Source organism: Aulostomus chinensis, chromosome 19, assembly GCF_037954235.1.
Source record: "Aulostomus chinensis isolate RoL2024-O1b breed Wild chromosome 19, RoL_Achi_v1.0, whole genome shotgun sequence".
Classification (NCBI taxonomy): domain Eukaryota; kingdom Metazoa; phylum Chordata; class Actinopteri; order Syngnathiformes; family Aulostomidae; genus Aulostomus; species Aulostomus chinensis.
Window position 1 is genome coordinate 19,997,429 of NC_141338.1, and position 143,703 is coordinate 20,141,131.

Genomic DNA, 143,703 nt, shown 5'->3' on the forward strand with positions numbered 1-143,703 from the left:
CTTTTTGCTATCCTAAAGCCTGAAATGTACCTGAGAGCGTGAAGAGATGAGAAAGCAATGATGTAATGACAGCTCTCAACATTTAAGACAGCAGTCAAGAAACATCGCATTATTTTTTAAAACTCACATGTAAAAAATGTAGGTGTGAGGGAGTTGAGGCTGGGATAACAGGACTTGAAGAGGCGACGGGGCTGAGGGGACAAATGCAGCTTTACATGAATAGTTGCTCTTGTTTCTTCTCAAAGTCACAGGGTAGGACTTTCTGCTAGCATTGCATTTCTTGGTGTTTGTTGAACTGAGTTTTATTGACCAAAAGTAAAAACAACTACAACATAATATCTGTTAAACATTGCAAAGTGAATTGCTCAAATGTAACATAATGTGGTGTGTGTGTGTGTGTGTGTGTGTGTGTGTGTCCAGGCTGAAGAGCCAAGCCTAATTTGGTCAAATACTTTTAGGCCATGTTTAAACAGAGCCCGGTATTTACAAAACGGATGTTTTCCCCCTCCACGTTTTCAAAAATAACATCGTTGACACCAGACCGTTTTCAAAATATCTTCATTTACACGAACCTGCATAAATATGCTGTTAAGAGCTGCTATGAGCATGCCAGACCTATAGGCGGCAGTGTAACGAGAAGCGTAAAGTCACGCTAGCCAATCAGAATCCTAGAAAAAAAAACAACAACGAATGACACGAGTTACTTCCCGTTACCTCCGCGATGCCGCGTGACGTTCTGAGCCCTAAGTGTCCGTTTACATGCGGACGTGAAAATGGAGTTTTTCAAAATCTCCACTTCGGCAGGAGTTTTCAGAAACAATCGTTTTCGGTGACTTGAAGCCTCGTTTTTGTGTAAACGAAAGAACGAAAGGCCAAGACGCATGGAAACATCGCGGTTTTTGCATCGTGTAAACGGGGCCTGAAAGGTCTCCTGAGACATGTCCCAAAAGGCACCTGGTGCCTTAACTTGTAAACTGATGACTTGATATTAATAATGACAATCACCTTGGCAACCTTTTTTGTATTGTTCCTTCTTTTTCTTTCTTTTTCAAGTTTCTCTTGTAGTCCTGCGATTTGCCTCTCCAGTTGATACTTTTCTCTTCTGTCCGAGCTGCCAGACGTTGCCTACAAAACAAATTAAGAAAAGTTGACTTGGGAGTGGAAAGTTCAGCCTTTTTTCCCTCCTCCTTTTACAAAATAATCCTGTGAATCATTTTCATCATAACGCTGGTAACGACCCATTGCACTCCCCTCAAAGGTCGTGGCTGCGGAGGCTTCTCCGGGGGATCTCCCTGATCTGGACTCAGTGGAGGAGGGCTCAAGTCTTGGAGCGCTTCGCTCCTACCCTGCTCCTTTTGTAAGCTGCTCTCCACATTTTTGTTTTCTTTGGCTGTTCACTCAGGTCTTAAAAAAAAGAGTTTGTTTTTCTTGTAACATCCACACATCTACAAATCTGGATTCTCTACTCTGTGAGTGTGGGATAGTTGGATATCTGCTCAGAGGCAGCACCATGCATTTGTGTACATTTTCATTAAATTATTTTTTTTATTGGTCGGCACGGTGGTGCAGTGGTCAGCACTGTCTCCTCACAGCAAGAAGGTTGCAGGTTCCAGTCCTGGCTCCATCACAGGATCTTTCTGTGTGGAGTCTGCATGTTCTCCCTGTTCCTGTGTGGGTTCTCTCTGGTACTCCAGCTTCCTCCACAGTCCAAAGACATCAAGAGGGGACGAGGCTGATTGATACTCTAAATTGACTGTAGGTGTGACTGTGAGTGTGAATGGTTGTCTGTCTCTGTGTGTTGGCCCTGGGATGGACTGGTGACCTGTCCAGGGTGAACCCTGCCTCTCACCTGAAAGCTGCTGGGAGAGGCTCCACCCCCCCACCCCCCCAGGCGACCATTAAGAGGTAGAGAATGGATGGATGGATGGTAAACAAATGCAATCCATATCTTAAGTCTTGAATTTAAAGAGTTAATGGAAGACAATCCATGGAAAAGATGGCACGCAGGGAGCAAGTTGTCTCAAGTATTAACTGCACGTGGCTTATCTGAATATTCCTGGCAATTCAACTGGTAACAGTTTTCTTAGCACCCTCAGCAAATTCTAACGGACACATTGTGCTGCGACTAACGTGTCACGCCACTGTTGTGCCTGATCAAGTTCCAGTGTAGTTTTTCACTCCCAACATTTACCCAAACTTCATCTCTGCTCTGTCAGCAGACAGAGATGGAAGGCAGTCTTTCACCTCTGTGTTCAGAGCGCGTTGTGGTTCGCTGTGTATTCTGTTAGCACCAGAATCCTTAGCTTCAGCTGCTCTGCTCATTCTGCTTCTGTCTACGTTCTTCTGGTGTTTCAACTCCAGCTATTGATGGATTTTGCTCGTGCACAGATGTAAAAAACAAACCAGATGAATCCATATACTGAAGAAGTGGATTACTGCACCAAAAGCGAGATCCGGTCATGGTTGTTTTCTGGTTAAGCATGTTGCTTCATGCTGTTACCGTGATGACTTGAGGATTCCGTTTGCTCCAGAGACCAGATGATGATCGGTTTATTAGCCTGCACTGAGGGGGCTGGCTGATCACGGCCAGGTTATAGAGCTATTCAACACTTTTGTTCATAAAAATACATCACTTGGAGCATCTTCAGCAGCAGCTGCTGTAAGCTGACTGACAGAAACAAACACTGACAGACTGCTTGATGAAAAACATGCTTCCAGGAGTAAAATGATCCACATGAATAAGTTCTTAACAACCGGAACGTTGGCAGCTTTATCTTCTGCACGACTGTCCAATTAATAAAGATTCACACATTTGAGGCTCCAGCTTGTCGACTCTTGATTGACAATCCTTGCTTTATCTCTGGAGTTATGTTAATATTTGCAAAAATGAAAGGCCAGTGGGTAGAAATAACCACATTAAGCAGATACTATGTTCCCGGCTATCTTTTACATTTGGTCTGAAATGATACATGTTATCAAAATTAGAAGAATTTGTAGGTTTTTTTTTTTTTTTAAAGATACATATCAGTAGTTAAAAGGGCCCAAAGTAGGACAACCTGACCTTTGTCCAAATCCCACACACTCAGCTTCTGATGACCTGATGACTCTATTGAAGATAAACAAATATTACACAACCGCTCGCTGTCCAGCTCACTCTGATAACAGCAGCAGACATGATCACCCTCGTCCGGAGTCCTGCGGGACTCGCTCACATCCCAGAAAACAACCATTTATATTTGACTGGATTTGGGAGGTGAGGAAAAGAACAATCTGTCCGAGAATTTTTGACATCGGTATTGACGTCTTTCCCAAGTGGGGAAATTCCTGAACTTGGAGTTTTGTTGAGTCATCCCTCTCCCCTCCTGCCTATTAAATGATTCTGAGGGTTAGAACACAGGAGTGGATGAGAATGCTGAACTCTGAGGAGCAAACCATGAAGGTAAACCCCCGATCAAATTCACTGTTCTAGTAAAGATGGAAGAGAACTGTTCTGATGTTGCCTTTTTTTTTTTTAAAGAATCAGAACTTCCTGTGTCAGTAATTGCTACATGCCAAAATAAAATTCCCTTCAAGTATGTGGTATTTGTGATGCACGGGATTTTATTGACATCCGTGGACTTCTGCTTTTCAAATTAATTCATGAGGTTACAGCATGAATAAACATGAACGGTTGCAATTTTTTTATTCACAGCTTATTTGGAAGGAAGCTCTCTTGTCTTCGGTGTTGTTGCTTGTCTTCCTGTCTCCAGTGTGGTAGGTGGACATACGTAACCTAACCCTAACCCTAATCCTAACCCTAGGATCCCCCATAAAAGATTATAAATGATGTGTATTGGGGGTTGAAAGTACAAATTGAGTGGAATAAATTCGTAGGTACAGTAATTTTACAACATTCATTGGCACATAAAGGGTTAAAAAGATTTGTTTACAGGGAGTACATAAGTGGTTAAAAAGTAAAAATTAAGTAGAATACAGTGATAGTCGCAGTAATTTAAAATATTTAAAAATATTTAAAAGATTTATATTTTATTTATTCATTCATATTTTATTTATAGAATTTTTTATTGGCACATAAGGGGTTTAAAATGATTTGTTTTTAGGGGTACAAAAGGTTTAAAAAAGTTTGTTTATAGGGTTTGATAAGGGATAAATAATAAGAACAAATATAAATACAGAGTTTATATGTTCATTTTATATGGGACCTTGAAGGGTTAAAATATTTGTCATTAAAATATAAATGTCATTTCTGATTAAAAACATTCAAACATTAAAAATATGGAAAAGTACCTTTAAACACTTATTGATCATTAAAACTTGTAAAACATTCACGTATTTCCCATTTCGCTTGGTGTCTTAGGGGTTCATTTATTTTGAACGCTACAAGTGATGATACATTTATATAATTCAGTTTGATTTGGCAGTTCGGGGGTTAACTGAGATAGGGTGGAACTTAAACTCCGTTAATTTGGGAAAAGAAAACAGCTTCAAGTTTCAAAACTGAGTTGGAGTTCAAGCACAGGCCTCGTTTTGCGTTTGGCTCTGGAAGAGACAACACGTGTTTTGCGCGACTCTGCAAGCCTTCATGCTTTGTCGGTGATAAAGATCGTGTTTGATCAAAACGTCGTTTGTTTTATTTTGCACACCCTTCCTTAGTTCTTTAATAACAATAGGAATTGTAAAGGTTTGGGGTTTTTTTTACATTTAAAGGAGCAGTTCGTCTTTTTTTTAGGACTCTTTTTTTTTTTTTTTTTCCTTGTCTTTGTTTGTGGTTTTTTCCTTTCGCCTTTTGGGGAAGTGTTTTTAGTTCGTTGTTTATTTTTTTTTATTTGAACTTTAAAAAAATAGACCAAAAAAAACATAAAAAATAACTAAAATACACACACAAAAAAATCACAAAACCAAAAATTTAAAAAGTATAAAATCTTTATCCTTGATAATGGATGGGTGGTCGGAGGTGCGTCGAGGTAGGCGTCACCGTCATAACCGTCCCAATGAGTGGGACCGGTGGGATGGTCGGTACGGAGGTTGGATGGACAGTGCATCTTTATTCCTGTTTCGGGGAAGGGCTCAGGCCCAGTTTCCTAACCCTAACTGCAGGCTGCCTTCACTCCTCAGCAACTTGGATGACCACGTCTTCTTTATGCTCCAGAAGCAGGGGTTGGGTCATGAAGGGGTCACCAGATGATTTCTGGATAGACTTTTTGAGTAATGATGAGCTGGTGATGATGATGATGATGATGATGATGATGATGATGATGGCAAAGAACTGTGGTTCGCATTCTTGACATGTATTTACTGTAAGCCATTAGAGGGCTGATTAAATATCTAGTTATTAACATACATAGTTTTAATCAGTTCTCTTATCTATTTGTGTCAGTGGTTATCAGCCAGTAAACTGCAGGTGGGGGTCTTATGGAGACTGGTCTGAGTGTGACGGCTGCACCAGGACTAAGGTCAGAGCACACATATTGGCAATAGTAAAATGGAATTATCTTATTGGAGGTGTAGTAAGCAGTTTTTTCAACAATCTCAAAATAAATTCGCAGTGGTTCCTTACTCTGAGTTTACAACACTGTTGCACAAAATGCATGGAATAAATGATTTTCCTGGAGGAAGCTGGTCGTGCCAAAGAGGTCCCGTGAAATTCAACTCGGAGCCCTCACAACGAGGTGGTGGTGTCTTTACGACCCACAGACACAGTCCCCGAAATGCTTCACACTAGCTAGATGCAATTGCTCTCCAAACAAGCTAATGTGAGCTATCTCAAATGCTAACCAGAGAGTTTGCTAAGAGCAGAAAAACTGTATTCCAAGGATCTTGTATCGTCAATGGTATGTTTCTATGGCGTATGAGCAGCACTTTCAGCACAGAAGACACTGTAAACCATGTGTTTGTGGAGCACCTTCAACAGGAGCTGGTTAGCATAGCTAACAGGATAGCCTCCGCTCTTCGGGACTCCAGTAGTTGTTTGCCTCAGAGCTCTGAAGTTGACTAAGGATTAAAATTGCTCACTACTGAAGACTTCGCATTTCTATGAGACAATCTGCCTCCAGCTAGAACAAAATGCAAAATTTCTGAAAGATGAAAAGTCTAAAATGGAGCCCTCAGAGATGTAGAGAGATGCATGTCTACTCATCATTTCATGATTTCAAGTTTTTAATCCATTGTATTGCTTGGTTCTCAGGGGCGAATTCGACATGTGGAGGTTTACGCCCAGTTTGGGGGTGTGCCATGTTCAGGTGAAGCCACACAAATTCAGCCTTGTGTCCCACAGAAAGGATGTCCCCTGGAAGAAGGCTGTGGAGAAAGGTTCCGATGCATGTCTGGTACGTTTTTAAGTGCACAACCACAAAAATGCGGGGGAACTTTTCATAAACCCTGACATACTTTGATCACACACCCAAGCAGACTTAACAAGTGTTGTAAAGTGTTTATGCTCATAGTCAGTGTTTAGAATCTGAATATATTGTTGTAAATGCAAAACCCATGGTCGCAAATTGAACCCTTATCCTGCTGCAAACCCTGGTGCTGGTGAGACCAATACAGAAGCCCAGCATCCCTAAGCTGACCCTCCTGTTGTAGACAGTCATCAAAAACCAAGTGAATTTGGTTTAGAAACTAATGGGTTCGCACTGAAATGAGTTTAAATCCCTCCGTGACTCAGGGAGATACCAGGGTGTCCCTCGTGTGTTGGTGTGACACACTGATATTTAGAAAGCACAACTATATGACCAAGATGTAACCGATCCTCTCTTCCCCCAGTGACCATGTCCAAGTGTTCTTGAGCAAGATACTGAACCCCTAATTGGTCCTGATGGCTTTGTGACGGACCGGTGACCCGTCAAGGGTGAGCCCCGCCTCTCACCCAGTGTCAGCTAGGATAGGCTGAATGGATGGAGGGATGGATGGATGGATGGATCTTTATCAAGAATGGAGATCCCTGGTGTGTGTCTGTTGTAGCTCAAAAGCTAATGGATGATTTGGATGAATTATTTAATGTTAAAGGAACAACTGGTTACATTTTGGAGGTGATCCGGATTATTGCTTTGTGGATCCTTGATCCTGAAGACTGTTCTAGGTCACTGGCAGGATACATCAGTGGTATCCAGAAATCTATCACTGATATCATGCAATGGTCAGTGGCTCTGACAAATTGCTCCTGCGCTCCACTTCTCCGCAGCAGCATAGAGACAGACAACCATTCACACTCAAAGTCACACCTACGGTCAATGTAGAGTATCAATCAGCCTCGTCCCCTCTTGATGTCTTTGGACTGTGGGAGGAAGCTGGAGTACCAGAGAGAACCCACACAGGAACAGGGAGAACATGCAGACTCCACACAGAAAGATCCTGTGATGGAGCCGGGACTGGAACCTGGAACCTTCTTGCTGTGAGGCCACAGTGCTGACCACTGCACCACCGTGCAGCCCTTGATGAATGTACTGAGTGAAAAGTTTTCATTCAAATCCTGACAGGTCAGTGCATCAGCCAGTCTCTGGTATGCAATGGAGATCAGGACTGTGAAGATGGCCTGGATGAGCGAGGCTGTGATGAAGGCAGTAGCCAGTATGTGTGCGACATGGACAAAACACCTCCAAACTCCGACTTCACGGGCAGAGGGTGAGTTGCCCCAGCCTCAACTCCAAGAGGCTGGGTCTATGATGTCACTTTCTTCCTCTGGAACAGAGGTTCCACTTTACCCGGACAGATGATTTTTATTGTAGCAGGACAATGATGACATAAAACCACAACATTAAAAAAGGGGAAGAAGAAGAAATGAAAACACTGGGTTTATTTATTTATTCAACAATGACTCTCTGTCAATAATATATGAGATTTTCAAAATGTAATAATGTGTATTCATCAAATGATGACATTGGTGCACAAATGTATGTGTACACTTGTCTGCAGTCCCATGTCGCCCCACACAAGGGGGTATGAATGTGGCCACACATGGCTCAGACCACCTCTGAGTGTGACGCTGCATGTATTATTATGTTAATTAATCTCTGAGATACGATCAATGTGGCGCTGTTATCTGGTTCCGTCCCACAGTCCTTTAAAGTAGCAGGAATTAAACCCCTCTTCAAAAAAGCAACCCTGGATCCAGAAGTTCTACCAACTACAGACCAACATCAAATCTTCCTTTCCTCTCCATATTTCTGGAGAAAGCAGCTGCTAAACAGCTCTGTGACGTCTCCATAGCAACAGCCTATTAGAGGATTTCCAGTCAGGTTTCAGGTTCATCCTAGCACAGAAACAGGACTAGTCAAAGTTACCAGTGACCTAATAGGGAAACTCTCCATTAATGTTCACTGCTATGCTGACGACACACAGCTGTACTCATCAATGATCCTCATGAAATAAATCAGCTGACTGAACTGGAGGCCTGTCTGAAGGAGATGAAAACATGGAGGACCCACAGATCGAAGCAAAGTAAAATCTGGTCAACTGGACGTAAGTTTATCTTAAGATAAACTTACGTCCAGTTGACCAGATTTTACTTCGCTTCGATCTACGATGACCTGGATGAATGAGAACCTACACAGACATGGAGGACCCACAATTTCCTTTATTAGACTCTGATGAAACTGAAGTTCTTGTGCTGGGCCCAGAACACCTTAGAAACACCCTGTCTAATGAGACAGGAACCCTGGATGACATCACCCTGGTCCCAGCACTACCATGAGGAACCTAGGAGTTCTCTTTGATCAGGATCAGTCCTTTAACTCCCACATGAAACAAATCTCCAGTGCTTCTTTCTTCCATCTACGTAGCATCGCTAAGATCAGACACATCCTGTCTCAAGAAGATCCAGAAAAACTAGTCCCTGCTTTTGTCACTTCCAGGCTGGATTACTGCAACTCCCTCCTACCAGGCTGGACTAATGAGTCCCTAAAGACTCTCCTGCTGGTCCAGAACGCTGCTGCCCGCGTGTTGACTAGAACTGGTAGAAGAGACCAGGTCTCTCCTGGACTGCTTCTCTGCATGGCTCCCTGTCAGATTCAGAATAGAATTAAAAATTCTCCTTCTAACATAGAAAGTCCTCAACAGTCAGGCTCCTTCATACCTGACAGTATCAGCCAGTATTAGTTCTAGTAGTATTCATATTAGTATTCTCAATCCTGCACTAGCATTTACATCAGCTTTGTGTTTGTATTATATTTTTAGACATATTGATTGCTTAAGTAAGTAGATGTTGTTATTTTTGGTAGCTAGTTGTTGTTCCTGTGTGCTGTGTCCTCCGTCCCTCTTTTTTTCTCTTCTCATCTTTCTCCTTCCAGAATCTACATGTCCCCGTCTGTCCTTCGACTGTCTCCTTTCTCTCTCTCTTTATCTCTGGCCCTCTCTTTCCTTCTGAATATCTGTCTTCCTCCATTATCTGTCTTTGTCTCTGTCCTGCTCTCTTTCCCCCCTCAAAGCAGACCTCCGTCCCCACTGATCCTGGATCTGCTCCACGTTCCTGCCTGTTAACAGGAAGGTTTTGGTGGCTGCTGTTGCAGGATGTGCTGCTGATGGAGAATTGTTGGGTGGAGGTTCATTGAAGGAGTGGTGCTGGACCTGCTCTACTAGTCAAGAGTCAAAGAGAGAACTTTGTTGTGATTTGGTGCCTACAAATAAAACTGACTTGACTTGACTTGCATATCCATCAAATTTGCATGTTTTGAGAATTATTATTATCATTTATTCATTGCAGGTATGATGTGTTGACCGGGAAACTGAGAGCAGGTGTGATCAACACTCTGAGCTTTGGAGGTCAGTGCAGGAAAGTGTTCAGCGGTGACCATAAAGTTTACTACAGACTGCCACAGAGCATCCTCAGGTACAACTTTGAGGTGAGTACAACTGGACAGGTACTGTTCTAGCTCTTGTGCATGTAATACTGGAGCAGGTTTAATTCCTAAGTCATGGGGGTGTTTGGGGGACTGGGGCTGGGCTTGTCTGTTGTTTCTGTGCTCACTGCTGTTGCTTGATGGTCACTGAAATAAGGTGAGATGTCACAGTGTTGAAGCAGTTGTAAGAATTTGTGATCCAGGAGAGAACAGGGTTTCCAAAGAGTGGAGGGGTTTATCAAAGGTAGACTTCAGTCCCCAAGTTCGGCGTGGCACACGCTGGTGAAATGACATGTTCATGCCAGGCACCCTCGCCTTTTAACAAGCAAATGAACTCCATCTTTGCCAGCAGGTGCTTGAGTACGTCAAGGAGGTGTGGTCAGGCACAACCATGGCACATTGCTATTGTGGCAGGTTTGCAGCATAGACCAAGAAGAAGATGGTCTTTGGTCAAAGTTGTTCAGTCGCATCCATCGGTTTTATTGATGCCCGAAAACATGGAAACACTGACCGCCACCTCCTCCCACGCCAGCTTCACCTGCGATGGCTTCAGGGGATGCCTGCTGTTCCTTTACATGAACTCATGATGAGCTTGCCCACCTTCACCTGGCACATGAGGAGGCCTGTTTCTTCAGATAAGAAGAAATGAGAAGTCTAAGGCATTTTTTGCCTCTTATTCCAAGATATTTATGTTTTTTCTAAGTTTTGCACTGTTTCTTCAGATAAGAAATGAGAAGTCTAAGGCATTTTTTGCCTCTTGTTCCAAGATATTTATGTTTTTTCTAAGTTTTGCACTGTAGAATGTTGCTTCTTCACCGATGGTGGTTTTAGTCATTTTGCTGTTGTTTATAATGCTTACACTGGGGTTGGCTTGCAGCTATGGGTTTTTTTGTAGCCTTGTGTTTTTTCAGGGTTTAGTTTGATCCCACACAGGCCGCCGCTTTTCCAGGTCCTTTCTTATTGTTTGCTGCCTTTCAGTGTGTTTGCACGGAGGAGGTTGTGGGGGTTCGTCAAACACGGAACTTTGGCTTTGAGGTCGGGTTGGTTGTTGGAACTTGTATGTCAAACCCCCTGAACCACCATTATTGTCTTGAGACAGAGGAAGCAGCTTTGACCTTGATAGCTGAAAGTAGCACGCTGTAAAATCAAACTGACAATCCGCCACCTAAAATGGTGAGAAAACACCTGCCACCGCTTCTGTTATGATACAACCAGGATGCGTGGAACAGGATAAGCAGAAGAAAATGGAAATGAAATGGATGAAAATAAAGACTGAAAAAAAAACCAGTTTGTTTTATTTATTGTAGTTTATTGTTGCTGCTTTGCTTTGTGTTGCAGGTGACAGTCGACAATGAAGAGACGGATGAGTCTTATGACAGCTCTTGGTCCTACATGCAGCACATCACATCCAACGCCTTATTTGGACACGACCGCCGCACGTTCCACAAAGAGCTCACCGAGACAAAGGCAACCATGCATCAGGACGCCTGATCTGCTTCACTATCAAGATTCCTGCCCATCTTTTTTGCAGGTCATAACATTTTTGTTGTCTATCACACAGAACCGCAGACTCATAGTCATGAGGAATAAAGTGGAGCTGGCCCAGTTCCAAAACTCTGCCCCCCAGTTTCTGACCCTGGCTGAAGGTTTCTGGAAGGCTTTGTCCTCGTTGCCATTCACATACGACTACATGGTCTACCGCCAGCTGCTGCAGACATACGGCACACACTACCTCTCCGAGGGCTCGCTCGGAGGCGAATTCCAAGGCTTGTTGCAGTTAGATCGCCAGGCGCTTCAGTCCTCCAGTAAGAGCGTTTGGTGGTTATATAGTCGCTATGAATATGATGCTAAGTATCCAGAAATGAAGGTAAAATTTACTTCATTCATTCGGCTGAACAGTTAATAACACATTTTATTTTTTTTTAACTTTTAGAAGTTGGTGAATCATTCTTAAGTAATTTATTTAACTTGAATCCCAATGGTACTTGCAGATGTTACAGGACTGGTTTATCACATTAGAAAAAAGAATAAATTAATTAATTCATGAATTCATCAAATAATTAGCTTCCTTTCTGAGTAATTTGTGTTCAAGGTTGGAAAACAAAAACTTATTTACACCTCTTTAAATGGAATTTCTATGTGTTAGTAGTTCAACGATTACTTAAAGGTCACCTAGAATGAAAATCATTGTTTTTGTGTTTTTGGTGTTTATTCAACGTCCCCCAGTTGTGGGGAAGACACACGAAGTGTGAGGCAGTGTCAAAACCTCTGTTTGAAGTATCTCCCCTTTTGTGAATCGCCGCGGGAAAATGGACCTATGGGATTTTGGCTGAAGTGTTACGTCACAGTTCAGTCAGTGCCCCCCCCCCCCCCCCCCCCACACACACACACACACACACACACACGCCCCTTTGACATATTTCGGGAGGGGGCGATTATGCGAGCGAGCCAAGTGAGTGCAGCTCTCTCGTGTCGCTCGCTCGCGTGACACAAACTGGAGACAGCAGCAGCAGCACTGACTGAGCAGACTGATTGAATGAATGGCCTCGATAGAATTGAGACCTTTGTTTTATCTGCGCTGTCTGTCGCTAGCTGGCCTGGCCTGGCTTGAGGGGGAAGGAATCCACAGGAAGAATGGAATGTTGTCAATTGACAGTAGCGGTCACACTTAGCACCGGCGACAGTTAGCCGAGAAAGTGGGAGTGCTTTCTTTTCAGTGACAGTGAGGGCGGCCAATCACCAAGTAGTAAGGCAAGGCAAGGCAAGGCAATTTTATTTGTATAGCCCGTTTTCACAAACAGTTTGTCTCAAAGGGCTTCACATGGCATCATAACAACATCCTCTGCCCTTAGACCCTCACATCGACTGAGGAAAAACTCCATAGAAAACCCTTTTAACAGGGAAAAATCTGAGAAACCTCAGGGTGAGCAACAGAGGAGGGATCCCTCACCCAGGACGGACAGACGTGCAGTAGATGTTGTTACAGACAAGAAAACAGTTTACAATGCAGAATGAAGGAAACATGGAAATGTTAATAACAGCTGAAGAAGGAATCTTCTGGTAGGGGAGGCAGGGAGAGCAAGCCAGCTTGATGGGGGACTGGATGGCAGACTTGTTCATGGAAGGGGAGCGCAGGCCGGTGTAACAGTAGGGAATAAGGGGGGGGGGGGGCGATGCAGGCGGCGGTTGGGGCTCTGGTGGATCTGTGGAAACACAGAGAGACTGCGAGACACCAAGGCCAAACTACAAAGTGCAACAAGTAAAAATGTGCAGGGAGGAGAGGAGGAGAGAGGGGGAGAGGAGAGGAGAGGAGGGAAGGGCTCAATGTAACCTGATGTGTCCCCCAGCAGTCTAAGCCTGTAGCAGCATAGCTATCAATGGTTCAGAGCTACCTGAACCAGTCCTAACTGAAGGCTCTGTCATAGAGGAAGGTCTTAAGCCTGGACTTAAACGTAGTTAAAGTGTCTGCCTCTCTGACCCATGGAGAGAGCTGTAGCCAGATAAACAACGGCAACCGATCGCGTCAACTCATGCACTTGCATAAATAATGAGGTTGCCAGATGAGGTCAGAAACGAGGCCAATAGGGACAAACGAGGCATTCTAAACCCAACATGGTAACATTGCCATGTCAGAGAGCCATTAGGAAGCTTCTGAGCCATCACAGACCCAAGCATTTTTTGTGGGGTTACATATCACACCACAGAACAAGAATGAATACCTCGTTCAACCTCTCTATGGCACCTTTAGTCAACATTGTTTTTTGAGGGGCGTTATGAGCGTTAACTGTCTCCAAGTAGACAACACAAGAATGCAGTGTCGTAGCCGGAGATCGTCAACATGTAAGTGGACAAATGGTAACTCTTCTTGTACGGTAACAACAACTGCTGCATGTCCGAGCCACAGGTGCCCACCATTTCTTGTCTTGTTAGCTGATTTATCACCTGCTGGCTACGCAGGCACAGACTGCTCCTTTCAGAAAGAAATGAAATCAGTGAATCTCCAGAAACGTTTCATTATTGTCTAAAAGAGAGCGTTGTGGACGAAATGTGAGTTAACGTAGGAATCAGGGAGCCGTGCCATCTGGGAAGGGGGACAGGAATATGTAAGTTTAAGCTTCGGTGTATGATTCGATGTCTTTCCACGACCAAGCCATGATTAGCCATTCTGAGCCTGTTTAACTCAAATGAGTGGTTCTTTCTTGTCCCTGTGCAAAGGCACAACAGAGATCGAGTACCAGAGGTGTTGGAGAAAAGTTAAACGCCGTTTATTCCGGAAAAAAGTCAAAACCGTCTGTGAAAAACTGACAAAGTCTTTAGCATCAAACCACGGTGAGTGCAGGTTTAATATTTAGTTTTAGCACAAATAAGATTAGCTTTGTCCAATTTCATTTTATCAAGTTGTGACTTTTTATTTGCAGCAAGCGGGGTACACACGATGCCTATTGAAGTCAAGATGTTGGGAGGAGATCCATCCTTCGCTGATGTTCTGAGAAATCTAGATCTGGAAAAGCCAGAAAAAAACGGAGAGGCCTATGACAACTGGGCCTCTTCCGTCAAAGACTTCCCTAACGTCATAGAGCAGAAGGTAGGACGGACAAAGTGTCCCTTGAGTGCTTGCTTCCTCTGACATTTTTCCAGGAATAGAATGCATTTCATTCACAGCTGTTCTGCTAAACAAAAACCAACATTTTGGACAGTCGAAGAAGTCTCACATACTGTAGCATATTAGCATGTCGGGATTTCAGACGTGACAGCGTCTTCTGAGACAGAGAGAGATTTGATTTGATTTCTTAGCATCTTTTATCACAACTAATAACAAGAATACAAGCTATTCAACAAGTCTTTACAAAAGACAAATAATTAAAAGAATGAGAAATTTAAAATGTTTAAAAATGATGAAAGAAAATAAGCACATATCAGAGCTAACAGGCCTCAGGCCGCTCTTCTTCTAACTGGCTGTTGAACTTCTTTCTTCCCTGAGAAAGCATGAAGCTTCCTCATAACGCCATTTGTTCTCAAGGGACCCACGATCCTTCATTTCACTATGAAAACGAAAATCAATTAAAATTCGTGATTTCACTAAAGTCACAAAAAAACACTGAAATGTTGTACCCTGAGTCAAATTCTGCTTTGTTTCTCCTGCTCCCATATGTGGCCATTTTGGTTTGTCCAGGCAAGAAACTCAGGGGTTGACATTTAAACCTGTGTTTCTGGCAACATTTAAAACCAAAAATAAAGGAATCCATCGAAAAGCATTCATTAAAACACCCAAATAAACTTTCCAACAGAGAAAACAGAGGCGTCAGCCTCAAACGTTGCACGAAAGCATGAAAAACGGTTTCTCTCACATTGCAAAAAGGACACTGATGACTCACACCAGGGTTCAAAACTGAAGTAAAAGAATCAACCGCCACTGCCCCATGCAGGATCCTCCACTGCAAATCCCCACATTTCTTAGGTAATGGAGACTTGTGAAAAACTCTCCGTTGTGGTTCGACCTGCTCTGCTATTTGTAAAACTGCACGCCGAGGTGTAGCAACTCTTTTATCAAGCTTGGTTTTTGTTCAGCACCATGGAACACAGTCCGTATGACGCCTTCCCAGAGGCAAGGTTGGGACCAAGAAAAACTACAAGCTCAGACTTAAGTAAAATGCTTGAGGAGTCATCAACATCTGCAGACACAGCAAAATTAGGAACTGGCTCGGAATCATTCGGTACAATCAAACCTGAGGAAACATCCAATAATAACTTCATTGCATCTTCGTTAAACAAACTCTTCCATTTTGCAAGAAGATGCGATACCACCCGGGTTGACCTTACTCCTAAATATTTTGCCACTGGATTAGTATTTTGAAACAAAGGACCCGCTAACTTGAGAAAGTCTTTCAGGGTGAGAACCTCAGCCTTGCAGAGAACTTCTGTGAGAGCAGGAAAAGACTTTACTCGTGTGAGATCCAAGATGGAACCATAGATCAAGGGCTCTTGCAAAAACCCAAAAAGTGATGTAGAATCCAAAGTTCTCCCAATCTGACACAGACACAGAGGGAGAGACAGAGAGAGAGACGGACAGAGAGATAGAGACGGAGAGAGCGACAGACAGACAGAGAGAGAAAGACAGAGACACAGAGAGAGAGACGGACAGAGAGATAGAGATGGAGAGAGAGACAGACAGAGACACAGAGAGAGAGACGGACAGAGAGAGACAGACAGAGACACAGAGAGAGAGACGGACAGAGAGATAGAGACAGAGAGAGAGAGAGAGACACACAGAGAGAGGGAGATTTGAGGACAATTTTTTGGCCAACAAAACCATGTTTGATTTCCCTCATTTCTGGGAAAAGTTGGAAATGTTCAGCATTCACCAGTTTAAAGACAGAATGTCCCCCATCATGTTGCTGTCATTAACAGCTCTCTGTATGTATATACAGCAAATATGTGATATAATATTTATCTAATCATTAAAAACCTCTGTATCTATAAATAACTGCAAACTCGTATCCAAGCTTCGTCCTCTGTTCGAGCTGGTCAAGGAGGTCCAGTGTGCAGGACTGAAAAAGCTCCACCTGAAAAGAGCCAGTGAAGAATACCTGGCCGAGGAGCACCCCTGCCACTGCCGGCCCTGCCACAACAATGGCCAGCCGCTGCTGAGAGGCTCTGAGTGTCAGTGCGTCTGCCGCTTTGGAACCTCAGGGAAAGCCTGTGAGATGGGAGCTGCGATTGGAGAGCAACCAGGTAACCAAAGAAGAACCGGAGGATACTGGGATTTATCCAAGGTTCAGTTAAAAAGTGGCACTCAAAATGTGTCATGTTCTACTGCAACCGTCAGTCTTATTACAAAATATCAACATTTTGTGAATGCTAACGTGTCATCTTCATACGTCCATTAAAACATGCTGTTAATTAGCAACACCAAAGTATTTGAAATGATTAGTTATCAGGAGGACAAAATCAACATGGAAAGGTGATGGAAGTTTGCTCCACAAATACATGCATATTACATGATACACGGTACAGTCCAAAATAACTGAGAGAAATGTCCTTCTTTTCTATTTTGTGATGGTAAACAGTAAATTTAGCTGGACTTGTTGTTGTGTGAGGATGTACGGAGATACAAGTTTTTCCTCAGTGGCATGGAGACCATGAAGAGAAGCTTTTGTTCTTTCCTTTCAGGAGTGATCCATGGCAGCTGGAGCTGCTGGTCCTCCTGGGGATCCTGTGCTGGAGGTCAAAGGTCAAGGTCACGTCACTGCAACAACCCAACCCCCAGCGGAGGTGGTCAGCACTGCCCTGGACTGCAAGTGGAGCAGAAGCCATGCGAGGACTCAGATATGCAGTATTTAATGTAAGGACACACACACACACACACACACACACACACACACACACACACACACACACACTCTCACTCGGATGTGTTTGTGTAGGATGATGGAGCCTCAATGCTTCGGTCTCTCTGTGACGCCACCAAAGACATGCGGGCCGCCTCCAAAGCTCAGAAACGGCTTCATTCTGGTGAGCTTCTTTGACAGAAAAGTGACAGAAAAAGTTACACAATCATAGCAACACGCATGCTTGTTTAACGACCACATTTTCCCTGTGTGTCTGTACAAAAAGCATCCATGGCTGACTCTTTGACTACAGCGGGGGTATTTTTTTGTAATAACTAATGTCTCACCTGCAGTGTTTTCCAGCTATCAGCTATCGATGGTGTGTGTTTTCCAGAATCCCAGGGACTTTTACTTGGTTGGAAACACAGTGGAGTTTTCTTGCATAGCTGGTCATCACCTCAGTGGGAACGCCGTGGCCGAATGCACCGAAAATCAAACGTGGAGGACAGGAGCAATGGTTTGTAAAAGTATGTGCTACTTTCAAGAACCAACAGACTTTGGTCTTGATTTTAGTGTATCAGCAGGACATCTCCCAAAAGTACTGAGGTGAAATTTGTTTTCCCAAATTGAAAGAAAATGTTACTAATGACTTGCAATGTAACATGAATTGTAGAAAAAACCCTAAATGTTCAAAGTTAAATTGAAAATGTTCCTAGTTTAATGCCCCCAACCCCGCGCCAGAATTCATCTCATTTCTACTGTGAGATGTAGCTAAGTAGCTAGCACTGCTACACTCTCCACCCTCGGGCAAACGTTAGCACCTCACGTCCTCTTCACCACCAAAAGCTCGTTTCCTCTCCCCTCAACAACACACTCAGGACACGCTGCTGTCTCATGACATGAAAAATGAAGCCAATAAAAAGAATATACAGTCCACCTCTCTGGAGTCATTATAATCAGGAATTTTTGTCTCATCAACAGCCCGACTTCATGGAGTAAACGTTGTTGCTAAAAGTCAGCCCAAGTTATTTTGTGCCACATTTGAATCAGACCCCATTTGCAGCGCTGCCAGAGTTCCTCTCGCCCTCTACCAGGTTCCACGTGCGAGACCCCGCTGCTCAACCGTGAAGTTGTGACTTCGCCCATAAAAGAGGTGTATCAGATTGGAGACAGAGTGTCCTTGTCGTGTCCTCCGGGGTCAACACTGGACAGTGGCGTGTCGGACATCATTTGCAGTCCAAGTCTGCAGTGGTCTCCTTCTCCTGCGGGTGCCCAATGTAACAAGGGTGGGTATTCTCATGTATAGAGCTCTCCATCTAGACTCACGTGTGCTGTGACTGTAAAATACAAACACTGAGAGTTGATAGCCTACTAAGAGCATGGAGGAGGACTTCCATACATGTAGCTTCTTTAATCATATTTAGGTGTCTTGTAGACGCCGTGTGCCACCAGGCAGCAACAGACAGCAAAGCGAAGCCCTTGTTAGTGAATTTTACCAGGAGTTTGTGGCAAACCTTTGTGTGCAGCTCAAAGCAGCAACTATCCAACTTGAGTTATCCACGTCAGTGACACGTTAACCAGAACGACCACTGTCTTTGTGCGTGGTATTGATGCACCCTGGCTCTGTGTGAATTTTTTCTTTCATGGCAATTCGCCCCCTAGAGGCAGAAGTGACTTACCACAGCTTTCACATGGTGCCTCAACTCAAGGGCATTTTTCAGCTCTCCTAGCTTACATTGCTTCAGTCAAAACATTTATTCCAAACCATGTCATCCTGTGTGTACATTATTTACAATAAAGTCCTTGTTTTCCACTTTAGCCCCTACAGCTCCCTCTCCTTCATCTGGCCTGAAGTGTAAACTGTGGGAAAACATTGGGAAAACCGAGTGTGTGTGCAAAATGCCTTTCCACTGCTCGTAAGTATGATTTTTAAGAATGCTTTCAAACACCTTTCCAGAAGGAAATCTCCACTCAAAGTCGTAAAATTACAAAATCATAAAGATAACGTATTTCCCAAATGTTGTAGAACTTCTCTGGACCTGTGTGCCAAAGTTGGCTCAAGCCCGCCTCGTGTACTTGGAGTTTGTGAGCTAGGAGCACTGCGGTGCTTGGGTCGGAGCTTCTTGTTGGCTAATGACACTGAGTGCAGGTGGCCACAGGAGGCATCCACGTGTGAGGGCTGCAAACCAGGGACCATCTGTCAGGGTGAGTCTGATCCCTTTTCAAGGATGTCTGGTTTGTTACACAGAGAAAGCTGCGCTGGACTAATACGGCTGAGAGTGGCAGGTCAAATCTGAACCAGGAAGAAGTGCAAACTAGTTTTCATTTCCAAAGGTTTAAAAAAGCTGAACTGAAATAAGATCTCAGTCTACTTTAATTGTTTCATAATAAAGTTTAATATGGCACAATCATGTAAGTAATCACTCTTTGTTTCTATTCTGCTACCAGGGGGGGAATGTGTCTGCCAGAACGTGTTAGAATGCCCTCCAGACTCTTCGCCCCTATGTGTCACCGCAGGTATTGGAAGGGTTTCCATGACGATGACTGAATGTCAGGTGGGGGCCAGGCGGTGCGCAGGCGAGCAGATCAGTGTGATCAGCATTGACTCTTGTCCAGAATGAAGATGGTTACTTTGTTTGGAAATGTAAAGTACAAACCTTTTTTTTTTCTGCGATTGTAATGGAAAATTTTAAGGCCGCATTTTGTTTTCTTACGTTTGAACCATGATTGAAATCCGTGTTGCTTTTATGTTTGAACTCTGTGGTCATGTGACCTTTAGTTTGAGGCGGTCGTATGTGTGAAAATGGTCTCGTATCAGACTTCCTGCTTCTGCACTGAGGCGATGAGTTTTCTCTGTTCTTGTTCCTCTGAATTTTCATGTCTTGCAGGTGTGCACGTTGACAAGAGTTCGACGTCTATTTCCTCTTTGCGTATGACAGCAGATTTGATGTTCCTATAACCTTAAAAGGAAGGAAACATTAACGGTCGGCGAATGTTAATCTGCCCGGCAACAAAGACTGTCTAAAAGTTGAAGTGAGTCTGTACTCTGTGATTCTTCGTCAGCACATGCTCGGTGTGTGTTGAACAAATTGCCCTCTTGTGAGATTGAAGACTTGCACTTGAACAGTTTGAGTGTTGCTTCTCATCTCACCAGAGCCTGGAGCCTCTCGGGACAAACAGTGTTTTCAACCTCACTATGACTGAACTGAATTGATGATTGCACCTATTTGTATGTAAACGGTATAAGATTCTGTTCTAAAGGATTTACAAAACCTTGTAAATAAATGCCATCGTTGTTGGCTATTGTGGGGAAATTCACAACACTTTTTGTCTTTGTTTTGTTAAAACATGATATATTTGAAAATAACAATCTCTCACACTGGTTATGTGTAGTCAAAACTTGAAGTAAAGGCAAAACGTAATATTATCATAGATTAATTGTCCACTTAAAGGCATTCAAATTGTTTCCAACAGAACTCAAGGAGTTTCCAAGAAGCGACAGTATCTTGCAAAAAGAAAGTATAAGGGCTACACCTGACCCAGTCTAGTTTACTGCAACAACACTTCAGATAAACTAAGTGTCCACCTTGCCATGAAAAACAATCACCACTTACCTAGCTTGCTAGTAGCAAACTACACCCTGAAAATGGCAGGTTTTGACAAAGGTTTAAATGATGCAGTCGAGGGAATTATGGGGTGTAAATGAACAGTGTACATTCTTAAATGGTGAATGAGAGATAGCGAAAATTTCAGTGTTATAACTGGCAGTATTATGCTTGATATTATACAGTTCACAATCAGATATTGTGTCCCGCAGGGCTCAGTTCTGGGCCCATCTATTATCTCTGTCCACTAAACCTCTCAGCCATGCAGGGTCCTGTGATGGCCTCTATCGCTGCCACGCTGATAACGTTGAGCTCTACCTCTCCTCCCCCTCTCAGACAAAAGACACAACATGTGAATGAATGAAAGCAGTACAATGTTCTGTGTTGCACGCCAACAGTAAAGCATGAGTGGATTTTGTGGACCTTCAGCACAACTCCAGTTGTGGCACAGTCACAAACAGTTTTCAGTGTCATCTTAGCTTAACGCGATGAAAACATTTTTCAGATGCAGGGTGATATTAGGGTCATATTAACATTAGCTCAGTGATATTAGGGTCATATTAACATTAGCTCAGTGATATTAGGGTCATATTAACATTAGCTCAGTGATATTAGGGTCATATTAACATTAGCTCAGTGATATTAGGGTCATATTAACATTAGCTCAGTGATATTAGGGTCATATTAACATTAGCTCAGTGATATTAGGGTCATATTAACATTAGCTCAGTGATATTAGGGTCATATTAACATTAGCTCAGTGATATTAGGGTCATATTAACATTAGCTCAGTGATATTAGGGTCATATTAACATTAGCTCAGTGATATTAGGGTCATATTAACATTAGCTCGGTGATATTAGGGTCATATTAACATTAGCTCAGTGATATTAGGGTCATATTAACATTAGCTCGGTGATATTAGGGTCATATTAACATTAGCTCAGTGATATTAGGGTCATATTAACATTAGCTCAGTGATATTAGGGTCATATTAACATTAGCTCAGTGATATTAGGATCATATTAACATTAGCTCAGTGATATTAGGATCATATTAACATTAGCTCAGTGATATTAGGGTCATATTAACATTAGCTCAGTGATATTAGGGTCATATTAACATTAGCTCAGTGATATTAGGGTCGTATTAACATTAGCTCAGTGATATTAGGGTCGTATTAACATTAGCTCAGTGATATTAGGGTCGTATTAACATTAGCTCAGTGATATTAGGATCATATTAACATTAGCTCAGTGATATTAGGGTCATATTAACATTAGCTCAGTGATATTAGGGTCATATTAACATTAGCTCAGTGATATTAGGATCATATTAACATTAGCTCAGTGATATTAGGGTCATATTAACATTAGCTCAGTGATATTAGGGTCATATTAACATTAGCTCAGTGATATTAGGGTCATATTAACATTAGCTCAGTGATATTAGGGTCATATTAACATTAGCTCAGTGATATTAGGGTCATATTAACATTAGCTCAGTGATATTAGGGTCATATTAACATTAGCTCAGTGATATTAGGGTCATATTAACATTAGCTCAGTGATATTAGGGTCATATTAACATTAGCTCAGTGATATTAGGGTCATATTAACATTAGCTCAGTGATATTAGGGTCATATTAACATTAGCTCAGTGATATTAGGGTCATATTAACATTAGCTCAGTGATATTAGGGTCATATTAACATTAGCTCAGTGATATTAGGGTCATATTAACATTAGCTCAGTGATATTAGGGTCATATTAACATTAGCTCAGTGATATTAGGGTCATATTAACATTAGCTCAGTGATATTAGGGTCATATTAACATTAGCTCAGTGATATTAGGGTCATATTAACATTAGCTCAGTGATATTAGGGTCATATTAACATTAGCTCAGAAATACTTCTTAACGCCAGCGGAGCTTCACTTTTTAAGTACTAAGACACAACGCCTTCTCCGTCTGCGGTCTGCTCTCCCATCATTAGAGTCTAATTGAGGCCGTCTGATCTTAATTAGTTAGAGTTGCACTTGGTTCTAGGACTCAAACGCTTGCCACGTTATTTTCTTTTCAAAATATATTTTAATGCTTACATGGTGTGAGGTGTGCAAATGTACAATACCTTTACGAACTGTGGTACTGTAAGGCAGTGGTACAAGAAATAGATGATTTTTCATTTGTACATCAGATTTTCACAGTTTTTCCAGCACAAGAGAAATTATATTGTTAAATGTTAAATGATATTGTCACTCGGACGTACAGACGCCCTCGCTGACAATCTCAAACTGATAGTTGGCACACCTGAGGGCAGCCAAAGAGCAGAGATCCATGCTGCGAGTCCTCTGGGTCCTGGTCAGTTCTATGCAGAACCTGTGCTCCTCAGATCGCGGGCAGTCCCGAGCAGCTTTGCATTCACACTTCGTCGATGCTGAGGGAAGATTGAGTTCACATTGATTTGAACTCAGCCAGATTTTATTGCGCAATCCAATCTGTACTTTATTTTTTTAAAGCAGAGGTGTACCCATCCTGTAATGATGGCTGTGTAGAGATGGTGATCAGAATTTGAAATGAAAAGGAAGGCCAATAGTCAAGTGTAGCAGCACACTCGCACCAAAATACATCTATCAGCTCAATATTCTTTGAACTTTAAAAAAAAATAATCATGAGGGACACAGAATGGTGCCTTTTGTGTTTGGAGTTCACCTTTTAATATTTATCCTGAGTCCAACATTTCCTGGACAAAACGTATGTGTGACTAGAACTCAATCATACGTGGAGCCCCCATCAGGCCCTTTCGGCTCTTACCGTGAAAACGATGTGAGGTCAGACACTCACCAGAACAGCGCTCCCATTCGTAACACGTGTCGAGCTCACACGGCTCGTGAACCGAGCTCCTAGAGGCCATTTTGGCTCTGAACTTTGCCCACTCCAGGCTGTCTGAATCCACTGCTTCACAGCTTCCTTTGCTGATGAAGAAGAGTGGATCACCATGGCAACGGCCAGCGTGGAAGGAGCAGAGGGACATTGACACGGTGATGTTGATGTCTACATTCAGGATGCAGAGACTTTCTGGGTGTGACCTGTGCACGCGCGCGCACACACACACACACACACACACACAAACACACAACAGAGGTCCTTCAGCTTGAATATTTATATTTTTCATTATGTATTCATCCATTCATCCATCCACTTTTTCTGCTTATCCTGTTAAGCATTGCGGAGGGTGGGTGGAGCCTATCAGCTTTCAGGTTCACCCTGGACAGGTCACCAGTCCATCCCAGGGCCAACACATAGAGACAGACAACCATTCACACTCACAGTCACACCTACAGTCAATTTAGAGTATCAATCAGCCTCGTCCTCTCTTGATGTCTTTGGACTGTGGGAGGAAGCTGGAGTAGTGAGGATCAAACCAGCTACCCTTCAGTTGCTGGACGGCCTCTCTACCTCTGACACCCCCCCCCCCCCAAGGTAAAATTAGATCAAGTAAATTCTTAAAACTTACAGACAACTTTCCCTTTTGATGCAGACACACTGAGAGTCCTGAAGTTTTTCTCCTGGGCCACACTGAGCGTCAGCTTCAAACGGTCCCTCTACAGAAACAGAAACAACAAAAGTCCTCATCGTATTTCTCGAGACATAATCCGGCTGAAGCCAGTTTCTCCAGGATCATATGGTACCGTCTGAGCAGCGTAGGGCAGCAGTGATCGGGGGCTCCCAGGTAAGACTGCTGCCGCACCTGTAGGTGCCTTGGGGTAGCGGCATCAGACCTGCCTCCTCACAGTTCAAACTCACTGAATCCCCGACTCTGTACTCGTCTTTGCTGGGGAACAGTGTCATCCCATCAGGGATTTCAGGAGGAAGGCAGATCCTTCCTAAATGTACGGGAGGACAAATTTAATAATCGAACTTCAGTTTCTGAAAGTAACAGATTCTGCGTTAACAGAGGACACAGACGCAATTATTATTAGGATTTGTTTAAACTCACTGATGCAGCTGCCTTTTGGTTGACTCCACGTCCCATCAGGAAGACAGTCGATGAACTGGAAACCCTCCAAGTCAAACCCAGTGTAGCACTGGAACTCCTCATCCTCACCAAAGTTATAGTACTGTTTTGCTTTCTAGCAACATGTGAGAAAACATATCCACCATTAGCATCTTCAATGTTAGTTGACATTACTCGTGAACTACAGTCCCCTTTTTTCTCCAACTTTATGTTTCACTTTTACTTCCCTCCATTTTTGTACATCCTTTCCTATCAGTGCTGTAGTTTGTCATCATAATGGCTGATATGGACACAACATGATGCTTCATTCTGCTACAGTAAACAAACGCATTCCTGGGATGTAAATTCAAATTAGAGAATCATTCATTATTATGGTATGTAATTTATTTAATGGCACACTTGAGATTCCCTTTGCTCATCACTGTTTTTATCAATTTTATCATTCTTTTTATTGAATCAATATTCATCTTTTCCCTGGAAGTTCCATATTTACTAAGTGTCCCTGTATTTTACGTATTTGACACTTAGTGGACTACAACTTTTACCTCCCTCTCTCTGTAGAGATGTAGCAGTTCCGTGAGTGCCCTCCAACGGGCAGCTAAATGATTCGAGGTTGTGGCTCAGGTTTTTGTTTTGTTTTTTTTTTTTAGGGAAATTATGTCCAAGAAATAAGTATGAATTTAAAAATAAAATGAAAAGCACATTTTCGAATTGAGAAACATTTCTACAAAAAAAAAAATCAAAATAACCATCAGTTCTACAAAACTACATCTTCAAAGATTATCGACAAATGTGGGGTGGTGAACGGCGGTAAATGACTTCAAGCAAACACGTTGCTTTGATTGTAAATAAATCATTTAACTCTAATTTTTTAATTTCCAGTGCTGCTAGAACAGCTAGAGTTGTTATTGGATGTCACGTATGCGTTTCAAATAGATTACTAGATGAGAATAAAATAGTTCTGATTATTTGTAACATCGTTATTTAACCATTATAAGTATGAATCAGCCTTGGAGTAGAAATGCTTGCAAGCCCTTGCTGTAGTCTTTACCCTGAGGAAGCTGTTGGCAGGTGCCTGTGGCCTAAGACAGCCCTCCTGCCCAGGAGGAAGCTCGTCTCTCCAGCCCACAGTGAAATCATCGTCATTGTCGCAGGTATCCTGTCTAGAACCGAGAACACAAGCTAGAACATCCAGGAAAGTAATCCGAGGATGGAATAGAACAAGAAGGACTGTAAAAGTAGTGTCGTTGCAAGACAACAAATGCTAAAAGTTCAACATCATGTAGTACATATTATATTATGTGGTGAAAAAGACAAGCATTGTATAAATTGCTTTTTCCTACAGATATTATGTTGTTACAGTTCAATACATCTGCTGGGAGTAAATTAGATAAATAAATTTACTTGGTTTGGTTTCTATTTCAAGGAAATAAGTTCTCCTACTTTTTGAAGAGAGATATATGGCACTGTTCCTCATCTCTATTAGGACCGCTGCAGGGTTGGCCTCCTCTCAGGGGGGCGGGGTTATCGCATCGTCTTGTCCTGTGTCTCTTCATATTGGCTCCACAGTGACTCCATGGCCCCCAGCAGCTCCAGTAACCATCCACTTGCTCTGTGGAAATCAGACACCAAACCACGTTTTCAAATTATAGTACAGGTAGAGGACAGTTTGTGTCCTACAGTGCTGTTCATTCTACCTTTAGTCAGATCTCTGGTGGTGTACCTCATGGATTAGTCCTTGGGCCTTGATTAAGTTCAATCTATATGATTTCTGTAAGGCGTGTAACATAAATGTCTTTCAGTCCCTTAAAAACCCACAATTAAAGCAATGCACTCAAGCACAGTGTCAAGGTTCTGCCTGGGTATTTTCATACTTCAGGCCACTTTGTGATTTCAATCCACCACATTTATCTGAGCCCATCAGACACTTTGAAAAGAAAGTTTTTGCACTGGAAATGTGGTAAAACATATAATGAAGTATTTAAACCTGCCAGCTTCAAGAGGACACAACCAAAGCAGCACAGCTGGTCCACACGCCACCCTTTTATGACCTTTACAAGTCAGTGGTTCAACTACTGAAGACTTCTGAGCACTGTAATACACACAAATAGAGGATGGGTGGTGCAGTCAGTTTCACTCTATGGTGGAGACAAAGGTCTCTTGATACCATCACGGACATGTGATCGTTTCAAACTTTAGGTATTCTGGGGAAAAAGGTGCGCGGGAACTACAAATACCATCTGCCCTTACATACCCGTCATCCTGTGAGTGACAGAGCAAAGATTTGTATTTCTTTGTTAACACTGCTGTGATTCATGCCTTTCTTCAGAATAGCAACAGTATCTATCGTATGAAACACAATATGGAAAATATCACTGTATGTATCTGATGATCCAGGTGTTTCTATCGGCTCGTGGTTGTTGTCTAACTGACCCTTTTCTCAGCTGTTACACAGTCAAAGTAGCACCACTTGATGAAGTGTCATCCAGCAGTCCTCTGTACCTGAAGTGTAGTCTGGGGCCCGCTTTTCACAGCTGGTGCCAAATGTGCCGGTCTGGCAAACACAGTTACACTCTGTGCCGGAGAGAACGGGCCTGGCATTGTTGGGGCAGGGGGCACACTTGCAGGTATCAAACTCCTCCAGGTACTGCAACAGGGCCTTCCTCAGGTGCCTCCTCTTGGTGACAGCACAGGGGATCCCCCGGACCAAAGGTATGATCGGCAGCAGCTGGGCAAACATCAACAAAAAGTTATCTTCTTTTTCAACCCTTAAGGACAGCATTTCATTGATGATGAAAGATATCACCTTGTAATTGACCACGACAGGGTTATCCAGGACAGACTTGGCCCAGTTCTTGTAGGATGTTCGGTCAGGAGCCGGGCCCCGCCTCTCCCAGGCCAGAGCCGCTGCTTCTCTGGCTCGGCCTCCTTTTACCTCAGAGAAAGACCTCTCTGCTGCCTGAATGTATGAACCTGGGCCCAGGAAATGTGAGATAATATGATGGTAATCAGTTGTTTTTTTTCAGAATCAGGGACAGGAAAGAACTCTTGCGCGTCCTCGCAGAGAGGAGAAAAGCACCTTGATATTTTTGAGTCATGGTGTTGTCAGTGCATCTGCTTGAATATCTCACTTCGGTGTAGAGGATGATGCTCCAGCTGGTCTCTCGGGCCAAACAGCCTTCGATGTGCTCCTGTGTTTCTCCTGTCAGAGACGAACAGAGACCAAGGCGCTTGGTCTTTTACCAACAGTCAAATTCAAATATTACAGGTAAAATAAATTTACAATTATTTCCTTTTAATTATTTCCGAAAATGAAAAAAAAAAAAAAAGATCCCCGGAACATTAGGGGGTAAAAACAAAATTACATTTTTTTGGTTATGGAACCATAGAAGATCTAAGAGTGACTTTACAATTATTCTTAAGTTAACTGAAAATAAATGAACACATTAATTATTATTATTATATTTTTTTCCAATGTATTTATTGAGCTATTTCATATTCATGAAAAATACTGTGGTATCCTGAGAACTCTGGTATTATATAGAGGGAGCCGTAGGCTCCAGGTGGGGGTTACCTGGCAGGAGGTCTATATATAGAAGAACCATGTCATGTGATCTCTCTCTGTGCCTGCTTACCATGTGCCAGTAAAAAGCCAAGCAAGCAATTTTTTTGTGTCCAGGGTCACAATGTTATATTGATGACGAGGATAATCTGGAAGAATGCTGCTCTCTGACCGCTGTGGAGGGATTGATTGCTCGATTGTTCACCTGGAGTCCAATCATCCTGAGGCCTTGGGGGAAGGGGGGAGGACAACATGCAGGGGAGAAGGCAACAGTGGGAGCCCTGCCAACATTTGATTCAAAAGTGCAAGTTTGGGAGGGGGAATGTGAAAGACTGGAGCACATCTTGACTGCAAATGATATCAATGAAGGAGATAAAAAGAAGTCCATATTGCTCAGTATGATGGGAGCGCAAACTTACAGTTTAATGAGAAACCTGGAGAGAAGACTTTAGCACAGTTGGTAACTTTAATAAAGAGCCACTTCAACCCCAAACCAAGTGAAATTGTCCAGAGGTTTAAATTTGATTCAAGTATGAGAGGACCCACTGAATCTGAGTTAAGGAGACTGGCCCAAGGTCGTGATGACGGAGAGACACTTTCACAAATGTTACGGGACAGGCTGGTATGTGGACTGAATGCTCGCATCCACAGAAGATTATTGTCAGAGACCGAACTCACATTTGAAAGTGCTCTGTCTCCGGCCCAAGCAATGGAGTCTGCCAGCGAAAATGTGCAGGATTTGCAGGCAAAAGCGGGAGCCATGTCCTGTTATGCAGTGAGGGTTGGTGGATCAGATGGGGCAGAGGAGAGAGAGCCAGCGGAGAGCAGAAAGGGATAAAGATTGTTGTCGCTGCGAGAGTAAAACATGCACCTGAGGACTCTGGGCTCAAGGAGGAAAGACACGTCACCTGAGCGTATCACATTAAGAAAAAGCCAACTGCTGAAAACAGGACTGACAGAAGACCCAGAGAATGTGGAAGACTCTTCACACAGGAGAGAATTAGCATGATCGTTCTCCCAGAGTGGCGTGATGAGGAGGAACAGGCATTCTCATTATACAGTGTCCTGGGCAAGGATGAAGAGGAGGGGGTGCCACCCTACAAGGTATGCAGGACTCTACATGGAGAACCAGTGACAATTGAAGTGGATACTGGATGTGGACTCACCACACTGAATATGAAAAGATCCAAAGAAAAAGTGAAAAACGCCCTGCAATTGAAGAAAACTTGCCTGAAGTTGGGAACATATACAAAGCAAAAGATAAAAGAGCTGGGGGAACATTTGCGAAAGTGAACAACGAACAGCAAGAAAAGACACTACCCATCACAGCGATTAAAGGCACAGGTCCAAATTAATCGCGAAGATGGTGGCTGAAGCGTGTTAAACTAGACTGGGGTGAAAGAAAGCACCTGGCACACCACCCACAGCCCCTGACCCTGGAGCAAGTGCTACAAAGCCTGAGGGAGAGCTGAGAACTTAAAGGTTTGACAACTACTCTTCATGAATGCTGCTCCTCGCACTCAGAGCTCCAGATCTGTCCCCGATGATACAAAGCCGAAAGCTGATGCTGTGAATGCGCCGCTCCTGCGGTTCATCTGCTGAAGGAAGATGTGGTTTGGAGCCGGGGTGACCGTCAAGCGGAACCCTTCAGGAGATCCAAAGACTTGTTGAAGTCAGCTGATGTCTTGGTTACTCTGGAGAGAGAGCTTTAATATTAGCCTGCGATGCCTCACCATATGGTGTGGGGGCAGCGTTGTCCCACAGAATGGAAGATGGAACACAACTTGGTTTTGGATCTCACACCTTGGCACCAGGGAAGAAGAAATACTCACGGTTGGATAAAGAAGGTTTGGCTGGGATCTTTGGGATTAAAAGATTCCACTAATACCTCTGTGGTGGAACTTAATAATTGTAACTGACCACAAGCCCCTGATCTCCCTGTTCAATGACCCTAAACCTCAGTGGAGCCTGAATTCATGCCTTACTTCACTCAACACGGAGCCTTCAGGCTCCCCGCATCCAAGATTCTGGGTGCTGCTGGAGGAGGCTGCAGACCTGAAGAGGCTCCAGCTGCCACCCGTAGCTCCACCTGTCCATCAGTCTCCTCCTTTCTCTCTCTTTATCTCTGTCCCTCTCTTTTGTTCTGTGTATCTGTCTTCCTCCATTATCTGTCTTTGTCTCTGTCCTGCTCTCCTGCTCTCTTTTCCCCTAACCAGTCAAAGCAGACCTCCGTCCCCACTGATCCTGGATCTGCTCCACGTTCCTTTCTATTAAAGGAAGGTTTTGGTGGCTGCTGTTGCAGGATGTGCTGCTGATGGAGAATTGTTGGGTGGAGGTTCATTGAAGGAGTGGTGCTGGACCTGCTCTACTAGTCAAGAGTCAAGAGAGAACTTTTGTAGTGATTTGGTGCCTACAAATAAAACTGACTTGATTTGACTTAACACTGAGAGCTCAGTGTGGATGTGTGCTGTGGGGAGCTCCAGTCATTTTTCCTCAGGGAGGATGAAAATGTTGTCAAAGTTGCTGCATCGGTCCCACCCAGGGATGTCTAGAATGAAGGGAGTGGCCCTGTCAGATGCCTGGTGGCCTCAGGTGGATCAGGTTGCTGAGAAGGAAGTAAACCAGTGTGATGCCTGTCAACAGAATAGCATGTCTCCCTCTACCTCACCCTTCCATCCACAGGAATGGTCAGAGGAGCCCTGGACTCGACTCCATGTGGATTATGCGGGTCCATTGTTGGGCAAGATGGTTCTGGTGCCGGCTGATACCCATTCTAAATGGATGGATGTATATCCAGTGACTAAAGCAACCTCTCATGGAACCACTGAAAAGCTCAGACAGTTTCGGTGTTCATGGATTGCCACAGATGTTGGTGAGTGATGATGCCACCCGCTTTACAAGAGCTGAGTTTGCTGATTTCATGTCTAAGAAAGGGAAGTAACTTCAATCCTTTTCCATCCTTTGTCCAACGGATTGGCTGAAAGAGCATTTCAGACCTTGGGGGGGTGAAGAGGATGTAAGGAGGAAATGAGAGCAGATTCCTTTTTAGTTACAGAATCAGGCCACACTACCGCAGGCTTGTCCCTGGCTGAAATACTGATGTCACAGAGGCCCAGGTCTGTCTTTGACCTGCTACTCCCAGACTTGAAGTCTAAGATGGAAAAGGAACAGTGGAAACAAAAAGTTAATCATGACATTCGCACCAAGCTCAGATGTTTTCACCTGGGAATCCAGTCTTTTTGGGTTTTTTTTTTTACAAAAAACTAGGGATGTGGTCCCAGATGGATCCCTGGAACAATGGAGAACTGCACAGGCCCCCTGTCATGTACAGGCCTCATGGCAAATGGACAGGTAGTGAGGGGACATGTCGACCAAATCAGGAAGCGAGAGCTAAGTGGGGTTCCTGTCCCTGAGGGAGGGCCTCTGACTCTCCGACCCCTGTGGAAGACTCTGGGAGTGGCCCACCCATGCTTGGGGGTGAGGCCCCACCTGTATTGCAAGAACACTTAACCCCACCCTGAAGGCACTCTATCAGAGAGGCGCCCTCCTGATTATTACAGACCTCAATTCAACAGAAAAAAAACAACGGTTTATCAGCTCTGCAAAAAATACCTCTGTTGAATGAATTAAGTTACAAAAAAATATTCTAAGTAGCAGATAAAGAATGTGTATTACATTGTAAGTTTGTACGTTAAATTTTAAAATAAACCCAAATGTGCGCTACAGCTTAAGAGTTAAACTGAAGTTGATTTCAACTTATAAGTAAAGTCAAATGTATCTTATGTACACGGTTGATTAATTCTTATTTTCTCTAGCAGTGCGGGTTGTCTGCAGACCTAAGAAGTGAGGGACGTGGTATCCTGAGAACTCTGGAGTGAGAGGGAGCTCTCAGCTCCAGGTGGGGGCTCCCTGGCAGGAAGTCTAGATACAGAAGAACCATGTCATGTGATCTCCGTCTGTCTGCCTGCAAACCATGTGCCAGTAAAAAGCCAAACAAGCTATTTGTTGGTGTCCTGCAGTGTTATGAATACATTATAATGAAATTCATTTGGTACAGTTGATCACATTTATACTGTTTAAACTGAACGCTTTCTAAGTCTCGTTTGAATCTCGATTCAAAGTTACTGTTACAAACACAATGTATTGTTCTGAATGATGTCCACTAAGTTGTACCTGAACTGGTGAGCTCCTCTCGACTGTACTGGTACAGCAGGTCATAGTGGCCTCCCAGTGACCCTGAGCTGTAGTAGTGGGTCCCAAAGCGCTGGAAGATGTCCCTGTAGAGGGCGTAGTTGTAATCGAGGGGAAGAGCGTGAAGGAACTGGAGGAAAGGCACTGACAGTACCAGGTCACCTGGGTCCCGCAACTTGAATGTGGACACAGGGAGAACCTGGTGCACCCGGATGAACTTGGAGTCCTGTTGAGGAGAAACTAGGAAATGAAGACACTAAACAGCAACGTAACAAGGCTTGAGCTACAATCTAGAGAGACAGGAATTCTCCTGGTTCTCAATGTCAATAAAGTCATACACGTAATGAAGAAAAAGAGGAAAGAAACGCTGAAAAAGAACTATGGAAAGTGAAAGAAATTCCTTTGCCAGGGTTGAAGGGCAGCTATTTGCAAGGGTTGGAGTGGTTCAAGTCGTTGTCAGGGTCCGAGGTTTGTGAAATGCACGAGGATCATGATGGCCCACGTGAACTTAAATGTTTGTGTGTTGTCTGAGTTGGTTACCATTTTCTTTGACGCTTCAAAAGCCTTCTTATTCGAGGTGATGTGTTGAAATCTGAAGGAGAAAAAGAAGCGTGGCAACCCTTGGTTCTGTTGTGACGCAGACGAAGTGGCTGTCTTCAGATCCATGAGCTGGGTGTGCAGCGGCTGCGGCTCGGTACTGAAGTCCTCCAGCACACCAACCTTTATAAACCACATTTCTGGAATTAAAGGTCTACACCAAAAAGACCACATGACACATGCCAAGCTCGGAAGCAATTATATAGACGACTCCTGCTTTAGATTTAGCTCTGGCATGGTGACTCTTAAAGTCTACTCAGTGCACCTGATTTTTTCTGAGAGCTGTGATCGCTTTTTTCTCCAACCAGGGGAAACACATCAATCAATGCACCAAAACTGAAGTGATTCAGAGGTCTGGAACCAGGCTGGAGAACAATCTATATTACCTTAATGTCAAAGCTGTCAAAGTTGTGGGGGACTCGATGGTAGAGCAGCGTACTCCGAGGCCTCCTGATGACGCAGCTGGCTCCCATAAACATGTGGTCCAGTACGGCTCCTCTTTGCTCCTCTGCTAGAGCGTCAAACCTCCCAACACAAGTCAGAGAAAAGTCAGATCCAGTTGACTATGAAAGAGGATCAACATCAGAAAATAACCCAGAGAAATGAATATAACATTTGAACCTATCTTCAGTAGTTTGAGAGTAGTTTGTTTTTATGTCTAGTTCTTTATTAGTCACATGTAACAGTTCAACTGTTTTCTGTTTGTCATTTCTGTCAGCTTTGCCTCAAAGCTGCTGTGTCTTTGTTGCTCCTCCAGCGTTACGATCGTGGTTCCACAGGTTGAAGTGTGTTAGGATGCAGCAGCAAGCAGAGAGCCATTTTGGGAAAAAACATGATTTAAGGGCTTTCGACAGTTAGGAGTTGAATCTAAAAAAAAACACAGCAGTGGAAGAATGAAGTGCAGCTTAACTCAGCAGTAACCTTTGACCTTTGGCTTACCCGTTTCCCACCAGGTCAGCCCCAGGGGCCACTCTCTTCTCTACTGGACACACAACTGTGAAGTCACTACACTCCCTCTCATCAGAGTTGTCGCCACAGTCATTCTGTCTGTTGCAGGTCAATGTTGAGTTGATGCAGCGCCCTGCAACGCAGAGCAGAGGACTAAACTGCTGAAGCCCCGATTTCATCATTAACATGCGTTTCATGATAAATACCATTGTCACATTTGAAGTTGCCTCCGCAGTCAATCGGTGCTAACTGGCACTCTGTGGATGGGTGACAGGGCCTCTCCTCCGCCAGCTCAGCACTGCAGGCTGAACCACCGAACTGAGACGGCTGCTGGACAGAGCGCGTCCGTAACTGGAGCGTGACAGACAGACAGACAGACAGACAGACAGATACTTTGAGTACATGTCTGTTTTTTTTAAACGTGTGAAAAACAGAAAACATTTTCTGGAGGAGGGAGTACATTTGTCATTGTAATTTGTGTGTTTCTCGCCTGTTTCTTGGCGCAGGGGGAGCAGTCAGACCAGGGCCCAAAGTCTGTCAGCAGGCAGTTGATTGGACAAGCCTGCTGGTTACAGGCCCTCCAGTCAAACCTCTGACACAGCTGATGGCAGCTGCTTTGCCAGTAATAGTCATCATACTTAATGTTCCTGTCCAGAAAGATGGTGAGGTCACATTCACACACAGCAGGGAGGTACAAGTACATGAGAAGTACATTCGGTAATATGGGATTTAGAACACACACACACACGCGCACACACACACACACACACACACACACACACACACACACACACACACACACACACACACACAGTCTTCTCAGTAAATTTCTAAAATTTCTAAAGGTGCTACTGACATGAAATGTTCACCAGATGTTGGTAACCACCCATGCAACCCACGCATGCAAAGACATCAAAGTCTAGAGGTCCACATAAGAGGTTCAGGAAGTCAGAAGCCCCCCTGTAACCAAAGCCATCTGTAGTTCTGTAGTCACAGGAAACACAGCAGAGGGTAAATGGCTTCGTCTCCAAGCTGGAGTTTATACCTGAAGCTGAGATCTGGATGTCAGTGGATGAAACTCTGCTCATTCACTGATGTCCTCGGGGAGCCTCACCTTTCTCTGCGCTGGGTGCCATGGTTGCAAGTGTGGGAGCAGGTGGACCAGGAGCCCCAGGGGTATCGATCACAGAAGCAGGACAGACCAGCTGACACCCAACTCAGGAGCTGAAGCAGCAGGAACAAGCGGCTGGAACCAGCCATCGGGTTTCTCCTACACTCTGAGTAGAGTTAGCCAGCCAGAGTCAGGGACAGCCTTCTTCCGCTCAGTTGCAGTTCGAGCTGGTAGCTGGTTGGGTGGGTAACAGCATCAAGTGAAAGGACAGTGTTTGGTTCAGTGGAAGGGTTCAAATCTGTTCGATCTGAAAGTGGACCTCTACACAGAGGAGCTCCACTCAATGGGACAAATATAAATCTGTCTCAGCAAATTATTGCTTTATACTACACATTATTGAGAGTTTAGGACAAACCTAGAAAAGAATCAGTCCAATGTGGCTTGCATTTTTTTACATTTTTTTTTCTTAGATTTGAATAATATAAACAATAAAATAATGAAATAAAATAGCACATAAGTAAAGGTTGGAATGCGGTTTTCCTGTTTAGCATGAATTATAAGATGCGCAATCCTTTTTTTCAGAGGGTGCCGCTTAACAAAAATGTTTCCACTCACCGCCGGTGCTCACGTCCTCGGCAGCAGGTCGCTCTGTGGCTCCCGCCTTTGACAGCGTGAGGTTCTCTGTGTTTGTGTCTGAGCTGACGGCGGATACCAAACCTGCGTCTGAGATTTCTCAGGGGGACCAGCTTGCTGACATTCCCGGTCTGTATTCAGAAATATCTCAAAATAAGATGATAACAGTGTTATCAGCACATAGTGGGAGACGAGGTTGCGTAACCCTCGCGTCCCTGGTCATTACGGGAAATCGCTGTGGAGTTTTCCTGGCTGCAGCCATGGATGCCAGATGGTTTGTGTTTGAGACATGACAGTTGGAGATACTGAGGGGGAGAGAACATTCCTTCCCACACTTGTTGGGTGTCCGGTTGTGTAATCTGGTGCTAAACACATTGTTTTGGTGCGTGCTGCAGCGAGCACAGGCATTTCACAAGATTTTGAATAAAGGTGACGTTAAACTATTCCTCATTTTGTTGGGGGCAATAAACTTGACATCATTTTGACTCCAGTGGTGTCCGTCTTCTCCCCTTGGAAAATCAAATAATTGTTGAACATACACATTTTTTTGTGAAATATGCTTTCGTCCATTATGTTACTTTTATTTTCAGAGCAAGAAAAGCTGATAGAGAACCTTGTCTCCTCTCTGTCTGCACCAGGGAGCTCCTGGTGCTCCTGCGCACTGAGCAGCTGCGTGCTTGTCAGTTTAGTTGCTGGCAGCAGGACCGTAGAGAGCCATTCAAAGTCATCAAATACACTTTTCTCCAAATTGTTTGACTTTAGTTCATCCAAAAAGTGTTTTTTTTTTGGACACTTTAAAGTGTTCTCAGATATTTGTCTGGCAATCCTATTGACATCTTTTCGTTGCTGCATCATCCATCCATCCATTTTTTCCCGCTTATCCTGTTAAGGGTCATGGGGGGGTGGAGCCTATCTCAGCGGCTTTCAGGTGTAAGGCGGGGTTCACCCTGGACAGGTCGATTGCTGCATCACTTCTTTGAAACTCCAGATTACAGAGATACAGGTGACACATAGTCACCAACAACTAACAACAGCAAAACCATAAAAAAAAACATCTGTTTCCAGACCCCTTGGCAGCACGGTGGTGCAGTGGTCAGCACTGTGGCCTCACATCAATAAGGTTCCAGGTTCAAGCCCAGGATCCATCAGGGGATCTTTCTGTGTGGAGTCTGCATGTTCTCCCTGTTCCTGTGTGGGTTCTCTCTGGTACTCCAGCTTCCTCCACAGTCCAAAGACATCAAGAGGGGACGAGGCTGATTGATACTCTAAATTGACTTTAGGTGTGGCTGTGAGTGTGAATGGTTGTCTGTCTCTATGTGTTGGTCCTGTAATGGACTGGTGACCTGTCCAGGGTGAACCCTGCCTCTCGTCTCAAGGCTGCTGGGATAGGCTCCACCCCCCGCCAGCACCCTTAACAGGATAAGCGGTAGAAAATGGATGGATGTTTCCAAACTCTAAAGCGCATTATCCAGTATAATCCACGTTTTTTTGTCCAGCCATCAATAATCCGCAACGCTTTGACCTGAACTAAAAACAAAACATGGGGGGGTCATATTTTGTTTGTTTGAGCTCAAGTTTGTGCTTCACTTAGCATACGGCTGGACAGACACAGAGTCCTGTGTCACGATGCACTTGCAACATTTACAAACAGATGTTTTAGGACAGTTATGCTAACGTTGTTAGTAGAAGTCGGTGCCTACAGGCTGCCATGAACTAGAAGGTAGGTATACGTCGCTGGCTCTTGCTGCATTCTGGAGTCACAAACGAGTGAGGCAGCAGCGAAAGAAGATCCTAAGGACTTGAAAGGTAAAATAGACTTAGAGCTGCTTTTAACATAAACTATGACAGAACTGTTGAAACTCACAAGATATTATCTACGTCAGGTACATACCTGGGACTACTGTCCTGTCCGGCGCAGTTATGTGACGCCGCACCTCAAAAGCCCTAAGTAAGGTGACGTAACAGTCGAGCGACTACTGTATCAATCATGGCTCTGTCACAGAGGACGAGTTCCGTTTTGAACTGAAGAAAGTCCGTTTTTGAGCCAGTTTGCTGCTGTGTCCTGTCTCCAGCAGCCGTAATGCACAGGGAGAAGAGAGAGGGGTGTCTATCTGCTCGTCTGGCTCTGAAAATGGAGAAGTGTAGTTTACAAAGAGTTAACATGTTCCTTTAACTTCAACTGAATAAAGGATAAAATCAAGCCACATCTTATTTGTATATAAAACTTTATTCACTTTATAAAATGTTCTGAGCTGTACTCATTTGATCTCTACAGTGCAGGACACGCACAAAGTATAGCCGGAGTAATATACATGCCTAAAACGACAACTCGAAGGATCTGGACATCACTATTTCACGTAAAGAGAGGACAGACATGTTAACAAACAGGAGTTTGCAAATGCTCGTGAAGAACTGCCCTTCCACTCTGGGGCTGTGGCTTGGTCGACTGCCCCTGAGGAAGAACCTCACGATTGAAGTGTAAATTCAGTGTTTGGTGCGTTTTCCTCTTCCGTGATAAACTATGAAGAGGAGAACGCACACACACCACCACTTTGCACCCACGAGCTGAAGATGATCGCTGAGGATGTGCTTTTTTTGGGGGGGGGGGGGGGGAGACTGCTAATGACCTGCTGCACCGTAGAAAGCGAGATGCAATGATCGTGACTCCCAACGACGAGAGTGAAATCATTTGCATGGCTGAGTATTTGGACAATATGACCATTGGTGACACTGGGAGAATGAGTTTATTTCATCACCAGACTGACCCCAATCCTCAAACTTGACAACGACACCTGGAGCCACTCAGAGCCAGGCTTCAGGAATCATCCGGGTGCCTGACTGACTGTGGAACGCAACTTCAGCCTGGGTAGTAAAACTGTCACATCACAGAGTAGCAGCACCGGCGCGTCTCTAATTCCATGGCCAATATTACAACAAGCATTGTTCCTAGTTCCTGCCTTGATGGTGTTCATACAGAGGTCACGGAAAAAAAACAAATCCGACTCACCCTTTTTGATATTTCCTGTCTTCCCACAGGTTTGGATACCTTCTACTTACAGATGGAAGATGTTACTTGTGTCAAGGACAAGGGGGTCATTGCAGTTATGACTATACATCCTCTGGGGATCAGGACGACCTACATCACATGTCTTTTTTTATACTGCATGGTCATCAACACTCAAGCTGGTGCTCATTTGGACACTCGGAGCTTTAGCCGCTGCCATAGAGGACAAGTGAGGGGACAGATGTAGTCTTTCTGTGACAAAACGCCGTGTCACCGTCATTTTTTTGGGTTTTTTTTATGTCAGTTGATAGGAAAATACGACACAGGAAAACTGACCAACACTGTCATGCATCACCATGGTGGGGGTGAAAACAGAAAGGCTGACTATCTAACAACGCCTAAAAGGGGAAAAAGCTTGGAGTTATATGGCATAAAGTTGACTTCCACACAAAGACAAATTCGTTTTTTTAGAAAAATGTATTCGTTAGCTATAGGAGCACTGTGGATTAATTGCTTCGTCTACAAGGTGTTACACCTCACACGCCTCTGCCATGATGAGATGAAACACATCTGGAGGGTGACAGGACTAAAACATTGTACATAGTGGCACAAACACATCCAGGCATGAGACACAAGCACAGTGAGACACTAGGAAACTTAAAATGTCTGTGCATAGCCCAAATATGTACATTTATATTCTTTTTTGTGATTTAAGTTAATATACTGTATATATCAGAGAGAGTCTGTGAGTGTGTGAGTGTGTGTGTAGTAGGGGTTACATCATGTGGTCATAGATTCATTAAATGTGGGAACAAATCGTTTACATTTTTTTTTCTCTATGCCAACAAAAAAAAAAACCCTCATAGGAGCACCCCAGGGCTCCATTCAAAGAGCCAGGAAAAAAGGCAGTCTACAACTAAAACGTGTATCTAGAAGGTTCATCCTGGCAGAACCCAATCGCGCCGTTAAATCAGAGAACCAAAGCCGGAGCTCTGCGCTGCATTTGCTCTTCTCCGCTTGTAATTTTGAACCACCATCCAAACCAAAATAAAGATCTCGGAAAATCTGTCGTTACACCTGAATCACACTGCTGCAACCCAAAGTGATCAAGCGGCACAAAACTCTGCATTTACATGACATGGACAATAGTCTGGGTTAATACAGAATGAGAATGAAAAAGAGGAGGAAACGTCCCAAAGTCAAAGCAAGTCAACGTTCAGCGGGATGGGCTGGATCGCTGCAGCCGCTCAGCCAGACACCATGCAGCAGAGGCCTGGGCAGCGTCTCTTCCTGTGGCGGACCAGCGGGTGTGGAGTCAGATTCAGCAGGCTGCTGTCATCTGAAACAGACACACTTAGAGGTGGGCAAGCTGGGCACTGACGTCAAGAAGGCAGAACGAGCCTTCTCCCTGCGGCCGCTGAGGGAGCAGAGCTGTGGGTCACCGCTCTTTTTTGAAACAACTTTTCTGTTGTTTTGCTCAAAAGGGCCAAATGATGCTTTTTGGGGGCCCATTTGCTTTCGTGCGTTGTTCAGATCTTTGGTGCACGTGAACCTCTAATGATGACAGAGGGCTTTCCTGTCACCTGCACACAACACGGCTCCTGGACGGCCTGGAACACCTGGACTCTGTGACTTACTCACGTCACCATAGTTGTGCTTTCATTTATTTGTCAAGCAAATGTGGGACAAATTTCGGAAATGTTGCAAAAGAGGAATTATAAAAATGAATTACGCAACTGCTTCGGAAGCGGGAGCCACGAAAATGCCATCAATATGAGGAGATGAAGGTGTTTTTTTGAAGTATGTGGTTGTTGTTCCCATGTTTGCGGTGCTGATATCCTCCTAATTTTGATCAAATCCCTTCTGCTTTGATTTTGATTTGTTGTTTCTGATGAGGGAACCGGGGGGGGGTCGATAAAAGATTTGCTTTCCATAATGTTTTGGAAATAAAGAAAAAATGTTACATTTTCATATCAAATAAATCAATCAGACTTTGTGCAACGCTTTTCATACAAAGAGTATATAGCGAGTATATAACATATATTCACAATGTTTCCACCGGTTTTATACTGTGTACAAATACGAGCATCATTTAACTCATTTTTAGGGCAATAATATCGACATGGTTCAACAAATCAGCTGTGACACATCGCCATGTCAGCTTTCAGCAAAAAAAAACATTACAAATTAAAATGACAAAGCAGTGATGCAGGAGGGACAAAAGCGTCTTTGTAAGCTCAAGACGCCCATTTGTGAGGAAAGATACGGTTTTTGGGCGACGTGAGGCTTCAAGGCTCAAGATTGCAGATTCGCGTATCGCCATCACCAAACCTTTAAAGTAGTTTGCTTCAAAAATTGGAGCTGTGACTTTAACGCATTAATTAGATTAATTACACCGCAAATTAACGCGTTATTAAAGTTAACGCATGATTAATTCTAGCACACTTGAGTGGCAATTCAATGTGAATCTTACCCAGACACCAGCATTTTAAACTTGGCCCATTGAAGGACCCGTACTTGGCGGTGGCTCGTCACCTCACACGTACGGCGCCGGTCCGAGCGCCTGTTTGAGGCTCCGCCTTAAGACGTCCTGACTGAGGTTTTATTCAATCACCAAAAAAAATATGGATTTCAAATCTTTTCTTCTTAATGTATTCATTTGATGAGTCATGCACTACAATTTTGTAATGCCCTAAAATTCAAATTCTTTATTTGGGGACCTGAAGCAGATATGAGATTAAAATGTGATTAATTAGATTAATTAATTACGAATCCAGAAATTAATTAAATTAATTTTAATAATCGCCTGACAGCACTATCTAAAATGTTTATAAGTTAGAAAGCTCTTATTTTTATTCCCAACTAATCTTGTAAAGCATCTTTTGAATAACAAATAATAAAGAAGTGTTTGGCTCACCAAAGTCACATACCTTGATTTTTCAGCGGCAAAGGCATTGTGTCCCTGAGTTTGCTGAGTAGGTTTCGCATCTCTCGCATGTCTCTAGCAGGACAGAGGAACCCTTAGTTAGCAGGCCGTTCTCTTGCTTTCTAGATGAATTGTGTGCAACCGTGAAGTGAGCAGCTCCAGCGAGAGAGCGTGAGTACCTCTCAATGTTTTCGATGTCAGTTCCCACCAGCCAGGCGTCGTGAGGGAAGTCGATGGGAGAGGAGGATCTGTCTTCCAGGATTGGCACGTCTGAGCTTTCATCCACCCTGAAGTCCATCTTGGGCTCAGATTCCGTTCCTTCAAGTCGGAGCAGTGACAGTGAGGAAAAGTTTACATCACATAGAATTCCAACAGCTCTGGAAAGGAGAGGATGTTTCCTCTCAATAAAAATCAACCTTCTGGTAGACGTGAAGTGGCGCTGCATTGTGAGCGGTTGAGGTTCACGTTCACTTGCTGTGTACCAACAACTTTCGAAGCATCAAATTATGAAAACAAGCTTTGGTTGTATTTGTCTGATTTTAATAAACATGGCAAAAATGGCCTCTTCTCATTCAAGTGTTATTTAACTGCAGTTTTAGATCATTTCTCGCTGTCAAGACCGTGCCGGTGGATCCTGGCCCTCCTCAGGACATGCTGGCCACATTCACAGCTCTCTGCTGCCCTCTGCTGGCTGAGCCTGGACTGAGCTCCGTCCTGAACTACGTCCTGAACTACAACACGTTTTGTGGCCACAGTTTAGTTGCACAGATGTTCAAAATGCTCAAACAAATATTTGAAAGACTATAGTCTTTCACTGGGAGCAATGAATGTAGAATTCTTCAGTTTCCATCAGTCTGACTGTAAAAATGCCATCTCTCTTACTCATGGGGAGAAGTTCTGAGGGAACCTCTCAAGATCTGATGTGCACACATCCTAAGATGGAGGAAAACCAAGGGATCTGACGACATGACATGTCAATGTGTTGGCAACGTATGCCGGCCGCCTTTGGAAGAAGCTGCTAGTTGTGATGACAGTTCTGGAGACAATAATTAATAATCCATCCATCCATTTTCTTCCTCTTATTCCTGTTAAGACCCTGTGGCGGGGAGGGGGGTGGAGCCTATCCAAGCAGCCTTCAGGTGAGAGGCAGGGTTCACCCTGGACAGGTCACCAGTCCATCACAGGACCAACACATAGAGACAGACAACCATTCACACTCACAGTCACACCTACAGTCAATTTAGAGTATCAATCAGCCTCGTCCCCTCTTGATGTCTTTGGACTGTGGAGGAAGCTGGAGTACCAGAGAGAACCCACACAGGAACAGGGAGAACATGGAGACTCCACACAGAAAGATCCTGTGATGGAGCCGGGACTGGAACCTGGAACCTTCTTGCTGTGAGGCAACAGTGCTGACCACTGCACCACCGTGCTGCCCATTACTATTACTCCTACTACTTATAATAATAATAATAATAATAACAATGATGATAATAATAACTTATATTAGCGCCTTTCAAAGTTGCCAAGGCGCTTTACAAAAGCGTGGGAAACAGGAGGGGTGTAGTCACACAGACAAGGGGCAGGCAAAGTGATCATGAAGAAGCAGGAGGTGTGGGACAGGTTTAAGAACATGTGGCAGGGCTGGAGAAGCAGCTGGAAACGAGGGAGACGCAGCAGCGGTACCCTTTGATACAGTACCAACATCTCAAGTACACGGCTGCCATTGTGAGACGTATCTGGACACCGACACTTGTAAATAAAGTGTCACTGAGCTTGTGTGAGAGGCACAGCAAGGTTCTGGTCATCCAAAGCACAGGTGAAAATAACACCAGGGGACCACCTGTTCAGTACCAGGACCGCGGCTATGCTGTAAATACTTACCGCTATGTGGACGTTACAGTTAAAACCACAGGGACTTTCTGTACTGAAGTGTTACCAAGACTTGTCTGAGTAAATCAAACTCTGTTATTGAGTTTCCAGTGTGTTCTATTTTTCTTAGTTACCAGATGAGAAATGGTTTTAGATTAGAGTTTTGTAAAGAAGGGCCGGTACGGTGGTGCACTGTGGCCTCACAGCAAGAAGGTTCCAGGTTCCAGTCCCGGCTCCATCACAGGATCTTTCTGTGTGGAGTCTCCATGTTCTCCCTGTTCCTGTGTGGGTTCTCTCTGGTACTCCAGCTTCCTCCACAGTCCAAAGACATCAAGAGAGGACCAGGTTAATCCAGACTCTAAATTGACTGTAAGTATGACTCTTGTCCGAAAGCTGTTGGGATAGGGTCCACCCCCCGACCCATAACAAGATAACCGGTATAAGATGGATGGATGGATGGATGGTATTTTGTAAAAGTAGCAGGTTCCCCTGTGTCTGTGTCATTTGTGTACTTGTTCTGTGGAGCTGCAGCACCCCCAGCAGGCACATGGACTTCAGCATCTCTGTTATGAACATCTCCAGGCAGCACTGCAGCTGAATGAAGAGGCGACAGATCTCAGGGTGGATCTCTCCGTCCTCCGGGCTGCAGCGAGAGGTGGAAGAGAATGAAAACACATGAAAAAAAAACAACCAAACCACTGAACAATAAATTTCAGACACTCTAAACGTCATCAGATCAGACGACTGCGCCTTACTGGTCAGAGTTACGTCACGGCAACGGGAAACGTTGAAGCCTAACTGATCTGTCCCTGTTGTTTTTAATCTCCTCTGCCGATGTCGTGTTCATCTGTGTTTGCCTGTCACTCCCAAACTGAGACAGTTGGCTCTCAGCTCCAGAGACGTCACCCAGGTGTTTGTTTGTGCTCACACAAAGAACCAACCACGTCTGCACAGCTTGAACCTCATGGAGCCCCGTAGCTTGTTAGCAGTAAAGTGACTCTGATGACGTCCTATACTCGGATGGGTAAGAGGTGAGTGCAGGCGGAGCCTTCACGCACCATCATCGACATCATAAAAAAGCTGAAATGTGAGGACGGCGGTTTTATGACCTCTGACTACTCAACGTGCGGCTGGGTCAGCAGCTTGAGCGAATGCCATCTTGTTTCTGTCAGGCTGAGCGAATAAGAAGAGGAGCAGCTCTGTTTCTGCTGTCACCTCAGCCCTGGTGTGGCGTCACCTGGGCGGAACGCTGGTGCCTTTCCCTTGTTTCCAAACCTGCTAATTGCTGTCTGCTCCCATCCGCAGCGAACATGCAAAACCTCCCACAGTCACCAAACACCAGCAGCAGGAGCGTCCGGGGCTCCGCTCTCAGACTCAGGTGTTTCCCAGCATCCTCCTCTCCTGCTGATGACACCTCCTTGTCAGATCCTGGCAATTTTTTTCCACTGTCTCTGACATTAAGAGAACCATTTGTTTTGCTTTTTACATTTGTTACCTGTGGCCCTCCAGGTAGAAATGTTGTTTGTTGAATAATGTTGTTTTTTGCTTTTTAAATAAAGTTATTTTCTGTCTGGTCCCTGAACTTAGGCAGGGTTCCGTCAAGTCTTCTGAAAGGTTGTGGTGTGTGAGAAATTGTTGCATTGATCAAATGTCAGCTGTGTGAAATTTCGTCAGACCACCGTGTCTTTTTAACATTTCCACGACACTTCTCAGGCCACTCGACAGCGTGTTGCTGAAAAGCCATGAATGTGACGCTCTCTCGACCACTGCAGTGCGAGCTTCTTCCGACAAACATCACGAAAGTTGGGATTCAATCACGTTTTTTGTGTTGTTGTTGACAAACACCGCGAGGAGGAGCTCCTTCGCAAGCCCCTCAATCCTGGGGGGTTTTTCAAGTTCCGACTTATTATCACGTAACCTGACCCTTCTTCTTAGGAACAGTTAATTATGAATTCTTCTCACCCCGAGACGGAGATGACGGCCAGGTCCTGGTGCGCCGCCCGAGCCATTGAGCAGCCTTTGGCCCGCGTGTGGTGCATCAGAGTCCGTAGCGAAGGACAGTCGACCGTGATCTCCCCCACGGATATCACCTGCTCCCGGTACAGAGCCACCAGCGTGTTGAATTCCTGGACAGTCTGGAAACACAACCCCACCGAGGTGGGCGTCCAGACCTGAGACCAGCATCTGCGGGGTTTGGGTCGCCATTGCGCCTCTGTCGCGTCTGCACATCAAACCGGTCCCTTGCTGCAGGGCCCCGGGAAACGGTTCCGTCTACTCACCATCCTGCTGCAGTCCACGGTGCTCTCCCGGCGCTCCAACTCCGTCTGCGCCCCTCTGCTGCTGGGGAAGATGCTCCCTGCGGATCGTGGGCGCTTTTTCCGCCCGTACGGTGCAGAACACATGCACGCACAGACGGACGCTCAGACAGCCCTCTGACGCTCCCCGCGTCCGGTACACGGAGCACAGCGACACCGGCTCACGCGAGACGGGGTCGACGGATCAGCTCAATGGTTAATGCCCCGACGCAGGTGCGGCACTGCTCCCATGTAGCTCGCGGGGACGCGGACGGACCCCCGGCAGCTGCCTCTGCATCCCAGCCGCGAGGAGAATCACCTTCAGCCTCTCCGGAAGGCCGAGGAGGAGGGGAGGAGGGGAGGAGGAGGGGAGGAGGGGAGGGGGTACGTCGTCTTCCGCCGCACGCTCACGTGGAAGGATGCAGAGGACCGATTAACCCTTGAGATGATGAACGGGCCGCCGCATCCATGCTTCACGACTCAGCCAGCACTGGTCGAAGAGACGTTTAGTGACGTCACTGAAGGAATGGACGACATCGAACTGAAAGCTACTAAATGTTGCGTTGTGTTTTTAACCTTCACAAAAGCGTCAGCAACTCTTCGGCTACTGTAGGACAGGGTTTCTCAACGTAGGGTTGGGGGACCCTCAGTGCTCTGAGGTTCTGGGGCCCTTTTGCGACATCAACAATCTCACTTTTGTGAAAGGTCAGGTGACCAGTGAGGCTTTGTAATATTATGTTCTTGTCATTTTTTTAAAAGAAATATTTGACTCACTTCTTTCTTGTGACTTAATTGATTTCTCACTCTTTAAGGTGACCCTGGCTTTTCACCCATAAAGAAAACAAAAACAAATCATGGACATGACCTCCATCTTCACTTTAAAAAGACACAGATGTCCAGAAATAACTTCAAAAATATGGACACGTCACTTCTTCCAGAGGTTTGTGACCCACAGAGATCTGCATCACCCGTTTTTTTTTTGTGATCAAGGACACAGGATGAAAACAGGGGTCAAATCGCATCATGAGTTAGCGTAGCAAGATGAATGGTAGAGGATGGGCTGCGGAGCACGGCTCCAAAAATATTCCTCTGTGTTTTCCGGTTTTCTCATGTTCAGATCTGGTTTTGTCCAGAAGTCGTCCTCTCGTCCTCTCCTCCAGACGCGATCAGCAGCAGCAGTCGCTCTCCGATTCATGAGCAAATGTTGGCCGGAGTTTTGAGGCGCTGAAACTGAGCTTCCTCGTTTGGCAGTACACCAACCAGAATTATGTCCCATTCCAAAATACGTGAGAGAAATCGGTAAAAAAAAAAGAAGTAAAATTTGGTATGGCTTCATTCAAACGTTTAATAAAATGCAACAAAAATATACATCAAAAATATAGCAAAGTTAATTGTGCAAATAAAAAAAAAAAAACTTGTGAGGGGATCAGGTGGGAGGACCTGGTTGATCTTCCATGATGTCACGACCAGGCTTGGCCACAGGACGCCGGCGCAGGGTTCAGGTGTTTCAGTGAAACCTTTATTGAAGGTTTCCAGGCGACTCCGAGTTCAAGGAACAGAAAACAGGAACCCATCTGATAGGATCACCCCTCCTCTGTACGGGAAGAGGCGGGGCTATGAGAAACATCACGAATAAAAATCCCTTCACTAAAAGGAGGAATAAACAATTAAAGGTTAATGGATAAAGGAAAACCACTTCAGCTATGGAGGAAAAAAAGGACTTGAAATAAAAAAAGCATAAACAACAAAAACCCTCCTAAATAACGGGAGGCACTAGGGTAGGGAGAGGGTAAGGAAACAAAAGGTCACTCCTCATGGAGGAAACAAAAGGCTATGAGAACATTAAAGACTCTAAGACGGAAAAACGACAACAACCAATCTCACTTGGAGGAAGGAAACCACAAAACACCGATGAAGGCTGTGGTCAAAGGGCTGGGGTGAACCCAGGTGGGTGAAGCACACCAGACAAAGGAGGCGCAGACCATACATCCACACAAGGTGATGGGGAACGGGTGGAGACATGTAGCAAAGTATCCCAGAACCCAAGAAGACGATGGCTTCAAATCTCATCTTGTTCAGCCACCGTTGCCACATGCAGGACATGCTTCTTCTGTTCCATGTCTCTGCCAGCACAACTTGCACTGAATGGTGTTTATCTCTCCTACTGACATCTTTTTTCCTTCAGGCTTCGCTTTTTGCGATCGTGAACGCGCAATCAAGGAAGTCTGAGCCTCTATCATGTTGGTTCTCCGTCTGAAAAACTCTCATTCCCTCCATATTTGTGAGTTTAGCCTTACAAACAAGTTGTCCCCTCACCTGGGAGGGCACGTCCCGCTCACCAGCTCGTCTACGGAACTGCATGTTGTTGCTGGAGTCCTCAGTTCTCTCAGATATTTTGTCTAGACTTTCGTCTGGGCCCTGATTTCTGGAAAGGAAGCTGAATCTTTCTATTGTCCAATTATTGTTACAAAATGCATCCCACACCACTTCATCTACCAGCAGACTCTCCGTATAACTTCCCGCTCCTAATGTGGGACATCTTACTCTTCCCTTTTTTTCCAGTCAAATAGTAAAGTGGTTTCACTTCATATGCATGATCCTGGTCTGCCACAGTGAGATCCATGTGCAGACAGAATTCCTCCTTCCGTCTTTTACTGTGTGTGATAAATCAGCATCATCAAAGTCAAATTCACCAGGAGACGTGAGTGTGATTGTAGCTACGTAGCCTGGATCATTCTCTCTGCTTCCTTTGACCCTGGTATCATCACTTGCCCCCTGCATCAGTGCCGTTGAAAACAAACTATCGTGCAAACCATTCTAGATATAAGAGACAGCCTGGGAATAGCAGGTGCAGTCAGGGGACCAGGTTCTGGGTCCACACCCTGGGGATCTCTCTGTGGGGAGCTTGCATGCTCGCCCTTGCCTGTGTGCTTTGTCTTCCTCCCCCAAACACAGTAAACATGCAAGCAGGTTAACTGGAGACTCAACATTGGTCAGAGACGTGGACGTGAGTGCGACAGGCTGCCTCTCTATGGTAGCGAACCCTGTGATGGACTGGCAGCCTGTTGTCCAACGACAGCTTCCATCCAATGTCCCATAGCAGGACACAGCGAGAGGACGCGTGGATGCTGGGGGGTGGGGTTACGCATCACAGTCTGTGCCCCACTTTGATCTCAGTCATTCTGTCCTCTGTTCACCAGGCATGCCAACTTACGCAGCATCACCCAGAATCTGGGCTGACATCTCAGACACTTGGATGCCACCCTGAGGGGACAGCAGACCAGAGACGACCGCCTGTCTGTCTCAAAGCTGCTTCACCTCAGATACAGAGATTTCTTGTATTCTTTTATACAAAATAGAATACACAATTCAGTTGCCTCAACAAAACTTTAACAAAACCATAATTCTGGCTCTTAAAAAAATAGCTAAATTGAAAAATGTCCTAAGGTGAGGTTTGGACACGAAGAGCTGCAAACCAAGTAGCAGCATGCCTCACTGCTGGCCAATCACAGGAGGGCATCGCTTTGGTGGAAGGGTTATTGGGATGTTAATAAAACATTTAAATCCAAGTTTGTGGTGCTGTGAACATCCCACTTATATACATACATATATATATATATATATATATGTATATATATATACATTTATATATATATATATATATATATATATATAAATGTATATATACATATTTTAAGATTAGCAGACCTGTCACCATTCATTTTCCATCTGACAGTTTGTTATAATATATTTGGATAAGGACCATCTTTGTCCGGTACCTCTGCAGACCTCCATCCGTCTACGTTTCTTTTGTTTCTGTCGTGAAGGCCGACCGACGCCAGGTGGCGGTCGCACACGATCCCGGCTCAGCTGCTCTGCCCCGGGTTTGGAAAACAGGAGGCGCTGAAATGCAGTAAATGACCTGAGGACACAAATGAGATCCTCCTGTGAAGGTGTTGGAGTAGAGGATCATTCGACGTTCACCACGCTGCTGTTTTTGTTTCTGCGCTTTAATCGATTGCCCGCAAACTTACATCCACCCGTCAGTTCACCTCCACCTGTCGAGTTACGATCCAGTGTGATTAGAAACTATAGATCGGACTGGGAAATAACACATAATAATAATAATAATAATAATAATAATAATAATAATAATAATAATAATAATAATAATAATAATAATAATAATAAACAAAATCAAATTACAACACAAAAATAAAACCATCTAAGTCTAATAATTCTGAGTTATTTGATTTTTATATTTTAAATGTCATTTTTTTTTCCAGCGGTTGATCAACCGACTGATGCGGCGCTAAACGTCAAGCTTCTCTCCATCCTCGCAGGCCGGTGACGCGTTTTTCTTCACTGGTGGTATAAATGCACCGTCCTGCTCCGTCAGTACCACCCACCCTTCCCAAGCTCCTCTGCTGCCCAACACTCCTGTAGTCAAGTATGCGCTGTCTGAGGCGGGACGGCGCCGAGTAGGCTCAGCGACGCGCTCCAGGCAGGACACCGCCAGCGATGGAGGAGGCGAACAGCACCGCAGCCTGGTCCCGGTTGAACAACTCTTCCAACAGAACCTTCACACTTGAGGACGAGGAGGTGAAGCTGAGTTACCAAGTCGTCACATCTTTCCTTCTTGGCGCGCTAATCCTGAGCGCAATATTTGGGAACGCGTGCGTGGTTGCGGCCATCGCCTTGGAGCGATCCCTCCAGAACGTGGCCAACTACCTGATCGGGTCTCTTGCTGTCACCGACCTGATGGTGTCGGTGCTGGTGCTGCCCATGGCGGCACTGTACCAGGTGTTGAACCGCTGGACCCTCGGGCAGGTTCCGTGCGACATCTTCATCTCTCTGGATGTGTTGTGCTGCACCTCGTCCATCCTGCACCTGTGCGCCATCGCTCTGGACAGGTACTGGGCCATAACAGAGCCCATCGACTACATGAAGAAGAGGACGCCGCGGAGAGCCGCCGTCCTCATCGGTGTCACTTGGCTGGTGGGCTTTTCAATCTCAGTGCCCCCCATGCTGATCATACGCTCCCAGCCCAGCAGCATGGCGGAGGACAGAGCCAACCCGAAGCAGTGTAAGATCAGGCAGGACCTCTGGTACACCATATACTCCACGTTCGGGGCCTTCTACATCCCGCTGACGCTGATGCTGGTGTTATACGGGCGGATATTCAAAGCTGCCAGGTTTCGGATCAGGAGGACGGTGCGTAAAACAGAGAAAAAGAAGGTGTCCGACTCGTGCTCGGCGCTATCTCCCGCCCTCTTCCACAAAAAGACCGCCAGGGACGCGCAGAGTAAGAGCTGGAAGAGGAGCGTGGAGCCCCGGCCGTGTCAAAGCGCCAACGGCGCCGTGAAACACGCGGATGACGGCGAGTCTCTGGAGATCATCGAGGTGCACAGCAACTTCAAAAGCAACAACCTGCCGCTGCCCAACACCCCGAGCTCCGTGCCGCTGTTCGAGAGCCGCCACGAGAAGGCGACCGAAGTCAAGAGGAAGATCGCTCTGGCCCGGGAGCGTAAGACGGTGAAGACTCTGGGCATCATCATGGGCACCTTCATCCTGTGCTGGCTGCCTTTCTTCATCGTCGCGCTGGTCATGCCCTTCTGCAAGGAGTCGTGCTACATGCCCTCCTGGCTGGAGAGTGTCATCAGCTGGCTGGGCTACTCCAACTCTCTGCTCAACCCCATCATATACGCCTACTTTAACAAAGACTTCCAGGGTGCTTTCAAGAAAATAATCAAGTGTCATTTCTGCAAGCCGTGACGACCAGAGACGCACCAGCGGCCCAACTAAACAAAACAGACGGGAAAGATGACGCTGAAAGTGAGAGGACTGCTTGTGCTCATCACCGCCATCTTCACCAGTGCCAGCGTACATGCTTAGATCAGGCTGTGATAGTTCACCACTTCACCTCCTCGTGCTGTTCTGTATGTTCAATAAAGGAGACTTTTTAGTAAAGAAGTCATGAATGAGGAGTCTTTGTGCCAGCAGGGAGGCTCTCAAAGACGAGACGACACTGCCTCGGAAACGTATTTTGAAGTTGTTGATCAGTGACAACACAATTTTCATTTTGATTAAGAATTGAAAGAAATGATTTACATTCCAGAGAACAAGCAGGAAGACCGCCTCACACGAGGCTCTGGAGGGGGGGGGGGGGGAGGGGCGGGGGGCGCGCGGGGGTCATTGTGTTTCTTCTTTTTTCCAATAATTTTTTTAGAAGATAATCACAATGATCGTTTATGACCTCATATTTGCACACCATTCACTTTGCATGTGGCAGTTAGATAAACCATGACAGTGAGCAGCTTCTTTCTGTCAGCGTGAGCTTCATCTAAGGAAATTCTTCCATAATTATACACACACACACACACACACACACACACACACACATATATATATATATATATATTTACTCAGATCATTTTGGTAAAATGTTATTGAAAGACATTAGCATTAAATGATATATTTGCCCAGGGTTTTCTCAGCTCAATTGTCCCTCCAAAAGATGAACATTGCCTGTTTAAAATCGAATGTAACCAGCCATGTGTACTCAAATGTCCCTCCTTGCCGTGCAGCCACGGCCTGTAGATGCGCTTCCATCTCGCCTCCGCCGGTGACCACGGCTGCAGAGACCACAAGCGAGCCACGTTTTCAGACACCTGTCCGTGAAAAGTTGTCAGCTGTTACACAACCAGCAGGGGTGCATTGATGGGTCTTTTGGTGAGGAGTCATCACTCAAGGTCGACGCAGGAGACGGGGGTTCATGAATGTATGTGCGGATGTGAAAGTGTCACAGGGGGATTCAGGTTATGTGTTGTGTCTCTGACACAGAGAAGGTGTCACACTCAAAGTCCCAAGACCCCAGACTGTTTTCTCCGAGCCGCGCCTCCCAGCGTCTTCTGTGTCTTGTGGCTGTTGGTGAAACAAAGAGGATCCTCATAACAGTTAAAAAAAGAGAGAGAAAGAAGGTGTTTTATCATTCAGGTGGGAGAGTGACATGGAGAACAATTGGTTGAGGTGGAGGCGGTGAAATGGCAAAAAGTGCACAGAGGCAATGAAAATAGTCCAGACAGACGGACTCACAGACAGAGAGACGCGCACGTCACCTGGGGGGTCATAAAGAGGTTGCTGTGAAAGTGGTCAAGGGAGCTTGTCTCCGCCCCTTCCCTCTGACACTCTCAGTCTCATAAGTCCATCTTAAAAAGGCTGTGAAGGGGCCGCACAGGTGGATGCTAGAGAGGTGGTCACCATAGCGACATATGGGGGATGCAACTCTGGGGGCGAAGGGGCAATTACCTGATCAAAGGCTGGCAGCAACACAGGAATACAGAGGTGTTTATGAGGCGCTCACAGCTGGCAGCCATCACGCAGAATTCACCCGTGTGTCCTTGTTTGGTTTGTTCCTCACAGATTACTGCCGGCACAGCGCAGCAGGGTGGAACCCTAACCCTAGCAGAACAAACTTCTCTGTCACACACTCCAAGGGATCACCTTGGTCCGTTTTCTTAGCTTTGCCGATGAATCATATTAGTATTTATTCATATATGATTTAGTTAAACTAGAAGATCAAAAGCAGAGCATAACAAATTCAAAGCACAGGAGCCTGGAGGCGCCGCCGCGCTGGGCTGCTGAGGTTCTCCAGGGAGAATCAGTCAGGGGCATAGTGTGGAGGGGGTTCTTTATGGTCTACGAAGGGCTGGGACGGTTGACCTTCTCTCCCTTTTGACTTGATGAAACTGGGAGCACAGTTTGTAAAAACCGCTCTGTGATCGGGTGAAGTTTGAAATACGTGGGTGTTTAGCTTGGAGCGCTAATGAAAGGTGCTATTGAGCTGCTGTGAGATCCAAGCCTGCTGTGTTTAGCCGTTTATCTTAATTATACCATAATTATATTTCAGTGCACCTCCAAGTAGAAGAGCAAATCGAAGCATGTTGGGATGGTTGTGAGGAGCAGTTTTTCTGCTCCTCTGGAACAAAAAATTGTCTGTTGCCAGTTCAAATAAAAAATGAATAGATATATCAAAATAAACTGAATCCCCAAGTCCATGTTAATGTATTTCAAAACACGCCGTCTCTTCGATGGACGCATGGGAGCAGATGCACGTGTTGCTGCACACTCAGTCCCGTCGGCCTGTCGGCCTTTTTCAAGGTTTCGCAACTGGGATTGGAAAACACTGTTTTAGCACATCAGCGCCTGTGGGTCGTACCACAGGCGCTAATTAGTGAGGTAGTAGTAATAGTAGTAATACTAGTAATAGTAGTAATGATGCAATCAATACACAGCTTCTTGTATTTCATCACAAAAAAGGGAAAGCTTATTATTCAAAAGACGCAGACTGGCGAGACGCGCAGTTTAGGAAAACGTAGAGAATCACACACCAACACCAATCGTGAGTGTTTTCAAAACACAGCAGTCACAAAGTACACATTACATTTATCATGTCAACTAATACGATTCGATACACTACGACTTGTTAGAATTTCATCATAAAATTCACCCCACGTTTATCTGCCTCTTCAGTGACCAAACTGAACCTTTGAATCCCTCCAAACCAACGGGTCAGTCAGGTTAGTGACTGTCTGTTTGACTCCAAGATGACTTGATGACTACAGACCTGGATGCCCTGAGCCTGGTCAGCCTCCCTGAGGGAACTGGAAGCAGGGCCTGAAAGCTCTGTTCTTTCTTTCTTTCTTTCTTTCTTTCTTTCTTTCTTTCTTTCTTTCTTTCTTTCTTTCTTTCTTTCTTTCTAGATTATTTTCTGTCAGCAAACAATAGCAGCAGAACGCTGCATGATGAACATACTGTATATTCATCTTCATTCATGCACACACGTACAGTATATTATTTTCAAAAGCAAATAAAAAAACAACAACATGAAAAACCTGAGGAGGACGATCCTGAACGCGGACGTAGCCATCAAAGTGTGACTGGACTTGAATTCTTGAGTTTCTCCAGGTTTGCGCCTCCTCTGACTCTGACTGCTCCCTGCATTTTGGAGGAGGTGGAATTTCCTCCGTGTGGTTCTGAGCTGGTCAGTCATGCGTCCCCTGCAGAGGCGCCGCCGGTATTCTGCTGTCACAGGAATTACGTTCTGGGCTTTTGCAGCCTCACAGGACCGGACAGAGAAGGAATGCTTTGGTGTTTCTTCTCGGAAATGTTTTATTGACATGCTCATGGGGAAAGCATCCAAACAGGACCTGAAGAAGGCTGATTCAAAGCAGGAACATCTCGCTCCCAGTGGATGGTAACGGTTCCTGGTCTACCTGGTCTCGTAAGCTCTCCAGAATCAGCGACTGATGAAAGAGCTCATGTACGTTCAATAAGAATATAAACAGAGCACGACTGTGTTCCCTCCCAAATCATGCTGGCAACACGAGGCGGTTTTAGGAACAAAGAGATGATCAAACACTGACACGGACAAGAACCAAATAAATCAGCAAGTGAGCGCAATGGACAAGACGAGTACAGGAAGCCCTCGCATGCAGTTAATGCCACTGAGGAAATGATCTCGATAGACTGACATAAGAGAACCTCACAATCACAAGACAACACAAGATAATTACGAATGATTACGAGTTGTTATCTCATCACCATGAGATGACGAGCTTTGTCATCTTGTGATAATGAGATACCAGCACGTTGGAATAGGATCATTTTATTTGTTCCAAGACTACCAGGAGCATAGCAATGTTCACAATCTCGTGACCACGATTAATCTTTCATTTTTACCAGATAATTGCATCAAAATATCGATTGCACACGGTACTGACCTTCGCCTGAACCTCGACCAGCACTGTCACGATCATGTGATGCAGCATCCCTCGTCACCAGTGTTGAGGCCTCAGTGTACCTGAGCAGCAGGTCTGCACATGGTAGGTAAAGCTCTGGTCAAATATCCCTCGTCTCTGTATTTTAACACTCAAAATGATCCACAATAAAATTACAGGAGACATTGAAGGCAACCTGCTGGGTGAAAGAGCGAACTCATGGCTGCCCTTGCTGGTGACTCCTTGCCCTGTCCCGGAGCCGGGCCCCAAGCAGCGGTTCAATGCGGCCCACTGCAGGACTTGAGCACGGTTTGAAATGACAATAGGCGCTAAAAGCCTGAATCCAGTGCCTGCATGATCTCGGGGTCACCCCAGAGAGGGCTTGTGGCATCATCATGGAGAACACACGCCACTATGATGTCACAAGTAGAGGAGAGCAACACCCTGCCCTACAAATGAATGACCTGGAGGAAGACCGTCTCAACAAGGTTAGACGTGCCGGATGGAGGGACTGTCCAGGAGACACAGTCTGCTACACCCTGTGTGAACCAGTCAAAGAAATCCTTCATATTTCACTCGTTCTTTATTTCCTCCAAATGTAAATTCAACAGTCGGTATTCACAGGCCCATATTATTCCATTAATTCACCTGTGAACATGCACCCACCTGTAATTGATGTTTCAGTACATCTTTTTCCAGATCTGCTGAGTGATGTGTTGCTCCAGGTACGCCGCTTCCAGATCTGTTCATCTCTTTATAAGAGACGTGAGGGTTTGGAATTTTCCTCCTGATTGTATGGTAAATGTTTTGGAGCATTAGACACGAAACAGTGACATCTGGTGGTTAGCAGACATGATGGCGGCTCTTGCCCATTAAACAATCACAGATGTAGCCAAACGCGACCGAATGGTCCGTCCTGACACTTTGGGACAACAGAAAAGGGGGACAAGTGTTCAGTTCCCTTATGAATAAAAACCGTACGTTTTATCCAAACCTTGTTAATCAGTGTTGCAAAACTTTGAATGTAATACATTGAGAGAAAAAGCGATCATTGAATAAATGTATTCGTGTGTATTCCCAATCCTCCAGGTCACCGTGATTCTTACGAATAATCAGTTTGAGCAACTTGACTCACTTCTTGTAAGTCCCTCACATCCTTGAGTACACATTCTATCGTCTGGAATGCCTCAAATAGAGGAACTGATGTGTGTGATTGTATGAATCTAATATAGACTATAGTTTGCAAATAAGTATCAAGGTCTGGGAGAGTGTGATCGCATCAGCTCAGTATGCAGGCAACCGGGGTTATGGATTTGTGCTGGACCCAGTATTTCAGGGGAGGGGGTCCCCGGACCTTGGTATGTGTGCGTCTTTTAAGTACCTATAAACAGAAGGAAAATACAATAATTTCACAACATGTTTTTACAGAAGAGAGATGATGTGGATTATATTTATATTAAGTTAGACAAAGTACCTCTGGACCTCTGTGATTTCATTAAATTGACCGTAGGTGTGACTGAGAGTGTGAATGGTTGTCTGTCTCTATGTGTTGGCCCTGCCATGGACTGGTGACCCATCCAGGGTGAACCCCACCTCTCACCCAAAGGCTGCTGGGATAGGCTCCACCCCCACCCCCGTGACCCCTAAAAGGTAGAAAATGGATGGATGGATGATTCTGAGTGGCCAACTGTTCGCCCAGTGCTTGCTCCTGGTGGGGTGGAAGATGATTGGTATGTAGTATATACATCATACTGAAGAAGCCTACTACCAGATGAAGAACTGGTGCTAGCATGGTCGGGTGGAGCAGTGGATGCAGAAGCAGTGTCATCATGTTCATGTTTTGCCTGGAGATGCTTCAACGTAGAAGTGTTGCTGCTGTAAGGTGTTGTTAGGTGAGATCAAGTCAAACCTCTCCCATGCTCGTGAACATTTCCTGTTATCCATCACGACACGTCAAGGCAACGGGAAAATTTGACTCAAAAAGTGTTCTGAAAGTTTCAACACTTAAGATTTATCGAACCAGTAACGGGTCACGGGATGATACAAGCACCGGTGCCCCTGTGTCACATGTCCCATTTAAACGTTTCAGTGACGTCCGAAGCTTGGGACGTCGTCAGTCACGTGACCTCACAACTTTGATACGCGCTCCGATACATTGTGCAGAAGCAGACCGCTTTGCGGAAGTGATACAGGCTTCGGTGCCTCAGTGCCAGGCTTCTCAACCCTGTCCTCAACCCTCGTGTTGGGTCACAGATGATCTTCTCACCGAGGCTTGTGATGCAGGAGCACGTGCTGGTCGCATGGGGAACTCCCTGTCACATCTCGTGTTGGCCCTCTCAGCTTCAATGTGGACGCTAAGATCATTGCTGATCAAAATTCCAAATCTAGTAAGGATTTGACTTAAAAATGTACACTTTCATTTAAGTTGTCTCAGTCTCCAAAACACACCTGTGAGAAGTAAAAGGAATCCATTCAACAGACATTGGCCTTTTTTTCCAACGCTGTCTCAGTCCAGTGTGAGGACTTCTGCCTCCGATTAATTGAAGACCTCATATATGCAAAGAGCCAGCAAACTGAGCTACCAGTCCCCAGAGAGAACCGAGCCTTGCTGGCTGTCAACAACGACAGGGCAGAATTCTAACGAATTATCAATCACAACACCTACGTCCTTTTCCTCTCCAAGTAAAGCAGGAAAAGGATACAGGTGTCACAGTCGATGGTGCACTTAAATTTCACAGCCAAATTTCTGGAAAAAAAAGCTTAGAAAACAAGTTGTATGTTACTGCAACGGTAAATTGTCTTAAAATACCACTGATTAAAAATGTCTGGATTGTGCCCCTCTGATTAACCCATTTCCTTTGGCGGTGTAAGACTTTCATATTTTTAAATCAGCAAAGAAAGTTTCATGAAACAGGTTATATCTTAAGTTATAAACATATATGAAAAATAATCTATATTTATACAGAGAGATATGCACATATATACTTTATCTCAACATCAAGGCTTGAGTCTTTGAAATTAATACACGACAAATGTTGTTGTTACATTAAGTTGCGCCTTTGGGCAGAAACATCTGTGGAGTGCATCAAACAGGAAGACTACAAACAATGAGACTGTGTGTGTGTTGTTAGCTACACATCAAACAAAGACACCTGCAGATCCACCAGGATCAAGATCAGTGGATCAAGATCAGTGGATCAAGATCAGTCTGATGGCTGGAAGCTTCATGAAAGAGAAGGGAGATGTGAATGGAGAACATGAAGCAGCACTGTGGCAAGACCGCGTTTATATTTCTGACATTTCTGTCTTAATTGATGACATGAAATAATAATGAGTTCTAAAGGTGTCGGCTACAGATGTGTTTTGCATCCACTTGAAAAAATATTTGCTCTTTTTTTTGTGTAAAAGTGGGAAGTGTGCAGCCGACAAAACAAAAAAGAACACGACAAAATACTGGACAAACAAATGTGGACAATCACAGTTATCCTTTTAGTGATTGTGTGGTGATAAAGTGTGATTTTTAACAATGATGTGCTGGCTGGTGTGTGTGTGTGTGTGTGTGTGTGTGTGTGTGTGTGTGTGTGTGTGTGTGTGTGTGTGTGCGTGTCAGTGTGAATTTGGAAATAAGAGTGACTTTCCAATTTATGATACAACATCCAGGTAAGAAAGAGAGAAAAGATAAAACAATAGCAGTGCGAGGTGGGAAGAGGTTGAAGACCGTATCAGGTCACTGGGGAGGCAAGCAAGAGGGCACCCCAGAGACCACCTGGCAACACAGCCGGGGGTTGCAGAAGGAGGAACCAGTTTTTCCTTTGGTCCTTGAGGGGGCATGGGAGTTTGCCCAACCAGCCTACATGGGTTTTATGGACTTGGAGAAGGCATTTAACCGTGTCCCTCAAGGAATCCTGTGGGGGGCGGGGGGGAGTATGGGGTATTGGACAGCCTTATTCAGGCGTTTCCCTCCACGTATGACCGATGCCAGACTAAACACCTCCCTGGGAGTGCACATGAAAACTCGCCAAAGACCCAGGACACATTGGAGAGACTATTGGTGAGTCCCAAGTCCGCATACTTCTATACTTCTATGCTTTCACGGTACTATTAGGACTATGATTAGTTTGGTTTTGGATTCTTCAGTTTCTATTCATTGTTCAGTTTGGTCGTCCACGTGTTTTCACACTTTTCTGTCTTATTTTGTCAGCTCTTCCCTCCTGTGTCTTTGTGTGCTTCTCATTTTCTGCCTTTGTCTGTTTCCATCCTCTTGAGTTCTTCACCTGGGCCTTGTTATGTAATCAGTCCTCCTCTTAGTGTTACTCATCCTATCAGCATCAAGTTGTCCCATTCCTTTGTTCTCTGCATTTGGGTCCTGCCACCACCATCACATTCATTTGTGGGGGACAGATGGTTGTACAATTTAGAGATTATTTTGGGGTGTGCGAGAGAGAAGCACTGCCAAATCTTCACGGTATCACTGGTCCATTCCTTCTGATACCAGTCTGACCATAGTCATTTCCACCATCGTCACCACCAGTGTCGAGACTATGGGGGACCTAACGCATAGCTGCTAAATGTCAAATGTCTCTATCTACAGAACAGGATGGGACTGCCACTCAGTAATTCAAGTGTTCAGTTTCGTAATATGGCACATTGTTATTTTGTGGAAGACAGATACAGCAAATATGGCAATAGCAAAAAATTATGCTTGTCAGTTCCAAATTATGCCAACTGAATTTGCTCCCTGACAAGAAACTCATCTGAATCCTTCTCAGCCAGAACGAACTGATTTGTCAAGGACACTCTGAGGACCGGCCCCAAATGTGACAGGCAAATAAATGGCACAGCTAATATGGCTGCATTCAGGTCTTCATTTGTGAGGCTGTCAGATCTTCAAGAAAGTCCCAAACAGTGGACTTTGCCCTCTGCTCTCTGTTGTTTGCATTCCTTTTCACTCTTCCGGGACTCTCCAACCTCGCCAATGCTTCACTGACCTCATCCCTGAGATGAGACGTTCGCTGATTTAGCTGTCAACATCATGTTGTAACAGCCAAATGCAACCCAAAACACTGTTTTTTTTCTGGGAACTGCTTGAAATGGTCTGCTGATTTGTGCAGCCTCCAGCAGTGTATAATTCAGCCATCCTCACCAACACAATAGTTGATATTGCTATAAGATGATGACAATGCTAACGTAAGAGCCAGCATACCAATGTGCTGTCGATGTATAGAGGTTAATGCTTGGAAGAGCACTGTTTGAGGGTTCTTTGTTTCGGCTGATAAGCGGCAACAAGCAGCAGAAACTACAGACCTTCTTGCCAGTTTGAGCTTGTCGCATGTGTTCTTTAAGTCTGATGATGCAGAGGTTAGCATTGCATGAACACAGGAAGTGTCTAAGATGAACTCCAAGAAATACAAGTTATCACCAGAACGTAATCATCACTTCAACACACCATCAAAATAGTTCATGGAAGGGTGGCAGATTCAGGGATTCAGAAGCAACCACTTTAAGAGAGACTTGACCACAGATTTTCTGAGGTAGAACCCCAATAGAAGATTTGTAGCTGACAAAGATTTGATCAGGAGATTCAGGCAGAGTCCTTCAAACTATACTGCTCTTAGAATAACCAAGGAGTATCCTGGCACATCACCAAGTTGGTCTTGTGCCCAGAGTTGCCATCACAGATGTAAGTATTCAGAGACTGTAAATACAGAAACATCTGGAGGAACAGTCGGGGTACACTGACTTTGTCACAAATGTTCTACATGTAGACTTTGGAGGTTTACTGTGCCAGGTTCAAACTATGTTCATAGAATTTGTAAAAGTGTGAAGTGCAATCTTAAGACTGCAGCAGACCTCCTTCTGCACAGTGCAGAGTAAACTCGATGCACTCTCTCTCTTTGAGCCCACTCTAATAAAAACACTGTCAGTGCTGAATTATTAGAATACAATTTTATCTGGAACCATAAATGCTGTCTCATGACTGCCATCTTGTGTCATTTTCTGGCCAAAATCCAAAGTGTTCCAAAAGAAATTAAATTATTCCCAAATGGGGCTTTTCAGACGGCTTGAGGTGCATATAGCTGGCTATCATTTCCTTTAACTAAAAGTAACTGAATTTGTGGTGCCATAATATCCAACTAATAATGTTTGTTGTTTTATTTTTTAATACCAGCTGCCTCATCTCTCCTCACCAGCAGCAAGTGTTTAAATGATGGTCCAAAGTTTAAGAGCACCAGCATTGTTTTGAAAAGCCACTAGCTTGCTAGGACTTGTACAATTACTTCTTAGTTTGGGATTTTATCATTGAATGGTCCCAAATTATACAATAACACTGTATGTACTGATGTGTTGGCGGGAGAGGGAGAGGGTGAGCAGGCGGTCGGCAGAGTTCTGTACAAGCTGGAGTTTGTGGATTGTTTTGGATGAGGTGCCATAGAGGATGCTGTTGCAATCGTCGAGACGTGATGAAATGAATGCATGAATGAGAGTTTCAGCAGCAGAGAAGGGGAGTGATGGGTGGAGGCGAGCGATGTTCTTGAGGTGAAAGAAGGCAGTCTTAGTGATATTGCTGATGTGTTGTGGGAAGGTAAGGTTACTGTCAAAGATTACTCCAAGGTTGCGGGCTGAGTTGTCGATGGTGAGGCGGAAGCTGTTGGTGGTGGTGCTGAGGGGTTTGGGGCCGATAATGAGCATGTTTGATTTATTGTAATTAAGCTGCAGGAAGTTGGAGTGCATCCAGGATTTGAGGTCAGTGAGGCAGTGGGTGAGGGTGGAGTGGGTAACACTGGTGATGGATTTGGTGGAGATGAAGAACTGGATGTCGTTGGCATAACAATGATAGTGAAGACCATGGCTGCAGATGATATGACCAAGGGGGAGTAGATAGATTATGAAAAGGCGGGGTCCAAGGACTGAGCCCTGGGGGACGCCTTGGAGGAGTGGGACGGTGGAGGAGGTACAGTTGTTAATGCTGACAAACTGTTGTCGGTTGGAGAGGTAGGATGAGAGCCAGGAGAAAGCGGTGCTGGTGATGTTGAGGGAGGTTTCCAAATGGGAGAGGAGGATGCTGTGGTTGATGGTGTCGAAAGCTGCTGTCAAATCGAGGAGGATGAAGATGTTGAGGTTGCTGGCGTCTGCAGAGAGGAGGAGGTCGTTGGTGATTTTCAACAGTGCTGTTTCAGTGCTGTGATGAGGTTGGAAACCTGATTAAAATGGTTCGTAGTGTTTCCATCCTCTTGAGTTGGAGGAGAGGTGGATTTTCAGCTGAGCGGCGACGGCACCTTTGAGGATTTTTGACAGGAAGGGGAGGTTGGAGATGGGTCTGAAGTTGCTCATGGTGTCGGGATTAAGGCCAGGTTTTTTTGAGGATGGGCGTTATGGCGGCCAGCTGGAGCCAGAGCATAGGGAGGAGTTGATGATTGATGTAAGGAGAGGAGAGATCATGGAGAGGGAGTCCTTTACAAAATTGGATGGGATGGGGTCAAGGGCACAGGTGGAGGTATTCATGCCAGCCATGAGCATAGACAAAAGGGCTGGTGACACAGGGGAGAACTGTGATAGTGGCTGGATGGTGGAGGAAGGGGAGGCAAGAGGGTCTGGGCAGAGACTGGGCTGAGTGGGGAGGCAGTTGTGGATCGTTTTGATTTTTTTCCTGAAAGTGAGCGAGGAAGGCGTTGTATTTGCTGGTGGTAAAGGATTCAGAGATATTGTTTTGGGGTTGTAGGAGCTTGTTGATGGTGGAAAAGAGGGTTTTGGGGTTGGAGGAGCTAGAGTGAATGAGGTTAGAGAGGTAGGTGGTCCGGGCTGTGTTGAGGGTGTCTTTGTCGAGGTGGAGGTGGTTAGTGAAGGCTTGAAGGTGGACTGTAAGGCCAGTTCTTCTGTAGAGCCTTTCAAGCTGGCACTTACGAGCTTTTAAGTGGCGGAGATCAGGAGTGAACCAGGGAGCTGAGTGGGTGAAGGAGACGGATTTGGTTTTGATGGGGGCCAACTGGTCGAGACAGGACAGAGAGTGTGGTTGTAGTAGTCGAGGAGGTCAGCGGAGTTGACAGATGGGGGTGAGGGGAGACAGCCATTCGGTTGGCGAGAGCTGTGGAAAAAGCAGAAGGAGTGATGGGTTTGAGATTCGTGAAAATTATTTTGGGTTTGTGTTTGGGGGTGGGGATGGGAATGTTGATGTCCAAGGTTATTGCCAGGGGGTCGGAGATGCTGAGGTCAGAGCTGGAGAGCTGGTTAAAGTTCAGGCCAGTAGAGCAGACAAGATCAAGGATGTGGCCGTGGGTGTGGGTGGCGAAGTTAACGTGTTGGGTGAAGTTGAGACAATGCAAGGGATCCAGAAAGTCGGTGGCAGGTTTGGAGATTGTGTTGTCGATGTGGAGGTTGAAGTCGCCCAGCAGGAGAACAGAAGGGGAGAGAGCACAGAGATGGGTGAGGAGGTCAGAGAGGTCGGACGGATAGGAGGGGTTTGGCTTTGGAGGGCGGTAGATTAATGCAGTGACTAACGGGGTGGGGCCAGACAGTTTAAATGCAATGTGTTCAAAAGAGTGGGCAGAAGGTGTGGATGTGGGGGTGTTTTTTATGTCCTTCCTGTAGAAAACAGAGATGCCTCCTCCTCTCCCCTTGGGGCGGGCTTTTTCAAGGTAGGTGAAGCCAGGGGGTGTGGTCTGCTTGAGGGTGAAGTAGTCCAAAGGTTTATTCCAGGTTTATGCAGAGGAAGTCCAGTTTGTTGTATGTGATGTCTTGCCTTTATCAGCCGGACTACTTTGCAGTGGGACCGCATTGCAGTTGACTCGTTTACGTTTGATGCTGTTGGCTGAAACTGGAGTGTAAGGATGGAGAGCTGGCGAGCAACAGGGACAATTAACAAGAAAGAGAGACAGGACACTGATGGTGAATCGACAGCTGTCGGAGGTGAGCCACGAATATTTTTGAAACTTAAAAGTGGGACCTGAGTTGGAAAATGTTGGGAGCCACTGGGCTTTGTCATTCAGGCCAGATCCCATCCCTGAAATAACTGAACAAAATTCCGTCAAGACCCCAAATGTTTCATCTGATACACAAGTGTTAGCTGCATGGCCCCTCCCCCCAGTCCCGTTCATGAACCCCAAATCCACCACTTCAACCACCACCCGCTCGACTGCAGGTTTACATGGAGCGATGATGTGATGGTTCTCTTAGATAATAAAAATGAGGAGAAAAGCGACCGCACAGCAGTCAGCATTGGAGAGGTGCTGACCCCAGTGAGCATTTACACATCTGCTGTTGTGTTTTCTTTCTCAGCTGAATCTATGTTTGCTCATTGATGAAAGTTTGTGGAAGCGATGTGACTGAAGAGGTCTCCTGCTCTCTCTGCTCACATTCCAGAAATGTATGTGTCTGCAAAGGAGAGGTCTTCATCTCCAAATCAGTACCAATCGTCCCTTTTGACCTGCAGGCTAAACTGTTGGACGCATCGTGAGGCTTTGCCTGAAAGGTTTTGCAGCCTGTTTTGGACAAGTATTTGTGTTTGGAAGCTCAGCTGGAGACGGTGTGTTGCATTACTATCAATTGATAGTTATCAGTAAATTAATATAAATGGAGATATACTGATTGATTTGAGAAAATCATGCTCTTCTCTGTTGACTGGCTCACTCTGGCTGGATGCAAGATTGTCTGAGTGGTGCTGAGTCTCCGAAGAAGTCTCCTACCACCCCCACCCCCCCGCCAATCACATTGGTTAAATGTTAAAAAAAAATTCTTACCAGCACATTTGTTCCAAGCTGCACATTAAAGAGACACATCATCTCTTTTGAAGCTGACTCCCACTTACCTATGCTGGTGTTCATGCTCAGAATCATCCATCTTGAGGAGCAAGTGAATCTGAACTATCCCTTTAAAGGCAGCAGGTCAACAGCAGGGGGGTGTCCCGTAGCTCTTGCTTCACTGACATATAATCTGTGCACATTGCACAGAAACAAATGATCCAGACATTGAAAGCACCAGCTGTATCTTTTTATTGGTGAAAGTGCACGACAAAAGACAGTGTGAAAGCAGAGAGGGCGTAACAGATACACAGATAATGACGTACTGTCGTTGTGTGTTAAAGGCTAACATCAGTATTGCTGCGCGTGAAGAGGTGTGCTTGCTAGTAGCTGTTTCTAGAGGTTTAACAACATAATACTATTGAATGAATTGAATATCAAAGAGCAAGGTTCTGCTTTGGATGACTTTTATGAGTTGAGTGAAACATAAAATCAACACAGAAAATGGATGATGTAGTATGTGTGTGTAAAAGTATATTTTGTCACGGTAGCCACGTCACAATTATTCAACCCCTATATAATATGGTGGTTTTTAAAGCTTTAATGGAGTGAAACATAATTGAGCCTCGTGAACTCTGCAGTAATCTGTCGTGGTCGCCTTGGGACTTGTGTTCTGGCTCTGTTTTACCTTTTGTTAGAGTTTGGCTGAGATGTGGGCGGAGCTGGAGCAGCTACATCTGGTCATCACCCTCCTGCAGTCCACACACCTCCAACCTGTCAGCTCATCTAGCAGTCTCCACTCACCGCCTATTTAACCCTGGTTCAGCTCTCCAGTCTCCACCAGATTGTCTTGTCGTCATCATCAGAAATCTTGTGTTACTTCTTGTTAGAACTCCTGTGTATCGACCACGCAGTATTACTCCGACTTTTGAGAGTAGCCTAGTGTTTTTGTACCTTTGCCCTGTGTGACTGATTCCCTGGTTTTGATGACAGACTTCGTCTAGCAATTTTTTTACGTCTGCCCTATGACTTTGGTTTCCCTTTTTTTTTTAATATTGGACTGTATTAGACCACAATTAACTGCTCATCCCTGTCTCTGCATTGTCTCAATGTCTGCCATTGAGTCCTACAGCTCGGTGCCTCGCCATGACAGAAAAATCTGGCCAACCTACGGACTCAGCAGACACGACTCCAGGACCTGCTCACGTCCATCAGGCTCTATCCCAGCAAGGAGCAATCACAACAGCAAGGCAAGGCAAGGCAAGGCAATTTTATTGGTAGAGCCCGTTTCCACCACCAGTTTGTCTCCAGGCTTCATGGCATCATAACAACATCCTCTGCCCTCAGAGCCTCACATCGACTGAGGAAAAACTCCATTGAAAACCCTTTTAACAGGGAAAAATCTGAGAAACCTCAGGGTGAGCAACAGAGGAGGATCCCTCACCAGGACGGACAGACGTGCAGTAGATGTTGTTACAGACAAGAAAACAGTTTACAATGCAGAATGTGGGAAACATGGAAATGTTAATAACAGTTGAAGAAGGAAGCTTCTGGACGAGGAGGCAGGGAGAGCAAGCCAGCTTGATGGGGGACTGGATGGCAGACTGGTTCATGGAAGGGGAGGCAGGGAGAGCAAGCCAGCTTGATGGGGGACTGGATGGCAGACTGGTTCATGGGAGGGGAGCGCAGGGAGAGCAAGCCAGCTTGATGGGGGACTGGATGGCAGACTGGTTCATGGGAGGGGAGGCAGGGAGAGCAAGCCAGCTTGATGGGGGACTGGATGGTAGACTGGTTCATGGGAGGGGAGGCAGGGAGAGCAAGCCAGCTTGATGGGGGACTGGATGGTAGACTGGTTCATGGGAGGGGAGCGCAGGCCGGTGTAACAGTAGGGAATAAAAGGGGGGGGGGATGCAGGCGGCGGTTGGAGCAGAGAGATGGAGCTCTGGTGGATCTGTGGAAACACAGAGAGACTGAGAGACACCAAGGCCAAACTACAAATTGCAACAAGTAATGGTAGTGACAGTTCCAAAATGTGAGGGGAGGAGAGGAGGAGAGGGGGGGAGAGGAGAGGAGAGGAGAGGAGGGAAGGGCTCCATGTAACCTGATGTGTCCCCCAGCAGTCTAAGCCTGTAGCAGCATAGCTATCAATGGTTCAGAGCTACCTGAACCAGTCCTAACTGAAGGCTCTGTCATAAAGGAAAGTCTTAAGCCTGGACTTAAACGTAGTTAAAGTGTCTGCCTCTCTGACCCATGGAGAGATGCTGGTTCCACAGTAGAGGAGCCCAGTAACTGAAGGCTCTACCTCCCAGTCTGTTTTTAGAGATACTGGGAATCACTAAAAGACCTGCATTCTGGGAGCGGAGTGCTCTGGTGGGACAGTAGGGACTAATGAGTTCTTTCAGAGAGGATGGAGCTTTATCATTGAGAGCCTTATAAGTCAGCAGAAGGACTTTGAAGTCGATTCTAGATCCTACAGGAAGCCAGTGGAGAGAAGCTAAAGTGGAGAGATGTGTTCTCTCTTCTTAACTCCCGTCAAAACCCTCCCTGCAGCGTTCTGGACCAGCTGGAGACTCTTTAGAGAGTATTTAGGACATCCTGACAGGAGAGAGTTGCAGTAGTCCAGCCTAGAAGTGATAAATGCATGCACCAGTTTCTCAGCATCACTCTGGGAGAGGATATTCTAATCTTAGCAATACTGCACAGACGGAAGAAGGCGGTCCTAGTCACATGCTTTATGTGGGAGCTGAAGGAAAGGTCCTGGTCAAAAATGACCCCAAGGTTCCTCGCAGTTGTACTCGGGGTCAACGTGATGCCATCTAGAGTAGAGATCCGATTAGAGAGTGTGTCACTGAGGTGTTTAGGTCCAAACATGATGACCTCAGCAGTGACCAGCCCTCACCCCCCTTGCTAATAAGATTGATAATCTGTTGTGCTCTCGCCGCAGGGAGAAGGTTCCAGAGGCGCCACTTCTGCTGATCCTCAGCGGCGCTCATCCTGATGCCATGACGCCTCCTGAGGAGCCCGTGCAGCTGGGTTGGGCTCAGCTCACTCTGGAGGAGAAGCTGTGGCGCAGGTTGGGGAGTGAGTGCATCCACTGTGACCACAGGGGACATGTTATTACAAACTGCCCCTCTCGGCCAAAAGAGAAGGCTCACCAGTACCTGTGGAAGTCCTGGTGAGCCAAACCACAACCCCACTTCTCTACCTTCTCGGACTTTTGAGATTAGCCTAGTGTTTTTCGTACCTCTGCCCTGTGTACTGGATTTTTTTTTTTTTTAATCTTGGACTGTATTAAACTACTGAGACTACTACTCAAATCTCTGCATTGGCTACCTGTGTGTCTTAGAATAGACTTTAAAATACTGCTTCTAGTTTATAAATCTCTTGATGGATCAGGCCCAAAATACTGAGCTGCTTCCACACTATGAACCCTCTAGACAACTTGGGTCGTCAGGGACTGGTCTGCTAACTGTTGCCAGGATCAAAACAAAGCATGGTGAAGCCGCTTTCTGCTACTATGCCACACAAGCAGGAAGACGCTCCCGGAAGACCTTAAATCTCCCCCAACTCTGCTCATTTTTAAAACCAAGCTAAAGACCTTTATGTTTTCTATTGCCTTTAACTGCTGCTAAAGTACTGCACTTTTATTGACTGGTAGCTTTATTTCCAGTTTTTTTTCCTTATTTTATTTAACTTTACAGGTAAAGGTGTTGTGATTCAAGAAGCCTATGAGAACGCTAGGCCCTGACATGATGACGTCTTCCTGGTATTTCACTTTGCTAAATGCTATGCATTTGCTTTTGCTGCTTGTCTTAAACAGGACCTTTGTAAAGCACTTTGACTTGCCCTCGTGCATTCAATGTGCTCTCTAAATCAATCTGCCTTGATTTGACTAGGAACTGCTCATCCCTGTGTCTGCCATTGGGTCCAACACCATTTGCTTCAGCTATGATGCATAGATAAACCCCACCCATGAAGGTACTCAAGGTGAGTTTAAATCATGGGAAAGACAAAGGAGCTTCCACAAAAAAACAGAGAAAGATTATTTCATCAGTCCTGAAGGGTCTTGGGTATAAGATTTCCAAGAGACGCCACTGAGCATTATTAGAGTTTTAAACTTACACTAACAACGCATTCATGTCTGTTAGCTAATACATTAGCTAGCAGATAAGCATCAAGATATATATTCTGGATTTTAACCTTCCACCCTCTCTCTCTCCTTGTGCTAGCGCCAGTGTAGTGGCACACTTACCATGTTTATGTAGAGAGAAATGTTTTCACAAAGCCCTTCATTAATTTAGACCATGAAAACAAGGTTGATTTTGAAATATGACCTGACCAAAATGTGCAAAATTGATAATACATGTTTTATTCTCATTAATACTTGGTTTATCTCAAGCAAAAACACATTGTTATACTTGTAAATTGTATAATTTTTGAGATTTCTTGAATGAAAAAGTGTAAAAATGTCCAACGCAGACATCTTCCTATGAATGTACAGCATTTATTAAGTGAGATGCTTGAAAGGAAGTCGACGCGTACATGAACTAAGATTCAGATTTTTCTTGTGTTAGTATTTTTGTTTTCCGACTTCAGTATAACCTAGTAAATTTCAACAGCCCCACATACTGTGGCTTATATTTCCACATGAGGATTTTGGGCTGTTGTATTATTCTGCTTCGATAGTTATCAACCAGAAAAATAAGAAATAAATGTAGGAAGCTTAATTTTCATTATGATCTCAGCATTCCAACGAAGAAGGGAACCAGATTTACAAATGCAAAGTTGCAAAATCAATCATGCCCCATGGTGAAGGTCAGAGAGATGAGTGTTCGAAGAGAATGACCCTCGATTGGCTGGACAGGCTGGAGAGCCTGGAGGGCCTGAAAGCGCCGATCCGAGAGTACACATCTGCATCTGAGCAGGCACCCCATGACAGGTGAGGGCTCGGTGGTGTGGTGTGTATCACAGGCAGACAAAGAGGGAGAGCCAGGAAGGGAGGTGTCTGGAGAGGTGGTGGGGAGAGGGCAGGTGGTGGGGGAAGAGGCAATGGGTCAGGAGGAGCAACCGGTGGGGTGATGACATCAGGTGTCAGAGTGGTAGCAGTTTGAATAGGTGGAGGAATTTCAGGCACGGTCCTGTCTTTGGTTGGCAGCTCCTCATAGGATGCAGGGTGCTTGAGAGTGTAGGTGGCAGTGTGGTAGAAGCTGCAGTACTCCAGAGCGTGCCTCGCCCTCGCCAACCTCAGCCTGCACCACACAAAACAACACACATCAGTACTTCCTTTGGTTCCACCACTTAAACCGACCAATAAAAAAAAATGATGAAACAATTGAGTTGTTCCAGACTTCTTGAGGAGCAGAATGTATTTTTATCTTATTCTCTCCACATGTCTGGTAACTTCCCACTGGTCGTGTTGATTAGATGTATGAATGGTTCAGCCAATATGTCACAGTACCTTTTCAAAAAAAGAACTCAGAATAACACCTTCATCATCGGGATGTTTGCGTGCGGGTGGGTGTACATTTTTAATAACCTCAATGATTGAAGACCCCTTATTCTTCTATTATCAGCAGACCAAACAGGTTGTTTCAATATATTGGCAAGTTCAACAAAAGACCCAATAAAATGCTCATGAAATGATCCTATCCTAAATTGATGTGTATTTCTCTTAAAATTGCTTCCTCTGCCTGGGTTGTGGCGAGCGTGTGACCTCACCTCCTGTTTCTGTGGTTGCTGAACGTAGTGCCTTGCTTTGCTGCGCTGGCCAAAGTGTGATCATCCCTGCTACTTCCTTACTTTGTTGACCAATTACCTGCCAAACCATTGTCCATTGTCTTCCGCTTATTCCTACATTAAGGGTCGCGGGGGGTGGAGCCTATCCCAGCGTCAAAGGGCAAGAGGCAGGGTTCACCCTGGACAGGTCACCAGTCCATCACAGGACCAACACATAGAGACAGACAACCATTCACACTCACAGTCACACCTACAGTCAATTTAGAGTATCAATCAGCCTCGTCCCCTCTTGATGTCTTTGGACTGTGGAGGAAGCTGGAGTACCAGAGAGAACCCACACAGGAACAGGGAGAACATGGAGACTCCACACAGAAAGAACCTGGAACCTTCTTGCTGTGAGGAGACAGTGCTGACCGCTGCACCAGCGTGCCGCCCACCTGCCTTACCTAATTGCTTTATTCAGCCAAAGTAGAAAAGACCATCTCTCTGCCTGTCTGAGGGAGATGAAAACTTGGAGGACCCACAATTTCCTTTTATTAAACTCTGATGAAACTGAAGTTCTTGTGCTGGGCCCAGAACACCTTAGAAACACCCTGTCTAATGAGACAGGAACCCTGGATGACATCACCCTGGTCCCAGCACTACCATAAGGAACCTAAGAAAGAAATTCCAAATAATGTGTTGCTTGGAAACTTCCCACCTGAGTGAGGTTAGAAATCCATGTGCCGTCTGTGTGGCTAAGCAGCGGACCTGGCAGGAAGGACCTGTTTCACTGAGGTGATGACACCATCCGTCAACTTGTCAGTCACTAGTTCCTCCTAAACTTTCACCATTACTTGTTTTAAAATCTCTGTGTCCATTCCAGTCTGTTTTTAGGGACAGACTGCTGACTTTCTTATGAGGTCCGATGCCTTGTATTTGGACGTTGCTGCACTGAGCATAACACAGAGGTACCAAAGTAAAAAAATCAAACATTGGCAATGGACTCTGCTGAGAGACAGGCGGTCTGTATTGATGCGATTTCTGTCTTTCTGCTGTTAATTCCTGACTCATAAATACCAGTAAATTATCGCAGGTTGCGTCATTCGCTCTCAGCATTGAACGTCTCTGGCCCATCAGCTGATCTCTCTGGCTTCCTCTCGCTCCCTGATCCAACAAAATAAGACGGTAGTTCATTCAGACCTGGACTACACTTAAATGAATGTGTTTCTAATTGCATATTTCTATCCTTTTAGAAAAAGAAATCCCTGTCCACGCAACAAAAACATCTGTCCACACATGAAGACAAAAACAAACATGATGGCTCCAACACGCATGATGACAGGCCAGTAGGGGGCAGTGAGGGATGTGTCAAATACCACAGAAGAACTCCCTGAACAAGTGCAGTGAGCTGTTAGCGGGCGTGATTAAAAAAAACAAGTGAACAGACAGAAAGGAAAAAGAAGTTCTGTGGAGCGAGAAAGCAAAAAAATGAATCGGCCGCCGACGTGGTGGAGTTTAACATCACATTACAGTCCAAGGCCACTAAAGCCCCAGAAAACTTTGACGTAGTGGCGTGATATGAAGTATGCTGATATCTTGATGGAGTTCAGGAACAGGATCCTGACAAAGAAGAGGTTAATAAAGTTGGGAAACAGTTTCCTTATTCAAAGGACTCTGCGAGAATTGACGGTTGGTCGATATTATTGCGTTGTCCAGACTTTAAACCAACGGACGCCGTGGACTATTAACCCCTTGACGCTGAGTTTTGCTAATTCAGCTTCCCCTCAGACTGCAGCTGAGATCAGGTGTGTGTTCCTCCAGCGCCGGTTTGTGCACGTTCAGTACCTTACTAGGAACCTGTAACGACAATCAATGTTTGACCAGTTTTACCACTCAGGCCTGCTATGCTCATTTGCATCATAACTAAAAGTACATCTATTCTATGTACTATGGACAAATTAACAACCAAGGGTTACGTAATATTGGGCGCCACAATATAACAACTGTCTACTCAAGTTTGGTCCAGGTGGTGTGTTGTTACTCTTAAACTACAGCAAGTGATGATGAATAGACAGACATGGTTTGCTGGGCCCAGTGCTGAATGTGCTGCCCGGTTCACAAGTGTGACTGCGTCTGTGACTGTCACCTCCTGGAGAGAGGTTCTTTATTTCTGGTGGGTTATAAATGTTGAATGAGTCTTGGTGATTTTGTTTTCAACTTTCTTTCCCCACTGAGCCGCAACATCAGCTGGAACTACTTCGTAGAGCAGCAGCAGGATCACAGCTGACGTCACTCACAGGTCCAGTCGTCACCAACAGAAACGAAGCATCGCTACGTGGAGACGGACTCGCTGCTGTGACGTTCGGGCTCCATGAAGATGGTCCTCAACTCACGGACGGTCTCTGACTTTACCGTCACTGCTGCCATGAGGTTTTTTAATTGCATTTTTACAACTATTGGAATGACTAGTATGACATAAAATTTGGTATGAATATTCATGTTAACCTCAATATGAATCACAACAGTCATTTGATGGACACTCTGACGTTATTACAAACCAATGAATGAGCAGATGTGGATTGTTGTGGAGGATGCATTGGAGTTTGTGGACAGACATTTTTGGACAGTTTTGCTGTTATTTGTCACTGATGGCCGGGGTCACCCATCTTCCCCTCTGAGTATTCTGGCATCACAAAGTAGTGACATGTCTTTGTGGCTTATTATGTGTTTCACACATTTGTGAATACTTGGCAAAATACACTTTTTGGGTGACACATTGCTGGTGCAGTGGTCAGCACTGTGGCCTCACAGCAAGAAGGTTCCAGGTTCCAGTCCCGGCTCCATCACAGGATCTTTCTGTGTGGAGTCTCCATGTTCTCCCTGTTCCTGTGTGGGTTCTCTCTGGTACTCCAGCTTCCTCCACAGTCCAAAGACATCAAGAGGGGACGAGGCTGATTGATACTCTAAATTGACCGTAGGTGTGACTGTGAGTGTGAATGGTTGTCTGTCTCTATGTGTTGGTCCTGTGATGGACTGGTGACCTGTCCAGGGTGAACCCCCCCCCCCCTTGCCCGTAGACGCTGGGATAGGCTCCAGCAGCAGTAACACACACCTGTGTCTCAGCAGTAACACACACACACACACACACCTGTGTCTCAGCAGTAACACACACCTGTGTCTCAGCAGTAACACACACCTGTGTCTCAGCAGTAACACACACACCTGTGCCTCAGCAGTAACACACACCTGTGTCTCAGCAGTAACACACACACACCTGTCTCAGCAGTAACACACACACACACACACACACACACACACACCTGTGTCTCAGCAGTAACACACACACACACCTGTGCCTCAGCAGTAACACACACACACACACACACCTGTCTCAGCAGTAACACACACACCTGTGTCTCAGCAGTAACACACACACACACACACACACACACACACACCTGTGTCTCAGCAGTAACACACACACCTTTTTCTCAGCAGTAACACACACACACCTGTGTCTCAGCAGTAACACACACACCTGTGCCTCAGCAGTAACACACACCTGTGTCTCAGCAGTAACACACACACACCTGTCTCAGCAGTAACACACACACACACACACACACACCTGTGTCTCAGCAGTAACACACACTTGTGTCTCAGCAGTAACACACACACACACCTGTGCCTCAGCAGTAACACACACACACACAACACACACACCTGTCTCAGCAGTAACACACACACACCTGTGTCTCAGCAGTAACACACACACACACACACACACACACACCTGTGTCTCAGCAGTAACACACACACCTGTTTCTCAGCAGTAACACACACACACCTGTGTCTCAGCAGTAACACACACCTGTGTCTCAGCAGTAACACACACCTGTGTCTCAGCAGTAACACACACACACCTGTGCCTCAGCAGTAACACACACACACACCTGTGTCTCAGCAGTAACACACACACACACACACCTGTGTCTCAGCAGTAACACACACACACACACACACACCTGTCTCAGCAGTAACACACACACACACACACACACCTGTGTCTCAGCAGTAACACACACACACCTGTGTCTCAGCAGTAACACACACACACCTGTGCCTCAGCAGTAACACACACACACCTGTCTCAGCAGTAACACACACACACCTGTGTCTCAGCAGTAACACACACACACACACCTTTGTCTCAGCAGTAACACACACCTGTGTCTCAGCAGTAACACACTCACACACCTGTGTCTCAGCAGTAACACACACACACCTGTCTCAGCAGTAACACACACCTGTGTCTCAGCAGTAACACACACACCTGTGCCTCAGCAGTAACACACACCTGTGTCTCAGCAGTAACACACACACACCTGTCTCAGCAGTAACACACACACACCTGTGTCTCAGCAGTAACACACACCTGTGCCTCAGCAGTAACACACACCTGTGACTCAGCAGTAACACACACACACCTGTCTCAGCAGTAACACACACACACCTGTGTCTCAGCAGTAACACACACCTGTGTCTCAGCAGTAACACACACACACCTGTGTCTCAGCAGTAACACACACCTGTGTCTCAGCAGTAACACACACCTGTGTCTCAGCAGTAACACACACACACCTGTCTCAGCAGTAACACACACCTGTGTCTCAGCAGTAATACACACCTGTGTCTCAGCAGTAACAGTCTGTACAGCAGCAGCAGGATTACGGCTCCAGCGAAAATCCCCAGAAGCACCACCACCTTGATGTCCAAGCTCCAGCAGGATTTCCCAGTTGGTCCAGCTGAATTGCAGGTCCCGGGGGGCTGTAGTGTCTGGAACTGGTATGGTTCCTCCATGCCTCGTTTGGGATGATAAGGGCAAGGAGTGGCTGGATGGGGGTTAGCAGGGGAACAGCAGAGTCAGACTGGGGAGGGATCTGGAGAGAAGAGCTGCTGGATTCCAACCAGTCTTTGTGCCATGGTTCAATCAAGTGACGACCACCAAAGCGTCACTGAGTGAAAGTGAGCTCCCAGTGTACTCTGGCAAGTGGTTTCATAAGGTGAGAAGTGTGCATACAGGTGACCGCCTCAAAAGGTTCAGTGCTCTGTAACATAAAATGCTCTCAATCACTGCGCTCGAAGTTGGCAGCATAAATGAAACACAAACCCTGTCTGTGGGTCACGTTCTACCAAATATTCCCTGAACCTCATCCACAAATCCAGTCTGTAACACTCATTTAGGATGAAACAGACAGAGCAACAAGAGAAATGGGACAAGAGTGACTTTGTAATGGCTGAAAAGGTTTTTGGTGAATTCAGTAGCAGCGCGGAGTTTTATCTTATATTTCAGTCGAGACAGGGCTCAGTCTGGTAGCCAATGGAGGAGAAGTGGGACTGACCAGAGAACAAAATGATTCTCTGTACCACAAGTCAGCTTTTCTGTATGAAACAGCTAATATCAGAGACTAAGTTGCTCACGTACAAACACATGAAGTACCAGGCCACGAGGTACAAGGGGAGACGTTTATGTGAGGTACTGCAGTTCTTCAACAGGGTGCGGGGACAACTTTGTATTGTCTAAAACTTTACTTTCACTACAGTAAATATCATATCAAATTTGTTCATATTTGTGGTTCTAACATGTAACTACACAAAATGAGAAGATGAATTTAAGGTTCATTTACATACGGCAGGTCAAAACAAAGCAATGCAAGCCCGTATGTTTCTTCCTCCTAAAAATAACCACTAAACAGTAGTACTGTTCCAATCTTACTGATACCCATTCTAGGTGGTAAATATACTTTTATAAAGTCCTACATTTTGAGGATAAATACTGTATATTTCAAAACCTTCATTTCAGAGTTTTCCACATCTTAAATTCTTGAGGGTTTTTTTTTTTTTTTTTAATTCTGTTTGATTCAACTTGAAAAATTTCACTCGGGATTTTCCCACTGAGGAGCAACACGCATCCTTGCTGTCAAGCTGCTGGAGATGCTCGCTGCACTTCCTCTGGAGCTCCGGAGCTATGCACGCATGTTTAGAAAGTGGTCACGCGTGAATATTTCTAATGAGATCTGAAGCAAGAAGATGTCTGAGTCGAAAAAAATCTAGGATAACCAAATTTTACGACTCACTTAAGGCTCAGGTCAAGATTTAAACCAAACAGGATACTTACTTCATTTAAACTTCTGGTGCTGGAGGTAAATTTGTAAGAGAAAAAAGAAAAAAGAAAGAAGAAGCAAACGCGAACACAACGCAGCAGTGGCTGAGAGCTGCGTGGCTTTCCAGGACCGAATGCAGGATAATGAGCTCACACCACTTGAGGACGGAAGCCGGCAAAAATAACAGGAAACAGATCACTTCCTTGACACAGTGCCGAGATGTGATCAGAGCACTTCCTCTTGCCATGGTTACAGGAAGCAGCTCGAGGATGCCTTTTTTTTTTTAAGTGTGGGTCCGAAGAAAATCCTGACTATGAACGTTAATAAACATCATCAGTCTTGGAGGATAAAAGTAGATTAAGACTGTCATGACGTGTCAGGAAGCCACAGCCAAGAGAATCAACAAGTCTTGTAATGAGGAAACAACAACTGGGACTACACCACCTGAACATAAGATTTTTAGCTTTTTTGGAAAAAAAAAAAAGAAGAAGAAATGCTGTTTAAATTTTTATTGTCAGTAACACTGAAGAAGCCTGGATTAGTAATGCCAGCGGAGGTGAACTGATGCGGAGGGACATAGGGGGACGGTTTGATGGGGTCTGTGTTCAGGTGAGAGATAAATGACACAAAGAGACCCGACGCAAGTCCAGCTCTCATTTATCAGCCCAAGCCTACAGAGGCAACGATGGGCTCTGACTCAATACCCCTGCCTGCCTGGCACCCTCACAGTCCTCAGATACTGAGGAAGAGGGTGATATAATATTAAAAGATCTGCTATCAGAGGCACAGCTGTAGTTCAGGGGGGAGGTGATACGCTCAGACAGCCTGGCAGAGAAGCATGCAGGTGTGACGGTACACTCTTAAAACCACAAAGACGATAAAGGACAGGGCTGCCTTTATTCAAGACTCTTCAAATACTCTCATTTTTAATGTTGTTTTTTTTTTTTTTAAATCTTAATTAAAAAGGTCAGAAAGATGAAAATTGAGTTTTAAAATCATATCATTGCAGCTTGGTAGCATCCTAACCAGAGGCCTGAACCACATCGATGCAAAGGAGCAGAGTCTCTAGGGGGGCAGCTGGAGCCTCTTCAGGTCTGCAGCCTCCTCCAGCAGCAGCATCAGTCAGGGATCTGGTAGGTGGGGAAGCACAAAGACTCTGGAGAAGAAGATGAGTTAGTAACACATATGAGTACAGGAGGAGGAGAGAGAAGCCCAGTGCATCATGGGAGATCCCCCAGCAGTCTGAGCCTGTAGCAGCAGATCTAAGGGCCAGCCTAAGCAGTCCTGACTATAAGCCTGATCAACAAGGAAGGTCTTTAGTCTGCTCTTAAACATAGAGAGGGGGTCTGGGTCCTGGACTGAAACTGAGAGATGGTTCCACAGGAGGGGAGCCTGATAGCTGAAGGTTCTGACTCCCATTCTACTGTTAGAACTCTAGGAACCAGCAGGAACCCTGCATCCTGGGAGTGAAGGGTTCTAGCTGGATAATAGGAGACTATGAGCTCTGTCAGGGATGAAGGAGCCTGACTGTTGAGGACTTTGTATGTTAGAAGGATTTCAGTAATTTAACATTCACAGTTAACCTGAAAGTTGAACGTGGTGAAAGCTAAAATGTTGAAGCGTATTGGCAGGTTGGAAGAGATCCACAAATGTATGACTCATGTGTTTAAATAGCAGCAGCAGGAATGACAAGAGCCTCTCCTCAGCGCTCGGTGTGCATTTACATACAAGGCTTCATTGACGAGTTAATCCTCCGACACGCTACAGTGAGGGCGCCATCCTGCGTCACAGCTGATTTATTTACTTTATGTTCGATTGATTGTTTCTGTTGATGACATTAGCAGAGGAACTAAAAACTGTTATGAACCTCTGTTCAACCTTTTGCTTGTGAAATATATATTTTTGGTTTTGGATTCATATCTTTTAAAGAAAACAAACTAAACTATAAATCTTGCAGATTTTCGTTGTCATTTCTTCAAACTAGTTGAACAAAGCTTGAGAGGGCAATACACATACACACACACACACACACACACACACACGTATTACTTAAGAGTCTTGTTGCTCAGATAGGACCCTTCCAAAGCAAAATAGACTATTTGGACACACTGGGTGGTTCATGTCTTCACCCTCTTAAAATAATTGCCTAGTGATGTGTCTTTCCATGTCGAGGCTTCGAAGCGCGTGTCCAGTAATCTAGGATTTTTTTTTTTTTGTGAAGCGCGTACTGAAGCGTGTGTTGATGATGTATGTCATGACATTAGAAGCCTCGCGAGCCTGCTGTTACCATGTGACTGATTCAGGAACTGGTTCACCGGCTCGGCGTGCAATTCGAAATATGAGGAGCAGTGAAACGAAATCGGTTCCCCCCTTCATTTTGCGGACTTGGGACTGTCTTGCGTGATTGTTACCAATCTATTTGAGCTTTGCTTCTTGAGATGGAACCAGCAAGGAAGAGGAGATTTTCCCCCGTCTGGGAACATTGAGTTGCTTTCTCTTAATAATGTATGCACAGTAAAACTAGCGTAACATAAATGTTATAAGGCAACCTTTCCCTTGTTCTAATTTCTCTTTTAATTTCTGGCATTTTAAAAGTGTCTGATGTGCCCAAAGGTACAAATTTGTTGAAATTGCTGCTGCAGTGACACTTTAATCACTTTTTTTTCGGCGAACTTTTAGAAAGGCTGACAGGTGCAGGGACTAATGGGTGCTAAAGCTAATTCAAGAGGTGGATACAGGCGGGAACAGCACGTTCCATCTGCTCCAGCATCTGTATGATCTAAGGGAACCTGTAGGAGCAGCCGGCTACGCACGGACAGAACCCCACCCTCAGAGTAATAACAAGTGTCAAAGGATGTCTGACAGCTCAACCGTGTTATCATGGAATGGGGACAGTACATTCAGAGGAGAAAAGAGCGTCGGGTTCGAAAGTAATTCCCCTCTGTCAATGCTGCACCACTCACTGGAGGAGGAGGAAACGGGAAATTTCAAGACTCCAGAGAGCTCGGCAATCGCTGGGAATCTTGAGGGACAATTAAGGGAGAAGCTGTCCACACTACAGTCCATGAACATCATGTCCCTGGTGACACTGCTACATCCAAGATGTAAAGAGATAGGCTGCTTTAGCCCGAACCAAAAAGCAGAGAAGAGGCTTGGTTCTGAATGTGCTGCTGCGATTCAAAAGAGCTCCTCCTCCTCCTTCATACCGGAAGCTGCTGAGCCTCAGGGTGATGGATACATTCTAATTTGTGTCTTTGTATTGAGTCATTTACAGCCTGTTTGTCTGTCTGAGGTAGCAAACTGCGGCATCATTTGGATGCAAAAGTCCAGCAGGTGAGGACCCAAAATGTCCCTGCAGATGCAACAGTGGAGGTCCAAACCTACCATTGGAACCAAATATTGCAAGACTGGAGGACCCCCTTGACTACTGGGAAAAAAACAATTGTCTATCCAAATTTACACAAGCTGGCTGGAGCGTTTGTGTACCCCTGTGCAGTCCACAGTGTGGAGAGTTTGGGAGACTGGCATGGGCTGAATGAGCAGAGGGACAGGCAGCCTGCCTACCACATCCACCACATACTGCAAGTCTGTCATCAGCCTCACTTAAGAGGCAGACTCAGAGAATTCTACTGGTGCTAACACTCCAAGAACACTTGAACTTGATGAAAAATAGCAGTGATGGTGCAGCGGAGCGAAGATGAACATCAGGATTTACCAGAGAGGATACTGATGATGTCAGCGATGGGTGAAGATAACAAGGATGGAGGATTTTTTTGAGGTGATAATGATAAGAGGGCAGCACGTTGGTGCAGTGGTCAGCACTGTGGCCTCACAGCAAGAAGGTTCCAGGTTCCAGTCCCGGCTCCATCACAGGATCTTTCTGTGTGGAGTCTCCATGTTCTCCCTGTTCCTGTGTGGGTTCTCTCTGGTACTCCAGCTTCCTCCCACAGTCCAAAGACATCAAGAGAGGACGAGGCTGATTGATACTCTAAATTGACTGTAGGTGTGACTGTGAGTGTGAATGTTGTCTGTCTATATGTGTTGGTCCTGTGATGGACTGGTGACCTGTCCAGGGTGAACCCCACCTCTCACCTGAAGGCTGCTGGGATAGGATCCAGCCCCCACAACCCTTAACAGGATAAATGGTAGAAAATGGATGGATGGAGATGGTACGGATGTTTAATAGCATGACAAGATGATGCCAGTGACCATCTAAGAAACTACCATTTATGAGGATGCACCTGGAGGTGATGTGAACGAAGCTGATTGTGACGATGGTGATGACAAAGCCATTAAGTGACAGATGATTGATAGTGGCAACACCTGCAGAGCTGCAGCTGGAGGAAGATGATGTGGCACCAAGAGCAGCAAAGACTCCTCCAGGCAGGTATCCCAGAGATGTAGATCTGTTCATGAGCTCTTCATGTGAGGGCTAATGTGACCATGGAGCTGCCACTGACAGGCTGACGGAGAGTAGATGACTCGAATAGGAGTCCACTGACTATTCTGTGCGTCTGTGTAAAAAGCATCAGGGATATGATTGTGATTAAGTGCTCCTGTTGTCCTCGGGTCAAAATGACCCGCCACTAACCCTAACCACTAACCCTAACCCTAACCCTAACCCTAACCCTAACCACTAACCCTAACCACTAACCCTAACCACTAACCCTAACCCTAACCACTAACCCTAACCACTAATCCTAACCACTAATCCTAACCACTAACCCTAACCACTAACCCTAACCCTAACCACTAACCCTAACCACTAACCCAAGCCCTAGCCCCAACTCCTAACCTTTGACCCTATCTTAAACCTAACTATCCCCAATCCCTTACCCTAACCCTAACCCCTCCCCCCTCATGTGTAACCCTAACCCCTCCCCCCTCATGTGTAACCCTAACCCCTCCCTCCTCATGCCTAACCCTAACCCCTCCCCCCTCATGTGTAACCCTAACCCCTCCCTCCTCATGCCTAACCCTAACCCCTCCCCCCTCATGTGTAACCCTAACCCCTCCCTCCTCATGCCTAACCCTAACCCTTCCCCCCTCATGTGTAACCCTAACCCCTCCCTCCTCATGCCTAACCCTAACACCCCCCCATGCCTAACCTTAATCTATCATGCTACTTGATTTGCTGTGCTTTTATACTTTTGCATGCTCTCCTTAATCTGATTTGAAGCACTTACATTTATCTTACATATTTTCCATGATGTATTTATTTATTTATTTTTATGAAACGGCCACCTCCGCCCAATTTATGTGCACAATTCCACTTACCTCTTTATCCCCTCTCTTCGTCCCACCACCGAGCCGGATCTTCCACCACCTTCCAGCTGTACTCGACGACCTCTCTCCTCCTCTCTCTTCTTTCTAGCGCTTTTCAACCCCCTCCTCCCCCCTCTCCTACCCCCTCTCCTCCTTCTCTCTTCTCATGCAGGCACAGGAACGACCCCCCCTTCATTCTTCTCTTTGTTTTTTTCTAAAAATCAAACTCGAGACACACCTGGTATTCTTGTGTGATCGAGTACTTTAACTTAAACTGGTATCATGATTCATAGATATACACCCTCCTAGCGGACATAAAATAATTAAGTTAATAACCTGTTGCCAGTGCACCCATTGTGTCCCTCTACAGTGACACATCTCTAGTCCCTAACCGAACCCTAATCCTAAACAATATTTTTTCATCTTAAAATTTGGTGAATTTTCCTAGATTGACCCCAACATTAGGAAGAGGGAACTGTTGCCTTCCAGCTGCCCCAGCCGCTGCCCCAGCTGCTGCCCCAGCCGCTGCCCCAGCTGCTGCTGCAGCAAGTAAGAGGAAGAGATGTCAGTTCTGCCTGCCAAAGGAGGACTGTAAAACCCATACTGGGAGCTGCAGGTGTAAGAAATATATCTGTTAAGGCTGTGCACTTGCCTGCTGCCCTTCATGTGCTAATTAGTTGAATGAGTTATGTTGTTTGGTTCACATGTTCACATTTTTGTATGTACATTTTCTTACATCGTTCACTGGCAAAAAAAACCCCCCAAAAAACAGTCAAAAGAAACTGACTCACTGGGATGAATAAAAATGCATTCCAAACTCCTTTTGTACATTTCTATTCTGTCTTAAGCTGTAGAAATACTATGCAGATATTGCTTCAGTGTGACCCACTTCAATTTACACTGAGGTGTTCCCTTTATTTTTGTTTTTAAAAAAGTGGATGGAGAATTGGGGAAGAACAACAAAAAGAGCTCATCTGCCTAAAGAATGCAGTTGTAAAACAGTCCAGTTTGGTTTTTCAGTTTTGGTAAATGTCCACAGACCACTGGAGTCCTCTGTTAATTTAAAAGTAGCAGACACTTTTAGGGGTCCAAGCCTGAAGGGGCTGGGAGCGATGAATGCAAAGCAACATTTTACCCACTGCCAGTGGAGTGGAATCCTTCAGATAGTTTTCTTCCATCAATAAATGCAATACTGCAACCTAAACTGTAAGAGCTAGAGATGGGAAACTTTCAGGGCTGGTTGGGTCGCCTACTCATTGCTGACGCTCACTGTCAGATGGCAAATCTGTAGAATCTGTAGAAATCACGGTAAACGATTGTTCAATAGCAACAGTAAAACACAGTGAAATCCAAAATAGATAATCGTTGTAAATGCAGTGAATTCCTGTAAATCAAGAAATTATACATAATCTTGATTTGTATAGTTATAATATGTAGCAGGCAGCACGGTGGTGCAGTGGTCAGCACTGTGGCCTCACTGCAAGAAGGTTCTGGGTTCAAGTCCCGGCTCCATCACAGGATTTTTCTGTGTGGAGTCTCCATGTTCTCCCTGTTCCTGTGTGGGTTCTCTCTGGTACTCCAGCTTCCTCCCACAGTCCAAAGACATCAAGAGGGGACGAGGCTGATTGATGTACCCTGCCTCTCGCACGTTGACGCTGGGATAGTCTCCAGCCCCCCCGCGACCCTTAACAGGAATAAGCGGAAGACAATGGATGGACAATACGTAGCAAACACATGATTTTACTGTGAAATATTTTTTAAAAAAAGTAAAACGGGTGTGAAAATACTGTAATTTTGCAAATATGCAAATACCCTACAATTAGATGGTATTATGGATATCTAATTAAAGATTTTGCAGAGTGTCCATTTATTTTAACAGTAAAGGACCGTTAACCATACAGCAAAATCATACCTTCATTTCTACTGAGAGATGTTAAGTACATGGTAGCTTTTGCTGCATGTTTCATTGAACTGTCACGGAGCCCCACACCCCTCTGCTCTGCTGACCACTGCCGTACTTGGACATGAAGTCCTATTCTTTAACCCAGGTCTCAACTTTCACAAGGTATTTTGTTTTGTGGTAAAAAAAAATGCCGAGCAGCTTCCCTCCACTCCATTTGTTGGGCTGGAGGCAGATGACATTTTGGAGGCGGTCCAAGTCACCAACCAACCTTTGTGGCCCCACCCTCCCACTGACCTTTGCACAGGTAACTCTCTGATCTTGCGACGTATGAGCGCCATGATGGACGGTGAAAGAACAGCAGACATCAAAGCAGGCGCATTATCGTTCAAAACCTTTAGTAGTTACAGCGGGTCTGTATGTTATGTTTGTGGTGGCAAGATGGTAAATTTTTTATATAAAAATCAGGGAACAGATATGTCAGTCCTCATGGGGGCGTGGCCTGTTTTTGTTCCAAGAGCTCACTGGGGCAGCACTGGCACAGACTTTCCTTACCTGTGTTGTGAAAAAGGGAAAAGTGCTCCTGGACTTGATGAGGACCACACGTGCAGAGAAGAACAAACAACTTCTGCAGGATGTCACAAACCTGACAATTCTCAGAGGGCAGCGAGAGGGCTGCTCCAAAGACGTCATGGCGCTCCTTCTCACCAACTTCAGTAAAAAGGAGGAGAACCTCTCCCACTGTGGAGGAGGACACGTCTATGGGGAGAAGTACAAGTGGAAAGCTTGCCGGTGACACCATGCATCATTGTATGTGTTAACATGAAGCTTTACTGATGGAAACTAAGCAAATCAGGTAATAGTACATCAAATGTCATCATGTTTTCTAACATTTTGGAAAGTAATTGCCGTTTTATTAGTTTGTTCTTGTGACTTCTTTGTAGGAACCTCCTGCTATGCCTCAAGACAGTTCATGCTGAGTGTGTATATAGTGGTTTATTTTAAATTTGTGTGTTCACAAAGGTGTGTCTTCAAAAACCAGCCCAGAGAAAGGCCAAGCTGAAACAAAGGCAAAGAAAAAGCAGCTGCCAGTGAATCCACGAGTCCTCACCCTCATGGCAGATCTCTGATCATGAGCGGAGGGAGAGAGTCTAAAGATGGAATCGTTCAGCTTAACTGTTGCTTACTGCTGAGAAGGAGAGTGTGTCTGTGAGTGTGTATGTCTGCGCGTGTGTGTGTGTTCACTGTGTGTGCACGTGTGTATTCGCTGTGTCCCCGTTCAAATTAACAGTTTCATTTGGGTGATGTGTTTTGATAGGCACTTTTCTGGCACGTTAAATGCATGTCTTGAACTCTATAACACCTCATGAGTGTTACATACGAGTGGAATTTATGTCTGCACTCTTCACCCACTTTGTGTCACAGTCACAACTACGCACCAGAGTAAATGCTCATCCATTTTAATTGTTTGACGTGCAAAATATTGATAACAGCCTAAAAACCTCCTGCTCCAACTGACACTACATCTGTCAGTAAATCTGCCTGCTGTTGACTACAAACGCTCAAACGTGTGTGTGTGTGTGTGTGTGTGTGTGTGTGTGTGTGTGTGTGTGTGTGTGTGTGTGTGTGTGTGTGTGTGTGTGTGTGCGCAGCCTGAGGCTTAACGCTGTCAGATCAGCTTTCCACAGTAGGCAGCACAAGGTCATCTGACGATGACCCCCAGCCTGGGCTGGCCTGCAGTTGTTCAGCTGTCCACATTCATTCATTCTCAGTCAGTCAGCCACTCGGCAGTGGGACCCCCACTTATTTGCTGTCCAGGTGAGGGTTGGTTATCAATAGCAGCTTTACAGTGAACATCCCGCATCGCATCAGGTTGGGGATTTAGGAAGTTCCTGTTTACGTCCTAACCTGAAAGACTTACTCGCCTTCACTTTAACACCTCAAGCCTCTGATAGTCTTTCCTCTGTAACAACATCACTGCACGTCTGTCCCTCCAGGGTGAGGGATCCTTCGCTGCTGCTCACCCTGAGGTTTCTCAGATTTCTCCTTGAAAAAAATGATCCTGCTAATGATATTCATAATTTATATTCTGATTCCTCTGGCAGTTTTAATTCACCATTTTTGGGGTATAGCCCAAAGGTAATCGTGTGGTAGAGGAAAGTAAGTTACTCGTAATAAAATGAGTATTTCTTTGTTGTACTAGATTCACTGTTTTGGTTTGGTCAGACCACATCCAGGATCTTGCTCTCTTCCAAGACTGGGACAGTTCTTGAAAGACAAGGACTGCTCTTTGAGGAATGCGGCTGAGTCAGAGTTGCTCGTAGCCTACACATGGATGAGTCTAAAGTGCTGCGTTTCAAGATGACCTTTACAACAAAATCAAACACGGAAAATCAGCAGGTCAAAGAACCCAGAAATACATCCTCCCACACACCAAAGAGGATTCTGCTGCCCAACCAGGTAGCTTTAAAAAACAACAACAAGAACAGTTCGCCCATTGTGACTCTAATTACAACAGGGTTGTAATTAGGGCCCGACCAATTTAATCGGTCAATTATAGCCCGTTTGAGAACAATCGGTAATCGGCCTAAACCGGCCAATAATCGCCGATTTTTTTTCAGAAATAAAATGCAGGGAGGGCTGCATGGTGGTGCAGCGGTCAGCACTGTCTCCTCACAGCAAGAAGGTTCCAGGTTCCAGTCCCGGCTCCATCACAGGATCTTTCTGTGTGGAGTCTCCATGTTCTCCCTGTTCCTGTGTGGGTTCTCTCTGGTACTCCAGCTTCCTCCACAGTCCAAAGACATCAAGAGGGGACGAGGCTGATTGATACTCTAAATTGACTGTAGGTGTGACTGTGAGTGTGAATGGTTGTCTGTCTCTGTGTGTTGGCCCTGTGATGGACTGGCGACCGGTCCAGGGTGAACCCCGCCTCTCACCTGTAGATGCTGGGATAGGCTCCACCTCCCCGCGACCCTTACTAGTAAGGAATAAGCGGAAAATGACGATGGAAAATGCAGGGAATAAGACATGGTTTCACTTTGGAAGGACAGGGCTTGTGAATATTTTTATTTTGTTCTTAAAATTCTTGCCCCACACAAAATACCTCATTCTTTTTCAGCTGTTTTTTCATTGTTTGTTTTCAAAGATGTGAGATGATGAACAAAACAGTTGGATGCTAGAATCACTGTTTTGCACATTGTCATTGTTATTATTATTATTTTAAAAAGCTTATGGTTCATTGTTGTTGGCCTCATGTCAAGGATGGTCCATGTATTAACATGCTGCCTGCTTCAGCAATAAAAAGGATTTGAAATTAATTTTCTGCCTCTAATTTACATCTTTGTGGAAGTCTGAAAGGCTCAAAAGAATTTTATATATATATATATATATATATATATATATATTTTATATATAAGATTAAATATATATTTATATATATATATAAATATAAAACCTAATCAACACCATTTTAAAATTTAATTTGAAAAAATCGGCCGATTAATCAGTTATCGGAATTTTTTCCTCGAATAATCGGCATCGGCTTCAAAAAATCCATATTGGGCCCCAGTTGTAGTTTCTTCTGTCAGCATGTTTCTCCCTTGATATTTATGGCACTCCACAGCAAAGATATACTGAATTAAATCTAATTGATGACAGATAGACAGACGTCAGTGCTGATCGGGTTACACCTCCGACACCAACAAATGAGAAGTTCTCAAAAGCCGGTTTCAAGGAAACATGGAGTTCAACTCAGAAACTGTATCTTGATTGTGCTCACCACATTCACACTGAAGGGCAGGGCCGCCCAGGCAGAAGCCATCAAAGTGACTGCTTTGGGCCCCCTGGTGGCCAATCAAATGTTTTTGTTGTTGTTTGTTTTTTAAACATATTAAATGTATAATATGCTTATCTTAAAGCAGTGACAACATAATTTAATGAATGAAAAATTCAACACAAGAAAATTCTGATTTCATGATCAATATACCTGCCATCATTTGTATCAGCCAGACACCTCGGCGTGTGCGTAGCAACACACTGCAAGCTCAAGAGATGGTAGTCTAATGTCAAGCACGACACTTAGGAAGTATCCTTCTGGTGCCCAGAAGAAAAAGAAGAAAAGGACAGAGGATGAGAAAAAAAGAACAAGATGGAGGTATGTTTGAATGATTATTTTCAGTAGGTTTTGCAGGATCTCAGAAATATCAAGTGTGGCTTTTAAAAAAATTTTACAGTTGTGCGAATTTGGACGGGCAGAGTGGAGGGACAACACCACCTTGGGAACTGCACCCCAGGAAATACTCGTGGTACATTATGTCACGTAGGTTCAAAACTCACACTGGGAGAGACAGACTTCCAAAGTAAGAATATTGTTTATTACAATAGTTCTGTAAAACACACACACACACACACACACACACACACGCATTTAATTTTAAAACAAGTTCCCACAGCTATAAATAATACTGTACAGTGAGTCAGGGATCCATCCATCCATCCATCCACTGCATGCAAAACAACTAAAGAACTTTAACAGCAAATGTCGTAGAGAGTCGTTGGTGATCTAAAAGGCCAGTACCACATTCCGGATGGTGCTCTTCCTCTGTGTAGGCCGAACAACTGAAGGGTGAACGAGCGAGAGGACAGCAGGGTCCATGATTGACAGAAGTGTGTGGCAGTGGCATGTAAAATCTCAATCTAAAAGTAAGAATAGAAGAGATATGACATGCCAAGACGTTTTCATGAACCCTTGATTAACTGCTGCAATCCTTCAGTTTCCTCTGAAGAGGGAAGTCAGCTGTTTGTTTGCCCATCTGCTGACCCCTGCTGTCCAACAGGTTCTTGATGACAGCATCATCAAGTTTGAGGCAGTGTGTAAGCTCTCCCATCCTGATTTCGGGCTTCCGTCTCTGCAGGGACCATGAACCGGGATGAGGGGGCTAACAGGTGGCCCCACACCTGGGATGCTGTCACCCTGTCAAACCAGACACAACAACCAAACTTTTTTTTAAACAAACATGTGCATGGCATCTTGTTGATCTCACCCAGCCGATAGCACATTCTGAAGCTAAGGGGCACTGTTTTGCATGCGCCCACCGAAGAGGCGGCAATAGCTGCAGATGGCAGGAAGAATGCAGACTGTTATGCGCAATTAGTGAATGCGCTCGATGATAAGAGCCTGTCATTGATGAGGCATGATGCTGCAGAAGATGGGAGGAAAGCTCGAAAAATATTGAGAGAGCATTACTCTGGAAGCCTAGGATTCTAAAGCTGTACACAACGTTGACCACCATACGAATGGAAGAAAATGAAACTGTTACTGACTCCATGATAAGGGCTGAGAATATAATTTCAGCTTTTCGTGATGCAGGAGATAACATGAGTGATGGGCTGCTTGTAGCCACTGTTTTGAATGGACTGCCTGCCTCATTCAGGCCACTGGTTGTCCACGTTACACAGAATGAGGACAACGCACGCTGAGTCCCTATGCAGGAAGAAGAGAAAAGAAGATGGAGCCAGAGAGGGTGCAGAGGACAACACATTCCAGCCCGACACCCATTCAGTCGAGCTGGCGGATGGGACTAAGTGCAGCGGGATGGCGCAACGCAGAGGGACGGCGCTGATCTACCTACTAGACAACGATGGAAGGGAAAGCAGAGCACAGCTACAGGGTGCACTGTATATGCCAACATATCCACACAACATTTTCTCTGTAGCAAGAGCAACCAATGGAGGAGCGACAGTGACTTTCAAAAGGGGGGGGGCAGTCACATGATCACCAAAAGAGGTACCAGGTTTGACTTCCATGAAAGTGGAAATCTATTTTACTTACCGACTGTTGAGAAAAATGGTGATAAATGCAACGTGTCCCACGACATGCAAGCTTGGCATGAAATCTTAGGTCATTGCAATTATGAGGATGTGCAAAAGCTACTGGGTGTGGTAAAAGGGATGGAAATAAGAGGCAGGACAGTCAGGCCAGCAGAGCTGTGTGAAACATGTACAAAAGGAAAATTCACCCAGACAAGGAAGAGGGAGGCAGACAAAAAGGCTACAGAGCCTTTACAGCTGGTCCATACTGATTCAGCTGGTCCCATGAGAACCCCAAGCTTAGAAGGTCACAAATATGCGATGTCTTTTACAGACGACTATTCGGGTGCCATGACAGTGTATTTCCTAAAATCCAAAAGCGATGCAGTACAGGCCACAGAGAGGTTTTTGGCAGACTCTGCACCGTATGGACAAGTGAAATGTATCCGTCCAGACAATGGTACTGAGTATACAAATAAGGAATTCAAAGCACTGCTGAACAAAAATGGTATTAAGCATGAAACATCTGCACCTTGTTCTCCCCACCAGAACGGTACAGCAGAAAGAGGTTGGAGGACCCTCTATGAAATGGAGAAGGTCTATGCTGTTAGACAGTAAGTTGCCAGGCAGGCTGTGGAGTCATGCTGTACAGACAGCAGCCTATGGAAGGAACAGGTGTTACAGCAGGCGCACAAAGAAAACAGCTTATGAGACGCTTACAAGCAAGAAACCAGACATGTTCAAACTTCAGAAATTCAGGTCGGTGTGCTTTGCATGCACACAAGAGAAAGGGAAGTTAGATTCCCGATGTGAACGAGGTCTTTTCGTGGGCTACGACAAGAACAGCCCGGCATATCTCCTGCACTTTCCAGACACAGACAAGGTCCAAAAGTACAGATGGGTGAAATTCACAAACCAGACAGCTAATCAGACCGAAAAAGAAACACAGACGCGTGGTTCATACATTGAAGGTCAGGACAGAGAGGTGTATCCCAGAGTCCATGACAATGGTGAAAATGATGATGACAAGGTGGGAAAGGCATCAGGTCAAAATGCCCAAGGTGATGTTTCTGAGTCTGAGCAATCAAGCACTGAGAAGGTGACCACAAAGAACCCACCTAGAGTGAGGAGAAAGCCAGTACGATTACAAGATCATGACACTGAAGATGCAGCAGACAGACTGGTAACTCGTGCAGACTCTTGTTATAGAGCTGCTTGTGATGTACCACGAACTTACCAGGATGCCATAGGATCACCCAAGTCACGGCAGTGGATAAATGCAATGAATGATGAAATGCAGTCATTAAAAGAGAATGACACCTTCAAAATTACCCAGTTACCACCAGGCAAAAAGGTAGTGGGGGGTAGGCAGGTCTATACCCTCAAGAGTGATGCTGATGGGTCAGATAAGTACAAGGCCAGATTTGTTGCCAAAGGTTACAGCCAAAAACAAAGTATTGATTATGAGGAGACATTTTCACCTTCGGCTGATGTGACAGCAGTCAGAGGTGTCATGCAAAAGGCAGTGCAGGAGGATTTAATTTTAACAACAGATGGAGTCGTAAACTGCATATCTGCACGCACCAATTGATTGTGAGATCCATCTCGAACAACCTGAAGGTTATGAACAAGTTTCAAAGACAGGACGCAAATTACAGAAGGCACTATATGGTCTCAAGCAGTCAGGCAGGAACTGGAATGCAAGATCGTGGGGTCAGGGAGACCCCATGTGAGCCAAAACTTGAATATTCAGAAAACGCTGAAAAAAATGGAAGATCCAGAAATGTACAGAGAAGCAGTGGGAAGTTTGATCTGTTTGGCTACATGTACTAGAGCAGGTTTAGGTTTCGTGGTCAGTAAACTTTCCTAGCATTTTGCTGAACTGACTGAAGAGCATTAGGGCACTGTAAAGCACGTGTTCAGGTGTCTTAAGGGTACAATTGATGGTGGTTTACGTTTCTGAAAGTATGACCGAGGTCTAGGCCTAATAGTTCACAGTGATGCTGACTGGGCATCGGAGGTCACAGGCAGACGTCGTACACCAGGGTACTGTGTCAGCCTGAGTGAGAGAAGCGCTCTCATTTCATGGAAGGGCAGAAGACAGCCAGCAGTTGCACTGTCTACCTGCGAGGCAGAATACATGGCCTTAGCGTCAGCTCTTCAGGAGTGTATGTATTTGCAACAGCGACTCAGAGGTCTCAATACATATCAATATGCACAAACCAAGATTTGTGATGACAATCAGGGAGCCATTGCCTTAGCCAGGAACCCTGTTAACCGCCAAAGGAGTAAACATATTGATATCAAACATCATTTCATTCGAGAAACTGTGAACAGTGGGGAAATCTGCTTGGAGTATTGTCCTACTGACAGCATGACAGCTGACTTGATGACAAAACCAGCCACTAAGCTACAACTTCAAAAGTTTGCTCGGTATTTGTTTGGCACTTCAAGTGCGTTGTATGTGCCAAATATGGTGCTGTATATTTTGTGTTGAAGGCCAATTATTTTGTCATTGTTTTCTACTACTGGATGTTTATGTGAACCACAATAAGCTAAGTTCGATTGGGGGTGTAAAGTGTCGTAATGTGCGTCCTTTACTTCTTGTGACCAGCAGAGGGCAATGTTATCCGTAACGTGTCCAGTGTGTGACCCCACTCACTCCACCTTCACTACCTCTCTACTTCCTGTTCCAAAGAGAACGTTGTTGATTGGCAGAGTGACTGCCGGTCGTATCACCCTCTGTCTCTGCCTGTTAAATAAACATGCCTCAAGACGACTGTAAATATATAAAGTGTCTACTGTGAATCTCCTCCCCTGCGCCACTCCGCTTGACAACTTGAATGTTAAATTAGCAACAACAACGTCCAGTGTGCGAAGAGCTTCTCGAGCGTTGTGCCGTCTTGTCGGGCAACTTGGACAAAGGTTATGGTAAAGCCTCACAATCTAAAATAGAATTTGGCCAATCAAAGATAGTGGAGAGGCTCATGGTAATGCTAGTGCATTGGCAGAAGGCATTGTGGAGGACAAAAAAGAAGGATCCCTCACCGTCAGGACAGCCACCTTCATGGAGCAACCATTTGCACAGCCCGTTAGCCTGCAGCTAGGATTTGATGGAACTTCTGGGCTTTGCTTTTGGCAACCCCATTGCAGAGCTCACACATAAACTGGGGTCTCAAATGGGATGGAAAACTCTGCTACTTGAGTTCTGCAGAACCACCCTGTTGAGATTGTTGTTGACAAAGGGACAACCTCCAGCCCCCATGTGGTCCTAACCACCATGGTGAGGAGGTACGTGAGCCCATGGCAGGACAGCCAGGGTCCCACCAGGTGTACGCTGAGATGGTTGAACCTCCTTTTGAGTACTGTGACCTGCTTCAGGGTGCTTGACATATGGAGGCTCCTGAGAGCGCTGACAGAACAGCTTCCTGCTTGGATCTGGCAGCTTCCTGGATCTCTGGCCTTTCGGTATTTGCTGGATCTTTATTGTTCATGCTCACCATGAAAACACATCTTTCTTGCTTCAGGACACATCTGTGATGAGTCAGACACATCATTACTTCAACTGCGACAAATGCACATGTCTGAATATACAGTAAGATTAATTTGTAACACTGAAAAAGGACAGGATGACAATGACGATGAAAATGGGACGATTGCACGCTATTTAACAGTCATGATCAATATGTGCTCAGACCGCTGAGTGTTTTGCTATGACACCTACAGGGAGACATCACCTCTCCTGGTATAAACCTGGAAAATGGGCTCATTTGAAAGAGAAGAGCCATCAGGCAGCATCTTGCCCACACAGCCAGTGATAGCTGCAATCAGCAGAAGAAGGGAGAAGGGGACTCGAGAGGGCAGCTCGTCAGCTCTGATAAGCCCTTCTGTATCACCCCTGATTGAGTCGCAATACTTACAGGATTCACTGTAATGATAGCCGTCCCAGCGAGAGCCTGTGTTGGGTGTGATGTCAGAGGATCTCTGCAATTCAGTATTCATGCGTTTGTGCGGAAGAACGGGAAAGTCAGGGTGCTGAAGTGTTTGAGTAGGTCAAGAAGTCACACTGGAAAACGTTAACCATCGCCAGCAACTAAAACAATAATGTCATGGCAGATGATGTTTGAGTGCTAATTACCGTCTGGTGGAGATGAGATGATACCACATACTTCTGAAAATTGACATTCCCCTGAGGTTGCTGCTCACAGCTATGCCTTTGTCAATATAGTAAACATTTTTGCTGTGTTCCATAGCGATCGCTTTGAAGAATTTATTCCCCATTTTTGCTAAAAAAAACAAACAAAAAACAAAAAAAAACCCTAATCGGTCAAAACTTCCTCCTCCAGGATCATTTGAGGGATTTAAACATTTCTGTGATTGGGTTCCTCAACCAGAAACCATTTTTTTATTCCGCCTATATTTCTGATTTCATATCCCATGATAAGACTGGGGAAAAAGAACAAAGGCTCACCTCTGGCTCTTAGAATCTTTCGTGAACGCTGTGGTAAAGATCAGCAGTGCTGCAGCCTCGAATGCTGGTTTCTCAGTTTTGTACAATGGTGCGTTTTTTTATGTCCTGATTTAGAAAGCTAATTTGAGGAAAGTTGGCTACCCAAGCAAACTGGAAAAGTGTTTCTTCATGAGTTTCTTTTCTTGCAAGGTGACGTTGTATTCAAACACTGGGGAGAACTCAAATCCTGACGTCATCAGCATGACTTTGAGTCCGTTTTTGTCAGCAATATCAATGAAGCCTAAAACTTTATAAAACCATAAACAATCCCGTGTGAGTCCCCATGACTTGGACAAGTTATGCAGCATCTCCATCTGTGAACACACAAACACGGCTGAGTTTGTTTGGAGTGTAGAGATTCCACAAAAAAGGTCGATCGTTCCGTGTAAATCGAACAAGAACAACACACTTTTGTATCAAGACTTTGGGCGGCACGGTGGTGCAGTGGTCAGCACTGTGGCCTCACAGCAAGAAGGTTCCAGGTTCCAGTCCCGGCTCCATCACAGGATCTTTCTGTGTGAGTCTCCATGTTCTCCCTGTTCCTGCGTGGGTTCTCTCTGGTACTCCAGCTTCCTCCCACAATCCAAAGTCATCAAGAGGGGAGACTCTAAATTGACCGTAGGTGTGACTGTGAGTGTTCCACAGTGAACCCTGCCTGTTGCCCGAAAGCTGCTGGGATAGGCTCCACCCCCCTTAACAGGATATGCAGTAGAAAATGGATGAGATTTCTTATCGCCTTGGCTCATTCCTCCCTTTGGGGTACAAAACATCAGCCTCAGCATACATCATCATGACTTTAATTCCTTTTTCAGTACGAAAGAAAATTATGATGCAAAAAGGATCTCTCCCTCTTATTGCATCCATCTTCTAACTACAATATGACTTTTTGTCACTGTGTATTCTTCCCCTACCACTGGAGGAGCAGAATCGTTGTATTGTTGTCAGTCACCAACTTCAGGTGGGAAGTGTGGGGGTTTTACTTCCCTCTTTGATTCATGTGATTTATCTTTCATTTGATTCATTTGACAACGTTGGTGGGTCAGGAGCCTTCCTGACCCACCAACGTTGTCCCTTGGGGAACAACGTAAATGTTTTGAGGGAAAATATCACCAAATCAGAACATGAAATCAGCCAATCACCTCCTGAAACTGTTCCACCAGGCACTGGAATGAAAACAGGAAAGTAGACGCTACTGCACTTGATTGCAAACGTGACATTCACAGTCACGTTGTCTTCTCCTTTCTGGATTCATGCTCACTCTGATTCCGTCACCCCAACCCTTCACTGGAGTGAGCAAGACTCAATGGAGGCCTTCAATCAGCTTTACGTGTAGACAGCGCCATCTGTTGGAATCAGGTTGAATAGTAGGAGTGACTGACTGTTGATTCTTGGGGAAAATTCATTCAGCTGCATTTTATTGTTTGTTTTTTCATCCTTCAGGAGGTTCTGGGGCAGACTGAGGTGTTTGATGCTCATGTGTGTGCAATCGCCAGGGTCTGGTCAAATGTTTCTCTGGTCCACAACACCAGAAAGCCGCAGGTGTGACTGTGAGTGTGAATGGTTGTCTGTCTCTATGTGTTGGCCCTGTGATGGACTGGTGACCTGTCCAGGGTGAACCCCGCCTTTCGCCTGAAGGCTGCTGGGATAGTCCATCACAGGACCAACATAGAGACAGACAACCATTCACTCTCACAGTCACACCTACGGTCAATTTAGAGTATCAATCAGCCTCGTCCTCTCTTGATGTCTTTGGACTGTGGGAGGAAGCTGGAGTACCAGAGAGAACCCACACAGGAACAGGGAGAACATGCAGATGGGAATGGAACCCAGAACCTTCTTGCTGTGAGGCCACAGTGCTGACCACTGCACCACCGTGCCACCTACATTTTAAATGTATTACATAAATATGATTTTTCACATGAAGGTCGTAGCCTCCTGAGTGTTTGGGGAGTCCCTTTTTTTTATTCATCAAACTGTAATTTTTGCAAATTCCCACAATTTCATCACATAAAACTGCATAAATATCCTGCATGTTCCATCAGGTTTTTAAAAAAAGGATAATCAAGGATTTTTGCCTGCAACAATCACAAAAAAGCCTGCATTTTTCTGGAAGGCCTGAGGAGTGGCGCTGCTGTCTGCTGGACTGGAGGATCCACACTGTCACCTGGAAACGCTCAGGTCAGAGTGCAGCTTAACTTATCAGGCCTCCACGCCAGCGACACTCGTGGTTGGAGGTGTTTGTTCCCAAGGCGTCCTTCCAGCCGTCCGCCTGTCACGTTCTCCTCAACGTCGTATCTCAGGCCCTGTGCACCCCTGGTATTCTGATCCATCCTGATGAGGTCCCAGACCCGGTGTGTTTCTCTGCATGTTCCTAACCAATCAAATTACCCAAGATGATTGTTGCAGCTGGAACAATGATGACCTCTCTCAACGAGCTTCCACACGATAACGTTTTAATAATACGCTGCCGTGATGAAAACCTTCCTTTAACAGGTAGGAAGGTGGAGTGTCAGCTGACGGGGGTTCAGTGAGGCCCAGGACACACTGGTGTTCACACCACTGACAGAATGTGGCCGCATGTGGACGGACCACCTCTGAGTGTGGTCTCAGTGGTCCGATCTCAGGATTCATACAGAGTGAGTCCACCTGGGATGACGGCTGTCACTCAGCACGGATCTTAACAGCAGGCGTGCACAGGGCCTCAGCACCGCTGTGAGGGACTTCCTTCACATGTGCACAAATGTTCATAATGAACGCATCAGACTCTGGAGGTCAAAGGTCACCGTGAGAGCACAGTTTTTGGTATGACTCAGTGATTCACGTTCATGGCAAAAATGCCATCAGTTGTCTAACAGAAATGCTCACATTTTATATCCCAAGGTCAAAGGTCAACTTCAATGTGACATCATTATCCATGAATCAAGGCCATCTCAGAATCGCCTTGAGGGATGAAGGGAGATTTCCATTGTATCAAAAAGACAATTAAAGTGTTGGATCAAAGTCTTTCAATGATCTGCAACATGAAAATGAGGCCTACCTAAAAAATGTCAACACAACTGTTGGCCTTCCGATGACAACACTTTTCATCCCTGATGAGATGGTATTGACCGATGTGTTCTCAAATGTTTCCATTTCTTCTTCAGGCAGGTGAAGTGCAACCTCTCAGAGGGAACTTGTTCAGTTCTGTCTTCAGCTCCCAGCTCTCAGTCCTCCAGTCTGGGAGAACTGGACCTGAGTAACAACCAGCTGCAGGATTCAGGAGGGGAGCTGCTGGACTGGAGGATCCGCGCTGTCACCCTGAAGCGCTCAGGTCAGAACACAGCTCTGACCTGATCAGGCCTCCACGCCACCGACACTCGTGGCGGGAGTTCTTTTCTTTTCAGGCCTTCCCTCCACCCGTCCGTCTGTCCCATTCTCCTCAACATCGTATCTCTGTAAGGCTTTGAGGGATTAATGATGACTTCCCCTTCACCAAAACGACTCTTTACATGTTTTATGAAAGTCCTTCAAAAGGTTCTCCAACATGTTTTAATGGTCAAAGGAGGTAGAATCTAAAAGTTTCCACAGCACAAATAAAAGCAGGTGATTCTAGACAGCGTTCGCTCGGCTTCCTGAGGTGTGATCAACTCAGAATGACTCAGAAACTTGAAGTTAAGAATGTGCACCAGCACTTATCAGAAATGTCCACCAGGAGGCAGCACAGAGCTGTTTGAGCGGCTTTCCCACAACTGAACAATTTCCACTCCTCTGGCAAAGTCTTTTTAACATCAGTGTCTAATAGCATGAAGTGAGAACATTTTGTATCTGACAGGTCAAAGGTCAACTTCAATGACCTGAAGTTATGCTATATCACCTTCCTCCTCTCACGGGGAACTGTGGGGTCTCTTTAAACACAATTAATGGAAGAGAAGTTCCAGACCTGCCACACTTGTAAAGGGTCGTGAGGTCACTGTTGTTGTGATTGTCTGCTTTCTGAGTAAAGTTGACTTGACTGCCAAATCTCCGTCAGTGGTCACCACCGACCAGCGTGAGTTTAACACCAGGAGAGACCGACAACTTTTCCACAAGTGAAGTGAAGCTCTGTAGAAAACAAACACAAAAATAAAAAAATGACTTCAAACTTTTTTTTTTATTAAAAAAACAATTCACACGTAAAATGAAGCAACTTTATTGGTTAAAATGTCTTCATGTGACTGAAGACTGATTCCTCCAGAGCCCAGTGAGTGAGATGGAGAACGAATTCATACCTCGATGATTCACTGATTAACGCTCTCATCTCAATCAATAATTAGTGATCTCTCGACATGAAGTGGGTCTGCTGAGAGCCTCAGGACTCATGAGCGTCCTCATGTTGGCTGGCATCAGCGTCCTGTCCTGCATCCAGATGTCAGGCATCCTCTCTGTGAGTACTGCCTCCTGACCTCTAGACTTCTTTTCCTGCTTCAGGTGAAAGTTGCTGCTGCAGTTTGTGTTGTGCGTTTTCTTCCTCAAGAAACAACTTTGTGGTGCAGTTTATTTTGTAAGATGACGTCTCATCTTCCCCTGTCCTTTACCCCCCAACAGGACACCACCATGATTGAGAGTGTGTTGACCTCTTGAGACTTCTTTGACTGTAGAATTGGTTTAAACAGTTTACAACGACGGGATTCAACTGTGGAACGTTTCTATTTTATCTCTTATTGGGAGGTAAACTGGAGAAATACACCATGAAATCCATTTCAACAATACTGTAGTGCTGCTGGTGCAGTCCTCTTTAATTCTCGCTCAGCTGGTCTGTTGGCTCGTGTTGCCTTGACAAAAACACTTAAGTACAAAACTAATAAGATTGGTGGGTGAACGCTACTGTCGTTGATTACAGAAAAAGTTCCGTTTTGTCTTCGCACATTTACACAGACCAGCTGTAGCTGGTCTAAAAGTCTGCTTTGTCGGCTATAAACGTTATTGAAGTATTGACCAAAGCAATGTCACATTGGCTGGTCTTGTTGTTTGAGAAGCTTGAGCCTGTGTTGTTGGCCAGTCGCTCGGTCAAGTTGGAGATGAAGTACACCTGATGTCAAAACATAACTTCATGTCTTTCGATCCGTCACAAACATTTATCAGGGGTGGCTTTGGGTTTTAGGAAAGGAATGAATCATACATCGCCTCTTAATCTCTCTGGGTCACGTGTGTCACTGTTGCATGAGCCCCAGGCACAACGGGTGACCATATCAGCAGCTTAAAAAAAAGTTTTGATCAAAACAAGCGCCTCCCACCGCTCTTTGCTTGAGTAGCAACAGTGTTCTGTCCGAGTTTAGAACCTCTGACGTTGCAAAAAAAACATCCAAAAGTATGAAACTTTATAATTATTTAAAAACTTGTACTGCTCTTTGTACTTTTGAGGTTTCCTCTCAGCAGATCAGCTGTTGATGCAAGTTTAACAAAATCAAGACATTTTTAACTGTGTTTGTGAGTCCTAACTTCAAAATGTGTATGTAATGTTTACAAACTACTTTGCCATTTCTTAACCATTTCATTGTGTTTCACCAGACTTGTTACCATTGTTACATTGGTGGTAAATGATCACAGTTGTTTGAATTCATGTTATCGAGCGTCTGTGCAGGTGAGGACTGCTCCCTATCCTAACCCTGTTACATCGGGACCACCTTACATAATGAGCTCAGTGTCATGATCAGTCAAATAACCAAACCGAAAGTTATGCGAACATTAATGTGGTCCATACAGGCTTTGGCCTAAAGCCAATTTGTGCGTTAAATGATGTTAAAGGTGACAGGTCGCGTACATACCAGCCAACAAGCAGCAGCAGCTGACATCAACATGGAGGGTGCACATGTGGCCGAAACAGATGTTCATCAGGTCTCTGAAGAAAATGCTGGAATTTGATTTTAAAAAAAGAAGAATTGAGACGAAAAACCCAGAGTTTAACTGTTGTTTATTCATGATTTTTTTTTAACCTGTCCTGTTCAGTAGCTGAGGCAAGCAGCACAGATGTTTCTGGTGCCTTGTTGTACTGAAGCAGTTCTACTCTGAATAGGAGGAATCTGATAAACTCCTCCTACCACCATCTGTGTTTAACTTTATTAGGAATGGTATTGGTTCATTGATCAAGCCTCGACTGAGGCTCAGGAGTGGACAGGAAGAGAGAACAGGGACAGGATAGGGAAGACAGGGGGGGAAAGACACAAAAACAACAACAGCAATAGCAGAAAAAACAAAAACCAACCAACCAAACAAACAAACAAAGAAAAAGTAACAACAACAAGGTAGCATCAGTTTTCTGTGCATTGATTAGCTGCTCTTTATCTACTGACAATGACAGAGTTGGAATTTCAGGCTGGAGCTCCACAACAACATTCTCTTTAACCTCTGAGTGAGAATCAGGGGAGGCAGATGTAGCCATGAAGGAGTCACAAAGGTCTAACAAGTCTCCAAGTTTCCGGGCCTGAGCTCGAGTTACAGGACACACAGGGAACAAAGAGGGCGAGTCAGGTGCAACAGGGACAGGAACACACAAATCTGCAACTGGGTTCTCAACGACCGCTGGAGAGGGGGAAACTTTTCCACCAGCCAAATCATTTCCGAAGATCAGGTCAATGCCAGGTGATCTGAGAGTTTAACTGAACAAAGTGCAATGGGGCACGCACAGGACTTAGCTGAAAACCCCAGGCTATAATGTCAGAACCACAGTAGGACTGAGCGGAAAAAGGGAGAGCACCTTCGCGCATGAGAGACTGTTTAGCCCCTGTAACGCGCAGAATAGTGATCGGGACTGCCCGATCCTCACCACCGAGAGAAACAAATCCTTGGGTAACAAATGGTTTGAAATCCTCATCAATATCATTTTCCACATCTGGAGGATTTGGCTGGGTGTTAATGAAACCAATTGGTGATGATGGTTTGACGTCTTTGGATTGCTCTTTTCTCTTGAGAGTGGGACAGGCAGCAAAGAGATGACCTGACTCATGACAATAGAAACACTCCCGCTTCTCAGTGTTTCCCTTAGCAGCATTATGATTCCGGCGTGAACTTTTAGGGGATCGAGGGCTGTGGCCAATGGGAACAACAATCACGACACACTGAGGGAGAAAAGACACTCTTGCTGGTTAACAAGAACTCACCAGCATGTACAGCAGCATCAGTGAGACATGAAACCTTTTGTTCACTCAGGTAAATGACAAATTTCTCAGGAAGACGGTTTTTGAATTCTTCAAGCAAAATGAGTTCACGCGAATTATCAAAAGAAGTGACCTTACTGGCCTGGCATCATTTATCGAACAGAGCGCTTTTCTCTCTTGCAAACTCAACAAAAGTCTGGTTGGCAGTTTCTCCACAATTTCTGAATTTTTGTCGATATGCTTCTGGCACTAGTTCATAAGCTCGGAGGACAGTGGCTTTAACTTTGTCATAATCAAGGCTGTCTTCAATGGTCAAGGAGTTGCACACTTCCTGTGCTTTCCCAACTAACTTGCACTGCAACAGAAGAAGCCACACATTCTTTGGCCAACGCAGTGTAGCAGCAATGCGCTCAAATGCACTTAAGTATGAATCTACTTCTGATTCCCTGAAAGGAGGAACCAGCAAAATGTACCTGCTCACATCAAAGCTGTCTTGGGGATTAGGCGTGGATGTCTGCATGGTTGGAGAAGGACTGGCAGTTTCATAAGCACCCCCCAACTCCAGAGCCCTTACGTTCAGGTGCACGGTATCTCTCTCCCGCTCCCTCTGTTTCACCTCTGCCTCTTTTATCCGGAGAGTGAGCATCAGCCCCTCTATAGTCATGCCGGTTTGAGGCTGGGAGGCCGGGAGTGGTGGAGTAATACCAGCCAGATCATCCTGCACAACTCCAACTTTTGGAGTTGGCTCACCAATCATTCCCTTTTCCTGCAGCTTTTCCAGGAGGAGATCATGTAACTCCTGTTTCTTGGAATTGGGGGACACAGACAACTCAAACGAATGAGCAATCAAAATCAAATCAGCCTTTTTACACTTACCACTTACCCAATAACTCTGCGGATGGGTTTTCCAAAAACAACATTGTGTACTGCAATGGTACGGGTTATTGATACTGATCGTTTGCTGTTTACTGTAATGGGTGCTGATGATGTTGTCTATTTACTCCGAGATTGTGTACTGTGTTGCCCAAAGAGCGGTAGGAGTGTGGGTGTAATCTGCTGGACCAGCTGAGAGTCCAGGACAAATTTTCCAATGGGGACAATAAAGTACATGACACAAAATGAAAAATTGTATGTCCCTAACGCAAATTTCACAAATATATGCACAGGGTCCGATGAATAAAGATTCAGGAGTTCTTAACAAAATTTTTCAGCTCAACATGAATGCTTCGTGTGATGTTCTCTCTTGGTCTTTGGAGGCCAAAACAAACACCAAGCTAACCTTCACGTATGGGTTCCAAGAAAGAGGAAAGAGGCGTGGAGTGGCGTTTCTTCTTTGTATTTGAAATGATCATACATGAGTATGTGGTAAAAACTGCAACAAAACATACAGACACACAATACTCAATTGCCCAGTCAAATCAATGACTAACGATTAGCTTGTTTTCAACAAACAGCAACTAAATTATAATATCTTCGCCAAAAAAATTAAACAACACACACACAATCCTACACATGAATTGACTCACAGCAGTACTTTTCCACAACCGCGGGTTAACAATGTCCCGAGTTGAGCAAGAAGCAGTTTGTCTGGCAACAGGGTGATCGCGAGCAAACCGGAAGTGACATTGAGAAAGCGGGAAGTGACATCCCCGGAACAAATCCATCACTGAAAACGCTCTTAACAATCACATAAAATGCGATACCGTCTCCCAGTGCACCATTAACGCTATTTTTTCCCCACATAAAACGTACAAAAATTTTTAAACAAATTTCAACTTATTCATTCCCCTTTGCAATACAGCACACTTCGCTTTGTCTATTAATCAATGAATTACATTTCTATGAGGATGTCATGTTTTATTTTTTGATTGAAATCACATTCACAGCTCAACAGAACAAAGTAGCACGTCAAAATTGTTTGGTCCATTTGGATCTTATTGTGCTCTGTTAGCTGCACAGAGATTCCACTGGGTTTTCTCCATCATGTGTTTTGCATTGGTTTCTATTGTCGTCAATGGAAGTGATGGCAGAGACAAGGAGAGCAGGTAGGACTTGATTGAATTAGAGATGTTTAATACCTAAAGAAACACAAAAAAGCTCACGCAGTAATAAAACACAAGAGACTCAAAATACAACTGGGAAAAAACACAACTGGGGAGGTGATGTGACAAGAAACAGGTGGGGAACACAAGGGCAGGGAAGGAGCTGATAGGACCAGAGACTCTGGGAGGACCGTGACTGACCAGGACTGATGTCAAAAAAGACACATCTGTTTCTTTGTCCATTGTAAAAGACTGCAGTGCAAGCAAAAACTGCAATACATTATTGCATGTGCTGCACTTTTATTAAAACAATGTATTTTTATGAGTTAAACAAGCTCATGCATAGGTTTACATACGTATGACCAAGCTTAAGAGCCCCGAAACTACAGCCCAGACAGTCACCTTATGTAGTATAAACTCACATCATACATATTACAAATTGCACAGCTGGGTCTCTTAACATAGAAGGTACAAGCAGCAATGTGGAGCTGGCCGTCCACGTCAAGCAGGAACATCAGTGAGAATGGCGTGTGAGTGAAAGCAGGAACACTGCTGGTAGGGCCGTGGGAGACTGATGGCCATTACCCAGGCTCCCATAGTGAGCCGACCCACAACCTGGGTTAGCGTAGCTGCTCATCCCCCGGTAGCTCCCGAGCAGCCGTGAAAGCAGGCCGGCTGGGTGACTGCATGCATCGCTGGTGTCCTGATGATGTGCAGTGCCACGTTTTAGGGGGTTGGGTCAGAGATGAGAGAGCTTTGAAGATGACAGTCTGGGATAAGAGTACTTTTGAAATGAGAGACTGATGTGATTTAACTGTTATCCTCTATGAAATCCTCAGATCATCACAGATTTTGTCATTAGGGGCTCTGAGACCACAGACACATTGGCTGTGACGTCACAATGACAGAAATGCCCCTGTAGACCAAAGATAGTGATGTAGTTGCGATGTCAGTGATGTCACTGAAATGATCAGTGAAACTACTTCAACACTGAACACCACGCTCACTAATATATGAAAGAAATCATACCAGTTTACAACAGATTTTTTTTTTACTGCAGCTGATAATCAAGCCCTCCAGTTCAGTCCAACAGCCATGAAGAGACGAAGCAATTTAAAGTCAAGTGAGAGAAATACTCAGCCGGTAAATTCAGCTAAGAAACTGAAGAACACCGAGGACTTTGGGGCAACGTCCATCAGTTGCCCGAACTCAAAATACACAGCTGTACTGTTAAAGGGAAAAGTGCAGCTGCGCCAGGAAGAGACAAAGGGGGTGAAGTCGTTTCCAGCTGATAAAAGCCAGGGTCGGATTCTTTGCCATGCCCTCACCACTGACTTCTTCCACTATGGCACTGATTCAGGTCATGTGGTATGCGTTTCGTTGAAGGATGGGAAGACCGTGAGCAGCTTCACCCACACAGTGGGTGTGAGGGAAGTCTTCCCTGCTCAACGTGGGAAACACTTGGTCTTCACTGATGAAAAGAAGAGCGGCTACCTGCTCTCCACCTCAACAGAATCCGACTCCTGCTTAGAGCTTCCTGATTTCTCTCCCACCATCACTGGTGTGCTTTGGGACAGCTGGCACCCTGAAAGAGGAGTGTTTGCAGCATATGACCATGAAAAGGTCTACGTGTACGCTCTGCATAAACTCACTATTTATGGATCGTGGGTGTCCTTGGTGGGGAGTGAGTGCCTCCACCCTTCAAAGAAGCCCATGTCGTTGGAGAATGGCGTCCTGACTTGTCAGCTGGCGAGTGGCCAGACCAGCAAGCTGACTCTCAGCACACACTCCTATCTGAAGCAGGCAGGAAGCTCATCGTCAAAGCTAAGCAAGCAACTCACACGGGCAGTGATGCTCAACAGGCTTGATGAAGGCTTGGATCTGGTCAGGACCCACACCAAGGAAAGACTCCTGAAAAAATTAGGCAAAGCCTGTCTGATCCACATGGAGGTTGAGCTGGCCATTCAGGTTTACCAATTGAGCCAAAATGTCAGCATGGTCAGCTCACTGGAGGCCATCAGGGGTATAAAGGAGACCAAATTACTAGCCGGCCATTTGGCCGTGTTCCTGGGTGAATACAACCTGGCCCAGGACCACTACTTATCCTCCAGCTGTCCACTTGCTGCCCTGGAAATGAGGAGAGACCTGTCACACTGGGAAAAGGCTCTGAAGTTAGCCAAGGACTTAGCAGAAGACCAGATTCCCTACATTTCCAAGGAATATGCTGCTCATTTGGAGCAAACTGGTGACTTTCTGAAGGCTCTGGCTCACTACAAAAATGGTCTGACCCATAATAATCAAGAGCATAATGAGGCCTGCCAAGCCGGAGTAGCCAGGATGTTAATTACGGTGGGTGACATCAGAGGAGGAGTCGCCAAGGCAATTCAACACCCGAGCAGAGTCCTCAAGCAGGAATGTGGAGCTCTTTTAGAGAGCGTGAGACAGTTGTCCCAAGCTGCTCAGCTCTATGAAATGGGCCAGTATTATGATCAGGCTGCATTGGTCTACATGCAATGCAAGGACTGGGCAAAGGTGGGAGAGCTGCTCCCACATGTCTCCTCTCTCAGGACCCACCAGCGATACGCCAAGGCCATGGAAGCCAATGGCAAGTACAAGGTGGCAGCGCAAGCCTACAAACGTGCTGAAGACTGGGATAATTTGACACGTATCCTGCTGGACCACCTGAACAATCCCGAAGCTGCAGTTCACGTTGTCAGACAGACCAAGAGCAAAGAGGGAGCAAAGATGGTTGCCAGAGTTTTTCTCCTGCTGAAGAACTATGATTCAGCAATCCGGATTCTGGTTCTGTGTCAGTGCAATGATGAAGCTTTCAAACTGGCACAGCAGCACAGACAAGTGGAGGTCTTCGCAGAAATCATCGGTGCTGAAGCTACCCAGGACGATTACGGAAATATTGCTCGATACTTTGAGGCCGAGAAGAATCACCTGCAGGCTGGCTACTACTTTCATCTGGGTGAGCAGTACAGAGGAGCCCTGGAGAACCTCCTGATGTGTGACTCTACTGAGGATGGCTTGGCTGTTGACATGGCCATTGAGGTGGTATGTCAGGCTAAGGACATCTGTCTGACCGATCAGCTGATAGACTACCTGACCGGCAAGACTGACAGTAAACCCAAGGATCCTGTCCATCTGTTCCGTCTGTACATGGCACTACAGCGGCACACAGAGGCTGCTCACGTCGCCAACAGCATTGCCAGTGAACAGCTGTGTTCAGGGAACTACCGTGTTTCCCATGATTTGCTGTTCAAAATGTACAGAGAGCTGCTGGACCATAAGACGGACATTTCAACTGAAATGTCAACCAACCTGATGCTGCTGCACTCCTACCTCCTGGCCAAAATCCATGTCAAAAGAGGAGACCACCTTAAAGCAGCACATTTACTCTCTCGCGTTAGCGAAAACATCCGTATGTTTCCTGCTCATGTTGTGCCCATTCTGACATCTGCAGTCATTGAATGTCAGCGAGCTGGGCTGAGGAACTCAGCCTTCAACCACGCTGTCACGCTCATGAGTCCAGAATACCGAAAGCAGATACAGCAAAAATACAAGAGGAAGATTGAGGATATTGTACGACATCCACACAAGTCAGAAGTGGTGGATGACATGACTCCATGTCCTGTCTGTGGCTCCCTGCTCCCACAGAACGAACTCTTGTGCACCTCCTGCAAGAGCAACCTGCCCTACTGCATTGCTACAGGGCAGCATATGCTGAGAGAGGACTGGTCTGTGTGTCCTCATTGTGACTTTCCAGCTCTTCACTCCCAGTTTCTCCTTTTGCTGAAGACGGAGAAAGCATGCCCGATGTGTTGTCAGACTCTTGGTGCAGATGAAGTGAAGAAGATCTCGGACTGCTCCAAGTATCTGGCGACTGTGAACCTGAATCGCAGAACAACGGCGTCCCCCTGAGAATGTAGACTTACCAGCACTTTAGGAGGCACTCCTGTTTAAGACCTTATAAACATGGTCCAGGGGATCTGCTGAAGTTCAAAAGGAGCATCTTAATGGGGTAGAATTGGCTTGGCATGGTTGGTGGTTCCAGATGGTGTGCATGAGTGAGTACACCATCATCTGTATCGGTATGTGTGTCTGTACCACCACCATAATGATCCCAATCTGTACCCGCACTCAGAGGGGGCAGGGTTTAATTGAGAAGTGGGTGTGGGTCAACATGGAGGAGTTTATTTGATGAATTGGACTTCATTCATCTGGGATTGCTGTCAGAAACATTACATTCTGTATCACTCACTGTCCAGAGCATTAAAGTGTTGAAAATTAAATGAAAACAAAATCAACTGAGAGAATGTGTTTGTGCAGGTGCATGCATAGGACAGAAATAAAAACTGGTTTCTGTATTTTTTTATCCAAATCTACTGCCTTATTTCTTTATTCTGTTGTTCCTTCTCATTCACTGGTTTTACAGTGTATATCATTGTTACGTCACATAATTTTGTGCTTTAGTAACAACAAGTTCATGTTAATGCCAACAAAGCCACAGGTACTGAACTGAATGGTCTTAACAAGAGCAAATGTCCAGTGAGCAGCAGTTCTCTTTGCTGATGGTTTCATTATTTCTGGAAGGAAAGCCCTCTCTTTTTGTGCATCAACCTTGGAGGAATTGGGGAAACTTTGGAATTACAAGTTGCATCGACGATCATTTCGTTTGGCTTTGGTGCTTTGAAGGTAAAAGATTGGAAGCCAGTTACTGTTTTTGTAGCAATGTGTATCTTCTTCCTCTACCCAGAAGTCACTAAAGTGTCAGAGAGACGTTGCCAAAGGCCGCCTGCACGTGGCGTCATGAGGAGACTGGAGCACCCTGAGGGCTGCCCAGCAGGGCTCAAAGTCTCATCTCTTGACTGCTGGATAAGCTGTGAATCCAAATACTGGACACTGAAAATAAGAACAGGAATTACTCTCTGTGTCTTTATACTGTGTTGGTATTCTTTTGTTCTTTTTTTTCTTTCTTTTTTGCATTGCATTCCAAAATGTGTCTCCTCTCATTGTTTGGATATTACCCAAGTCTTCATGAAGTTCAAAGAAAACCCTCAACAGTGTAAACAAATGCCCCTCCGATCAATCTTGGTGTCATAATTAACAGCAGTTTGCACATTTGACATCTCAAATTCAATACATAACACAATGTGTTGGTGAGGGGTTCTCAAGACATTGAGGCTGTATCATGGAGTTTTGTGGTTGAATCCACTTGCCACAATCACAACCAATCCCGTTTTTGTTCCTTCAGGTATTGTGAAACCTCACTGGTCGGCGGGTCTCTCCTCAGCACATAAATGCTTGCTGTGACGTCAGCACAGTGCCAGAATGAGTGGATGACTCCCATGGTAGTTTGCACGAAGTCAAAATAACATAATTCAGTGACACGGGTATCATAATGTTGTGTCCCACTCGATGTAACAAAGCGGCGACTCCTTTGCCCTCACTTTAATTTGCCAAGTTGGTTCAATTCTGTCAGTGTTTAGGTTAGCTTCCTTAGCTCCTCGCTAAGCTAACCTTTACTAACTTTTCTGCATTTCTGTGCCTGTGTGACTGACCGGTGCGTTTTCATGCTGAACACAGAGGCAATAAAGTCTGGTCTGAAGCTGAAGAGAGTGTTGGTCCATGATTCACACAACACAATGCACAAGGGGATCCCTGGAAATTTAACAACAGTTACAGAGGCACTATAGGGTTTCCACAAGGCCAAAAAAATCCTATGCCTTCAATAATTATTACTCATACACAAAAAAAAAGTTGTTGCAATAATGAATGAAAAGTAGAACACAATCTGCTGCAAACTGTGCACGGCCTCTGGATGGCCTTGTGCCGTCGCAAAATGAAGAGAATGAAGAGACAGTTACTTATTTCATCTGGAAGAACTACATCCAAATTTACGTACCAGTTTGAATCGAAGTGATGCCTTCAACCACCATGTTACTGATGTCCTCCTGTGGGACAGTCTCAAAGAATGATTTTACACAGCTTTGTTTATGGTACCTTTTTGTTTCAAAAAGATGTCTGACCTGCACTGAAATCACACTCATTGACACCATGGAGCCAAAAATAATGCTGTTACTGTTTCACCTCACAGAATGAAAAGGAGAATGGGCTCCCTTTACTCCTGCTATCAGGCTCTGTCCAACCCAGTCCAGGCCCTGCTTTCAATATCATCAGTCCTCCTGATGAACTGAGAGCCAGGTCAGGCCAAGGATTCACTCATTAAATATTAGGAGTCAGCTCCCCTTGGAGGGACCTGCTTTTTTCAGTAAAGCAAGTTTTGGAAGGCTAGTGAATGGCAGAACTGGTTACTTTTTGATTTGTAAAAATTGTTGTAAATGCTGACTGTCCCTGCCATGCTAATGTTAGCTTGGTGTTGTGCAGGCTACCCACTCACCTTTCATCTGGAGAGCTGCTGCATGCAGCACAGAGCAACGGGGAGGAGCATGTCTGTTTAGCTGCTCTGGTGCTATTTTTCTGTTGTTCAGCAGTTAGGGTGTTAAAATCGATGAAAATGAAATGAAGTGAGCTGTGGTGCAATGTTCTGAACATGTGCATACTGAGTAGATGGTGTTTGAAGTTCTATTTCATTTGGTAATATGCAAATTGAAGGAATTCATTTTAATTTCAACTGTGAGTTAAAAGTAACTTGGAGGTTAATTTTTGGTGCAGTCTCTCTTGCACGAGTAGGCCTACGGTAGTAACAGAGAGGGAGGCCTGTCACTTCTGTTCTTTTATATGCTAAGCTAAGCTACCTAGCTGCTAGCTGCAGATGATACAGATATGAGAGTAGCATGATAACAAAGCATCTAATTGTCTCCAGTTCTCTTGACACACGTTCCTAAGTGAGTATTTGACATGTTTTCCTTCCAGCTCTGTCACGTGGAGGTCCTGGCAGTTCGCTCTCTCAGAGGTGTGTGGAACTCTCTGGAAAGTCCTGTGGCTCGTCCCTCTGAGACGCAGACAGACGCTTCAAGCCAGACGCGACTACTTCACCATCGTATAGGAGTGATTAAAAAAATATGAAAATAAACATTTACCAGGGTTTCATTTCATTATTTTCTTTATGTGAATACGAAATGTCTTCAGGTGCTCTCATTTATTTAGCAGAAAAATATTGTTTACTACCATATAATTTGATGTTGTGGGATTTTCTGTTTTTGTGTTGCCTGATCATCAAAATGTCATCAGTATTTTTATTATTGCTCATCAAGTCATCAACAAGGCCCCAGGACAGGAAGACCAAGAGTCTCCTCTGCTGCTGAGGATGAGTTCACCTGAGTCAGCAGCCTCAGGAATCACAAGCTAACAGCTCCTCAGACCAGAGCCCAGATAAAAGCCTCCCAGAGTTCTAGTAGCAGACACGTCTCCACACCAACCGTTCAGAGGAGACGGCGCCAATCAGACCTTTGTAATCAAACAGCTGCTAAGAAACCACTGCTCAGGCAAAGCAACAGGCAGAGGAGATTTGTGTCCGTGATTCATGACGTGCATTAGTTCTAAGCAGCTAACAGTGCCAAATGATTACGTGATTAATTTGAAAAATGTATTATTTTCAACTAGGATGGACAGCAACCAACTGCCAAGGATAATTTAAAATCTTCACAGAATCCCAATACCTGCAAAAGTTCAGCTGGCATACATTTACAACCTTAGCATATTTGGTGATTGTGTGTATGTGTTTAATGAAGAAAATAATGAATTCAAAACATGGAAGGCAGGATGTTACATTTAGACCTGTTCCTGCAACCTTTCGATATTTTTGACACCTTTTTTCTTGGAATGTCAGGCTGTGTATTCTTTTGTTTGATTGCAAACTCCTTCCAAAAAGCAAAATAAATCGCACACACTGGGCATCTGTAAAACAAAACAAAAATAGTGAACTGTGGATCTTCCAGCTGAATCTATGAACCTTTTCCCTGCAGCAACTCTACAAACTTGTATGCACCTGTAGTTGTTGACAGTGAGTCTGAGACAGATGACCACACAGACTGCCCTGCAGTAGAAAAGTACGATTCATTCCTAGTTATCGCTCAAATTTTGTGCTCCAATATTGGAAATATATATAATTATTGATAATGTATACTGATACTGTCTTACAGTCCACAGGTTTTGAGCTTGAGTGCTGAAGACATTGTGTCAGAATTGGCCTCCAAGATTACAAATACAGCACACAACAGGCTCAACATCAACAGGGCAAATGTATGGGATGGAGCACTCAGAGGCTTCAAGCGACAATCTTACGACCCATCCCATGAAATTGTGGTCAAATTCACTTTTATTGTATTTGAAGTCATCGACGTTCACATTAATTCACACCTTTAGTCATCAACAATGACTATAAATGTTTGTGTTGACAGGATTTTTTGGAGGCGCGCATCAGGATACGGCGTAGGGTCTGAGTAGGGGTCTGCGTCAACGGCGTAGGTACGGCGTTGATGCGACGCAGACGTATAAATCAGGCTTCAGTCAGTCACCCAGTCACTCAATCAATCAGTCACCCAGTCACTCAATCAATCAGTCACCCAGTCACTCAGTAAGTCGCCCCTGACTTCTCTCAAGGCTGCTGCCCAGTTTCTGAGTCAGACAAGTAAAAGTACTCTCAAGGTCCATGGCTAAACAACCAAGGAGGCACACCAGAACAAACAACTGTGTACTTGTACTACATGTGAACCTGTGGAAATTTTACTCACCAAACAAACCAACAAACCCTTTTGGTCCTAGTTTAGAGCCCTGTTTAGGGACCCAGAGTGGCTCGCAGTGCTTTTGATTTACAAAATTAAAACTGAGACCTGATTCACTCCTTGTATGCATTTGGAGTATTAAGTATTCTTTTTTTTTAAACAATACTTCACCGCAAAGCCGATCCATGCTGGTCAAGTACACACAAATACTGTAGGTGTTATGAGGTCATCATAGATGGTTTTCCTCAGCTGCATTTCTACATTGTGGATCCAGAAAGAGCCAGCCATGTACAGTTAGCTTCAAACTGATAGCGGCTGGCTGCCACCAACACCTACAGCAGTAAAACTGTCACTCAACTCATTGTTAGTGGATTACTGAGCAGACGGGTGGATAAAGACGTGGATTCTACTGGACGATGCACTGGAGAGTTTGTAGTCTGATAGTTTCTGGACCGTCTTGCTGCCGTTGGCCTTTAGTCACCATTGGCTTCAATCTAAATGTACATGAAATGCAAAAGACAGATTTTGAGTGAAGTATCACTTTCAAGTGGGACGAGGTCATCCACAAGATGGGTTTAAGTTAGAGGCTCATAAATGAGTGGAAATGAGTGTGCTGTCATCACCAAGTTCACTTGGGAACTCTCCTCAAACTGAACATGAACTGACTTGTTCAAGTCATCTGGAAGTCTTGTTGTTATTTTTTGAGGGTCGACCTGAAGGCCTGTGAATTTGTCCCGGGAGCCGTTGGTGTTCCAGTCTGTGTCCCAGACCCAGAGGGTGGAGACCTGGACTCCCCAGAGCCTCAAGCACAGAAGAGCTACACTTCCTCTATTTATGCAGAGACCCTCCAGTTCCTGCTGCAGAACAACGCCCTGCAGGTAACCAAACCCATGTCAGCTGCTCACCAACCTGCTGGACTCACACTGGTCCCATGTGAAGTGAGCCAGAGGGCAGAAGTCCTCAGTGACTAAGAGTTGCTTCTCCTGAGGAAAACACATCTATTTCAGTCAATGATTCATCATGGAAATGAAAAATCCTATCAATGAGGTCTGGTGTCCAACTGAGCAGACAGGCGATTCTCAGATGCAAGAGCGTTTAAAACACACCAACTTCTTCATTCTTAGATGAATATCTACATGTTCCAACAAAAACAAAACAGTTCCAATGTGTCTTGGTTGGTAGTGAACTTGCTCCATTGTGTTGTCAGATGGTGGAGAAGGCCTTGTCCCATGAGCTGCAGAGTTCAGATGGTGGTCCAAGTGTTTGCTACCTGCTTCATCGGCCCATCTGAAGATGCTGAAAGCTGACTATTGCAGTGCCATTGCCAGCCTCAGAGAAGCGCTGCTTTACAAAGACCAGGAACTCCCAGTGGTGACTGCAAGCTGCAGGATTCCTTGTTCCTGTCTTTCTTTATCATTCCTGCTCATTTACTGTAATTAGATGACGTAATTACCCAACCCTCCAAATAATAAGAAGGTCTTTAGTCCAGGTCCCTGAGTGACAGCAGGAGCGTTTCTATTGATGCTAACTTACTTGTATCTTAGACGTTGTGTCCTATGAAGGCAAACGTTCTCTCCATGAGTCCTGGTGGACATTAATGAATGAGACACAACCCTTTTAGTTTCTTTGGTCCTGGTACTGAGAATGTGAGCAGCCATGCAACCGTATGGTAAACCAGGCTCTACCAAACCTGCTGAAACTCATGTGGTGTGGACCTGTGAGCAGGATGCAGACGTGTGGGCCCTGAACTGCCACTGCCACTACCTGGCCGGGCTGTTCACTGAGGCCAGGGAGAGTTACGAGAGGAGCCTGAGCTTCCAGCAGCAGCCGTCAGACTCTCACCTTGTTCTCCTCCGCCTTGGCTCCATCTTCCTCCAGGAGGGGAAGGTCAGACAGATGTACATAAATATGTGTGTGTGTGTGTGTGTGTGTGTGTGTGTGTGTGTGTGTGTGTGTGTGTGTGTGTGTGTGTGTGTATGAAGCACTTTAACTGTGTGGATAAGTGTGTAACAGCAGGCTTCAAGTGAAACCATGTGATCATTGGGATCTTTCTGTTCTGATAACTTTCAGTCTGATCAAGCCACAGCCACCAACCTGCAGGCTTGTCAACAGTCTCCATCCTGTCTGACCTGGCTGGGCCTGGGCATCACCTGTTACCGGGTAAACACCCCTCCTGCACCATGACGATGTAAATGATTACCATAGTGCCCAGGGAGATGATGTATTTTTGTCAGGAAACGTGTGTGTGTGTGTGTGTGTGTGTGTGTGTGTGTGTGTGTGTGTGTGTGTGTGTGTGTGTGTGTGTGTGTGTAGCTGAGGAAGCTTTGATGGAGGCCAACTGTTTGAACAACCAGAATGCAGAAGTCTGTGCTCACTTGTCTCTCCTCTGCCTCAGGGTGAGTGATGATGAGCTTCCAGACCAATAGAGCAGGTCCTCAACATTCCATTACAAAAAATGAAAAATAGAACAAAATGTTACAAATAAAGTCAGTTGTGTAGCAAATATGGGGACAGAGCTTCAGGCCTTCACTCCTCTGTGGCTGCCCAGAGTCAAACAAACATGGCAGGCACTCACATGTCTGACATCCACTACGTCCTCTCCAGTTCTCAGAATGACCAGCGTTCCTGAACACAAACACAACATCAAACATGTCCACAATTCTGGAAGGACATTGATGTCAAATGATGGACACAGGTGATCCAGAAAATAAGGATTAGTCCTGCAGTCGTCACTCCCACCTGTTTGTTTTGCATGACACAGCTGATATAGCATGAGATATTAAAAATATATAGAATGACTAAAAAAACCAAGCCCACTCGTGCCCCTCGTCACTCAGAGGAACCACACGGGAGCCGTGAGGCTCTGCTCAACACTGCCTGATTTACTTTGGGTCTGGCTGGTCTTGTTGGAGGGACAATCTGTGCTGTCTGGTTGTCTTCTAGTTATTAAATGTAGTTCTCTGGCTCCAGTGGTGGAGGTCAAGCGTGACTAAACGGTGGCAGACTGGGTCCTGCATGGTCAGTGGTCTTCAGTGGACCCTGACCTGAGACAGAATCTGTCCACAGTCACCAGCCGTTTGATTTCAGGGACTTTTGTGTTTTTGGATGAAATCCAGCTTCAGTGGAACTCTCAGATCAGAGGCCAGCAGCAGCGGTCCAGTGTCAGTGGTCCCCGAGCGGAGAGAAGCTCGTGATGACACTGCTTGGTCTTTTATGTTTCAGTCCGACAGACAGGAAGAAGCAGACCTGTTCTTCAAACGCGCCAAAAGGGTGAGTTGGCCTGACGTCATGACTGCATCAGACTCTGCACGCTCAGGGACCATTTTATCCTTCATTGATGATTAGAGTGTGTCTCTGTTCTTGAGGCATCAGATTATTTTGAGAAGCAAGAGGTTTGGTTCAGGAACCACCACATTGGCTCTGCATTCAAGAAATGTTGAAGGTGCAGTCTGACTTGGAGCTGTTCTGATCCAGATTGCTGGCCTTACCTGGCCCTTCATCTCCAACGTCCCCCACCACAAACTTGTCAGCCACACAAACACAACTGACATCTGGACAACATGAGTTCTGATGAGCCCCATTGTTGAGGTGTCATCGTTGTTCATCCGCTCCTGTGTGAAGGGAACATTTGATGTGTTTTCTTGGTTTACAGTTCAACCTGCAGAACAGTTCACTTGTGGAGGAGGTGAGAGAGCTGCAGGATCAGGTCCGCCGCCGTCACCTCAGGGCTCGGCTCAGAACCAGGGCTCAGAACAGCAGGGCCTTGAATCAAAAATAATTGAAAAAGATCAATGGTGTGTTTCCTCTGGGGTCCAAACTAAAACCCTCAATCATGAAGTTCCAACTTTGAGGTGATAAAAGGTCTCTCCAGAATTTGTCACCATCCTCTCCAGAAGGGAGGAGGATTTTACTGTGGATTTGATGGGTCCTTATTTCCTGTGTTCATGTTTGAGTTGATAGGATTTGTAACGTGCTGAGACATGGAAAGTATCTTCTGTCTAACAGTGTTTCTAACATCAAATACATCAATGTATGAATGAATTTGTTGTAATTGATACTTCCCTCTACATCTCCAGTACCATAAAACTAGGATGTACTCATCAAATGTACTTGTTGTGCCTGTGGTACTACACAAACATTGGACTCATGCTTCTGTGTGGTAGTGACATCACTGTGTGCTCTGGGCGAAGATGTCCCGCAACCACAGTGAGTCCTCGCAGAGGCGAGGGTCCCCCAGATACTCCGAGGTCCTCTTGTAGAGGTAGAAGTACAACACAGAAGCTGTCAACAAATATTTCAGGAGGTTTGCAGATTTCAAAAACATCAAAGTGCAAGAAAGTCAGCAATGTGGCTCATTTAAAGCTGCAGGAACGATGTTGATGGTATTGATCGGTGCTGAGCTCTGAGCCTTTGAAAGTATTTTTGGACAGTCGCCATCACGACCTGGACACTAAGTTGATGAGTGTTTTGTTAACCTTTCCACTGAGGTGGAACCATCCTGGGCAGAAGGAGAGGCCAAAACTCCTCCTTCAACGCGGTGTTTGAAACCTGAACCAGGCCTCAGTAAAGTACTGCTCTCTCTCTCTCTCTCTCTCTCTCTCTCTCTCTCTCCCTCTCTCTCTCTCTCTCTCTCTCTCTCCCTCTCTCTGTCTCCCTCTCTCCGTCTCTCTCTCTCTCTCTCTCTCTCTCTCTACCTGGGGACATCTGGTAATTTACAAATTGCTCCTAAAAAGCTGTCAAAACTGCAAATCAAAGTTTCCATCTGGAAAGAGAGAGAGAAGGCGTGCAATTCCAACAACAAACACTGAGATGCAGATCAGCACAGGACGTCTGTGTTTGGCAAAATATGGCAAGAATTTGGAATTTTTACTTCCCAAATTCCAGACACGGCGCATTGGCACCAGATGAAGATCGCAGGCCTCCCCTGCAATGACTACAATCCTAGAGGTCCCAGCTGATAGGAATCCTGTACAAACAGGGTTGAAGTTGGGATTCAGCACTTTTGGTTTGAAAGACTTCTATTTCCCAGGATGCATTGCCAACCAATAGTATCGTCATATTGTTGCTAGGAAACATTCTTTTGAGCGTTTGTCCAAATGGCAAAACCCATCAGCGAATACATTTAATAGGAGTTTTCTTCCACTGAGGCCCAGCAGGGCCAAGAAGCTCAGAAGTGCTCCTGACTGAATGGTCTTCATCAGACTGCAGTGTTCAGGACCGACTGATGCTTTCAGCCACAGCTCAGCTTCCAGTCTTGAACCTGGGTTATTCCTCTGTCACAGCCCCACAGGCTGGCCCGTGCACTCTCGGAGGACAGAAGAATGGAAACTTTACTCTTTTGGGAAAGCAGAAAGTTTGAATTGGAAGAAAGTTGTGAGAATCTGGAACTCCAAATAGTTTCCATGCGAAAGAAGACCCCCCTGTTCAGGCTTTTGTCAATGGGGCTCAGCCTTTTGGTTTGACAGGAACATGCAGGTAGGACATTAAAACCAGCATGAAGGCTCTCACTGAGAACTGTAGGCCTGGTCTGTGTTTGAATAGGTCCGCCTTTGTTGACCCTTGGATCAAGAACACAGTGTCTTGTCATTTGTTGTCATTTGCTCCATAAACTGTTCCTTCAGCTCCTAGGTTTTCTTGGCCCTCTCAGGTTGAAAGGTTGCTGTTCCTTTTCATGTTCAGTTGGCGCACCATCTTTTGTTGACTTGTTGAATCTTGTTCTGATGTTGTTGTCGTTGCACATTCTGATCCTTGCATTTGAAAGAGCCCTTCGTTGTTTGTTGTGTTTGCTTCAAATATTAAAAAAGAAATAAAAAGATCAGAAAATGTGAAGCTTCAGTGGAGAATCATGGTTGGACTGTGGAGCCACAAAGGCGCTGTCACACTCACCAGCCTCTTTGGGACTGGGAGGATTTGGGGCTCCAGGGCTGGAAGGACCATGCAGCCTTTTCTCTCCTGAGAGCAGGGACATCGCTGTGGACACTGGAGGAGATGGCAGGGGTCCCATGTTGTAACCCTGGACTCCTCCCATCCTAACCCTACCCCATGATGACATCTGGACCTCTCAGTGCTGCTGTCCCTATGTGGTCTGCCCCTGGAGGGTCCAGAATCAGAGGTCTATTTTCTGAAGTTCTCCTTTTGTTCCCCATTAGAAAAGAGGAGACAGAATTAAGATGAACTTTATTTCAAAACAAATTGGAAGGGAAAAGTTGACGCACTTTCTTTGGTCGGTTGGTTTTGTTTTATTTAAACTCACTGAGATTTTGTTTTTTTTCCTTTTATCTTTTATTTTGAAAGTTCCTTCAGTTGTTTGTTTGTTTTATGAGATGACTTTTTTATCCTTTCATTCCAAAGTGCTTTTTGTTGTTTGTTTTAAATAATAAAAACATTGTCATTGCTAATTTGTAATAAAAATGTTGAATTAGTAGTGTAACGGTTTAATGTATGTTTTTAATATCAATGTTTTTGATACAAAATGTTTCTTTCAATAAATGTTCTTCATTTAACTCCGTATTCTCCCCTTTTTATCCCTCTTAATTGTTCATTCAGTTTCTCCTACTGTTTATTCCAGTTTTATCTTTCAGTTGTGAACTTCCTCTCTGCTCTTGGTCCAGAGAGAAAGCACCAGAGACTTGTGTTTGCTCCAGGTTCAGATTTAGGAAGGTTTTTGCTGCTTTTTGCTCCCTGAATTCAGCTGAAAGCTGAGGCAACTCTCCCAGGGCTGTTTGGGCCCAGAAAGTCCAACATTACCAAGCTTGGTGTCTCTGGAAAGGTCAGACTTCACCTTTCCATTGAGTCAGAGCTCACTGACATGGGATCGTGCTAGCTTTGAAGATCAAGTCATACATGTGGACGATTCCAGACACAGAGAATGAACTCCAGTAGGCTGATATCTGGAGGCATCACCAACCGTGGTACGTGACACTCAGACTCTCACAATCAGACAGTGAGAGATGGTGGAAGATGTGGTTCAGCTGAGATTATTGACTTCAATTGATGAAAGATTCCCACCCAAGGGTTTTCATTGGTAACAGGGACTTTGTGAGGCCAGATAGAAATTATGATCCTGACTTAAAGGGACTCAGACCTCCAGCACAAGTTCAGTGCAGTGACTCTCTGCACATGGAGCCCAGTAACAGACAGACTAAAGGTCACAAGGTCACTGTAAAATCACAGCTCCTAATATGGAAGATAAAAGCAATTTATTTTGCGTTATCAAGGAGTTTGGGTCTAAAAACAAGTCTGAAAATCTTGTCTTCTTATTTCGATCATCACCCACCAAACAAATAGAGCCTTACAGTGTGACTCCTCCTAACAACTCCCCCTGCACAGCCACTTTGTTTCAGGTGCTGCCACTTGCACCACAAATTCGCAACATCTCATTTTAAAGTGAGCCTTTACGATACGTTCAGTTGTTTGCTTCTTAATTTTAAAAAGTTTCCTACTTTCCATGTGATTCAATAAAATAGCTATTTAAAGCATTTGGTGACTGGAAAAGCGAGTAAATCCTAAAAGTAACACTTGAGGAACGTCAGATGTTCTTCCGTGATTCTCAGGTATTTGTTGAGCTTTATTGGTCTATCAGACGCAGTCAACGCGAGACTACAACTTTTAGATGCGTAGAAGAAGAAGAAGAAGAGGAAGAAGAAGAAGAAGAGAAGGATGACGAACTCTGGTTGCTATGTTCGGTCTCCATGCGCGTCATTCGCGATACGACACGACCGTTAACAAACGTCGTCACGTGACCAAACTCGCAGGTGCGTCAGTTCGCTCTCAGCTGCTGGCAGACATCTTTGACAAACCTCCCTTTTTCAAGTTTATAGAACGACTTTTAGAGGAATTTCGTGGCTTCCAACATGGCGCCGGTGAGCTTGATCATGTTTTGATGAAATTCTGTCTTTTTAATGTTGATTCGTTGCTTCTGTGGTTTGTTTCTCTGTTTCACTGTCGACGCTTCGAAATTGTTCATATTCGCCGATGCGCTTTCCTTGGAATATGAAGGCTTTTTTGTTTGAAACGCAACTTTTCTGATAAAACATGAAATTCTTTCATGTCAAAGTTATTGTCGAAATAAGGAGTTCAGTTTCTGCTGAATGAGTGGAACCTACCGGTGAAGTGCTTCATTCAAGCTAGCAGCTCACTTGTTGGTAGACCAGTCCAAGTGAATCCGCTCAGGCTTGATATTGGTCAGAAAATCAGCTTCAGTTTGAGAAGATTTAGGATTTGTTTGTCTGATAATATTTGATGCTGCATTGAAAACCCTTCCTAATCATTAAAAGGCCTAAATTAAACCAATGAACCTCAGCAGCTGCTACCTACAGGAGCAGAAGCTCTCAGTCTGTTGTCATTTCAACTCCATCTATAAACCAAGCAGACGCAGGACAGAAACAAAACCTGGAATCTTCAAAACCTCCACTTTGAATGCCTCCAATGAAGAAACTCCAGCAACTTAAAACTTGGAAGTTTTTAAAAGTGCTTTTCTCAGCTGAAAATCTCGGCTTCCGGTTGCGTTTGTGTAGCGTTCAAGTGCAGTAAAAAGATGCCTCCATTTTCTATGGCGCTTATCCGTTTCAGGGGGAATAAAAAGATTTCCTGTGTGAATCAATAAAGATGAGATCCATCTTTTCATAATCAGAGGTCCTCCAGGTTGGGTTCTTCATTGATGGCTGCTGATTCGATGTTGCTCCAAGTTTCGGTTGCTGCAGCTCTCTGGTCTGTTTTCTGCTGCATGTTGGATTAAAGAAAAGCTCAGGTTTACTGATTGCATGTTGTCATCAATCAATTTGAAACTCAAAAATGTTGAACAGTTTAGAGAAAAGAGAAAGGAGCAGTGGAAGAAACAATAGATTTCATCTGGTGTTGTGCAGGTAGAAAGGAATCCATTTTCTGAGAGGATTTTTGGTTCTGAACAAAGATGCTCCTCTTGATGTGCTGTGTTTCTGAAGAAGGTTTGATGAGCTGTTGAGCCTGGTTTGTCATGTTTGGATCAAAGTGAGTGGAAAAACTAGGATTGAGTTTGGAAATTCCTACTTGAAGGAAAAGATGGGCTTTGAAGCAGCAAATGAGTTCTTGGTCAGACGTTCTAGGACATGTTGCTGTTAGCAAGTGGAGAAACTGGGGTTTGGTTCCTCTCAGAATCACATGATCAGAACAGGAAGTGGATCAACTTGACTTGGACTCTGGGTCGGTCCACAGGACCAAAGCCGTCTCTGGTTGATGTTGTTCTTTAGATGTGTTGATTCTCTACCAAGTCAATAAAAACAGGATCTCCGTTCTCCACCAATCAAGACTTTTCTTTCTTAGGATTTCCAGTCTTGAACCACTGATCATGACGAACATTGTCTGGTGCAGGCAGGACTGATGTTCCCAGTTGAACTGACCTTTGATCACATTATAATTATTATTGTTAATATTATTGTTGTTGATGTTATTATTATTGATATTGTTGTCGTTGTTATCATTGTTATTATTATTGTTGTTGTTATTATTATTGTTGTTGTTATTATTATTGTTGTTGATGTTATTATTAATGTTGTTGTTGTTATTATTGTTGTTGTTGATGTTATTATTAATGTTGTTGTTGTTATTATTATTGTTATTGTTAATATTATTGTTGATGTTATTATTATTATTAATGTTGTTGTTGATGTTATTATTATTGTTGTTGTTGTTGATGTTATTATTATTGTTGTTGTTGTTATTGATATTGTTGTTATTATTATTGTTGTTATTATTATTATCATCATTGTTGTAATTATTATTATTATTGTTGATGTTATTATTATTAATATTGTTGTTGATGTTATTATTAATGTTGTTGTTGTTATTATTATTGTTATTGTTAATATTATTGTTGATGTTATTATTATTAATGTTGTTGTTGATGTTATTATTATTGTTGTTGTTGTTGATGTTATTATTATTAATGTTGTTGTTGTTGTTATTGATATTGTTGTTATTATTATTGTTGTTATTATTATCATCATTGTTGTAATTATTATTATTGTTGTTGATGTTATTATTATTAATATTGTTGTTGTTGTTATTATCGTTATTATCATTATTATTCATGTCATCCTCAGAATTCCTCTTGTTGCTCGAAATGTCTCCATAGTCTTCATGTGTCCTGGATGTTCAGTTGTAGTCTGATGTTCTCTTTGTTTCCGTCTTCACAGCGTCGGACACTCAGGAGGGCAGCACCTGAAGGATCCCAGGTGAGATCGCCCTCTTCCTGTCCTTCCTTTGACCCTCCAGTCTGCTCCACTCCTCTCGTCCTCTCCCCTCCCTCCTCCCCTCGCCGTTTCTCCCCTCCAGTCTGCTCCACTCCTCTCGTCCTCTCCCCTCCCTCCTCCCCTCGCCGTTTCTCCCCTCAAGTCTGCTCCACTCCTCTCGTCCTCTCCCCTCCCTCCTCCCCTCGCCGTTTCACCCCTCCAGTCTGCTCCACTCCTCTCGTCCTCTCCCCTCCCTCCTCCCCTCGCCGTTTCTCCCCTCCAGTCTGCTCCACTCCTCTCGTCCTCTCCCCTCCCTCCTCCCCTCTCTGTTACTCCCATCACCCCTGCTCCACTCCTCCAGTTAATTCTTATTTCTCTTCCTCCTCTCCCTCCTTCCATTCTTCCACCATTCTTTCCAATTCATCATCCTCTGTCTCCTCCTTCCATTCTTCCTCGTTCTACCCCTCCACCTCCTCTCACTCTTCATCTATTTTCTCCTCCACCCATTCTTCCACGTCCTCCCACTCTTCACCTATTTTGTCCTCCTCCCATTCTTCCTCCTCATCTTCCTCACAACCCTATGATTCTTCCACCTCCTCCAATTCACCATCCTCTTTCTCCACCTCTCATTCTTCCTCCTTCTACCCCTCCTCCTCACACTCTTCATCTATTATCTCCTCCTCCCTTTCTTGTACTGCCTCCTGCTCTTCACTTTTTTTCTCCTCCTGCTTTTCTTCCACTTGCTCTTCCTCACCTCCCTGCCATTCTTCCACCCCCTCATCCCATTCAACATCCTCTTTCTCCTCCACTCATTCTTCCTCCTTCTACCCCTCCACCTCCTCCCACTCTTCATCTTTTTTCTCCTCCTCCCATTCATCATCCTCCTGCTCCTACTTAACTTCCTCCCTCTCCTCCCAATCTTCTTCATCCCATTCCCACTGCTTCCTTTCTTCCTCCTCCTCCTCCGAACTTTCCCTTTCCTGTTTCTGCTGCTCCACTCCTCTCGTCCTCTCCCCTCCCTCCTCCCCTCGCCGTTTCTCCCCTCCAGTCTGCTCCACTCCTCTCGTCCTCTCCCCTCCCTCCTCCCCTCGCCATTTCTCCCCTCCAGTCTGCTCCACTCCTCTCGTCCTCTCCCCTCGCCGTTTCTCCCCTCCAGTCTGCTCCACACCTCTCGTCCTCTCCCCTCCCTCCTCCCCTTGCCGTTTCTCTCCTCCAGTCTGCTCCACTCCTCTCGTCCTCTCCCCTCCCTCCTCCCCTCGCCGTTTCTCCCCTCCAGTCTGCTCCACTCCTCTCGTCCTCTCCCCTCCCTCCTCCCCTCGCCGTTTCTCCCCTCCAGTCTGCTCCACTCCTCTCGTCCTCTCCCCTTCCTTCTCCTCTCTCCGTTTCTCCCCTCCAGTCTGCTCCACACCTCTCGTCCTCTCCCCTCCCTCCTCCCCTCCCTGTTACTCCCACCACTCCTTCTCCACTCCTCCAGTTAATTCTTTTTTCTCCTCCTCCTCTCCCTCCTTCCATTCTTCCACCATTCTTTCCAATTCATCATCCTCTGTCTCCTCCTTCCATTCTTCCTCGTTCTACCCCTCCACCTCCTCCCACTCTTCATCTATTTTCTCCTCCACCCATTCTTCCACGTCCTCCCACTCTTCACCTATTTTCTCCTCCTCCCATTCTTCCTCCTCATCTTCCTCACAACCCTATGATTCTTCCACCTCCTCCAATTCCCCATCCTCTTTCTCCTCCACTCATTCTTTCTCCTCCTCCCATTCTTGCACTGCCTCCTGCTCTTCTCATTTTTTCTCCTCCTGCCGTTCTTCCACTTGCTCTTCCTCACCTCCCTGCCATTCTTCCATCCCCTCCTCCCATTCAACATCCTCTTTCTCCTCCACTCATTCTTCCTCCTTCTACCCCTCCACCTCCTCCCACTCTTCATCTTTTTTCTCCTCCTCCCATTCATCATCCTCCTACTCCTACTTAACTTCCTCCCTCTCCTCCCAATCTTCTTCATCCCATTCCCACTGCTTCCTTTCTTCCTCCTCCTCCGAACTTTCCCTTTCCTGTTTCTGCTGCTCCACTCCTCTCGTCCTCTCCCCCCCTCCTCCCCTCGCCGTTTCTCCCCTCCAGTCTGCTCCACTCCTCTCGTCCTCTCCCCCCCTCCTCCCCTCGCCGTTTCTCCCCTCCAGTCTGCTCCACTCCTCTCGTCCTCTCCCCTCCCTCCTCCCCTCACCGTTTCTCCCCTCCAGTCTGCTCCACTCCTCTCGTCCTCTCCCCTCCCTACTCCTCTCTCAATTTCTCCCCTCCAGTCTGCTCCACTCCTCTCGTCCTCTCCCCTCCCTCCTCCTCTCTCCATTTCTCCCCTCCTGTCTGCTCCACACCTCTCGTCCTCTCCCCTCCCTCCTCCCCTCTCTGTTACTCTCATCACTCCTGCTCCACTCCTCCAGTTAATTCTTTTTTCTCCTCCTCCTCTCCCTCCTTCCATTCTTCCACCATTCTTTCCAATTCATCATCCTCTGTCTCCTCCTTCCATTCTTCCTCGTTCTACCCCTCCACCTCCTCCCACTCTTCATCTATTTTCTCCTCCTCCCATTCTTCCACGTCCTCCCACTCTTCACCTATTTTCTCCTCCTCCCATTCTTCCTCCTCATTTTCCTCACAACCCTATGATTCTTCCACCTCCTCCAATTCCCCATCCTCTTTCTCCTCCAATCATTCTTTCTCCTCCTCCCATTCTTGCACTGCCTCCTGCTCTTCACTTTTTTTCTCCTTCTGCTTTTCTTCCACTTCCTCTTCCTCACCTCCCTGCCATTCATCATCCTTTTTCCTCCACCCATTCTTCCTCATTCTTGTCTATTTTTCACTCCTCCCACTCTTCCTCCTCTTCATCCCCCTCCTACCATTCTTCCATCCCCACCTCCCATTCATTATCCTTTCTCCATCACCTGTTCTTCCTCCTCCTACCCCTCCACCTCCTCCCACTCTTCATCTATTCTTTCCTCCTCCCATTCTTCCACTACCTACCCACTTGTCCTCCTTGTTCTCCTCCCAATCTTCCTCCTCATCCCATTCCCCCTGCTTCCTTTCTTCTGCCTCCTCCCATCTTTCCCTTTCCCGACTCTTCTACTCCTCTCATCTCCTCCTCTGCCCTCCCTCTTCCCTCTCTCCCTTCTTCCCACCCTCTTGCTCAATACCTGTCCACTGCCTTCCTTCCACTTCCCCCTCCTCCCACTCTTCATTCTATTTCTCCTCCTCCTCCTCATTCTTCTGCCTCCTCTTCCTCTCCCTCCTGCCCTTCTTCCACCCCTACTCCAATTAATCATCCTTCTTTCTCCTCCATCCATTCTTCCTCCATTATGTCCCTTCAACTCCTTACACTCTTCATCTATTTTTTCCTCCTTCCATTCTTCCACCTCCACCAATTGTCCTCCACTTTTTTCTCCTCCTCATCTTCCTCCCCATCCCACTTCCCCTGCTTCCTATTTCCTCCTCCTCCTCTGACCTCCTTCTCTACCTCCTCTGCTCCACTAATATTCTTCTCTGTCCTCCCCACTGCTCAACTCATCCTCTTTTCTCCCCTTCCTTCCTCCTCCTTCTCCTTTTCCTCTGACTCTTCCTCCTCCTGCTCAACTCAGCCCCCCTTTTCCCCTCCCTCTTCATCACTTCCAGCTCCTCTCCTTCTCTCGTCTCTTCACTACGCCCCATCCTCCTTTTTCCCTTCTTCCTCCCACTCCTAATCCTCCCATTCTTCCTCCTCCTCCTGTTCATCATCTCCTTTCTGCGCCTCCTCCCATTCTTCCTTCTCATCCACCTCTTCCCACTCCCCCTCTTCCAGCTTCTCCTTCTCTCTCCTCCTGCAGCTTCTCCCTTTCCTCTCTCTTTCTGTTCTTCAGGTTTCGTTTCCTGCAGTCCAACAGCATTTCAATCAAACATGTTGCTCAACCTCCAACTCTGGTTCTAAGGTGATCCTCACTGACCAACATTTCTTCCACCTCCATCATAATAGCACACACTACCACTCAGATGCTGTTGCTACTGCAGGTTTTGCTTTCCCTTCCATGTGGTGTCAAAAAGCAAAAAGAGACACTGGTCATGGTGCTCCTGGTTTACTGGAATGGGGTTCGATTCCCTACAGTGTCCTGCTGCCTGTTTGGCATTGACATGAAAGAGCACAGCTCCCCTTCATCATTGTACCAACTGGTACTGACTCCACAGTGTTGGCTCATGTTTCTACTCTTAGCAAAATCTACACATTTGATCAGGTTCAAACACGGTAATCAAATAGAAGCAAAAACAAATCCATTAAGTAAAGTAAAAGGAAGTCAACCTCCTCCTGAGTGTTAAAAGCCTAGGAGAAGAGGTGGGTCTTCAGATGGGATTGAAGAGCAGAGAAGAGGCCTGGCTGATGTGCTGAGTCAGCTTATTCCAGAGTTTGGGGCTGCAACAGCAAAGGCACGATCCCCTCTGAGCCTCCTCTTTGTTTGAGGCTCTCTCAGGAGCAGCTGATCAGCATGGTTTTTCTTTTGGAGAAGCAAAAACTGGAGCGTCAACAATGACGATTTCTAGATGATCAAAACACAGAGAAACCTTTGTGATTCAGTGACTGCATGGGTGAATGCTGCCACCGCATTGATGCTTGGCAGTGAACACGTTTTCAGCTCTGCAGTGTGAATGCAGTCCATTTGTTCTCTGAACTCTCCACTGCTGTGTTAGGCTGGTATTTTGTTCCCAACACAGAAACACTTGAGGCTCACAGGATTTTCCATGTGGACCACAGAACTGATGTCCAACATTATCTGAGCAGTTTAATGTCATTTTAAACCACCACCCATGAGGGTGGCTTCATCCTTGATGGATGCTACGTTGTGGTTCTTCTTGCAGCCAAAGGTTTCAAACCTCAATGCAACTCCTTGAACCAGGATCTCCTCATCTTTTGAACGACTACAAAGGTCCCGTTTTTTTCTCCATCAGTACAGGAGGTTCCAGGGTGCCTGGTGAGACGTTCTTCCTCATCTTCTTGCACATCGCTGCGCTCGGCGGGAATCACTATTAGCTTACAGAGTTGACTTGAACTAGCTGGACAAAGGTGAGGAGCTATTTTTCCCTCTCAAGTTAGAAGATCGGCAGTGCAGGGCAGTGGTCCTCACTGTGGCCTCACAGCAAGAAGGTTCCAGGTTCCAGTCCCGGCTCCATCACAGGATCTTTCTGTGTGGAGTCTCCATGTTCTCCCTGTTCCTGTGTGGGTTCTCTCTGGTACTCCAGCTTCCTCCACAGTCCAAAGACATCAAGAGAGGACGAGGCTGATTGATACTCTAAATTGACTGTAGGTGTGACTGTGAGTGTGAATGGTTGTCTGTCTCTGTATGTTGGCCCTGTGATGGACTGGTGACCTTTCCAGGGTGAACCCTCCCTCTCACCCGTTGCTGCTGGGATAGGCTCCACCCCCCGTGACCCTGAACAGGAATAAGCGGAAGACAATGGATGGATGGAAGTTAGAAGGTTGTTTTTGTAGCCGTGTGTTTAATAATGAAACCGTTGTTAATCATTGCTTTAAGGTGTAAACCATGTGAATGATGTCAAGGTGAGGCATCAGATCACCAAACTCCCAGCAGAAACACATCTTAGCTGGAGAGGAGTTAGCGCCTAAGAGACCAATCTGCTGCTGACAGCAGGAGGAACACTTTCAAAATAAGAGAAGAGGAAAGAAACCATACGACCGGCATTGTCAAATAACGTAGGGGTGCCTCCCTTCAAAAACAAACACCAGAAAAAGACGGTGTTAACCTTGCTGTGTCTAGGAAAAATAAATGAGGACATTCTTGCTATACAGTACAGAGAAAAAGCAGGAAGCAGATATTAAAAACAAGCATTAAAGAGTTTTCTAATCACAAAATGCCTGAATCCTGTGACAAAAAGAATAAAAGCATTCAATGGTGAATGTGGGGCGACGCGATGCAGCATAGAGTCAGGATTCTTCAACGTACAGGCCTACAAACACTGAATAATACCCAGTTAGACAGAGGACATGATGTTAGCATGTTGTCAGGCTTTATCAAGGTTCAGAAATTAAATCAATCAAACCCCTGGCACATAGAGCTGCTGTGCTCGTACGCAGGACATTAACTAAGAGCTGAAATACGTAAGTTTGGATTACGTTCTGAACAGCACGAAGAAAAGGAGGAAATCTTGTTGGCAAGATTCGGGCTCCAGGTCCTGAGCTGTTTGTTCCAGCTGTTGGTGTGTGTGTGTGTGTGTGTGTGTGTGTGTGTGTGTGTGTGTGTGTGTGTGTTCCTCATTAAGAGGAGGAGTGGGGGGGGGGGGGGGGGGGCTAGGCTCCTTGTTGAATCCCACTGAGGTTTTTAGCTCCAGTGTTTCTGTGGTGGTTCAACACAAGATGATGTCCGTCTCTTCTTGTCTTCCTGTCACTTTGTTCCGTTGCTCAGACCTGAGTTGTCAATTTTGTCCTCTTTGTGTTCTCAGCAGGTTCTGAATGACAGTGAGAAACCTTGAATCTTCAATGTGTGCATTCCAGCTCTCTGTCTGATCCCTCTGTCACTGCTGTGACCTGCCAATCAAGAGTTCCTGCCACTTTGCATCCTTTTGCAGTTCCCATTCAGCTCACTCACATTTTTGATTGACACATCAGACGCCTCCCTGCAAACACTGACAATTCAACTAAAGGTCTCCAGGAGAGATCTCAGAAGTGTTGAGCAGCAGAGCCCATGGCAGGGAAGAGTCAAGGTTGCAGGTGTCAGAGCAATCCAGGTAAACAACAGAAGACATTTCAGTGATTGGCAGACGGTCTTTAATTGGATTGAAACAAACATGAACAATCTACCCCTCCTGAGGGCAGAATTATTTCTGAATGTCCGACAGTGTCAGACTATAAAATGACTAAGTTGAAAACAGAAGTGATGACAGTTCAGGTACGAGGGTGCACTGCCTTTCCAGGGCCCTGAGCGCCCCTTCTTCACCCACAGTTCCCAACCCTGCAGATCTCACTGCTTTTTTTTGCCTCCATACTTCTGCTCCCCTCCCCCATGTCCCCCAAAACACCAGCTGCTACCTCTCCTCCTGATAGAGGGAGAGGAAGAGTGAGGTGTCCCCCTCTTCATCAGCTCCTGCAGATCAAACGAAGATCATCTCATTCACGCTTGGACATCCGTCTTATTTCAACACTCCTCCTGCTCTTCAGTTCTAGTGACTGAAAGGAACACACCAACTTCTTGGGAAATCCCCTTGTTGTGTATCAGGTTGACAGCTGGACCAGCAGGTAGAGACCCTCACCAGGTGTCTGATTCTTACGTCACAGCGTCTCCAGCGCCTCCTTATTTCATGTGAATTTCAACATCAAATATGGAGCACAGCTCTGGTTCTTGGGAGCTCTTTGACGCTCTGTGACATCATCGATAGTCAGAGTGACTTCTTTGGTTGAATGATCTGGAACAGTTGGGCCTTGATCTGCTCATTGGACTCCTTCAGGAGCTGAATCTCCTCTGCACGCCTCTCTGCTTCTTCCAGACGTCTTTCATTTTCCCTCTTCTCATTTTCAGAAGACTGAGCTCTGAGGGTCTTTAGTTGCTCTGTCAGGTCCTGTTTCTCCTCCTGGAGCTCAGAGATTCTTTTCTCCAGGTCAGTGTTTTCTTGGTGAGCCTGCAGTTGTCTCCTGACTCAAAGCTCAGCAAGCTCTTGTGCAGCTTCTGGTAGGAGTCCATGGTTTTCTGGTTCTCGTCTCTGACCCGTGTCAGCAAGAGAACCCTCTCAACACAGCTGATGGTCTCCTGCTTGATCAGCTCATCAAACAGCTGGCTGTACAGCTCCCTGCGGACAGGGCAGATGCCTGTTTGAGAGGCCTCCCCTTCCTTCAGCTTCCTGTCCAGTCGTTCCTGGAGGTCCACCACCTCTGCCTCCGTGCTGGGGTCAGTGGACACTTGCTGCACCAGCAGCTGCCCTCCGTCCATCCATTCCTTGGGAGGAAAGATGAAGTTGAGGTTCTCTTCGATCGAGTGCACAGACACCTGAGAAGATCTGCTTCCTGATTTCCTCTCAATCTTAAATTTACGATCATATTTCAGGAGAGAAATTCACTGACGATGAGGGGAGAACAGAGGATGCAGTGGACACTGGTGGTCCCAAACGGGAGTTCCTTACCCTGCTGATGGACTGCCTGAGATCAAGGAGGATTTTGGATGGTCCAGAAGACAGGCGATTTCTCACATTGGACTGTGCAGGTAAATATTTGAATGTTTCCAATTAAATCCATTCATTCATACAGGAGATTTTAATGTTTTTAACATTTTAAAACATTTCAAAGTTTACAATTAAATTCATTCATTCATTCATACAGGAGATTCAAAATCTGGTTTTAGCTCTTCACTTGGATTCAGTGAAATGTACCATGTTATGCATTTTCATGTGTATTTTTCAACTGACTTTAATAGTGGCACTAATATATACTGTATATATATATATATATTTTTAATAATTCAAAGAAAGAGGCAGCTGTAAACTCAGCGGACATTTCATTTCATTATAGGTCCGCTTGTACAGTGTGAAATCTCATACATCAACTCTGCCACGACTTGGGAAAGGTTTTCAGTCGGTTTGCTGACACTGTCAGAAAGGAAGTAAATAATCCTGCTTCAGGTCTGTTATTAAGGTGCTGGTGGGCGGCGGTGTCAGCGTGCATCCCACTGAAAGATACGTCATATACTGCATTTGTCATCTATGTAAAAAGGGTGGTCAAAATAGTTGATACTCCTCGCAGTATAACGGTGTAATCACAACAGCAAACTACACACAATTTGAATTTACAAGTTCTACAGTTGAAGATCAGATCTGATGAAATGCCTGGTGAGTGTGTATTCATCTAAAAGTTAGGGTGGAACTTTTTGGATATTCCTTTTTGGTGCTCCACCGTTTGACAACAATAACAATGACTGAAGCGACTGTAATTGTTGGTTGGAAATCACCCTGGCAACCCAAGCCCACTGACTGAAGTCACATGACAGTCTGAACATGGCTTTGATGCTCTGTGAAACAGGTCTCCAGAGATCACAGTCAGAACACAACACAGTCAGTCAGTGTGACAGGTTCTGTGACTTCACATGGTCTTTGATCTCATCTGACCCCAAAATCCAGCCTGTGACCTCATAGTGACGAGGGAGAATTCTGACGGTGTATAAAACCTCAATGGTTCATCGTGAACTTCATGTTAACTCATCGCTGCATTTTCACAAGAACGGACCTCAAGCATTTTATTCCAGCAGAAGCTAAAATATAATCAAAATACCAGACAATCCCATCAGACGCTGAGACAGACGTACGCATTTGTTCACCAAATGTCTCGCACTCCGAGTCCAACCGAGGGTCAAGAGATCCGCTGTGGTGTCAAAAGGAAAGCCCATGATCACGAGGAGGGCCCCCCAAGGAAGACAGCCAGGTTCAATACCTGCCTGGATGATAATGTCGGTGCCCCCGGAGAGAGTGCGGCAAGTGGCATTGCATCAACATTGAACCAGCAGGTGCCATCTTCCCACAGAGCAGAGTGCCCCGAGCACCCGGATTCGTTCCTGGTTGAGGACAGAAGCGGGGGCACTATGATTTGCTTGGACTGTGGCCGCGTCGTGGTGGAAAGGCTGATTGGCATATTGAGGAGGGAACATGAGAAGGTTGAGGATCCATCTTGGGTCAAATATCAAAATGAGCCACTACTTGAGGAGGACCTCGGCACCGTGATCGTAGGAGATGGTGCCGCTCAACTTCACAAAGTGACCCCCAAGCGGGTGAATACGGTCCTGCACAAGGCCTTTAGAGGCCTCGAAAGGAAGGTGGGTCATCTCCACCTGCCTGAGATCGTTACTCATGCCACTAAAAAACTACTGAAGCGGACCTATGAGCTGAACGGCCGGCGGGATCATCAAAATGATGCGGTTATTTCAGCCTGCCTTTATATCGCCTGCCAAAAGGACTCACCAAGAACTTTGAGTGAGGTCTCCACCGTGTCCATCGTTTCCAGGAGGAAGATTAACAAATGTGTCAAGTGGATCTGCAACTCCCTTGATATCGAACTGCCCAGCAGCTCCTCTGCCGCCGAGACTGTGAGGAAGCCGCCACCCGCTATACAGAGGCTTTGGATCAAGATGGGGTTCTGTGTCCCCTCTTCAGAGCGGTGTCAGCCCCTGCCTGCACTGCCTGAAAGAAGAGGGCGTTAAAGGTCATAGGGCCCATCTGGTGTCTCCATCAGACCACAAAATGTACAAGAATCTAGTATGTTTGGATACACTATTAACCCCCCCCCCCCCAAAATGGCAGGTTTCTTCCTCTTCACCAAGGTCAATGGACATTGCCTCTCCTACTACTACTTCTACGACGACTACTGCCACTACCGCTAGTTTACAAATGCTACAATTTCAATAAAGATCACAAGTATTTTCATGAATCTGATCAGGATGTGCACTTCAGTTGTTCTCTCATACTGTGAGATGAGAGTGTGAGTTAACTTAACATCAGCATTGAGCCTTGGAAAGACATCTTCATTTAAAGTCTCTGTGAAACTAAAAAAATAAAATAGTGGCACTAATGGGTGCCCAAATATCAACAGCTGCCAGAGATGACGAATATTTTCATGTTGGGAGGATGATTGCAACATCAAGAGTCCATGGTGGTCCGGGCCCTCGAGTCTTGTCGGAAATTCTCTACAACCACCTCACGGGAAAATCGACCACTGACGGACCACTGGCGAGGATGGAGGACCTCACAGATGACGACACAAGAGCTTCTTTGGTTGAGGTTTGTGGTCAAATCAAGAGCTCTCAAAGCTGCAGTGTTATTAACACACTACAACTTTCTCAACAATCTATCTACAGTCTTGCTGCACCCCTGATACAATATGATGACTCATGGGCTCATTTTTAACCAGGCATTGTACCATTTTTTAAAAACACGAGTAGTGAATACTTGTAATCTAACAACCCAACCCTTTGTTGTAAAATCTAGTTCGTGCCATATCTGTGACGTGCGGAGTAGACGGACCCAGGAGCGGAAACAGTCAGGGTAACAAAGGTTTTATTTACAACGTGAGAAGTGAATTTAAAAAAAACGTTTCCAACGAAAAAAGGCTACACAGGAGGACGAAGACGTGCAGGGCGGTGAGGGCTTTGGGAGGCACTGGAAAATAAGACCGGAGAGACAAGGGTTACACAAAAAAGCCACTGAAGTTAGCGTGGAGCTCTTGAATAATAACGTAGCACGATGTGGGAGCCAAGCAGGCTCGAGTCTGGTGTCGAGGCATGTCAGCGCAGGACTTCAAAAGGCTTGCAGTGACGAGGGACGCAGGTGAAGCCAATAACTCCTAAACGCCGTTGGGGGAGGGGAGTGAGCAGAAGGCAAAAGAAAAGTTAGCACACAACAAAGAACAAAACAGGAAACCAGGCAGACAAAATAAAAGCACCAGAAATGGAACCATGACAATATCAGAACATGAGGTTAATTAGGCCCCTCCTTCCTATTTCATGGCATTGACAACATGGAAATTGTTTAATTTCTTTCCATCTTCATCATTCAGAAAGGGAAGTGGTGGCATGTCACTAAAATGTATGCCAATTGTCTCCCAGATATCCAGTGCAGCAACACTGGATGAACTCCACGCAGTGATTGACAGATACTCAAGTCTGTAGCAGACTGCTGGCTGTCTTCGGTACCCAAATGCTGTGGGGGACAAGACGATAATCATGAAAGACTTTGTGCAGTGGTGCTTCATTTACTGCTACCATTTCTCCACACAAAGGCTAACAGCTTGATGTGATATTATATATTGCATGCTACATATTTGGTAGGTTCAAGGATGGGCTTGCAACACTGAATGTGATTCATGCTTTGGAGCAGCATGCATCCATCTTCAAGAAGTGTATGTGCTCTGGCGTGGAACAAGGGACATCCACAACACTGGAACGTCTTTTTGAAGTTCAACTCAGTGATCGAGGCACCACAGGACGGCAAGAGGAGACCAGGGTGCTGGCACTCTGGAGAGACGATCTCCTCGATACAGGTTTATGAAAATAGCATGTCATACAGTTTGGCCTTAATTTCTTACACTTAATAAACAGCTTTAATTCTATAACAGGTTCGATAATTAAAAAGAACTTTTTTTTTTCTTTCAGATGAACAAACAGGACTTGCCCTCTCTGACATCCTGATGTTTGCCACAGGAGTCAGTTCTCTGCCCCCCTCTGGATTCAAGCCGAGACCAAAACTTGCGTTTCAGAGGGAGTTTTCGCTTCCCGTGCAGCAGAACCTGTGCAAACACAATGGGAATTCCACTGTCAGTGACTTATGAAGACTTTAAAAGGGACATGGACTTTGGAATCAAAAACTGGACTGGGTGTTGCCTCAGTCTCAAATGGCTGCAGTTCCTCCGGGGAAACTGGAAACCCACAGTCACTTCCACCAAACCTGGAGTCAAAATGAAGTCTTGGTGTCAGTTGCTTGTGAATCTCTTGTGTTGAATTCAGTCTTGTATCATGTTATCTAAGAGGGAGGGAGGATTGTTCCCATCTTTTGATGATGATCATTGTTGTTACTTGTTATACTGTCATGTCAGGAATGAACCGAATGTTAACACTGAAAACTAACCTGTGAGGTAGGTCGTACATGACCTCTGGTTGACCAGATGGACAACGAGACTGGCTAACAGGTCTGATTGTATGAGGGTTCCATTTTACTCTGCAGTCGTCAAGGTCACGTTGAAGCACATCCATAAACGCAAATGGCAGCAGGCACGTGTGCTCATGACCACCATTGAAGAGATTCCTCTCCCTCAGATCGTTCAGAAGGTCCATCCAAAACTGAGACCTGAAAACACAAACTGGAATGAGGGTAATGCATTTATTTAGTGTCTGAAGAATTTGACTTTCAAGTGATAAAGATTTGTCTGTAAAAAGATTTCCTTTTCTGGTTGAAATACTGTATGACCACCAGCTTTCAATTCTCTGGTTTGCTGTTGACGAGCCATACAGAAGACTTGCAGCCCCAGCATAGTCGTCATTGTGAGATGATCTTAAGGATTGCCACCATTGTGCCATTTTCAGTACCACGGTCCGTTCGAAGTCGCATTGGAATGATTCCACATTCTGACAAACAGTTCCGATAATTCTGGGCAATGACCCCTGGGTCACTGTTGCTTGCTCCACATCTCAACCACAGCACTTTCCGAGAGTATCCATCTATGCAGCCACTTCATCCAAAACCATAGGGCTTTAATTTGTCATACCCATCCACATGCCAGACATGGTTTGGTCCATCAGAACTGTACACTCTTTTTACACATTTTCTACTTGCACGGAGTTGAATTCCTTGTGGGTCAAGTTCTCTCATCAGGACCATGACGTCATCCCTAATTTTCTACCCTATGGCAGCGAAAGGCTCGAGCTGCACCTCAATGACAGAGCTGACAAAGATTTGGCAAACGATATTAAAAACTGTTTATGTATTACATAACACAGGCTGTTAAAAGTCTCATTTACATGAATGCATTTTGAATTGTGGCACGAAGTCTATCAATGTTATAGATATGACATCAGTATTTTATTTAAATCTCCATTCTGCATGATTAAAATTCCACTTACTGCCTGCATCCTCTGCCAAAAATAGCAAATTAGAGCCACAGACAACTTGAAGAGTTGCCAGATCGTGTCCACAGAAAGGACAAAACATAGTAGCCTGGAAACAGAAAACATATCAGTACAATGAGAACACTATTATAATGTTACTGTGATGAGTATTTATTTATTCTCTTGCTCTTGATACAGCGACACAAACACTGGAGATCATTTCTCACCACTTGTACGTGAACCGCTGACAGTAACAAGCATAGCACGTAATGTGCAGCGTTGAAAGGTGATGGAGAAGCGATTGGTGGAAAATACAATCAAACAAAAATCACATGACCGTGCAGTGTCTTGCTGCTGTACTTCAAAACCAAGCGCCAGTCAGCTGTTTGGTCTCCTCTCCTACAAGGTGTCTGCATTGAGCTGTTGTGCTGAGAGCGCCCCCTGCAGGTTTGGTGGACTTCCGTTGTGGCGACTGGCTTTGCAGCGTTTTTATATCGGAGCTGATTTCTCGGTTTGCACCGTGTTGGGCTTTGGATCGTTTCTCTCTTTGCAGCGCTAAAGGTGATGATGCATCTGTTTTCGTTTCTTGCGTCACGTTTTTTTATTTGCACCGCGTTCATCTTTTACACATTTCGTTTACACTTGTGTTTGTGTTTGTGTTTTTGCAGCATTTCTTAACTTGTGCTGTTTTCTCGTTGCACCTAGGAGATTCTAGGAGGACCGTGACTGACCAGGACTGATGTCAAAAAAGACACATCTGTTTCTATGTCCATTGTAAAAGACTGCAGTGCAAGCAAAAACTGCATTACATTATTGCATGTACTGCACTTTGATTAAAACAATGTATTTTTATGAGTTAAACAAGCTCATGCATAGGTTTACATACGTATGACCAAGCTTAAGAGCCCCGAAACTACAGCCCAGACAGTCACCTTATGTAGTATAAACTCACATCATACATGTTACAAATTGCACAGCTGGGTCTCTTAACATAGAAGGTACTAGCAGCAATGTGGAGCTGGCCGTCCACGTCAAGCAAGGCCATCAGTGAGAATGGCGTGTGAATGAAAGCAGGAACACTGCTGGTAGGGCCGTGGGAGACTGATGGCCATTACCCAGGCTCCCATAGTGAGCCGACCCACAACCTGGGTTAGCGTAGCTGCTCATCCCCCGGTAGCTCCCGAGCAGCCGTGAAAGCAGGCCGGCTGGGGGACTGCATGCATCGCTGGTGTCCTGATGATGTGCAGTGCCACGTTTTAGGGGGTTGGGTCAGAGAAGAGAGAGCTTTGAAGATGACAGTCTGGGATAAGAGTACTTTTGAAATGAGAGACTGATGTGATTTAACTGTTATCCTCTATGAAATCCTCAGATCATCACAGATTTTGTCATTAGGGGCTCTGAGACCACAGACACATTGGCTGTGACGTCACAATGACAGAAATGCCCCTGTAGACCAAAGATAGTGATGTAGTTGCGATGTCAGTGATGTCACTGAAATGATCAGTGAAACTACTTCAACACTGAACACCACGCTCACTAATATATGAAAGAAATCATACCAGTTTACAACAGATCATTTTTTTTACTGCAGCTGATAATCAAGCCCTCTGGTTCAGTCCAACAGCCATGAAGAGACGAAGCAATTTAAAGTCAAGTGAGAGAAATACTCAGCCGGTAAATTCAGCTAAGAAACTGAAGAACACCGAGGACTTTGGGGCAACGTCCATCAGTTGCCCGAACTCAAAATACACAGCTGTACTGTTAAAGGGAAAAGTGCAGCTGCGCCAGGAAGAGACAAAGGGGGTGAAGTCGTTTCCAGCTGATAAAAGCCAGGGTCGGATTCTTTGCCATGCCCTCACCACTGACTTCTTCCACTATGGCACTGATTCAGGTCATGTGGTATGCGTTTCGTTGAAGGATGGGAAGACCGTGAGCAGCTTCACCCACACAGTGGGTGTGAGGGAAGTCTTCCCTGCTCAACGTGGGAAACACTTGGTCTTCGCTGATGAAAAGAAGAGCGGCTACCTGCTCTCCACCTCAACAGAATCCGACTCCTGCTTAGAGCTTCCTGATTTCTCTCCCACCATCACTGGTGTGCTTTGGGACAGCTGGCACCCTGAAAGAGGAGTGTTTGCAGCATATGACCATGAAAAGGTCTACGTGTACGCTCTGCATAAACTCACTATTTATGGATCGTGGGTGTCCTTGGTGGGGAGTGAGTGCCTCCACCCTTCAAAGAAGCCCATGTCGTTGGAGAATGGCGTCCTGACTTGTCAGCTGGCGAGTGGCCAGACCAGCAAGCTGACTCTCAGCACACACTCCTATCTGAAGCAGGCAGGAAGCTCATCGTCAAAGCTAAGCAAGCAACTCACACGGGCAGTGATGCTCAACAGGCTTGATGAAGGCTTGGATCTGGTCAGGACCCACACCAAGGAAAGACTCCTGAAAAAATTAGGCAAAGCCTGTCTGATCCACATGGAGGTTGAGCTGGCCATTCAGGTTTACCAATTGAGCCAAAATGTCAGCATGGTCAGCTCACTGGAGGCCATCAGGGGTATAAAGGAGACCAAATTACTAGCCGGCCATTTGGCCGTGTTCCTGGGTGAATACAACCTGGCCCAGGACCACTACTTATCCTCCAGCTGTCCAGTTGCTGCCCTGGAAATGAGGAGAGACCTGTCACACTGGGAAAAGGCTCTGAAGTTAGCCAAGGACTTAGCAGAAGACCAGATTCCCTACATTTCCAAGGAATATGCTGCTCATTTGGAGCAAACTGGTGACTTTCTGAAGGCTCTGGCTCACTACAAAAATGGTCTGACCCATAATAATCAAGAGCATAATGAGGCCTGCCAAGCCGGAGTAGCCAGGATGTTAATTACGGTGGGTGACATCAGAGGAGGAGTCGCCAAGGCAATTCAACACCCAAGCAGAGTCCTCAAGCAGGAATGTGGAGCTCTTTTAGAGAGCGTGAGACAGTTGTCCCAAGCTGCTCAGCTCTATGAAATGGGCCAGTACTATGATCAGGCTGCATTGGTCTACATGCAATGCAAGGACTGGGCAAAGGTGGGAGAGCTGCTCCCACATGTCTCCTCTCTCAGGACCCACCAGCGATACGCCAAGGCCATGGAAGCCAATGGCAAGTACAAGGTGGCAGCGCAAGCCTACAAACGTGCTGAAGACTGGGATAATTTGACACGTATCCTGCTGGACCACCTGAACAATCCCGAAGCTGCAGTTCACGTTGTCAGACAGACCAAGAGCAAAGAGGGAGCAAAGATGGTTGCCAGAGTTTTTCTCCTGCTGAAGAACTATGATTCAGCAATCCGGATTCTGGTTCTGTGTCAGTGCAATGATGAAGCTTTCAAACTGGCACAGCAGCACAGACAAGTGGAGGTCTTCGCAGAAATCATCGGTGCTGAAGCTACCCAGGACGATTACGGAAATATTGCTCGATACTTTGAGGCCGAGAAGAATCACCTGCAGGCTGGCTACTACTTTCATCTGGGTGAGCAGTACAGAGGAGCCCTGGAGAACCTCCTGATGTGTGACTCTACTGAGGACGGCTTGGCTGTTGACATGGCCATTGAGGTGGTATGTCAGGCTAAGGACATCTGTCTGACCGATCAGCTGATAGACTACCTGACCGGCAAGACTGACAGTAAACCCAAGGATCCTGTCCATCTGTTCCGTCTGTACATGGCACTACAGCGGCACACAGAGGCTGCTCACGTCGCCAACAGCATTGCCAGTGAACAGCTGTGTTCAGGGAACTACCGTGTTTCCCATGATTTGCTGTTCAAAATGTACAGAGAGCTGCTGGACCATAAGACGGACATTTCTACTGAAATGTCAACCAACCTGATGCTGCTGCACTCCTACCTCCTGGCCAAAATCCATGTCAAAAGAGGAGACCACCTTAAAGCAGCACATTTACTCTCTCGCGTTAGCGAAAACATCCGTATGTTTCCTGCTCATGTTGTGCCCATTCTGACATCTGCAGTCATTGAATGTCAGCGAGCTGGGCTGAGGAACTCAGCCTTCAACCACGCTGTCACGCTAATGAGGCCAGAATACCGAAAGCAGATACAGCAAAAATACAAGAGGAAGATTGAGGATATTGTACGACATCCACACAAGTCAGAAGTGGTGGATGACATGACTCCATGTCCTGTCTGTGGCTCCCTGCTCCCACAGAACGAACTCTTGTGCACCTCCTGCAAGAGCAACCTGCCCTACTGCATTGCTACAGGGCAGCATATGCTGAGAGAGGACTGGTCTGTGTGTCCTCATTGTGACTTTCCAGCTCTTCACTCCCAGTTTCTCCTTTTGCTGAAGACGGAGAAAGCATGCCCGATGTGTTGTCAGACTCTTGGTGCAGATGAGGTGAAGAAGATCTCAGACTGCTCCAAGTATCTGGCGACTGTGAACCTGAATCGCAGAACAACGGCGTCCCCCTGAGAATGTAGACTTACCAGCACTTTAGGAGGCACTCCTGTTTAAGACCTTATAAACATGGTCCAGGGGATCTGCTGAAGTTCAAAAGGAGCATCTTAATGGGGTAGAATTGGCTTGGCATGGTTGGTGGTTCCAGATGGTGTGGATGAGTGAGTACACCATCATCTGTATCTGTATGTGTGTCTGTACCACCACCATAATGATCCCAGTCTGTACCCGCACTCAGAGGGGGCAGGGTTTAATTGAGAAGTGGGTGTGGGTCAACATGGAGGAGTTTATTTGATGAATTGGACTTCATTCATCTGGGATTGCTGTCAGAAACATTACATTCTGTATCACTCACTGTCCAGAGCATTAAAGTGTTGAAAATTAAATGAAAACCAAATCAACTGAGAGAGAATGTGTTTGTGCAGGTGCATGCATAGGACAGAAATAAAAACTGGTTTCTGTATTTTTTTATCCAAATCTACTGCCTTATTTCTTTATTCTATTATTCCTTCTCATTTACTGGTTTTATAGTGTATATCATTGTTACGTCACGTAATTTTGTGCTTTAGTAACAACAAGTTCATGTTAATGCCAACAAAGCCACAGGTACTGAACTGAATGGTCTTAACAAGAGCAAATGTCCAGTGAGCAGCAGTTCTCTTTGCTGATGGTTTCATTATTTCTGGAAGGAAAGCCCTCTCTTTTTGTGCATCTACCTTGGAGGAATTGGGGAAACTTTGGAATTACAAGTTGCATCGACGATCATTTAGTTTGGCTTTGGTGCTTTGAAGGTAAAAGACTGGAAGCCAGTTACTGTTTTTGTAGCAATGTGTATCTTCTTCCTCTACCCAGAAGTCACTCAAGTGTCAGAGAGACGTTGCCAAAGGCCGCCTGCACGTGGCGTCGTGAGGAGACTGGAGCACCCTGAGGGCTGCCCAGCAGGGCTCAAAGTCTCATCTCTTGACTGCTGGATAAGCTGTGAATCCAAATACTGGACACTGAAAATAAGAACAGGAATTAGGGCCTGAGCCTGAAGGTACTTCAGGCAAAGATTATGTTTGCTCGGCAGAGCAACACATTAACAGCACAAAAAACACACACTAATCAGTGGACAAAACTGTCAAAATGAGGACTTTTTTTACTCCCTGAACCAGCCCAGGAAAAATATCTGGGTAGGCCCTCCAGGTGTGTGGCCGAAGGCGAACACGGCCGTGACCATCTCTCTCTTTCTCTCTCGCTCAACTCGCAGCGCTGTCGCGTGTCTGTGTGTGTGAGAGAGAGTGACAGGCTGGCCAGCCAGGTGCAGCCACACATGTTGCTTGCTTGCTTTGTGAAATTATGTAGGCTGCTTGTACTACCTAGCTAGCTGGAAATTATATAGGCATTAAAAAAAAAAAAAAAAACACCCGACGGCTGATCCGGCCCAGGGAGGGTTCGGCCGTTCGGGAAACGTCCCAAATTTATCCAGTGGCCAGCCCGTCCCTGAGATCAGCACTGGTGTGATTATCTGCGGCCTGTGGCCTTGTGCCTGCTAGGGTTTGGGGTTGTTTGTGGTGGGATGATGAGGGAGACCCAATTGCAGACAGTGTTGAGCTGCACAAAAGAGGTTTATTGAAACTGAGGCTGGAGACTTGACTTGACGTGAGGGCTGACAACGTGACTGGATACTGACGACAGGACTGGAGACTTACAACAAAACAACAAGGCAACACATGAACTAAGAGAACATCACGAAATGCAATGGAACCCAGACGAACAGGGGAAAACACAGGGGTTAAATACATGAGGGAACAAGGCGCAGGTGTGGCAATCAACAAGGTGAGACACATAAGGTAATCACAAGAGGGAGGTCAGGAAGACAGGACATGACTCCAAAATAAAACAGGAAGCACGAGACAGGGATCGTGACAGTAACACACCAGTGCTGATATTCAGCATACTCCCTCTCATGTGATATTGCTTAATTAACTGATGATCTGATAAAAGCGTTCTGTGGAAATACAACTAGATGTTCAGCTTCAGTTCCACATGTTAGGAGGAGGTGGAGGGTGTGGTTGTGGCGGTGAGTCGGTTCATGGACAGACTGATGGAAACCAACTGAGTCGAGAAGAGAGAGAAATGCAGCACCAGACTGTCGTTATCAACATCCTCATGAACATTGAAGTCACCTACAATCAGGACTTGATCTGATTTAGAACTAAACTGATAGAAACTCTGAGAATTCAGATCAGAATTCAGAGTCAGGACCAGGAGGACAGGACACAATGATAAATAAGAGTGGCTGTAGAGTTTTCCAGGTTGGAGGAGACAAACTGAGAATCAGGCTTTCAAATGAATTGAAATTTGAAACTGAAGTGGTTGGGGGACAGACACAATATTTATAGAGTTTTGGGTGGGGAACTGCCCCCTAGTGGACATGCAGAGAAGTGTGTAAGGTGGCAGCTCTGCCTCCTGGTCTGAACTCTGGGTTGTCGGGGTTTTGGTTCTATTGTATACCGGGCCATATTTCTAGAGATGAGAGCAGCACTGCCCAACATGGGATAAATGCCGTCTCACCTAATTAGACCAGGTCTCCCCCAGAAAGTTTTCCAATTATCAATGAAGCCCACCTGGTTTGAATACACTTGACTATGGTTGCTGGTGTCGCTAATTTCCCGTTTCTCAGAATGGAACTTCCAATTTCTAGAGTTGTTTTCTCGGCGGGTGTGTCGGCGAGTGTGGTGAACCTGTTAGAGATGTGAAGCGGTGGTTGGTCACTGACAGCAGGCTTCTGCTTTGGACTATGTTTCGTTCAGACAGTCACCCAG

The 143,703-nt window shown here is 45.3% G+C and overlaps 5 protein-coding genes and 3 pseudogenes across 6 annotated transcripts in view; 4 read left to right on the forward strand and 4 right to left on the reverse strand.

Annotated features, from left to right (window-relative positions):
* Positions 1-3,205: 3,205 nt before the first annotated feature.
* On the forward strand, positions 3,206-20,499 carry LOC147244322 (complement component C7-like). The gene is made up of 18 exons (XM_086187597.1): positions 3,206-3,439; positions 3,692-3,753; positions 5,378-5,453; positions 6,185-6,326; positions 7,476-7,620; positions 9,698-9,836; positions 11,172-11,300; positions 11,395-11,638; positions 14,049-14,162; positions 14,252-14,418; positions 16,337-16,565; positions 17,004-17,175; positions 17,258-17,345; positions 17,556-17,688; positions 18,256-18,447; positions 18,981-19,077; positions 19,188-19,366; positions 19,610-20,499. Exons 1-18 carry the CDS (start codon positions 3,374-3,376, stop codon positions 19,780-19,782), a joined length of 2,547 nt encoding a protein of 848 aa, XP_086043723.1. The 5' UTR covers positions 3,206-3,373; the 3' UTR covers positions 19,783-20,499.
* Positions 20,500-22,569: 2,070 nt separating this feature from the next.
* On the reverse strand, positions 22,570-36,091 carry c6.2 (complement component 6, duplicate 2). Its single transcript, XM_086187596.1, has 18 exons — positions 35,809-36,091; positions 35,197-35,427; positions 34,573-34,729; positions 34,289-34,433; positions 34,074-34,215; positions 33,521-33,659; positions 33,078-33,257; positions 32,520-32,763; positions 27,864-27,986; positions 27,591-27,757; positions 27,287-27,512; positions 26,228-26,396; positions 25,836-25,947; positions 24,767-24,899; positions 24,459-24,653; positions 24,284-24,371; positions 23,611-23,855; positions 22,570-23,203 (listed from the first exon to the last, which is right to left on the reverse strand). The coding sequence occupies exons 2-18, from the start codon at positions 35,340-35,342 to the stop codon at positions 23,022-23,024; spliced, it is 2,793 nt and encodes a 930-aa protein (XP_086043722.1). The 5' UTR covers positions 35,343-35,427; positions 35,809-36,091; the 3' UTR covers positions 22,570-23,021.
* Positions 36,092-38,021: 1,930 nt separating this feature from the next.
* LOC147244324 (regulator of G protein signaling 7-binding protein B-like) lies at positions 38,022-46,266 on the reverse strand. Its single transcript, XM_086187608.1, has 6 exons — positions 45,908-46,266; positions 45,591-45,763; positions 44,141-44,271; positions 41,936-42,074; positions 41,761-41,831; positions 38,022-40,169 (listed from the first exon to the last, which is right to left on the reverse strand). The coding sequence occupies exons 1-6, from the start codon at positions 46,028-46,030 to the stop codon at positions 40,078-40,080; spliced, it is 729 nt and encodes a 242-aa protein (XP_086043734.1). The 5' UTR covers positions 46,031-46,266; the 3' UTR covers positions 38,022-40,077.
* A 4,106-nt stretch (positions 46,267-50,372) lies between these two features.
* Positions 50,373-51,818, forward strand: htr1ab (5-hydroxytryptamine (serotonin) receptor 1A b). Its single transcript, XM_086187600.1, has one exon. It carries the CDS (start codon positions 50,444-50,446, stop codon positions 51,695-51,697), a length of 1,254 nt encoding a protein of 417 aa, XP_086043726.1. The 5' UTR covers positions 50,373-50,443; the 3' UTR covers positions 51,698-51,818.
* Positions 51,819-69,651: 17,833 nt separating this feature from the next.
* On the reverse strand, positions 69,652-77,468 carry LOC147244326 (uncharacterized). The gene is made up of 3 exons (XM_086187609.1): positions 77,332-77,468; positions 75,841-76,045; positions 69,652-70,684 (listed from the first exon to the last, which is right to left on the reverse strand). Exons 2-3 carry the CDS (start codon positions 76,011-76,013, stop codon positions 70,252-70,254), a joined length of 606 nt encoding a protein of 201 aa, XP_086043735.1. The 5' UTR covers positions 76,014-76,045; positions 77,332-77,468; the 3' UTR covers positions 69,652-70,251.
* Positions 77,469-105,016: 27,548 nt separating this feature from the next.
* Positions 105,017-109,957, forward strand: LOC147244327 (WD repeat-containing protein 19 pseudogene; annotated as a pseudogene).
* Positions 109,958-130,256: 20,299 nt separating this feature from the next.
* Positions 130,257-131,252, reverse strand: LOC147244328 (axonemal dynein light intermediate polypeptide 1 pseudogene; annotated as a pseudogene).
* Positions 131,253-138,046: 6,794 nt separating this feature from the next.
* Positions 138,047-143,703, forward strand: part of LOC147244329 (WD repeat-containing protein 19 pseudogene) — a 9,933-nt pseudogene continuing 4,276 nt past the window's right edge. The window contains exon 1 of the transcript XR_015110419.1: positions 138,047-143,703. This exon is cut by the window's right edge and continues 699 nt beyond it. The product of XR_015110419.1 is annotated as a WD repeat-containing protein 19 pseudogene (transcript).

Bases quoted from the DNA above. Each gene is read 5' to 3' on its own strand.
- LOC147244322 (XM_086187597.1), top strand. From the start codon at position 3,374: ATGATTCTGAGGGTTAGAACACAGGAGTGGATGAGAATGCTGAACTCT. The intron at 11,301-11,394 runs GCAACCATGCAT...TCTATCACACAG, and splicing joins AAGAGCTCACCGAGACAAAG to AACCGCAGACTCATAGTCAT. The intron at 17,346-17,555 runs GTGAGCTTCTTT...TGTGTTTTCCAG, and splicing joins TCAGAAACGGCTTCATTCTG to AATCCCAGGGACTTTTACTT.
- c6.2 (XM_086187596.1), bottom strand. From the start codon at position 35,342: ATGGCTGGTTCCAGCCGCTTGTTCCTGCTGCTTCAGCTCCTGAGTTGG. The intron at 24,654-24,766 runs GTGAGTTTAAAC...CCGTACATTTAG, and splicing joins ACCAAAAGGCAGCTGCATCA to GAAGGATCTGCCTTCCTCCT. The intron at 23,204-23,610 runs GTGAGTGTCTGA...ATCTTCCCTCAG, and splicing joins CGAATGGGAGCGCTGTTCTG to CATCGACGAAGTGTGAATGC.
- LOC147244324 (XM_086187608.1), bottom strand. From the start codon at position 46,030: ATGTGTTCTGCACCGTACGGGCGGAAAAAGCGCCCACGATCCGCAGGG. The intron at 42,075-44,140 runs GTACACAAATGA...TCCGACTTGAAG, and splicing joins GCTGCAGCTCCACAGAACAA to GAACGGAATCTGAGCCCAAG. The intron at 41,832-41,935 runs GTACTCACGCTC...CTGTCCTGCTAG, and splicing joins GACATCGAAAACATTGAGAG to AGACATGCGAGAGATGCGAA.
- htr1ab (XM_086187600.1), top strand. From the start codon at position 50,444: ATGGAGGAGGCGAACAGCACCGCAGCCTGGTCCCGGTTGAACAACTCT.
- LOC147244326 (XM_086187609.1), bottom strand. From the start codon at position 76,013: ATGGAGGAACCATACCAGTTCCAGACACTACAGCCCCCCGGGACCTGC. The intron at 70,685-75,840 runs GTGTGTATTACT...TGTGTGGTGCAG, and splicing joins CTGTTACTGCTGAGACACAG to GCTGAGGTTGGCGAGGGCGA.